This window comes from Danio rerio, chromosome 24 (assembly GCF_049306965.1).
Source record: "Danio rerio strain Tuebingen ecotype United States chromosome 24, GRCz12tu, whole genome shotgun sequence".
In the NCBI taxonomy this organism is placed as follows: domain Eukaryota; kingdom Metazoa; phylum Chordata; class Actinopteri; order Cypriniformes; family Danionidae; genus Danio; species Danio rerio.
In genome coordinates, this window is record NC_133199.1 from 14,372,613 (window position 1) to 14,516,791 (window position 144,179).

The window sequence follows — 144,179 nt, forward strand, 5'->3', positions numbered from 1 at the left end:
ACGAACTCACACTCCTCTCACACTGAAGGTTGACGTGGCTGCCATCTCCACTCACCATGACGTGGTGTATGGCAACATGCTTGGAAAGCATAATCTTATCATCTACTTCCTCTGGGGCGTGCAACGATTAAATCCATTCAGCCCCCCTCTCACGCCCTCTTGGGATCTTTCTGTAGTCCTGGTGGGTCTGCAGAGAGATCCGTTTTAACCACTCCAAGGAAAGGAATTCTGTCCGTGAAGACAGCTCTGCTGGTTGTGTTGGCATTGATTGAGAGAGTTAGGGATCTGGAGGCATTTTCGAGCAACGAATTGTACCTAGAATTACCCCAGAGGGTGAGAGCACACTCAACAATAAGTGTCACCTACTCTTGGGTATTAGCATCTGGCGCCTCTCTTATTTCTGTTGAGCTGTGGGCTGGGTGATACCTAACACATTCGCAAGATTTTATAATCTTCTGGGTAACCCTGGTCAATCGGGAGGAAACTAAGCTCGGTGTCAAAAACACTTGTTGCGCCATGTTCCCGCCATGTTCTACTTTGTTCAGTAAGTTCCCCATTTGGCAATTTCTAAAGAGCTCTTCCAAGGCCCCCAGCACCTGACGCAGTGGAGGAGCCGGGTGCTTGGCCCAGTATGATGTCTGGTAGGCCTGCTTGGTCTATGGTTCAGATCTTACCTCTCTGACAGGTCATTCAGGGTGTCTTGGAGGGGAGAGGTGTCCAACCTACAGCATCTAAACACTGGGGTACCTCAAGGCTCTGTTCTTGGGCCACTTCTCTTCTCCATCTACACATCATCTCTAGGACCAGTCATCCAGAGACATGGATTCTCCTACCACTGCTATGCTGATGATACCCAGCTATACCTCTCTTTTCATCCTGATGATCCCTCGGTTCCAGCTCGTATCTCAGCCTGCCTGTTGGATATTTCACACTGGATGAAAGATCATCATCTTCAGCTGAACCTCGCAAAAACGGAAATGCTTGTAGTTTCTGCCAACCCGACTCTACACCATAACTTTTCAATCCAGATGGATGGGGCAACCATTACTGCATCCAAAATGGTGAAAAGCCTTGGAGTAACGATTGATGACCAACTAAACTTCTCTGACCACATTTCTAGAACTGCTCGATCGTGCAGATTTGCACTCTATAACATCAGAAAGATCCGACCCTTCTTATCTGAACATGCAGCTCAACTCCTTGTTCAAGCTCTTGTTCTCTCCAAACTGGATTACTGCAACTCTCTACTAGCTGGGCTTCCAGCTAACTCTATCAAGCCTCTTCAACTGCTCCAGAATGCAGCAGCACGAGTTGTCTTCAATGAACCTAAACGAGCACATGTCACTCCGCTGCTAGTCCGTTTGCACTGGCTGCCAGTTGCTGCTCGCATCAAATTCAAAACTCTGATGTTTGCCTACAAAGTGACTTCTGGCCTAGCACCTTCTTATCTGCACTCACTTCTGCAGATCTATGTGCCCTCCAGAAACTTGCGTTCTGTGAATGAACGTCGCCTCGTGGTTCCATCCCAAAGAGGAAAAAAATCACTTTCGCGAACGCTCACGCTCAATCTGCCCAGTTGGTGGAATGAACTCCCTAACTGCATCAGAACAGCAGAGTCACTCGCTATTTTCAAGAAACGACTAAAAACTCAACTATTTAGTCTCCACTTCACTTCCTAATCTGCAATTGCCTATTTGAATATCACACTAACTGTACAAAAAAAAAAAAAAAAAAAAAAAAAAAAAAAAATTACTAACACTTCCCTTCTTAGACTTTACAGACCTGAAACTTGCCTTTAGTACTTATTCATTGTTGCTCTTAGTGGTGTAAATTGCTTCCTTGTCCTCATTTGTAAGTCGCTTTGGATAAAAGCGTCTGCTAAATGACTAAATGTAAATGTAAATGTCTACCTGCATGCTGGGGTTCAGTGCCAGCTCTGCATTGTCCTCGTTGGCGATTCTATATGCTTATTCAGCGACGGACTGTTCCCCCTTTCTCAGGAGGACCCATGTCTTCTTTACCCGCTAATCAGCTTATCACATGTGGCACTCCCCCTGAATAGGGCTAGTCCATATGTTCTTATTGCCATCAAGTCTCCCCTCTTGGGTACCAGATGGCCTCTGCAGTGTCCTCCCGCTTTGGGGACTGGCACACTTTCCCAACATATTGTTATATTTTAAAAATTCTTAGATTACAATTAGCTAGGTAAAAGCACATTTATTACCCCCTATCTAAATTCTTTCTAATTTATTCCCATGTAATGGTAATTAAAGGGCCTATAAGACAGTGGAATGTTGTGCCCTTGGTGATGTTTGTACGTTCATGCTAAGCTTGCCAAACAACTCATCAGGGGCGTGACAAGCTTAGCTGTTGAGGCATTTCCATACGCATGCGCATAGCTGGGTTTCAAGCTGATAGCTGAGTGTTCGGCTCTTCAGCAGGCTAAAAATGTAACTGCTTGCTCTGCATGCGCCAGTTATACTTTACTAATGATTAATCAATGGCACCTGCAGAGCCAAGCTCTGACAAATTATTGGCATTCATTAGCCCGTTTCCTTACTCTGAGTGATTGGTCAGCTAGCATCCTCTCAAAGTGTCTTCCAGATACACGTCTCTGTTCCCTCTTCGGGGAACGAGGGTTACATTAGTAACCGAGATGTTTCTAATCTATTGTAAAGTATTGTTCATGTTGCTGTTTTAATGAAAATACTTGAATCTCACTTGAATGCAAAATCTTAAAGCTTTTGTGGCATTACCTGCCATATTGTTATGCTCAGAAATTAAGTATCAGACACCACTCAATATAATGCAGCTTTACTGGATCAGAGTTATTAAATATTGTCTTTAATGACCTAAATCGTAAAAATATGTTTTTATTTATTTGTAAAAACAAATTACACTCAGACATTGTTAAAATAAGCACCCAACCCTAATTACCAATTATCAAAGGTGTTTTGTTCCATGTATAATTTGTCTACTGTAATGATTGCTCGTTTTCCTTCGTTCATTTTCTGTTTTCTGATTGGAAAGAGTTGTTTCCGAAGGTCAAGAATGACCTTTGGGTATTGTTCGTTGAGACTGTATATTGTACCTTTAAGTTGTCTGCCTTGTGTTTGAACCAGTTCTTTGTGTTTGTAGTGTTCAAATTTTGCAATGATTGGACGAGGTCGGTTGTTGTTTTGTTGGGGAACGGAGTGTTTCTATCTATTCTTGGCAGAATTTTAGACTGTGACAGAGTTCTTGGAATTCCTTGTGAATAACTTCTATTAGTGCGATTCTTGAATCGAGTCCGGAGAGTTAATTTTCAATTGAACGTGATATTTTGCTTACCTTGGTACAACAGGATGGTGAGGAAGGTGTTGAAATCATGTTTGAGAGAGAATCAGATCGAGATCTTTTGGAGTTTGGAGCGGGATTATCTTTTTTATTGTGCTCTGGTTTATCCATGTTGCAGCGGTATGTGTTGTAATGTGCATTGATGTATTCTTCAAGTTGATCCAGGATGAAAAAATTAGAAAAGTATAGTCCAGTTGCACTGATGTAGTCCAATTTTGCATGGGTGAAACTCACGGAGAACAGTGGAAATAAAAGGGAAAAAAGTCTACGGAGTTGTTTGCTGTCTAGCATTTTGAATTTTCGCGATTTTGAATCTCGCATCAGGTCCTGTAGGGTCTCACGTTAATTAGTCATGGGTTCTCGCGTTACCTTGTTCCAGTAGTCTGCCTTTTTAGGCAACAAAAATATATTTGGCTGAAAAAATTTCTATTAAAGAGTTGGATTTGTTGACCTCATGCTTTTTTTTGTTGAGTTGAGTGATGAACTGCACAACGGGTGGTTGTTTTTCAGGGTTGTAACTGAAACTGAGCTCACCTTCCTGCAGATAAGAAGTAAATAGCTAAGCTTAAAACAAAATTAAACTGCCGTATTTTCTTGCAAGCACAGGCTGTTTGTTTACTTGAAGTAATATTTCTGTGTCTTGTACAATTAGCACTGAACAAACAATATAATTCTTGCTTAAAGTTTTGACCATATGTTAAAATTTTAAAGAAATATTAAACTATTTGGTTTTAAAAGTGTTTCACAACTACAATACATTTCCAACATGCAATGACAATAAAAAAAAGAAGAAGAAATAGAAAAAAATGTTAGTGCTTTTTGACAAGTAGGTCCCTGCAAGGTGACGTATATTTTTGCCTAATGTTTTGTCTGTATAGAGTTTCAAATAACACACTGAGCTGACCAAATTTCAATACACACACACACACATTCCACTGAATAAAGGCTTTCTCAACAACAGTATTAAGCACATTCATCACAAATCTATTTCCCTTACTTAATCATAAACATTGAATTCCATTTTCAAGTGTATATTAATCTTGATTCACATAAACTGAGTTTGAAGTCAGTGCTTTAAACTTACTCAGCCATTTTGGCTCTAGATAACTCTGTCTTGAGCATTCTTTTAACTTGCTTAAAAATTCTCATTCTATTATATTCACGTACTTATATATTAACATTAATTCTTCAGAAACATCAACACTCATGTCTTCTTTACTTTTCACTTTGCACACACTTTTTGTCTTTCGAATGTCATCTGATGTTTATTACTCATAATTTCTGAGTGGGTATTAATAAGGCAAACAGCCCAGCAACAACTTTAAGTAGAACACAAAAACAGCTTATTTTCAACCTCATGATGTCTCTTGTTCCTACAAGTCTCTTCCTGTATGATGACATTTCATTGAGGATATGGATGTTGTGTCATCAAACTTGCTAAAAGACTGTTGTAGAAAGACAGTTTTAGTCACTTCTTTCAAGTTAAATCCCTTTTCTGAGGTAAGATTTCACTCTATTCTTTCACAGATGATAAATCATTTTTATTTATTTTATTTATTGATGAGAGCTCTTTTGGGAGATGCTTTAAAGTTAAGAGCCTGAGTTACTTGTACGGCTTTTCAAATGACAGTAAATTTCTGTGAATTTTACTGATTCAAGTTACTGATTCCAGTAATAGATCTTACAAAATACTTTAATTAGAGCTGCAGTTTTGAGCATAACAGTAATAATTTGGTGTAAAATGGAGACATGCATACAAATACAAATATGTAAATAAAAATTTATCTGTAACTAGTATGACTACATATGTTATTATAGTAAATATGTATAATTAAATGCATATGTTTTACTATAATAATTAACAACAGTAAGATACAGATAGAGTAGAATTTAATACAAAAATGTCTTTCACGTGACATCAGTTAGATTATTAGTGTATAGATTATATAGTGTAAAAGTTTAATGTCGATGAATTAAATAAGTAAGCATAATCAAAGTAGACTGGATTGAACAGTGGCTCATTCTGTAGCAACAATTTAAAATGTATAAAAAAAACAATGAGCTGAGGTTGAATCTTCATTACACATGTATTTCTGTTGTATGGAGAGTAAGTAAACTGTTATGGTGTTTTAGACTAATTTGTGACAACTGTAATGTCCAGTGCTGTCCACTCAACAAATGGCAGGAAACCAGATTGGATCCTTCATTTTCATCAGTTCTTTATTGCTACATACTCAACTAGGTAGGTTATTTTTTACTATTACTTCTTATTATTAACAAATATGTAAATAATTATAATATGTATTGATGTCGGTTTAAAACCAAGTGCTAATTCCTTCATGTCTCTGTTGTGTCTAATGTGTTTTTATGTTTCAGCTGATGTTCAGTATTCTGCTGTGATGCCGCACACAGTAACAGCTCTGACAGGCTCTTGTGTGCAGATTCCCTGTACATTCAACACCTCCGATTTTGAAGACAAACTTAAAAAGACAGTTAAGTCTTTTTATGGCCTCTGGCTAAAAAAGATACCGCAGTATGGAAACACAGACAGTTTTATAGCTTTTAATAGCAGTAACAACATCATTAGAGGATTCAGTGACATACAGATAACTGGAAATCTCAGTGAGAGGAACTGCACCACTGTCTTCTACAACATCATGATGAACCACTCAGATAATTACTACTTCAGACTGGAAACAAAGCCAGAGGTGTTTAAAGCAACATTTAACAATCAACCTGTGAGGATCAGTGTCAGAGGTAAATGTCATCTCCACTGTCTACTGTACACCAAATGTTCAGATTTATATTAAGTGTCTTTAAATATGTGCATGCTGACATGAGATATGCTTAATTGATAGTACAATACAGATACTTTTAAATATAATAATAATGTACATATAGACACAGTATAAATATAATAGGGGCACTGTATCAAATAAGATATAGATTATAAGTAGACAGTTAGGTTAGGGTTAGTGTAAGTTGACATGTACTTGTAAAGTTTCTTATCGTCAGTTAAATGCCTGTTTAGCAGCAGTATTAACAGATATTATGTAGACACTCTAGTACTCAAACATACCAACAAAATTAAATGTTACCATTAATGCAAATGTGATTATTATGTAATAAGTAGGCCTATCTATGATTTTTTTTTTCATTACAATAATTTATTCTGTAGATTTTCCACAACAACCTGAACTTAAACCCAATAATCTACCGTATGTGATGGAGGAAAGTACAGTAAATCTAAATTGCTCTGCTGAAGCCCCCTGCCCAAAACAACCTCCTAATGTGTCCTGGTCTAACATCCCTGAATCTGCCAGCATTACAACACAGTTACTGGAGAAACCTGATAAAACCCAGTCAGTGTTTTCACTCATGACCTTCAAAGCTTCATACAGAGATCACAAAAAGAACATCTACTGCACTGTTACATATACAAGAGAAACTGCTAATGACTCAACTGTGGAAACCAACGTGACGCTACTAGTCCTGTGTAAGAGATTTTTTTGTTTGTTTCTTATAATCTTTGATGTGATGAAATAAATAGATCGATATATTAACATTAACTTTGCTCTCGTGTTTCTGTCAAAGTTCCTCCAAAAGAAACTCATATCACCATCAGTCCATCTGCTTCAGTTTCTGTTGGCACTAATGTGACTTTGACCTGCAAAAGCAAAGGCAGTCCATCAAATAATATGACCTACACCTGGTACAAACTGGGAAAAGACACGGCAATTGCTCGAGAAAAGAAGATTACTTTCACTGTTTCTCAGAATGATACAGGATTCTACTTGTGCACTGCACAAAATAAACATGGAAACCAGTCATCCAGACCAAAAAACATACAGCTTACATCTGAAGGTAAACAAAGTTCCGGCTTTTGTATTTTAATATTCAGATCAGGCCCATAGCCAGGGGGGTTTAAGTGATTGGGAAGACCGACCCCTCACTGACAAAGGTCCAGAATTTGTCCCACACATGAGCTCATTTGTCCAATTTTAAACTGCTATGCCATCATAAATAGCGAAAATAACCCATGGAAAAAGGCTTAAAGACCAAGTGGAATCCTCTGTTGGCTCCCGCTTTTGTGAGACTTCAGCTAATCAGTTTTGGCCAATGCTAACAAATATTTTCATTTTACAATCTGACGTAACATAAGTTAAGTCTTTTGCCACTATATTGTTTTTAAACAGAGAAAACATTTTACAGGTTTCTTTTATTCTAAGTTTTGGACCGTATTCTTAAAACAAAAAATGACCAAAGGTGAAGCACCAAAATCGGACCATATTAAAATGAATTTAAATACTATTTTGGCTATTGTTGTTATCCATGAATTTTCTAATGTACTTTTTTTTTTACAAGAGAGGCTAGAAAAATCCTGGAGCTCTACAATTTTATTAATATTATTATTATTATTATTACTATTATTATTACTATTATTATTATTATTATTATGTTTTCATTAATTTTTCAAATGGCCAAATTTTGACTGAGGACAGTTGAATGTGCTGGCCAGGGGTGCGTTTCCCAAAACCATCGTTAGCCAACTAAGGTTGCATGTTCCATTGTTACAAACATAGTTGATTTGCCATTTCCCAAATCCATCGCTCCAACGAACATTCGTAAACTGTGTCGCAAACTTGAGCACTTGAAACTACACCTCTGGAGCTGTAGTTAGAAATATAGTTCCTGGCTATGTTCTATTTCCACTTATCCACCCTATGCCCTATTCATTTAGAACATTCTAACATTCAAAGTTGGAATTATTAAAAATAAAAAAGCATTAAAGCCTTCTCTCTTAGTTGTAATTTGCTTTCAAAGTATTTTTACTGTTTAATTTTAGCGATCTTTATGTTTACAATTGTACTTCCTTCGCAGTGCACTTTGAAAACATTGATATCATTTTGAACATAGCCTCATGGCAAAAGCCATACGTGACCTATTATTTATAAGCAGAATTTTTGTTATGTCTCCAAAGCTTGTGAAAACAAAAAAGTAGCATACTTTAATTCTTTGGGTTAATTATTAAGTATCTGTACTGTATATAACACAAGCTTGTTGGTTAGAACCTTCTGCTGTGGTTTGCATGTGTCAAATTGTCAAAGTAGACTTTTCAAAATATAAAAAATAAATAAACAACAACCTTATTATTTTTTATTTAATTTATATATGATATTAGAATAGTGTTAGCTTTTGTCAGTGATTTTATGCTTTAGAATAGAATATGTAATATTCAACTTCTCAATAATGTTAGTAAAGCAAACACAGGCCCTATACTGTATGTGCCATTTACATATATTTCAATTAATATGGAAAACGAGTGCATGTTTTTACCAAAACTAATATAGAATTTTATTGTAAATGTGTGTTTGTGTAAAACAATATAATTTGCACAAATAAATGATGGGGTTCTTCTCTAAAGAACTTGTTACTCCACCCTGTTTAGAGCATCATTATGGGTGTTTTACGTTATAACTAACGTGGTTCAAGAGATGGATCTGCGGCAGAGAAACTAGGGGTTTTGGGAAACGCTCGTCACTACATCATTCTTTTCCCAAACGATGCATTGTACTATGATAGTTCAGCAGTGAGTTACGTCATTGTTTGAGAAACGCACCCCAGCTTGTTATTTGCCTTAAAAATGACAATACAGTTTTTAATTTAAAACTTTAATAGATTACTATTTTTCCCCTAATGTATGATATAATATTTGTATTTTAAAAATAAGCATTTTCATATTTATTTATTTTAAATCTTTAGTAAATATTTTAACACATCAAAAAGTGTGGTTATTATGACCATACGACCAGCTAATCCAACTAAAAACAGTGCTTAAAATATCACTAAAATGCAGTATTTAAGTCTCATAATTAAATAAAAAATGAGGCGTATAACTGCAAAAAGGTCCACTTTAAAAAAAAAAAAAAGAACTACCCCTTTTACCAGGCTGGCTAGGGGCCTGCAGATGTATTATGGATTTGTTTATATTGTTTCAAACACACTACTAAGTAACCCCATTGTGTTTTAGAATCCTCTCGTCTTGTCATTTATGGCTGTACAAAAGGGATTTTCACTTTAATTCTGTTGTCTGCAGTATGTTTTTACTATTTGAGGTAAAGAAAGTTTTTACTGCATGCGTTAAATGTAAACAGTATTAATAATAGAGTTGTGTTTTTACAGTATGGGTCTTATTCTTTTTTTGTTTTTTTTGTTTTACAACAGAATAAAGACATCAGGTCAAGCCCATGATACAGGAAGTAATCAGGTGAGTTTTTCTTTATTCTACTAAAAGACACTATTTTAAATTAATTAAAAATGCATTAAGGCAGTGAGTTCACCAAATATTTCTGTCAGCAGCTAGCTTTATTTAAATAAAAAATGAGCATCTGCTTCATTATTTTCTGGTCACCAATATTTGCTCAGCTTTGGGTAATACACAGTACTATTTATTGGCACTTTTTACCCAGTTGTCCAATCACAGTTGAGGAGGGGCAGAAAAAATACCAAACTTACCAATAGCCATACACTCTTAGAAATAAAGATACAAAAATAAAAACATGTCTCTGGGGTGGTACATTTTCAAAAAGTAAACGTATATATACATTACAAGGGCATGTTTTTATCTAAGGTACAGTTTTGTACTTTTAAGAGAATACTTTTGTACCTTTAAGATACTACAGATTTGTACTTTTTAGTTGTTATTATGGGTCATACTTTAAATGTCTGATTAAAGAGCAGTATCAACAGATATTAGGTAGACAGTCTAAAATAGTCTGACAGTTTGGCTTAAGAATTTTTAGCAGTTCATTTTGTAAAGAGTAATTCTCCTCAGACTCATCTTCTCAAGTTTTGACAATTACAGAAGAAAATTTGTTTTAAAGTATTATTTTACAAATGTTCCCTTTTCTTCAGGCTATGGATAAAAACAGCGATGCTGTGGCTATTTATGCTAACAATGGCTTTGTGATCAGTGAGAAAAATGAGAAAGAAACTGCTGATCTTCATTATGGAGAAATTGACTTTTCCAAACTCCAGACGAGTCACGCAACAAGAGAATTTTTAAGTAATGAACCACCAACAGAGTATGCCGAGCTTCAGGTGACAGAGAAAAAGACAAAAATCAACAAATGAACACACATTTTGCTCTTTGTTATTTTGTGCAGGGTTTGATGAATCTTTTCAGCCATAAACAATTGTCAATTTCTTGTGAATGTCAACCACTGTGATGAGTGGTATTGTGCAGTGATGAGTCCAGTGATGAGTCCAGTTGTTAAATTGAGTGCTCTTTTGTGTTGTGTGTTTGTTCAGATGGTAAACTTGTATAGCTAAGAACTCAGAAGTCTTGAACTGCTCAGATTAAGGGGATCACTTAAAAAATCTAAATAGACAAATCTAAATAGTTTGATGGTTAAACTGATGGTTAAACTATGGCTTTAGCATTACACACTTTATTATTATTATTATTTAGCAAAAACTGGAAATAAATGTTTAAACATATTGTAGCCCACTTACTCTACCTAACAACAACAACAACATCAACAAATATTATAGAAAAAGAAACAACTACACCGATCAATAATGGTAGATTATTTAAACACAACACATTTTACATTTTTAAAATTTGTATTTTTCACTTTATTCAAATTTAGGGTACACATATGTGTGTTATGGTTGTCAATATAGTTATAATTTATATAGTTAGAGAGAGAAAGTAATAAGAAACTGAATTGTGGCAGTAGAGAGCCATACATCCGTTTCAGTTTTTTTTAGTCTAATGGTCAAAAACTGATCTATGTGTCAAGCTCATGAATTTAAAAGCATGAATAGTTGTTCAAAACCTCCAGAAAAGTGTAATAAAGTTTGATTAATTACCATGGCAACCATACAACATCAGGAATTCCTTTAAAAGTACTTTTATTAATATTATTCTGACAAACGTGTCACAGTGGCACAGTGGGGAGAGCATGATTGCCTCACAGCAAGAGGGTCCCTGGTTTGAGCCCCAGCTGGGTCAGTTTGCATTTCTGTGTGGAGTTTGCGTGTTTTCCCCATGTTTACATGGGTTTCCTCCAGGTGCTCCGGTTTCCCCACAAGCGCCATAGGTGAATTGGATAAACTAAATTGGCCGCAGTGTATGTGTGTAAATGCAAGAATGTATGGGGGTTTCCCAGTGATGGATTGAGGCTGAAAGGGTATCCGCTGCATAAAATCCATTTACTGGATAAGTTGGCGGTTCATTCCGTTTTGGCGACCCCTGATTAATAAAAGGACTAAGCCAAAAAGCAAATGAATGAGTGAATTCTGACGAAAGCTGTTTCCCGCTGCCAGTTGGTGGCACTGTGACTGAGACAATAGTCCATGTGATCCAACAAAACAAACTGCTTAAATTAAATAAAATCATGAATCTAAAATCAAATCTATATGCTAAAGTTATATACACTACTAAAATATATTACATTCCAGAGCAAGTTTTGCTAAAAGCCAGAAGAGCTGATTACAGTTTTGGCAGAGCAAAGACTGAACATTTCAATGTGTGAGTGCAAAGCTGCCAAGTTTTTGAACCGTACTGAAAAAAAATCCTTAGGGGAAAAAATAAGGTTATTGCACTCACTAGAACTTGGGCCATAAAAAGTGTTACACCAGGCTTTTAAGAAATGTTTAACTATTGGAATTAAAACTTAATTTAAGATCAATAGCATATTCCATAGGCTGTAAAACAAAATACATTTGTGTTATCAGCAGAATATTTTATTATAGTTTATGAAAAGTAGTTTATTACAACCCCTGTGATGTAAGAAAACCAAATGACTCATAAAACGTTTGATTTACAGTTGTATTTATTTGGCCAGCTCAGGTAAAAACAGGAACATTCACTGAATAAGACTGGGCGGTCCTCTTTGGTCCATCATTCAACCTTAGCTCAACCTGAATCACATCAAATTACATTCAACTGATAAAAGGCAAATTCTTTGGAAATAAAAATTCAAAAAGTTCATTAGGTTACCAGTAAAAGCACAAATTATATGTTATTGGTGCTTTTCATAATTGCATGTCTGATATTTTTGCTCAAGCTATTATGAGCTATTATGTAGTGTTCTGACAAATCATCACTTTAAAATGATGTTGTGGTTTAAATTCATAATGTCGACATTTTTAATCTAAAATGACCCACCAAGCAGTTTTGTGTTTCAAAATAAAACATCTAATAAACATCTTAACATAGATCGATAATAGACATCCAGAAAAAGACGTTAGCCCAAAATAGACTAGTCATCAAAAATACATATTAGGCATATTTCACATGCTGTCTTTTTGATGACTAGTCTATTTTTGCACTGTTGTTAGTTATATAAGTCTCAATATCCTAATGAGACCTCTATTTTTGGATGTCAGATGCCAGTGTTTGGAAGTCTATTAGACGTCTATGTTCAGATGTCTATTAGATGCCAGTATTTGGATGTCTATTAGAAGTCTATGCTTAAATGTTTATTAGACGCCAGTGTTTGGAAGTCTATTAAATGTCTATGTTTGGATATCTATAAGACACCAATCTGTGGATTTCTATTAGATGTCTATGATTGAATGTCTATTAGACACCAATGTTTATTAGATGAAATTTAAACACAATAAATGTTTGTTGGGGATAATCTAAAATGGCATTTTGGGAAATAACTTGTAAACATTAAATAGAGTTTTTAGCTTCTACCGTAAGATAAAAAAGGCACTAAGGTACTGATACCACAGAAGGCATCTAGTGAAGTATTTGGTTTCTCAGATGCAGCATTCACTGCAGTGCAACAGTCAGTCACAATAAAACAGTTACCTCCACCTCAACCCATCATATTTCTCACATCTACTGTGATAGTGTCTGTTCAATCCCTCACTCTCTCCTCCAGTGCCTTCAGCTCTCCTTCAACTTGAGCAGGAAGATCAGCTCCAACCTGCTGGTTAAAGTAGGTCCGAAGCTCCTGTGTTTCCTTCTGCCAGAAGGGTTTGGGCAGGTCAAAGAGGGCACCCATATCGATATTCCCACCCAGGCCTTCTGTGTTTATGGCACCATTTTGTGGAATCCATCCCACAATGCTCTTGGTGGCAGCCTCGTTTTCACTGGTACGGCCACATCGTTTGAAGATCCACTCAAGGACACGGGCGTTCTCTCCAAATCCTGGCCACAGAAAGGAGCCAGTCTTCTGATCTTTCCGGAACCAGTTGACGTGGAAGATTTTAGGGAGCTGAGTTGGGCCTTTGCGTGTCTCCATACTCAACCAGTGGGAAAGGTAGTCGCCGAAGTTGTAGCCGAAGAAAGGACGCATGGCAAAGGGGTCATGCATGATTACTTTACCTAGGGAAAATGAGACGCATGTATTAGAAAGAATGCAAAAAATTACACTCAGCTTTTTGTTTAATTTGTCTCCAAATGCTTAGGCTAAAGTGATTGTTTAGCACTTGATTATTATGAACTTTTCTTAAGTGGTATATTCGTTTTATTCAAAGCTGTACACATAGACAGAATACCAAAATAATTTTAATTAATGCAAACATGGGTTCAACAAAAGCAAATATGTAACACTGAAACACAAAACCAGCCATTTTTAAATGAAGATTTATACATCAGAATTTAAAAGCTTTCCATTGTTTTTAAGGATGGTTCAATAGTACAACACTGTATAAAAATCTGCAATGTGAATGTAAAAAATAAGAAAATCACCTTTATTTTTGTCCAAATTTAGTTCTTAGCAATGCATATTGCTAATCAAATCTAAGTTCTGATATATTTATGATATGAAATTCACTAAATATATTCATGGGACAATATTCCAATGAGTTTTGGCATTGAAGCTAAATCAATCATTTTGACCCATACAATATATTTTGATTATTTGGCAAAAATAAACCCTGCAAGATGAAAGGTGCAAGGTTCTGTGCAAGGCTGCAAGCTTTTGTGGTGCAAAGTTATTATATAATATTTTAACAACCTCTGATATCACAACAGATATTGTCTTTAATGGTTTATCAGTTGTAGTTAAAATTTAATTTCTCTAGGGAGGAAATTAATGTAGTTCTTCCAAACCCTTACTGTTGCACTTTCTAGAAACATACCTTTGACCTCAAAAAACACTCAAAAAAATTAATATGTTGGCTTTAATTAACTTTTTTTATGTCAACAGTTTTCACGTAACCGAGTTAAGTTACCTGAAAGAAAGAATATTTATTTGAGTGAACTTAAGCTAGTTACATAAAGATAATGTAATGTTGTTTAGTTCAATCGACACAACACTTACAGTATAATTTAGCTTTAATTTATTTACACTGTTAAAAAAAATCTATTAAATTTACGGAAAATTACCGGCAGTGGTTGCCAGGAATTTTCTGTAAAAATTCTGAAGTTTTATAGGACTAAATATATATAAACCTCTGTTAATTATCAAATATTCCTGCAGGTATGACAGAAATGTGTTCAAACTGTAATTAGTGAAGCTGCTAATGCTGTTATTTAATGGAGGTGTTTAATCCTCTATTAAATTCAATTGGTTTGGTATGAGGCGGTGTCTGTATGGGTTTATGTCTTGTTCTTTCCTTTAGTGATTGAGCTTGTCTAAAGCAGCTGTTCATCAGTGTCTGAATTCACTCATTGTGGTCATTCACTCTGTCTAGTGGACTAAACGAATCCACTAATTAAGGGACTAGTGGATGGGGGTGCATAGTGAGATTTCAGACACTCTAATTACATTCTGGAAAACAAAGGTTAGATCTGTTACAGTTATTTTCTGTATTTTGTACAGAAATGAGCTGCAAATTATTGAACAGATTTTCACTGTGGACTGTACAGATGTTTACTAATAAAATCACCCATATTTTTTCAGTGCATTGAACATAGAGCACAGCATTTTTCAAAAATTTCAATATAATCTTATTCTTTTGATTCCCATATAATGAGTGGTTTGAATGTGGTTTGAATCTTCCTTCCTCTGTTCTTTTGAAACAACAACTAACCTATTGACCAAAATGTGGTACTGTAGAAGCAACAAAACTCCCTTTCATTCATCTAAATTAAGCGAGCTGTTTAAAATTGAAAACATACTTTTTCTATTTTTTCCAACACAACTCTTTTGGTTTTAATAGACAAACTTAATGAATTGTTTAATTTAAACAAAGTTACATTCTTTGGACCAACTAAAGCCATAATCCATTTTTTGAGTGTAAATCAGAAATCAAATATTACTTTATTACTGTGTCATGGTCTATGTTTTTAAATGATTCTACAATCAGAACTACATTGTTTGGTGGAACATTAATATTTTAATAGTGTTCTAGTTTCGTTTCCTATTTTATGATTTAAATCCACTTTTTATGGAGTTAAGGATTTTAAAGAGTATCTGTTTTATAACAACAAATCTTCATGGGGATTTTTATTTGTGTACAATTAACAGGCAAGATGCGTAGTGTCATACATCAAATAGCTGTTTACAATTCACTTTAAACTTTTATTTCTTGTGACTTATTGTAGTTTTGTATTCCCTTCTATTTATTAAATAGATATATCAAAGTTTGTACCTTTATGTTCAGCAGCAGCTGTGGATTCAGATCTCATAGCTGCACCAACGAACACACCATGACGCCAGTTAAATGACTCATACACCAAAGGCACACCTGGAAAACATAAATAAAACGCTTACTACAGTCAGGCTGAAGCTGAATTTTTACAGCAATTAATTCAGTTTTTAATGTGATTGACACGATCCCTCTGAAACCATTTTAGAACATTATGTTTAATGCTGATTTGCTGTTAAACAAATGAACAGCATTTATTGAAAATGGAATGTTTGTAATATATTATATATGCTTTTAAAATAAAATAATAATATCTTGATTTAACAATTTTTGTTCAGTCACACACACCTTCTGGCCTTCTCCCTCCAAATACAATAGCATCAATGGGGACGCCCTCATCACTCTCCCAGAGAGGGTCTATAATGGGGCACTGGCCAGCCGGGGCACAAAACCTGGAGTTTGGATGAGCACACAGTGTAGAATCACCTAAGAAACACAGAGTTAAATTAAAATTATACAAATTATATATCAGCATCATGTCACAGATGCTGCACACACATGAATGATTGAATGAATGAATAGATGAACATTATTCGAAACATTAAAGTGGATGTTTTAACAACACTTATAAATGAATAAATTTAAAACTTAATAAAATTCAACATGTTTTCTATGTAAATAATGCATACACCAATATTGGGTGTGTTGTCATATTTTAATCCTTGTGTGGTCTTCGAATTATGTATATTAAGTTTGTCCAGTTTGTCAAAATAGACACACCTTCACTAAACCTCTTAAATAAAAACCAGAACATTTTCGTTTTTGATTTGCATGAAGAAACAACCTCATCATTCATCATGTTGCAATATTCAATCAATTCCACACGTGTTCAAGAAAAAAGGTCAGGAGAGGTTTTTCTTCAATGTCAAAAATCTTAACAATTTATTGGATACAAATAAATAATTCGAGTCACAGAATTCTGTTATCCTCAATCCAATGGAAAAGTTACATTAAGGAGGTGCGCAACAACTTTCTTTTTCTTTTTCAATTAACAGGTGGAGTTTAGTGAAATTCGTCATTTGTCAATCATTGTCCAGTCCTCCATTGGCCGCACCCCAAACATAAGTTCTCTTTTTCTATGAATTCTCTGCACCACAATAAAAGCATAAAACTTTCTGTGCTCTGTGTTCAGTTTTAACACCTTTCCTTAGACAGGAAGTTTCTGCAGAGCTGAATTTAATTTTGAACCAGCATTTATCTACTTCAGCAAAAATGCTAATTAGTATGCACAGCATCCCACACACAATAGAAGTTCAGTTAACATATGACCCTTACATGACCTATACAAATAATTGTTTAATTAAAAGAAGAAGAGACAAAAATAATAAAAACCAATTCCTATTTTCTTACAATCACAAACTCTGTAAATGTCTATGTTTTCCCTCATTGGTTTGGAGTAGTTCTTCAAAGTTTAATCAGAGGGCACTACTCATTTTTGACTATAGTAAAAACTTGTCAAATGCTAATAGTGCCTGATTTTCGGTAAACAATTTTGAGCAAGACATATTCGGTATTCAAAAATGTAAGGCAGCAATTTATTGTGTGCTTGGCGGGTGGGGGTGTGCTGAAGTTTACATGTATCTGCCTTTTTTATTTGTAATGTAAAAAATATTTTATAACTGACAGGTCAAAATTTACCCCAAAGACAATCGTTGTAACTTTAATACTGTATGTACATCCTTCATGAAAGTAAGAAAATAGAAAATAGTAATTGTTATATAATGTCAGGTTCATTTTAGAAAAAGCCATCAAACTTTGACATCTTTTAGTTTTTCTGCTGTTAAAAGGGTTTTGACCCATAAGTCAAAAGGGCTAAGGAAAAAAATACCTGGTCCCCTATGCAACTATACAGAAGTCTAAGAGACACAATCCATTGTTCCCAGAATAGCAAACATGCATCCATCTGTAGATTTAAAAAGTCCATCTTTCCATATTCTGTACATTTTGTCATTTCTTTTTATTAAATAATTTGCTTAGAAATTATATTTAATAATCTATTTATATCATTATTTGTATGTATAATTTATTCTAATTATTTTTTAGATTTAAATTATCTTACCATACTTCCAGGATTTCCCATGCCAGTCTGTCAGTTTGATTCCTGGTGCAGGAGGTTCCAGACCCTCCCACCACACTCCTCCATCACTGGTCTCTCCCACATTAGTAAACACTGTGTTCCTGGAGATGGTTTCCATGGCATGAGGGTTGGTTTTTAGGGACGTCCCGGGGGCAACTCCAAAGAAACCGTTCTCTGGATTGATTGCTCTGAGTTTACCTGGTGAAGAAAGTCAAAACATGCTAACGTCTGTGTAAAAACATCTATTTATAACTATAAACATGAGTATTCCAGTCAACAGATTACAAGCTGTCCCTCAGCAACTGTTTTTAATAGAGTGTTTTGTTTGCTGAACCATGCACTTAGCTCTACTTTAATTAGCTGTCTCTTTGCCGCCCAATAAAAATGCTAAAATAAGATACACAGTGTCATTTTCTGGCTACTCATAAACCCACAATTATTATATTGTGTCAATAGTTGCAAACACTGCAAAAATGCTTTTCTGGTTTAGAGTTTTTGCCTTGTTTCTAGTCCAAATATCAACAAATTCTTAAACTAAGAAGCATTTTATAGGCAAGCAAAAATATTGTCTGTTTTCAGTAATAATATGCCACAATTATGAAAGTTTCCCCTTAAAACAAGCAAAATATTCTGCCAACGGAATAAGCAAACTAATCCTGTTTATCCCTTTGATGTAACAATATTTCGGACCCCTTTTTATTAAGGAAAAAGTCACATAATTTGACTTTATATTTTTCCTTGTCTAGAAAATGCTTCTTGATTTAAGAATTTTTAGATATTTGGACTAGAAACAAGACAAAAAAATCCAAGTAAAAAACACATTTTTAAATGTATGTTTTGTACAGGACAAGTTGTATTTCTCACCCTGACTGTCAAATTTCATCCAGGCAATGTCATCCCCCACACATTCAACCTTCCATCCTGGTAGAGATGGCTTCATCATGGCCAGGTTGGTTTTCCCACAAGCACTTGGGAACGCTGCTGCAATGTACCGTTTTACACCCTGAGGATTTGTGATTCCCAGAATCTGCAAGAGAAAAGCAGAGCCGTCTCTCAACATCATGTTTCATAAATGATAACACTAGCTTCAGTACATCATTTCCTTGATCAATAAAACTAATCTTTAATGTATAAGGCAGTAAACTCCTCAATAAACTCTGATGTCTTTAGGGGACATGCAAGAAAGGTTCAGGATTTTGTCTGATGTCTTGTACCAGCATGTGTTCAGCCAACCAGCCCTCGTCTTTGGCGATGCGTGAGGCAATACGAAGAGCAAAGCACTTCTTTCCAAGGAGCGAGTTTCCACCATAACCACTGCCGAAGGACAGGATCTGTCTGGTGTCAGGAAGATGTGATATCAACACCTTCTCTGGGTTACAAGGCCAGCTATTTACTAGAGGGCCTGTGTGGTAAGAATAGACATAGAATACAATGAATATATAGAATACCAAGAGCTACTGCAAAGTTTCTATCACTAAACCTTCACCATTTCTCCATATTTTTCAAACTATAGTGTCACATAATCAAGGCTTGACATTAACTTTTTTGATCACCAGCCACTGTGGCTAGTAGATTTCCAACATTACAAGCCACTCGCCATTTTCACTAGCCACACTTTTTTTGTTGGGAAATATATTTTATATGCATAAATTTGACTTTGACATGCTAAGATGACTTGATTTAGATGTTGTGTTATGTCAACAACATGCCTCCTCATTCATTTAACTTCTTGTGTGTGTTGTGTATTAGCTTGCACAATGTGCATGAGCTAATGGGTTGTCGCAATGCAATTAGTTTTTATTTTACATGACTTTTTACGGCTCATAATAAGGATTTACCAAATTTATCTCTGATCACACCAAATGAGTATTTCTTAGCCACAATGTTTTAATTTGTCAAAACAAGGAAAATATAGCTTTATAGGTGCACTTTTTAATTCAACAAAACTTTTGTTAAAAAAATATATACATTTAAAAAATTAAGTATTGTCATGTATCTAAAATATGTACAGTAACCTGTCCTGGCTAAAAGTCCCAGATCAGCAATTAACTACAAACGGGGAGTAATCTCCCATTAAAGCAATGTTATTGTAATAAATATGATTCAACCATATTAAAAAAAATAACAAAGCAAAAGAAAGCAGGTGAAACATACCGTGTGTGATAATGAAAGGTTGATCACATACACACGGTTAATATAGGCTTGTTAATCTGTTCAAAGAATAATTAAAATGAAAGCAGTGACTGCTGCTGCTTACAAAAGAATATGTGTATTTTTTTTTATCTTGAGGCTTGAGCTCTCGAAAGCAGCAGAACTGTGCGTGCACGATCATCGCACTTTGTCCGCACTTTGCACTTTGCTTTTTAACAGTCGCGCGCATCACATCAGCTGTGCATGCGAGAGATCATCCTCTCGTTCGGTATTTACCTTCTTTTTTGCTGTTTTGCTCACGCGAACACAGTTCTCGTGCTGCTTCTAAGATCACATTTGCATGAATATTGGGCCATTCTTATTGTCGAACCCTGCTTTTACGAATACTACATGTTAAAATTGATTTCCAACCAGCCAAAGTGGCTAGTAGAGGTGTCTGTTTACCCCGACAGAGCTGAAATCTACCCGCATTTGGCGGGTATTAATGTAAAGCACTGCACATAATGTATTTTTAGGTGAGAATGTGTGTTTTTAAACTACAAAAATAACAGCAAGTCAGTTGGAACTCATTGCTCATGTACACCGCTGACCGGAGCCTTGACATGGACACTTATTTTGGAATCTACCGGTGGCTCTAGTGTCTTTTTAGTGTTTTCAAATAAAGTATAATTCATTTCAGGTAATATCTAAAGGTAATATTTGGTCTCTATTTGTTCCAGAGCAAACAGATTTGACTGAGGGCACAGTTAAGTTTTATAAATTCATACAAACAAACTAATATATTTCCTACTGACTGATTTACTTGGCATTTTATATTGTTGTTTATTAAACTTTGTTGTTCAATATAGGTATTTCATATAATAGTAGTATTTTATAAGTATTTTAGACAAATATTTAGATGATGGCAAAATAGTCATTGTACCTTATTTCCATCTTGTTCTGTTGTAAAGCGGATTAAATTGAAAAGTTCTTTCAGCAATCAAATTTTGTTATGGCAAAATGGCAATGTACAAACTTGTGCAGAAAACCCCGCTTTTTCATCACACAATTACATTGCTTTAATATGTGTTTTCAGTTGAAGTCAAAATTATTAGTCCTCCTGCCATTTAATATTTTCGAAATTATGTTTACCGGAGCAAGGAATTTTTCACAGTATTTCGGCTAATATTTTTTCTTCTGTTCAAAGTTTTCTAGAATAAAAGCAGGTTTAATTTCTTTAAAAACAATTTAAATATCAAAATTATTAGCCCCCTTAAGCAATATTTTTTCGATAATCTACGAACAAACCAATGTTATACAATGCCTTATTTCCCTAACTTGCCTAATTAATCTAGTTTTAATGGCACTTTAAGCTGAGAATACTAGTATCTTAAAAAATATCTAGTAAAATATTATGTACTGTCCACATGGAAATGATAAAATGTATCAGAAATTAGTTATTTAAACTATTATGTTCATCGTTCCATTAAACAAAAATTTGTGAAAAATATACATGGGGCTAATAATTCAGAAGGACTATTTTAATATATTACAAACAATGTTTATAAACTATTTCTAAACATAAAATGATACAATGATTTATTTGAAAAAATATTTGAAACAGCATTTCCTTCAATGGATTTAATCACAAGTAGATTTTCTCTGATTCTAGCTGATCTGATATTAAAATACAGCAGTTAATGTACCTTTAAGTGGTAAAGGTCTGCCCACAGAGTGCTGGCAGCGAACAAACTCTGCTCCCTGTGCAAGTTTCTCCATCACTGGTGTCCCCATCCTTGTCATGATGCCCATACTAGCCACCACATAGGGAGAATCTGTCACCTGAACACCAAACTTAGCAAGAGAAGAGTTCACTGGGCCCATACTGAAGGGGATCACATACATAGTGCGTCCTACAGAGGAAAAATAAAACATTCAGAGAAATAATATTTTTCAGAAAAATAAAACAGAGACTTTATGGACATTCAAATATTTTCATCTCTGCCTATTCAACATATGTGGATTGAATAACATATTTAGTTTTTAAAGAAACATTTCACAATTAAACACATTTTATAAAATTAGGATTGTTACAATATTTCTACTTGCCTGATGCAATAAATGTTGCACTACTGCTGTCCACAGACGTCAGGAGCCAAAGCAAACAAAATTTGATTTAAGAGCTCTGGTTTGTGTACACTTACTATTGATCATGGCAGCAGTAATTTATCAAATGATGATCAAAAAATTGAAAAGAGCATTATAACTGGGCATATATCCAGAATCTCAATATAGATGAGTATACTAAGCATTTTAAAAAGCTGAATAAGATGTCTGGATCCCAGAGATATCATTATTATTTACAGTATAACATATTCATTCATTCTTGTTTTATGATGTTCAATGAATTAATTGATCGGTTTTTATAATGGATCGATTTTATAATGATTCATTGTGATGTTGGTTTACTATTTTTCAAATGTCTGGGCAATACAGCCAAACTAATTTTTCTTTTAAAAACAAAGCTTTAAAAAGTAACAAAATATTAAAAAAGTACAGCAGACATTTAGGCCAAAGTGATCCAAGATAGAAATCGTTGTCATATTTTAAATAAAATAAATAAAACTGCAGTTTTCTTTTCGATTACAGTTTGGTGTTTTATTTTGTTATAAGAAAGAAGAGTAAATATTTATATATTTCCCATTTGAGAGAAAGTTCAACTTATTTAGTTTTTTGTATGTTAAGTGCACACAAGTGTAAGTGTGAGCAATAGGTTTATAATTGTCTAAAACAGAAAACACTGACAATACTGTTATTTAAAAACATATTTTCTACAAATGTTTTTATTAGAGTTTAAAAAGAGATTCAAATACAGTGTGCAATATTGCTGCTTGTTCAAACTACTTATTTAAAATGAGCTTAAGCAACACAATTCTTTAGATTTATTTGGAACAACTTAATTGTTTTATGTTCAATCCACCTCAATTTGTGAGGTTAACTTGATAAATTTGTGTTGGGACAATATGAATGAATTGTGTGGAATCCTGCATTTTTTGAAGTGTAATATCGTTCCTCTGTTATCTTAACATCTGTGGTGTGGAAGCTATTCTTTAAGAACTATATCTTTTGTTATATTTGTATCAACAGGCCTTAACACACCTGCCATGCAGCCAGGAAAGCGGTCTTCTCTAGCCTTCTGGAAGTCTTGCTCACTCATCCAGCTACCCAACTGGGACTTAACACCTCCGCTGGGGATAGGAATGGTGTCTCTTTGGTTCTTAGTAACGATCACAGTCTTGCTCTCCACCCGAGCCACATCTTTAGGGTCAGTACGTGCCAGCCAGCTGCACACAGAAAAGATTACGAAGCAGCAGAATTAAGTCAGTGTTGGATCATTCATATCTTCAGTATTAGAGGATGATCGATAATGAATTTTACAAATACCGATAGCTAATTTGGATTGTACTTGCAAAATATAAAAGGGAAAGTAAATTCTGTACATCATCCTTCATAAGTAGAGATGAGTCTGTTAGTGCTTTTGCAGTGCTCACAAACATTTGATTTGAATCCAGAGTTGTCATTTTCACAATATTCAGGTGAAGTAAAAAATTTTCACCCTTCTGTCAATTTTCTTTTTCAAATATTTCCCAAATGATGTTTAACAAAGATATAAATTTTTTCACAGTATTTCCTAAAATGCGTTTTTCTTCTGGGAAAAGTCTTATTTTTTATTTCGGCTTTTAATTAAATTTTACTTAATTTTTTTTTTTTTTTCGAAAAATAATTTAATACTTTATTAAATTGTCTACAGAACTATTTTGTTTAGAAATGTGTTGAAAAAATCATCTAATAATTCAGAAAACTATTGATTCTGACTTTAACTGTATGTATGTTTTTATACCACATTTCAAATTGATAATGGTGAAGCAATGTCAAGCAATGATAAATTATTATGTATGCTTTATGGGTTTGTGACACAACATTGTCATTATAATGTCCAATAGAATATCAGTGTAAACAGCTGTATATGTGCTTTATGAGCGAGGTGGAGGTGCTCCACTGCTTAAAATAGCAGTGTAGGAACTAGTATTTGAATTGTGTTTGTTTGGCTATTAAAACTAGGATTGCTTATGGTACATGTCTGCACAGAACTGAACCAAACTGTAAACCAGACTGCACAGTCTGTACCAAAACAGTTGATATGAATATGGGAACCATTACACAGAAATAACATTAAACATTTGGGTCTGACTGTAGTGTATTTTTGTCACATTATTTTACCGCTTGAAGCAACGATAAAGCCCAATTCATATTACCAAAGGCAAAGTGACAAGTGACCTTGGAATTTAATAGAGAGCTAGCGACTTCTAGCTCTCCAGCCACACAAGCGACTGGGCATGTCAAGCAACACCAACAAAGTTGAGAATCCTTCAACTTTAGAGCAACTTTCACGAGCTCATTCGTTGTCAGTGAATATCATACACATACTTTACCCGAGCAACCTTAATTGACTTACTATTCAATCAGTGTTGTGTTGTTTCGAACCTTTATGAGTTCCCTTTTTCTGCTGAACAGAAGATATTTTAAAGAAAGCTAAAAACATGTTACTACTGACTTCAGAAGAGGGATAAACAAATACTATTTAAGCCAGTGGTTTGAGGTTTGTAGCTTTCTTCAAAATGTTTTCTAAGCATCAACATATATTAAACATCAAATGGTTTTAAACACGTGAAGGGTGGGTAAATGATAGCAGAATTTTCATTTTTGGGTGAATTAACCCTTTAATGTACTCACATACACATGTTGTCAGTATTTTTTGCCTCTAGAGGCCACTCTTACCATAGATATGTTGGTTCTTGCATAAAATATATAATGGCAACAGAGCCTTCTCAGCTGCAAACTGCAAACTATATAACTATCAGCTAGGATTGTGTCGATTGTTTAAAAAAAAACTGTCAGTGCTGATTAATTGGCAAAATATATACATTAGTCAACCTCTAATTAGTATTTCTAAAAATATGATAGCGTATTTGCAAAACAGTGCTTACCAGTTTTCATACTTGGCGAGCTTCTTTACCATGCCCTCTTTCTCCAGGTTGGCCAGAAGGTCTGCTGTCTCCTCTGGTGTGCCTGTGACCACGTGCACTTTAGCAGGTTTACATTCAGCCGCTGCGCCTGACACGAACTCTGCCACTGACGGAGGCAGAGAGGGGATGGAGGCGAGCGACCGCACTCCCACTGAAGCTGTGCTGATGGCATTTCGCCTGGGTGGACAAACACACAAACATTAGTAAAATAAACTAAAGACATTGCCTGTTAATGGCTTGACCGTGCATTTAAAATTCAGGAAACTTTATGGTTAGTTTTATACTTCATAAGCACACATCACATACAAAAACATGCATTTTATCTTTTGACACACTTTCCTCTGCTTCTGAAGTTGTATATAAGTCAGAAATCACGTTATATTTCTTCTCGTTTGTTTCTGCATAGTTGCACGTTGCATCAATTTACCACTATGTATATTGATGGTTAGTAATTTAACTAATTTAAATCTGTTCAAGAAATGGCTAATTAATATTTAAATTATTATAATTATGTGGTTAGTTGAGGTGTAACATAAAGCAGATTTAATGAAATGCTGGGAATGATTTTCTAAATTACTTTTATCTTCAGCAAATCTGTGCTAATTATGGATTTCAGACACATCCATTGTCTTATTTTAATGTGCAAGTCACTTAAATTTAATAACAAATACCAGTTTACAAAAGCAAGCAACATAAAGAGCTGTTTTTGCTCAAAGGTGTCAGACTCTGGAAGCCTTGTGCATTCAAGACAAAAATGACAAAACTCTAAAATAAATATAAATAAAAGATGTGAAACCATCTAAACCCAACTCAATGTAAAGTCTAAAGTAAAGCCTGTACATAATGTGTACAGCTAATGGATCTGCTTGATTCATGTTACACTAATGAATTTGAGTTGAGTAACTGTTGGATATACTTTAACCAAGATCTCTGACCGAAGCTGAATATTTAGTATCTGCAAGATGAATTAGTGTTATCCTTTTGAATGAATACACATGTGCACAATTTAATAGGCTGCAGGCCAGGGCATAATTTTGATAAATGGGAAAATGGGCAATGTCTATCAACACCTTCTCCTTGTAATACCTGTGTCATACCTATGCAATTAAATATATAGAGTTGAAGTCAGAATTATTAGCCCCCCTTTGAATTTATTTTTCTTTTTAAAATATATTCCCAAATTATGTTTAACAGAGCAAGGAAATTTCCACTGTATGTCTGATATATTTTTTTCTTCTGGAGAAAGTCTTATTTGTTTTATTTCTGCTAGAATATAAGCAGTTTTTATTTTTTAAACAGCATTTTAAGGGCAGAATTATTAGCCCCTTTAAGCTATATTTTTTCGATAGACTACAGAACAAATCATCATTATACAATGACTTTCCTAATTACCCTAACCTGCTTAGTTAACATAATTAACCTAGTTTAATTCGATACGTGCATAGGTTTTCCCTCACAGTCCAAAGACATGCGGTAGAGGTGAATTGGGTAAGCTAAATTGTCCGTAGTGTATGTGTGTGAATGAGTGTGTATGGATGCTTTCCAGAGATGGGTTGCAGCTGGAAGGGCATCCACTGCATAAAAAATATGCTGGATAAGTTGCCAGTTCATTCCGCTGTGGTGACCCCAGATTAATAAAGGGGCTAAGCCGAAAAGAAAATATATGAATGAATGAATGAATGAATGAATGAATGAATGAATGAATGAATGAATGAATGGCAAAGATATAACAAATCAGTTATCAGAAAAGGGTTTTTAAAACTATTAAGTTTAGAAATGTGTTAGAAAAATCTTCTTTCCGTTAAACAGAAATTGGGGAAAATGATAAACGGCCACGGCCACCCCTGGGTAAACTCTGGCCACCCCTGTGGCCACCCAAATATGCTTTTGCATTTGATATTATTAACTTAAATGTACTTCTGTAAATTCCCAATGTTTCTATAAATAAATAAATAAATAAAATGCAGCAACTAAATTATTGTTGTTGCCACTGACGTAGCTGATTCACTGTCCCTCTCTTCCCAGTGGCAGACTTAAGCAATATGCCAAATGCCAGGGCGGCATCTTGCTGGAGGCGGCACACGAAGATGGTGCAAAAAAAAATAAAAAATCCCCTAATTTAAGCATTGGGATATCATTTACTTTATGCAAGTGCGTTAACTTAGAGTGGCAATCCCAGAGTAAAAATATTAGGGGAAGTTCACAGTTGGCATCTTTTGCACGTGTTCTCTATGTGCAATCGAAACAAGGCTGGTGAAAGCAAACTGATGCATGCGCGCAGAAAAACCCTTCCCGTGCTCCTCACGCATTCCTGTGTGTATCCTGGTTGTTTAGTGTGTCAGCACACAGTGAGTTTTGAAAGTCGACAAAACTAAAGTTTATATAATGTTATGATGATGTTACTTTCACCAAGCATGGCTATAAAGCAGAAAGAAGGGATAATGAGTCAGGGAGCCAAGACTTTATAACATTAATTCTCAGCCATAATTCGGGTCTAAGACCACTGATAATTCTATGAAACATATGTTTTTGTATTCTATAGAATCGTCATAACTTATATTCATGCAAAAAATTTCTTATGTGATCTTAGCATATCACTCCAGTTGTAACATTGTTTTCCAGTTACATTTAGGATTGATTTCTGTTATTTATTTAGAATAATAATTTTATAATAATATTACTTGTATTTATTTAGAATAAATATAAATAATATGTTATGTTTATTGAAAAATACATTTAACTATTTAAGGGGGGAGGGGTGTATGGGGTGTTCGCCCAGGGTGTCATTTAAACTAGAACCACCACTGCCCTCCCTGATTGTCGTTGACAGCACGCACACACCTTCAATAGATGGTAATGGCAATGTAATATTTACCTTAAGGTACATCAATAGAAGAAGCTGCATTAATAAAGTGGCTCAAAAAGGAATATGGATAAATTATATTATTAGGGTCTGTATAGTAAGTGTGTGTGTGTGTGTACAGTATATAGTAATTTTTTTCAGTTTTGTTCAGTTAGTATACTTGTTTGTTTTATTAATTAACACATTAATCTCCATTAATTTTAGACATGGCATATCCTGTGTGCTGTACAATAATAGTATGTGAAAAATAACTCAAAAGTTATTTATATATATAAAAAGTGTTTTTAAACTAAATATTGATTTTTATTCGGTTTGCACATGTACTAGCTGAATTATTTCACGGAATAAATTGTGATATTTTAAGAGTAATAATTAAATTAATTAAAACAACATTATTTCATTTCCTGGAAACAAATGACTTTACACTGAATTCATAATTTTTTTGTGTGCCACCCCAAGATTTGGTGTGGCCTCTTCTGGCCACCCCTCAGAAAATATTCTGGGGGCGGCACTGGGTTTAATATCACATTTATCCCTCGCCATTCAATCCTCTGCTTTCTATACATGCATATGCATCAAACATAATCTTAACAAGCCTGTCATTCTTTAACAAAATTAGTGAATTCAATTACCAAGATGGCACATGACAGCAAGGCCTGGTGACTATAATTCAGAAGGATAACAAGTGGAGGGTTCCTTCACCCTTTCATTCTGTTGAGTCCGAACCCCACACCCAATTGCAACACTCTCTACCACATAAATGCCCTCTATTGTTTTCCAAAACCATAAAAATGCACACAAACTTCAGATCAAAGTCTCTGAGTCTCTGACAGTCCTGACCACCTCCATCCCTCAATAACCAACGAGCTTTAGACCATCAATTGTCAGGCAGTTAAACACACCCCCACAGCAACCGACCAATCAGAAGGCCCCAGTGGCATTCACTCCCCTCTTCTCCCCTCAGATTCTGGTTAAACAGGGTTTGGTCACTACAAGCACACAATGTTCATGCATGAACACATGGCACACGAAACCATCTGAGAAGTGTGTGAAACACGAACACAGAGCCAAAAGAGTTTATTTCTTCCCAAACAATTTGCATGCATTAAAGCTGTATCTCTTGGCTGTTTCAGTTGTGCAAAAATAAAAATGCCTGTTAAGCAAGTTAGGAGACTTTTTCATTCAAAGCATACTTGTATAATGTCAGATTAACAATCAGTTCCTGGTATCATGCAACTGTAGGGTAAAGATTAGCTAGTAGAGACTTTCACACCATGCATATTTACTTGAAGTCTTGAGCTGATGTAATCACAGAGACAGAGTCTAGTGAGATAGTGACAGAGCAGATAGAGATGCTATAAAATGAGATCTGCATGGATATGTCTCATTCTCAGTTTAAAATTGGATTTAATGATCAGTAAATGTAACAAATTCCAGCTAGCGCTACACGACTCGCAATTGTTTGTTGTGACTTTGCTTTGTGTGGTCAAAGGTAAGGGATATTTGCTCATTCGTAACCTGTTTTTTCAGACTTGTCATAAACAGCAAGTCCCTAAAAAAGTCAGTTTGCTACGTGACTTACACTGCTGCATTCCTGTACATGACACACTTAATGACACCCTGTTCAGTGAGTCTAATAGTCACATATAATATGTGGCAAATGTCATTATTTGCCAATACTACAGGCAGCAAGACTGTGGAGTATTATTATTTACTCTGTACATCTGTATAATGCTATCAAAGATGGTTGTGCATTAAAATAGACAGTTTTAGTTAAGTATTCTATTTAAAACAGGGCACTTGACTGTAACACATGCTTTTATAGAACAGGTCTGTTTAAATATCAGTCCTTACAAGAAACTATTCAACAAGGATGTTTACACAGGATAGACAGGGGTGTGATACTGTACACTATATATGTTACTTTTTAGACTGCAGGAAAATTAATCAGAGCAAACATTGGCATTGAATTCAATGTTCTTGTTTTCTTACAAACAAAACTAAATTACGCAATAAATTGTAAAATGCTTCAAAGATTATATGATATACTGTGCATGATGTGACATAAAAATCTAGAACCCTGAATCCTGAATACATTTTACTAACATACTTATCTTTTTGTTTAAATAAAACTATGCTTTTTATTTTGTTAATTTTTATGAAAGTCACTGTTGCATGTGATGAAAAATTGAAATATGACTTGCACAATATTGCGGTAAGGTAATATGTTGGTAATAGAATAGTAAGTTATTGTGATGATCTTAATAATATATAATTAATGTACAATAAACATGTGTAACTACACATATACTGAATGTCCTTTGCAGACCAGTTGCTGCCACATAAATTACATTAATGTGTATATATATATATATATATATATATATATATATATATATATATATATATATATATATATATATATATATATATAGCCTATATAATTTATTGACAGCTAAAATACACTTACCTCTTTAGTACTCCAAGCAACAGGCAGGACATCTTTGGTGCAGGTGAAATTGGTGGAGCAAACAAGATATTGTGGCTTTACAGAGAGAAAAACGATAAAAGAAAGCAATACGAGAGGGGTGGCTTGTTCCTCTTCAGTCCTGTGCACCTCTCATATCACACTGGAGAGAGTGATAGTCCAACTCCTGAGGTAAAGACCCTTGCACTGTAACACGTGTAAACTTCTAATCAGCTGATCCCACCCTCACCTCAGATCCTGCAGTAATAACGACTCGCTGTTCTCGCTGCAGTTCAGCCTGAGATGTTTTAATAATAAATAAAGCCTACAAGCCTGCTAGGCGGTCAACATATCTTAAAATGTAGAGTTATAAAATAATGGTGCGATTCTAATAATACACGACAAAGTGGAAAAACTAGCTTTTGCATTTCAGTCTCAGGAAGCTTTAGTTTGATGCTATGGAGCAATTGACATTGAAGTCAATCAAATACAGTGAATCCTCTGGCTGACGCAAGCGCGCGCGGGTTCCTGTATCCGGACTCGCTCTGCTCCGTTCTGCGTTCCTGCTAGAAAACACGACCGAACAAAGTTGTGTAGAGATTTATCGTACTTTTAAAGCTTATTTACGTGAGCTCGGGGGTCACGTGAGTGCCATAGCCTCTGCTTCGTGTCCAGTCAGCAGATGTTGATAAAGTTGAGCGTGGAGAATGTGAGGCGGAAGCTCATTGGTTCACCGTGACGTTGCTTCATTCATCATCATCACAGCTGTAAGTGCAGGGCGCGAGACACATTCAAATGGCATTTAATGTTTTCTTTTATGAAGTATTGACTGAAAATCAATGGATCAATTGGAGAACCAAAAATCGTTGTTCTTTGCCACTCCTGGAAAAAATCCTCTTTTGAAACTTGTTTTTTTAGGAGTTTGTGGGAAAAAGTCATTGTTATATAGCCTATATGAAGGCAGAAGTTCAGCAGTGAAGTAAATTGTAAAATGCACTGATATTTAGTATGTAAGAACGCTTTCATTTTGATCTGTTTATTTTGAATTTACCTCTTTTATTAATAACTTTTTTGATTTTATATTAGGGTACATGCCTAAGTAGGCTAACGTTATCTGATTATTTAGCATTTGTCTACTAACACCAGACTTTAATTGAAGATTACACTCTTTAATATAGTCATAACATATATATTTATGTTTTCCATTTGCCTTGTGAAGGTTCTATTAATAGTTGTACTGTTTATATTTTTAATAGCCTATTTAGCTTTATATTTTATTCTAAAATGGGCTACACAACAACAAAATATAACTCGATGATATAAATAATATGAAATTACATTATGAAGACCTTACCATCAATGACAAGATGTTTTAAAATGTATTTTTATTTTAAAAATGTTCCACAGCTCAAATAAATAAACAGTCCACCAGTTTATTTCAAAATATTACTTAAGATTTATAATTACTTCATGACAATTTTGTAAGTAAATTAAATGAAAACAAAAGAGAATGTAACAAAACTAAAACGCTTTGTAAGTACACTCTTAAAAGAAATGGTTCTATATAGAAGCTCAAGAAACCCTTTTTTTTAGAGTGTAGTTGTATCAATACTTTATTTAAAACTTCAAACTCCTTAAATAACCTTAGAGAATGACAGCGATAATGGAGAGCATATTTGATTATATGACATAATTGCTAAAAAAAAAAAAAAATCTTGCAGATATTTGGAAAAGCCTTGCTTTGTTTTTTAGACTGGTCGATATGACATACTCTAATGTCATTTGACAAGCAATAAATTTTCCATTAAAAGCAGTTGGCAACACAAGTTATGAAAATTGGTTTCAGGAGCAAAGGAGAAATGTCACAGCAGTAATTCTGTATTTAATAAAAAGTTAAACTAAACAAACCCTTGTGGCACAGGACAAACCAACAAACTTGTTACATGAACCAAAAATACAACAGATTTTGATTAATTAAATCAGACACAAGTGTGTAACATAATCAGTAACTATGGATACAAATGAGAGGCAGGAACAATAAAACATGAACAAAACAAAAAGATGAAAAGTGTTTTATCCCAATACTGAATTTTTTTTTATTGTAACAGAGTAGGCAAGTTTTGGGACACACCATATTCATGAACTATTCTGTTGTTTGGTTAAGTGCCCTGTCAACCATCTTGTTACATTCTCCACATTTCTTTCATTCATTCAATTATTCATTCATTCATTCATTTATTCATTCAGTTTCCTTCTGCTTCATCCGGTTGTCACAGCGAAATGAACGGCTAACTTATTCAGCATATGTTTTACGCAGCAGATGCCCTTCCAGCTGTTACCCAGAACTGAAAAACATCCACACACTCATTAACACACATATAGTATGTATGCCCAATTTCGTTTATTCAATTTACTTATACCGCATGTGTTTTGACTGTGAGGGAAACCGGAGCACCTGGAGGAAACCCACGCCAACACATGGAGAACATGCAAACTCCACCCAGAAATGCCAACTGACCAAGTCGGGGCTTAAATCAGTGACCTTCTTGCTGTGAGGTGACAGTGCTTATCACTGAGCCACTGTGTCACCCACTCCACATTTCTTTTACAATAAATGCTCTTCTGGAAATCACAGTTCTTTTTTTGTAGAGAAATCTCCTCATAAAGTTACATATACCAAACGTCACATTTAGTAAACAAAAATTAAAGAATGTATAAATATGCACTTGCACCGTGGTGCAGTGGGTAGCACAATTGCCTCACAGCAAGAAGGTCGTTGGTTCGAGCCCCAGCTGGGTCATTAGAAACCGGAGAAACCAGCGAATGCAGGTAGAACATGCAAACTCCACACAGAAACACCAACTGACCAAGCCTAGGTTTGAACCAGCGACCTTCTTGTTGTGAGGCGACAGCACTACCTACTTTGGCACTGCATTGCCACGGTATAGGTGAATTGAGTAGGCTAAATTGTATGTAGTCTAGAATGAATGAATCTGCATTTTGAATTTGGAAACAGTAATCCGGGCATACTCTTTTAAACATACTCTACTACCATCTGGGACACACTAATTATTTTGTTGAATACTATTTAAGACAGCATGCAAATTAAAACACAGCAAAAAAGCTAGGTGAAACTACTAAAATGTTTACTAAAATCAATACTAAATAAATAATACTCTGACCGACAGTTTATATACAACAATATTTAGACATTTTTAAAGTTCACAATAAAAAATATTTGTAAATAAAACATATTTAGTGATTCATGCCTATGAATTGCATTATGTGTTTTTGATCTTTCCTCTAAAATCTTTTGATATTGAAATGTTTGTGTTGTAAATGATGGTACAAAACCTGGTAATAAATTGCATTCTTATTTTACAGATTTAATTCTTTCTATATTATTTCTTTAACAATACCTTGTTTTTAACTACTAACATGTCAATTACTATAGAGTTAGTTTTTTTTCTTTATTATTCAACAAAAAATCGTTAGTTTTAGGGAAAACACATAATAATTAAAAATAAAATATTGCAAATAAAAAAATAATGAAATAAAATCTAAACTTTTCAAAGTAAGTAAAATGAATGAACACACATAAAATGTTGTGGTAACTATAAAATGGCAATTGAAAACACAATGTGAACCAGAATATACAGAACCTGGTAATTAATGTATATTTTTACAGTGTTGCTAAAATGCAGCTAACAAGCCAAAGTTTTCAATGCACACACTAGAGTAAGCGAGAACATGAGAGAGGACAGGAACACTATGAACAGGTTAAAGATCACATTGTTTGTGAGAGAGTGAGGTAGATTAGTGGACTGTGGATAAGGATTAGCTGAAAAGTCATTCTGGTTAGACTTTAATCAGTGTGAAGTAATAGATCCACAAAAGCCCACTATACTCATTATCCTATTATAAACACATTCAGAGAGAAGACGAAATCATGCAGTTATGTGCAAGACAGTCCTTGTAAAAAAGCTTGTTAGGCCCTGCTTACCCCTGATATTAAAAGTGCTTTTTTTGTCATTTGGATAACAAGCAGTCGAGGGCGAATCGTTTGCATTTACACTTGGCTTTATACTACTCTATAGGCATGTGTATACATGCTTTTTCTGTGCTTTCAATCTAATATTGCGAAATAAGCTTGCACAATTTATATACTTATACTAATATATATATATATATATATATATATATATATATATATATATATATATATATATATATATATATATATATGATTTACTCAATTTCTGGTGAACGGTTTATGTTATTTTTTTTTAAATAAATTTAGTAAATTTACTGATTAATTAAATATACCTGAATTATGTAAAATGTGTAATTTAGCATTTCTATAAATTGCAATGAGTGTAATATTTAAAATTATATCCCTTTAACTGCCTGCTCTACCAAATGGTTGACCATGTTTTTAGTGTTTTAAATAATATCTGTTAGAGTCATTTAAAGAATGACTGTTTTAAATAATCTTTTATACACACAGCATTGTTGGTTTACCAAAAAAAAAATAAAAAATAAAAATCACAAACATAATCCTGTTGCATTAAACCAAGAAAGTGTGTTAAATGAGAATCTGAAATATTTTATGGCGTACTTCAAAAAATACAGGTGATTTAGCATTCAAAAATGTTTTATTTTGATTATGTTTTTAATAAATTGGTAATTGGTCACCTTACACTTCATATTTTCTGATTTTTCATAGTATATGTATTAATTCCAATACTTTAAACATAAACTGACATATCCATTATTTGGTAGAGGTTGATATTTTAGAAATTATGGGATGTGTTGCATTGAGTTTGGTCAAGTGCCCTGTGCAAAAATGCATTGAGTGTGTTAACTATAGCAACATTAGGAGTTAAGAAATGCGATCCAATTTTTTTTTTTTTTTTCTTGGTGGGGCAGTTAAAGAGATATTCCCCCTTTTACTTGTGCTGAATGAAAGCTGGAGTCTAAAAATAATACACAAGGTTAAATTTGGTTGAATTTGACACATTTAACCACCTATTTTAACATAAGAGCTGTCTCTGCCATTTTATTCTTAAATTTGTCAAGATGTCTGGTCTTATTTCAGATTTTTAGCCATTCAAAAGAGCTGAGTATGCTGCATGATGTTACAAACTGGCAATTTCTTTTACATTTTGTAATTTGGTCATTTTATGTACATTTATTGTATTGAACACACTGGTTTTAGAACTAGTATTTTAACTGCCATTTGTTATTGCTATACCCTTAGATTTAAATTAATCGAAAGTTCTAATACCCATACAGTAAATTGATATTTAAAACATGAGCCATGTACATATTTGTAATTTAATGGTTGAAAACAACATAGGTAAACCACCAACCACTATATTTTAAAATAGATGTATACAGTTTATAGTCAGAATTATTAGCCCCCTGTTTATTTTTCCTCTAATTTCTGTTTAACGGAGAGATTTTCTAAACATAAAACTCATTTCTAATAACTGATTTATTTTTTTCTAAGCAATGATAACAGTAAATAATATTTTACTAGATATTTTTCAAGACACTTCTATACAGCTTAAAGTGACATTCAAAGGCTTAACTAGGTTAGTTAAATTGACTAGGCAGGTTAGGGTAATTAGACAAGTTATTGTATAACGATGGTTTGTTTTGTAGACTACTGAAAAAAAACATAGCTTAAAGGGCCTAATAACTTTGACCTTAAAATGTTTTTAAAAAAATAAAAAGTGAATTTTTCCGGAAGAAAAATTATTATCAGTCATACTGTAAAAATGTCCTTGCTCTATTAAACAAAATTTGCAAAATGTTTAAGAAAGAAAAAAATCAAAGGGGGGCTAATAATTCTGACTTCAAATAGGTACATAGATAGCTTTTTTATATCTGTGAAATCCAGATTATCTGTATATATTATATGTCATTTAACCAATCATTTATATCCCTTATGGTCCCCAAATTGCATTTACCCAATCAAAAATAACAAATGAACAGTGACCATTTGTTTCTCATTCAGCATTATGAGATCAAAGAGTATTCAGTCACTTGATATGCACACAATCAATGTAAACAGTGCTTTTTCTGTTTCATCAGTGATATCTGTGACGGAAGAGAGTAGTGCGCAGTGCTCTCTTTCATTTGATGTTGCCTTTGGCCTGTTTTTAATACAATTTAAAGTCTTTAGGGTAAACTTACAAAGTCTCTTGCTAAACAAACATTGCACAAACTAGTGTTTTTATTTGTCTGTGTGTAAATGTGATGTTGACGTCTCTGTTGGGCCTTTGAACGACCTGATCAGAATGTGATACATCAGACAAAAGCCTTTGCTTTGTAAGAATATGACAGTGTTTCTTTAAAAAATATTTCACTTAGATGAATTCATTGGTTTATTGATGCTGTTGTGTGGTTTATGATCTGGACTAATTTCCCATATGCTGGTTTCCTATATACTATTATTTTTATTATTTATTATTTTTTAGCATTTATTAACATACTTTTTGTAAAAAAAATAAAAATAAAAAAAAAACTATGAAAGAATGTATTTCGGGTTTAGTTCTAGAGTTTTTGTTTTAGAAACTAATTACTACCAAATCTGTTTTGTTTGTGTTTGTTTGTTTGTTTGTTTATGTGATAGTTTATTACTGTTAGACAAAACTATTAGACAGAAATTTAGAAAATCATTCAAACTGTTTTGCATGCTAACATGAATTTTATTTTATTTATTTTAACTAAATTGTTAACATTTATTATAGTATTTATACTGAAAAATGAGGCACATAGTTTAATTAATTTTTACTTTTAAATATATAGTTTATTGTAAATATATTTAAATACAATCAAATTATAATTAAAGCAGTTATAAAATTATTTGCAATTAATATGGGATGCATTTTAAATAATATTTACGTTTTCACATGACATTTTATATTTATTTGATTTAATATAGGTAGAATATAGAATTTAATATTTGTATATTTTCATTGTAATATATATAAAGTTTTACTTTCCCATACAATTAAAAAAATCTATATATCTATCTGTTTATCTATTTATCTCTCTCTCTCTCTCTCTCTCTCTCTCTCTCTCTCTCTCTCTCTATATATATATATATATATATATATATATATATATATATATATATATATATATATATATATATATATATATATATATATATATATATATACTTTTTTAAGTTTAATATATTATAATTGCATACTATTGGTACAAATAAATATATGAAAGCATATTAATAAAATAAATTTTAGAATTCATTGTTCATGATATATATATTTAAAACCACAACTAAACAAACAAAAAATTAAAACAAACGTCGGACTTTTATTCTACTTTTATTCTGTTAAACCTGTTTCCGTAACTCACTGATGTTGTCGCCCCCTTCAGTTCTTATCGAGAATGATTTATTAAACTCACTTTCATTTTCACTTTTTATGCTGACTAACTGCGAGTTCTCGTCGTTTCGTCGGTGACATCTTTATCCAGCCGTCTCTTCTCAACTTAAATGCCACACTATCCAGTGGGATAAGACATTACACGCGTATTTTCCTGCAAACAGGTCTATTAAAGTTTTTGCGAAAAGGTAAATCATTACGACTGTTCTGCAGCAATGACTTCCTTAGACATGAGCCCCGCGTCCAAGAAACAGGTAAGCCGAATATTACAGGCCCAAAAGCTGATATACACTCATTACATTTCATGTATTGGCCAACAAAAAAGATTTTTAATCGTACTTTGTCAATAAACTGTATTATTTTATAATTTACTCGTTTGTGCTTGTGTGGCGAGTTTGGTAAACACTTCCTATGTAACGTTACCTTGCAGGTGGATGGATTCTCTCAGAAAATCACCAAGGAGGTAATTATACTAAATATTCCTTAATTTTCTTTTATATCCATTACAAATGTGCCACGTGCAAATGCAAATTGTATTTTCTAATAATAATAAATTAAATTTAAATTTAAAATAAATTACACTTATAACAATAACTGCAGTAAAACGTTATTAAATATCTGTTCGTTTTTATCAGGCTGAACAGTTGATCTCGAAGATTTTCCCTGAGAAGATTGCAGAGATGGACAATGTGTTGCAGGTATGAACTCAACCATTTAATATTAAGGCTTTATGAGTACATATTATGCCAATTGTGTTTGTATTCATGTTGCTGCTGCTATTGTTATATTTATCACCAATTAATAGTTTTTAATTTGTATTTTTTTAGGGTTCCTGTAGTCTGAAGGATCTTTCTGTGATCAAGGCTCCTCTGGACATCCCAATTCCAGACCCGGTTAAGGAGGAGCTCAAGAGGAAGAAAAAAGAGGAGGTCATTATAACACAATTTATTATTAACAAGCCTGAGGATTAACATTCCATGACTTTGTAATTGAACATATACATTGCTCAGCATAAATGAGTTGTACACCCCTCACAGATCTCTCTTTTATATTGCTATTATTATTATTATTATTATTATTATTATTATTATGTTTCTTTACAATTATTTATTCATGCACATGTATTAGATTAGTCAGCTTTTTTTTTTTGCAATAACTTGTTTGAATTTAAGTGGATTATCTTTCTATTTCTAAAGATGTTAGGTGACTATACTCTTATTTTAATTAATATAACTTTATATTAAAACTGTTTTGTTTAAATGTTGCAAAAAATATTGTCTGTATTTGTTAAAAAATGCACAAAAATACTTATTTTCAAAAGGAGGTGAACTCGATGCTGAGCACTGTAGATAAGCAATTTGGCCAGAAAGGTCAGTAATGGCACTTTATTTTATACAGAAAGAGGCCAAAGAGGGAAAGAAAGATAAAGAAGATGAGGATGCAGGTAAATATGTAGTTACAATGTGGAAAATGAAACTGAAAATGCTACTTCGATTCCATTCTCTTCTCTAAGGATTCCCCTAGAATGTGAAGGTGTGATTCACAGAATGAACACCAGGTGGCAGTGTTGAATAGTCAATGTTGTGGAAATGAAGCCTAAAGATTTTGAGAAAGACTTTAAACTGAAGTGATGATTTGCAAAGTACTAATTAAAACTGTGCATGTTTGCTGTGATGTGAAAGGTCCTCCATGCGGTCCCATCGCCTGCAACGAGACAGTAGAGAAACTCATCAAACAGATCAAGCCTGAGATTCAAACTTTGAAAGAGTGTCTTAACACGGTGAGGAAGTCCTAATAACACAGACATGAACATTTAAAAAAGTAAATTCAGTCATCAATAGCCTAGTGGTTAGTGTGATGACACATGGCACTGTGGTACTCACGGTGACCTGAGTTAACTTCCAGCTCAAGGGTTCTTTGCTGATCATGTTCCCTTTTCTTTGCTTGCAATGAAATTAAAATCAATTAATAAAAGGTAAAAATGTAATTTAGTAAAGTTTAGACCAATGCAATAGCACAACTTTTTTTCTATTTATAATTAGCTCGCATTTAACTGACATTTAATAAAGCATTTCAGAAAAAGTTTAATACTTGTGTTGTGGGCCTTCATGCAGGTGTCAATGTGGATACAGCTACAGGTACCCAGAATTGAAGATGGGAACAACTTTGGTGTTGCTGTACAGGTCAGTTAGCTAAAACTAGTGTCATGTTTTTTTGTCAAATTAATTGTTATGATTACAATTTACCCAGAGTAATATAATTGAAGAGAGTGATTTACATAAGTTTAGTGCTGTCAATCAGTAAAAAAAAATTAACTAATTAATCACCCTTTTTTTCCCCAATTAATCGTGATTAATCACATTTAAAAGACTGAAACTGAAACTTGTAAGTTTGGCTATCTAAATGTAAAATTAATTTAAACGCAAGACAAAAAACTAATTAAATTCAAAATACAATTGTTTGTTAGAATATTTGTTTAACTTGTAACACAGATTTCTTCATGTAAGTAAGTAAAGTATGGCTTGACAGCCATATTTATTACAAAAAAAAAAACAAGGCATGTTAGCGCCATTTGAAATTTCAAAACAATCAATGCTAATAAAGAAAAAATATATTTCAATGTTGGATTCTAAGTGGACTGCAAAAAAAAAAGGCCAAAATACAGGCATTGCAAATATGGAAATTGGAAAGTTATAATAATAATAATAATAAGTATCGAACACAAACAATTGTACTCATTGTAAAGTTGTATTGCTGTGAGTTTTTGCATTCTTTACATTCAGCCAGTTGCTAAAACAGTTCAACAGCTGAGAGTGACAACAGTCTCTCACAAGCAGAATAACTGAATATGCATTTTGGTGCAAATTTTGTTGGCACTGATGCTGCAACAAGGACATAAGAAGCATCAAGCGGTACATCAAAGGCACCCACAGGTACCCGCAGGACAGCGCAGCAGGAGTGACTCCCTTCAGATTCAACGCGCATGATCGCGTTCATCAAATTTGCTTAAACTAAGCGTTCTTAAGTATGGCTATAATTTACAAGGATTCTGACCCAGCAACGTGAAGCAGATACTTTACAAAAGTTGCGTTTAAGTGGGAAACACATCAAACTTAATGAAACATTTGAGGGCTCATGCTGAAAGGCAGAGGAATGCGCTGTCATTGACAGCTCGTGACATCATCTGGCACTTTTACTGAGTACATTTACATGGACACCAATACTCCGATTTTAATATGATTAAGATAATAATCTTATTAAGTGTCTAAAGAACCACCAAGTCACGAAATGGGGAGACACAAAATTAGTTGATACTCTGGAGGAAATGCTGGATAGCCTGGTGATGCGACATTATTTGTTTTATATGGAAACTTTCCTTCTAAAAGCGCTTTCTTGGTCTTATCCATATTTCTTTGCACAGTAAACAAACGTCAACAACAACAGGAAATAAAAAAACTGCAACTGCGTTCATTTCCTTAATTTTTTTTAACACGTTAAATATTTTAGATTAATTGCATGTTTAACGCACTAATTTAGATAGCACTACATAAAATATAAACTGGAAATGTATTTTTATTTTATTATTATTATTATTTTTAACTTTAATAATATTAATTACTATATGTTAAATAAATTAATAAACTAAATTACATTGGAGCCAGCAATCTGATAAAAGAGAAGTAATGACACTTTATTACAATAGCATTCTATTTAACCTTCTATTCATAAAAGAAAAATTATATTATTGTTTTTACAAAACATTTAAGCAGCACAACTTTTGAACAACATTAAAAATAATCAACAATGTTTCTTGAGCTTTGAATTAGATGAATAGAATGACATCTGAAGGATTTTTAGACTGGAGAACATCACAAACACCATGTTTAAACAGTGGTGTGTATCCTAAATAATTACATTGATAAAACATTACACATACTAATGTGGCTGTGGTATAAAAGTAAAGCAATGGAAATGCAATTTTTATTGTATTGTGTTGTGAGAATTTCGCTTGAATATATGCAAAATTTATCTCATAGGAAAAGGTTTTTGAACTGATGACCAACACCCGCACCAAGATCGAAGGATTCCAGACACAGATATCCAAGTAAGAGACCAGACTACATGACAACCACAGTCCAACACTAACCTTATGATGACTCTATTATAAACAACGATTATGTTTTTTTGTATTTATTTCATTTTGGCTCATGTAAATATGCAGTTGTGACAGAGCTTTTCACAGAACGCATTACACTGGCTTACTGTCATCCTAAACACCGCTTTTCACCCTGAATATATGAGGAATTCACATTTTTATTTTAGAAACGCAGGATTATCCTGTGTATTCTGACACAATATGTTAGTTACTTCCAAACCAAATCCAACCAAGAGCCAATCACATGTGTCATTTTTAGGTGCACCGTCAGACTCACCATTACTTCTGACTTATACTGATTATAAAGTTGCCTAGCATTAAAATAGAACATTAAAACAAAATCAGCATACAAATATCGGTGTGAAAATAAAGGTAACATGTTGGTAGGTTTGACAAGCTAACTCACTCTAATACCATTGGTATAAATGTGTAAAGTGGGATTTAAATCTAGTTTTATCGAAATAATTTTTAACAACGGGGAATGTGCTCAATCAGATTTTTTTCTCAGATCTAATTGTTTTGCTAGGCTGTTCACACTGCTCTTATAAATGTGGCCATTATTAGATTTGCAGTGTGAACAGATCATGGTCCTAAACTGACCCGCATGCTCAAAAGTACATTACGGAGAGCACAAAATGTCTAATTATACCACCGGTGTAGTGAACTTATAAAGGGTTAATGCGCAGCCGCAGACTGAACTGTGAAGCGGAGTTGGTTTATGTCTGTTTGCAGAGTTATTTCTTTTCACTTTATTATAAACAACAGACACATGCAGAAGGGGGGTTTGGGTGCTCGAGAACTGCCCTTTTTTCTCTCAGGGAGAAAGTTTCCCCTTCTTTGCACACGGATTCCCTTATTCGCATCACCCACGATGCTCTTCGGCTTTGCGATCAACCTGTGCCTCAGTCGTTAACCAGATTAGTTAACAAGCACCAGATTTGCCTTTAAAATATACACAAACAACCAACTTTCTGTGGTACAGTAATCACCCTGTGTGCCATTCTACTATGCTGCTGAGGTGTAGATGATGTTTGTAGCACAGAATAATGACACATGTGGCTCAAAGATTATGTAAAAGTAACATAAAATCTGACATAACCATTCACACTGCAGTCGCACTGCAGAACATCAGATCTATAAGACTTCATATGAAAGTGGCACAAATCTGTAGTGAAAAGATCAGATTCCATGTGGTTTGGGCTGTTCACACTCATTACCTGAGTCACATGAGGGGGAAAAAATCAGATTCGTGCCACATTTGCCTCCAGTGTGAATGTGGCCAAAAAAAGATCTGAGATAATCGCAGATGAGTCGCAGAAACCTGTGAGATATTTGTTATGCTAAATATCAGGAGCTGTCGGCAAATAAAATCATATTGAAAATAACATCAGTGATTAACTACACCCAATGAGAGAGCAGTATCCACTAGCATGGGTATCTGCAGGTCATTGGGAGGATGGGGGAGAAGTTAAAAGGGCTTCTTTTCGGTCGATTTGGAACCAAGAAATAAAGGAAAAACTTGTGAAAGTTTGTGACGCTTTAAAAATCATGCAGTCTAAAGCTACCCGTTACTTTTCAAATTGATAGTGTGAACAGCACAAACCAGAGAAATCTGATTTATGTCACTTTCATATGTGGTTTTAACCTTCTGGGGTCTGAGGGTGTTTTGGGGCTCTAGAAAAGTTTGGACATGCACTGACATTTGTGTTGTTTTCAGTATCTTAAAAAAATATTAATGGCTAAAGTGTGATAAAACTGTAAACAGCACAAGTTAGGCTACATTAATACCTAAGCAGCATGTTTGTATGTTTTAGTGTTTTTGAGAAAGAAACGTTTATACGTGGTTAGTGAAAAACTAAATTTTTTAAGTCACTGAAACAAGGCAATACAGATTTGATCATTTGCAATGTGGCCGTAGTACGTGCAGTCATGTCGAGTTCATGCAACTTTTACATAATTTTTAATTTACTCGTCATCATTCTAAACTAGCAAACATCCTCTTCCTCCTCGGTAGTTGCTCATTAACCATTGATGAGTTCACTACAACGTGTGGTCAGTCTAGGCTAAAATCTGAAGTGAACATAACAGTGGTGTGAATAGTGGTGTCAATCAGTGTGTCACACGATCAGTTGCTAAATTTAAATCTGCTTTCCCACAAGGGCTGGAGTGTTGATGTGAGGCATGCTTAACATCTATCACAACTTATCAGGGTTTTCAATCACATTAAACTTAAATTAGGTTTCTGACATTGAAATACACATTATTAATTGCAAAACTAGCATTTATAGTTTATAAAATACACTGCTGTTGTCTGGCAAAAAAAATAATAACCACATTAAACATAATCTTAATGAAATACTTGCTGATGTACCATGCACCATGTACCATGTCATATAGAGCATACTTTACGAAGTAAGTTAAAATTTAAGCTGTTGCTTAGTACCAAATTTAATTGAATCCTTTATTTAAGTTTGAAACATCAGTATGATAAAAAACAGGGTATCTTCCATCCAATCGATATCCGTTTTCAAACAAAAAAAGGAAAATGAAGAAAACTGCCGTTTTTCCATTTTCATTTGAATCACCAAACATCTTGCTGTTTTGCACCTGATGCTGAGCAAAGACAGCCATTTTCAAGCAGCATCTGGTTTGCATGATTGTTTCCGAGCTACTGTAGGCCTAAATAACAATAATAATACTAATAATAATAATATTTAATATTGTTCACTTACTGTTTTTAATTGTTTAATTTTTTAAATAGGGCTCAGTAGCTACAACAAAGGTTACTATATTTAAAATTACTTTAGTTCCTCCTACTGGTTTTGTTTCGGCTATATATATATATATATATATATATATATATATATATATATATATATATATATATATATATATATATATATATATATATATATATAGGCCTAGCCCAGGGCAGGCTATACTGAATATTTTAAATAAGTGGGTTTAAATAAAATACAATAGGATCGTTGGCTGTGCACGAGCAACATCTTAGGTATAGCCAACTCATTTAAGAGCTGAACTAAAAAAAGTTAAGGTCAATACAATACGGTCAGCCGCAATGCCTATTTCACATGTGTTTTCTCACACAACAAGACTTTTGAGACTTGGATTTCGAAAACACTGGATTAATGAACAAATTTTCAGAGAAACTAATTAAACACATACTTATAATTCATAATAAATAATGTGTTGTAGTTTAGACTAACAGATAAGCTTTCTGTCTGTGCGTTGCGCTAATATTGAACTTGACATTTGCTCTTTGTGACCAAACTATGTAATACAGCGGGCCCAGTTCCATATTGCACATATAAATATTGTATATAGGCTACTATTCCGTGCTGCCAACTGTTTGCATTTTATTTTATGCATTTACTATTGCATAAAATAATAAAAAAGGCAAGTGCGCTCGTAAAGCGTGTGATACGCACAGAAATTCATGCATTCTGAATTAAGTTTTCTTTAACCTAATTCTGCTTAAATTGTAGAAAATCTTTAAAATGACAGGACTTTAATCAAGCCTTTTTCATCTGGAGAATAACAGTAATTAATAGTTTAGTCCTTATTAATAATCTACATGTGTATAATGAATTTTGAAGTAGTTTATCCATTTTCCTACCCTAAATAAAAAAAAATGAAAATCGAGCAAAAATATAGTTTTTTCGTTTCTTGTGAGCAAATGAAAAACAGAAAAACGCCCGTTTTCTTCATTTTCCTTTTTTTTTTGTCTGGAAACGGATATGGATTGGTCGGAAGATTGATTGATAACCCTGATTGATAACCCTGGATTATTAGTTAAAGCTGGGTAAATGAAGCAGTGTGCAAAGTGAAGGTGTTTTAAAAGTTATAATGTTTTATAAGGGTAAAAAACAGTTTTGTTGTTTCCTCAGGTACTACAGTGAGAGAGGAGACGCTGTAGCCAAGGCTTCCAAACAGCCACATGTGGTCAGTTTAATTTATTGTTAGTTCTTTTTTTGTATATGCTTTGAGCTTCTGATAATGATTTTAACCCTGCTTTTCTTCTGGGCAACAGGGAGATTTCCGACAGCTTGTTCATGAACTGGATCAGCACCAGTATTGTGAGTTACGCATCATAGTTCTGGAGATTCGCAACACTTACGTAAGTTCTGTCTCGGCTTTCCCTGAAAACAACATCTCAGTGCTGCATTTCTCATCATTCATGTAAGTTGGTGAGTCTGTAAGATGGCTGTGACTGATTTCATCCATTCCTTCGACTCTAGGCCATGCTGTATGATGTCATCACCAAGAACTTTGACAAGATTAAGAAGCCCAGGGGAGACTTATCTTCAAAAGCACTTATCTACTGAGCAACCAGGCTGATGTGCACTGAAATCACACACGCAAACACACACACATTTACTGAAAAGTAAAACATGCCGTATTGAGTTTCATAACCACAGTCACAGTGCAGTGACTTGAGATACGATTACATCAACAGAATGTGCTGTATTACAGTTTTTAATTCAATAAATAGTTTAGGCTAAATAGGGTGTCACTTGTGTTTTTATTGAAAAGGTCAAGTGAAAAAAATACTTACTTTTAAATTATAAATGCTTGTAAAGATCAAGTGATGACATTAAATAATATATTTTTCAAGACACCTATACAGCTTACAGAGACATTTAAAGGCTTAACTAGGTTCATTAAGTTAAGTAGAAGGTTAGGGTAATCAGGAATGTTATTGTATAACAGTGGTTTGTTCTGTAGATTATCGAGAAAAAATATAGCTTAAAGGGGCTAATAATTTTATCCCTAAAATGATGTTTAAAAAATTAAAAACTGCTTTTATTGTAGCCGAAATAAAACAAACACATTTTTTTCCAGAGGAAAAAATATTATCATACATACTGTGAAATTTAAATTTTAAAGGGGGCTTATCATTCTCTATGTACAAAATGCAAACTTGATCTTTACAGGCATTATATATATATTTTTAGCTCTCTATGTGAAACATATATTCACATGATGTACATGTTTAGAAACTCTTCACAATATTCCCTTAATATGATAATATATTCCTATAATTATAATTTTTTGGCAGCTTCTTTTATTTTTTAAAACCATTTAAAGATCAATATTAATATTAGCCTAATATTAGCCTTTTTTTCAAATTAGCTACAGAACAAACATTGTTATACAATTACTTGCATAATTACCCTAATTAATTATGTTTTAAAATAATTGAAATGTAACAGGCAGGCGTGGGGGTCATTAATTGATTAATTAATTAACTGTGTAATGCCCACTTGATTGACAACCTGTTATTCCAAGACAACACCATCCAGGCTTACAACCCCCCCAGCCCTTATAAAGCCCCTTCCATCCCAGATACCCAAGAGCACCTCCGACCAGCTGAGAAGGGAAGAGCGGAAAGTGTGCCAGCAAACAGAGGATCAGGAACATCCAGAGACTCATCAAAAACACACACAACATGAAGATGATCCTCAACGGCACCCCGAGAGGCTTTCCAAAACCAATGAAGGACCAGAACACGGATATTTCCTCAGAAAGAAGCAAACAACAGAAAGTCAGAATCAGGATTTCATGCGACACTTCACATCCCTGCCATTTTAGACCTCCTTTCAGACAGGCTTCTTTACTTTCCACCCCTCTCAGCAGTAATAAAGGGCCTTCCTTAAAGTTCAAGAGCTCTTCAGGGTTCCTGTGAGCATCATTTGGGCTTATTAGCGGCTCAAAACAGCTTCCAGAAGCATCCACAAGGAAGGTCAGCAAAAGGCGGAGGAGCGTCCAGAGACTCCCGGATACTGCGAAAGGTAAGAGATGACGGAGCGAGTGGAGGATAGAGTTGCTGATGCTGAAGGACAACAGAAAGACGAAAGAGCCCCCGAAAATACAGGTCCAGCCAAAGCAAGATTGAAGGAATAGCCTGTGAGAGAATAAACTTTAAATAGGGAACGCCAAGTACAATCCCAAATCAGACAAAGTTGGGACAGTATGAAAAACGCAAATAAAAAAAGAATGTTATGTCCAAATTTAGTTTGATTTGTATTTCATAGCAGACAATATGTACAGAAAATAATCTTTTGTCTGGTCAACTTCATTTCATTTGTACATATACATCCTTTCCTGTCATTCAGCCCTGCAACACATTCTAAGAAAAAGTTGGGAAAGGAGCAATTTAGCGCTAGTAATCAAGTAAAATTTAGTAAAATAGTGATGTGATTTGAAACAGGAAATGTCAACAGGTGATTGTAATTATGATTGAGTACAAAAGCAACACCCAAGGAAAGTCTAGTTCTTTAGGAGCTAAGATGAGCCGAAGACTGCCAATTTGCCATCAAATATAAAATTATAGAAATGTTTAAAAACAATGTTCCTCAAAGAAAGACAGGTAGACATTTCAGTTACAAAGATGCATAAAATTTATTAAAGATTCAAGGAATCTTGAGGAATTTCAGTGTATAAAGGACAAGGATGCAAGCCTAAGCTGAAGTACTATGATCTCTGTTTCTTCAGGCAGCACTGCGTCAAAAATCATCATTCATCTATAAATATATGTCAAGTACCACAATATGTAGTTACATCCACAAACACTAGTGAAAACTGTACTGTGCCAAAAGGAAACCCTATGTTAAGTGTCCATAAGCACCATTGACTTCTCCAAGCTCTGAGACATCTGGGATAGACCATCACACAGTGGAAACGTCTACAGTAACCAGATGAATCAGTATTTCAGGTATTTTTTGCGAAAAATGGATGCTGTGTGCTTCATACCAAAGAAGAAAAGGGGAGATCCAGACTGTTGCCAGCAACAAGTCCAAAAGCCAGGGTTTGTCATGGTATTGGCTTGTGTCAGTGCCCTTGGCAAAGATAACTTGCACTTTTGTGATGCACCATTAATGATAAAGGACAAGGAAATTTTGGAGCACAATTTAATGCCTTTTTTTCCAGGCATGCCCATGCATATTGACAATGCAAGACCACATTCTGCACACATTACAAAGTCTTGGCTGCGGAGGAAGAGACTACAGGTACATGACTGGCCTGCTTGCAGTACCGACCTGTATGCAATAGAGAATGTGTGGCACATTTTAAAGTGCAAAATGTGACAACAAAGACCCCATACCTGTTGTTTGCAGGAAGAATGGGACAAAATTACACCTGAAACACTTCATCACTTGGTGTCTTCAGTCCTTAAACTTGTGTTGGGAAAAGTCCATAAACACAAATGTTGTGAAAAGAAATTGCTACATTACAAAGTGGTCAAGGCTTTACTGTTCCAACTTTTTTTAGGAATGTATTGCAACAATCTAAATTTGAATACGTGTTTAAAAACAAAAAAACAATCTGTCTGCAATGAAATACAAGTCAAAGTAAATCTAGAAATCACTTTTTTTTTTCTTTTTTTGCGTTAAGCATACTGTCCCAAATATTTTTGATTGGGGTTGTATTCAGTTGAAATGAATAGCAATGACTGTAAAATATAAATAAATACAAAAGTAAACAGAAATATATTTAGCTCATTATGCACTATATGGGTACAGGAATAACATGATTTTGTTTCAGTACATATAACATTTCTACTCAAAAAGTTAAACAGGATTTTATTTAAGTTAATGCATTCACTGCACATTTTTACATTTTGGACTGTAGGGATTTATTTATTTTAAAATATTAATTTAATGATTAATAATTTCCAGTTATTGTATTAATAGTATTAAGTAATCTAAAAATTTCAGATCACGGAGCAGTGTGTATAATATGCATCTTTATATATAAATTATTTAATAGTTTTCTGAAGCACAAATCTTAACTTAAAATATATTCTTTAAACAAAGAACAATTTTGGAAAAATTTGGATGAACATATTAACTTAATTAATAGAAAATGTAACTAATTTATGAATAATTTACAGTCATTGTGTGAATACATTATTAGGTAATCATTTCTTTCTATTTGTTTTAATGCCATAAAGCAGCTTTAGTTATATTCATAGCATTACATTAGTAACTGATTCTTAATAAAGGTAATAAAAATGTACATATTACTACTTATCAATATAAACTATTATTTACGAGATACTGATACAAAATAATACACATAAAATAAGAAAAAAAATTTTGTTTTTGCAACGCAGTGTAAATATTAGACCATTTATCACATCTTCATAATATGTAATACTACACATATTATTATCTAAAAAAAGCATGCTGAAAAATATGTCACATTATGAATTAATGAAAAATATTTTGCTGCAAGCATTAAAGTGTGATAATTTTCATGGAAATGTTTCATGGAATCTCATCATTACTATTTATTCCTCTATTACAGTTAACTAAAGTAAGATCTTGCCTGTACAGGTAGTGGTTCTTGTTGCAAAATATGCTGTACTTGGAGACCCAAAAACTCAGAAGAGGTCCGAAAAGAACCAACACAGAGAGCAGTAAATGAAAGTGCTGCCTGAATAACCGATGAGCAAGTATTCCAGCTGTGAGATCACTTAACCACACCAGAGCCCAATGCAGAAATCTGCTGATTTTGTAAAGCATCTCCGTAAGATCCATCTTGGTTTTCTCAGGGCAGAAGAAGCTCCACAGACTGTCCAACAAATCCACTATAAGAGAAGAAACTGAGAGACAGTAACAAGCCTGTTCTACTATGTCAGCAGCGTTTTTTTGGCTTCCCTCTTGTTTTCTCAGCTGCTTTCTGTCACACTTCTTGTCATTCAATCACTCCTGAAAGCTTTTTACTTCCTAACAGCTCCAAACATTCCCATCTTATCAGCTTATTGGCATGTGTGCATGATATTAAGCAGTACAGCACGTCCCAATTATGCTTATAGCTCTCAGCATTTTGTTTATTGGAGGCTTTCAGATGCATAATTTAACTGGTTTGTCTGTACTGCAACTGCTAAAATATACTGACAGACAATGTAGCCACTTTAGATAGTGAATTGTAACACTTGTTAAAGTTAACCCAATTTTTAAATATTTTATTTTACTTACTAGCCGATAAATATCAATAATACTTTTTTGAATTTTGCAAAAACAAAATGTAGTTGATTTTATTTTAAAACATTTTCTTTAGAAGAATTTGAACTGATCTCTCAACTTTATTAACCAACTTTTCTTTTCTATGGTTAACTTTCTTTTTAAATAAAACATACTGCCTGACCTAAAAAAGAAAAAGCATAACTAAAGCAACCAAGTGACTTAAAGTTAATTAATTTCATAATAATTTGCCAATGTGTCTGTAAAATATAGCAATTTTACACATAATTCAAAATGGCAGATGACCAAAATGGTTGACCTGGGAAAATCAGAGATCATTCAACTTTACATGCTCAGCGGGATGTAAAGAGAGCTTTGGACAAAGAGTTAAGAAGTAAAAAAAGCATTTTTTTTTTTGTATCCCTGGACCACTAGGAAGCAGCTCACTGAAACAGCGCAGCTCATTTCAGACAATGGTTGTGATAACACACACCAAATTGGGTGTGAATACGCCACTGCATTATGGAGATAACACCTTAAGTCAATTTTCGCAAGCTCTTCGTTAAATTTGTTCGCAAGTTAATCGAAAACAGTTTGTCTAATAAACTTAAATTCCATAACTTTTGGTCAGCATGGTCTGTAGATCATGGTTCAATTTTGGTAAAAATTGGACAAACTGCCTAGGACGAGTTCGTTCAAACAGGTTTTGCAAAAAATTTTAAATAAAGAAAAAAAATGGCATGACAGAAAATGACCTCATAGTGGTTAAAATCAGGCTGAGTCAGGGACATCGTGGAAAAATTATTTTGATTGTAGCCCGTTCAGTTCAAAATATATAACAATAAACATATGTGAACTTTGGACAAGTGGTGGCGCTAGAGAGTTTGAGAAAGAGTGCAAATTATTTGTGCTTGAAGATCAGACTGTTCTCTATCAGTGTGCCAAAGCTTACGCAAATGCCGCAAGTTCATAGGGCTGCCATAGACAAAGAGGAAGAAGGCGGAAATATAATAATAAGATTCATACATTTTCTTTTCAGCTTAGTCCCTTTATTAATCTGGGGTCACCACTGCGGAATGAACCACCAACTTATCCAGCATAAGTTTTTATGCAGCGGTACCCTTCCAGCTGCAACCTATCACTGGGAATAATTCATACACACTCATTCACACATACAATACGGACAATTTTATTTATTCATTTACCTATATCGCATGTCTTTAGACTTGTGGGGGAAACCAGAGAACCCGGAGGAAACACACGTGATCACGGGGAGAACATGCAAACTCCACACAGAAATGCCAACTGAACCAGCGACCTTCTTGCTGTAAGGCGAACGTGCTACCCATTGCACTACTGTACAGTCATAATAATAAAATAATTATATAAATGTATTTATTATATTATTATTTAAGATAATATTAAGAACCGTAACGGATACAATAGATGTCTACACACCTTTGATGCTTGGCCCCTGATAATAATAATAATGTCTGATATTGATGAAAATATTTAAAATCTCATATATCAGCCAATATAGATATAGCTCCTGATATATTGTGCATCCCTGTATTATTTACTTACCAAGGCAGTTTTTTTTTCAACAAAAAAAGAAGATATTTTGAAAAATCATAGAAACTAGTAGCCATTGATATCCATAGTAAAGGAAAAAATTGATGGCTACTGATAACCAACATTTTTCAATATACACTACCTGACAAAAGTCTTGTCGCTGATCCCAATTGTAAGAGCAACAAATCAAGTTGATTGTTTGAAAAAGTGTCAGAAGATAGATTTATCTGATGAATTATCTGTTGAACTGCATCCCAGTGATCACAAATGCTGCAGAAGACCTATTGGAACCCGCATGGACCCAAGATTCTAATAGAAATCAGTCAAGTTTGGTGATGGAAAAATCATGGTTTGGGGTTACACTCGTGTTGGGGTGTGAGAGAGATCTGCAAAGTGAATGGTAACATCAACAGCCTGAGGTATCAAGACAGCTGTGCTGCCCATTACATTACAAACCACAGCAGAGGGCAGCAGGATCTGAGCTCATGAGAGTCATTCATTATTTCTGTTAAGCGAAAAGACTTATCTAAGCACAGTGAGAGTCACAGTCTTACTGTCCTAATTAACTAATGAAAAATCAAGGCATGATCAGATTTTATTTTGCTAAAATAAGCGTAATCGTGAGGCCTTTGCCTTACATATAAGCCACGTCTGATACCAAATAATCAACTAGAAGTTATTATTTGGTATCTCCTAGAAGTTATTATTTGGTGTTCCTAAAACTTGCATAGGCAATAAGAATTTTGTCAGGTAGTGCATCTTCTTTTTGTGTTCAGCAGATCACTTTTATGTTTATTATGGTCATTCCTGTTGCTGACAATTCAAATAAAAGAGTCATTTTTATTTTTTATTAATATTTTTTGTAATGACAATTGGTTAAAATGACTCTTATGGCTGAGAATCAGAGTTATTATTTCTTATTTTTTGTATCATTTGTTTTTTTTTTCAAAATTTTCCTAAGACAAGAATCGGTGTGGTTCAACAGTTTGTTCAACTCTGTTTAAAGGCTTTAATCTACTTGCTGTTGACTACTGTATACAGGTATCTAAAATCATTTCACAATTTGTCTGAAAAAAAACATATCTGCTTGTTATGTCGTGACATGAAATAAAGCTTTTGGGTCCAAGAGACTACACATCTGAATTGAGAAAATATTCGTTTATGACCACTTCTTAGTCATCTTGCATTTAAGTGACTTTTATATAAAATCATGGTGTAAATATGCTGCATCACTGATATTTTAAAAATGTATGAAAAAAATTATCCCTTTCTGGCCTTCGGATATTAGGCATATATGTTGCTATATATAGCAATGGGGCTAAGCAGTGGCATAGTAGGTAGTGCTGTCGCCTCACAGCAAGAAGGTCGCTGGGTTGCTGGTTCGAGCCTCGGCTCAGTTGGCGTTTCTGTGTGGAGTTTGAATGTTCTCCCTGCGTTCGCGTGGGTTTCCTCCGGGTGCTCTGGTTTCCCCTAACAGTCCAAAGTACAGGTGAATTGGGTAGGCTAAATTGTCCGTAATGTATGAGTGTGTGTGTGTGTGATTGCGTGTGTGGATGTTTCCCAAAGATGGGTTGTGGCTCGAGGGCATCCGCTGCGTAAAAACTTGCTGGATAAGTTGGCAGTTCATTCTGCTGTGGCGACTAGATTAATAAAGTGACTAAGCTGACAAGAAAATGAATGAATGAATATATAGCGATCGTGATTTTCGTAAGTATTACATAGTTTTGTAAACGTTTATTTTTAGCATTTGTTGAGTCTCCCCATTAAGTTTAATAGATCGCTTGGACCCGAAAGCCACTTCGCATGACGTTACACTTAACAAGCAGATATGCATCCATTTCCTTCCAAAGCATGCTGACAGCATTGGCTTCCAGTAGGCTAATATACTTTAAATAAGATTTACAGCCCAAAACATTCAAAGTTGTGCACATAAGTTTAATTATTCTTGTAAAACAAATTGATGAGTGTTTCAGTGAATCCTAAATGCACTTAAATCAGACATAAATCAATCCTTTTATATCAACAGAAATACATTTGCACACACGCATAAAGAAACTCTCTCCCACACCCATAAACCCACGAATACATCTACACACACACACACACACACACACACACACACACACACACACACACACACACACACACACACACACACACACACACACACACACACACACACACACACACACACACACACACACACACACACACACACATCTAAAGTTTTAACAAAGAAAAAGATTTTATACATTAAGCTACAAAATCAAAATCCTGGACATTAATATCAATAAAATATCTTACAATATTTAGAATTATTCCCAGAATCATTTGAAACATGTTCTTTATATCTAACTTATTTCTGCTGTATTTCAGGATACAAGTATTGCTTCTTCTTTCATCTTTTTAGAAAAGCAACACTGTTACCATACAGTATTTGTTTTAAGCAAAGCAGTTGTATTGTGCCTGTCTGAAATCATGCAGTGACACTCAAAAGTCTTTCGCTAAAGCTTAAACCTGCATTTTAAGATTCACCTCAGAGCTGAAAGTGAGGTGTAAAAGTAGACGTAAAAGAGAAATCAAACCAGCTTGTGTCCATTAACTAAACGTCACCAATCCTTATAGTTTTAATCATGTTTTTTGTACTGCCTGAGCAAAGTGGAATCAAACAGACAGCACTTGAAGATCCGGCCTAACACTACAGCAATGTAATTCTCTGCACAACATTTGTTCTCTTTTTATAGCATCCCTCGATTATCCCATTCCTCCAGTTACGGCACCTTCTACCTCTGAAATCATCAATAGCCCTTTCTCTTCATGTCCACCACATCCACATTCATCCTCTCTCTGTCCTTGTCCAGAAGGTGGTTCTGTGTGTGTTCCCACAAACGAATGGCACCATCCCACTGAGCAAACAGAAAAGAAGACATGAATTCAGTGTTGATGTTCATTTAGTGAAAATAAATGTTATACATGTTGCAAAAATACTGTATCAATACTGTGCACCACTAACATTTTAGTTATAAGGCATTTCAATACAAATATGTGACACTGGACCACAAAACTTAAGTCGCACTGGTATAATTGTAAGATTAGCCATCTATACACTGTATGCCAAAAATAATTAGAATATAGGGGCGGCGCGGTGGCTCAGTGGTTAGCACTGTCGCCTCATAGCAAGTAGGTCGATGGTTTAAGCCCTGGCTAGGTCAGCTGACATTTCAGTGTGGAGTTTGCATGTTCCACCCATGTTCATGTGGATTTCCGGGTGCTACATTTTCCCCTCGAGTCCAAAGACATGCGCTATAGGGGAATTGAGTAAACAAAACTGTCCATAGTATACGAGTGAGAATGCGTGAGTATATAGGTCTTTGCCAGTACTAGGTTGCAGCTGGAAGGGCATCCGTTGTGTAAAACATATGCAGGATAAGTTGGTGGTTCATTCCGCTGTGGCAACCCCTGATAAATAAAGAAACCAAGTCGAAGTAAAAAAATAAATGAATTAATAATTCGTATATTAAATGAAAAGCATGGTCTTTGAAGGCATTCATAGCTTTTCAGTCACTTTACTAGTGTCAGAGGACCTTCTTTTTTGTGTCAAGCTATAGTAAAATCTTGTTGACGAAATTAACACAGACCAACATACAACATAGATGTACTGTGGTGGTATTACTAATGTAATTCTAACCATGGTATAATGGTGGACATATGAAAAATAGAATAAAGGGTCACACTTTACAATAAGGTTTCGTTAGTCAATGTACACTTACTGGCCACTTTATTAGGTTCACCTTACTAGTACCGGGTTGGACCTCCTTTTGCCTTAAGAACTGCCTTAACTCTTTATGGGATAGATTCAACAAGGTACTGGAAATATTACGGGCAGAAAGTGTGCCAAGAAAATATACCCCACACCATTACACCACCACCATCCGCCTGAAACTGTTGGTACAAGGCAGGATGGATCGATGGATCCGAATGTAGCAGCAGAAATCGAGACTCATCAGACCAGGCAACGTTTTTCCAATCCTCTAATGTTCAATTGTAGTGAGCTTGTGCGAATTGTAGACTCAGTTTCCTGTTCTTAGCTGACAGGAGTGGCACCATTGGTTGTGTTGTGTGTTTAAAGATGCACTTCTGCATACCTCAGTTGTAACGAGTGGTTATCTGAATTACTGTTGCCTTTCTATCAGCTCGAACCAGTCTGGCCATACTCCTCTGACCTCTGGCATCAACAAGACATTTGCACCCACAGAACTGCCGCTCACTGGATATTTTCTCTTTTTCTGACAATTCTTTTTGTAAACCCTAAAGATAGTTCAGTTTCTGAAATACTTAGACCAGCCCGTGTGGCACCAGCAAGCATGCCACATTCAAAGTCACTTAAATCACCTTTCTTCCCATAATGATGCTTGGTTTGAACTGCAGCAGATCGTCTTAATCATGTCTACATGCCTAAATGCATTGAGGTGCTGCCATGTTATTGGCTGATTAGAAATTGATGTTAACATGTGTACCTAATAAAGTGGCCAGTGAGTATATTTGGTAACATTTATACCATTTTTATGGCATCAGAGTCCAACATTTACTAATGCATTAGTATCATCCAAATTCATGTTTGTTAACATTAATTGAGTTAAAATAAACTAACAATGAACAACTGCATTTTCATTAACTAACTTACATAATCAAATACTGTTACAGTATAAATGTATTGTTGAACATTTGTTCATGTTAGTGCATTAACTAACATTAACTAATACAACCTTATTGGTAAGTGTACTCAACAAAGCATTGATTAATTCACTGCAAACCACGACTTTACAGGGCTGCATCCCGACATTGTCAAATTTATTGATTTGAATAATTGTTAGTATATTAAGTAAAACCCATTGTCCATGAAGGGATTTTGTGCATTTCTTTTCTTTAATATATTAAAACATAATTTTTGATCAGTAATTTGCATTGCAAAAATTTTTTTTAACCCTCAGTTTCCAAATTTTCATGTAGTTGTACATCAGTCAAGTATTGTTCTATCAATTGTCATTCTAACAAACCACACATCAGTGGAAAGCTCATTTATTAGGATGATCTATAAATCTCCATTTCCAAAAAATGATCATTGTGACTGGTTTTGGGGTTCAGGGTCAGATTTGACCAATATTAGTGTTCATTTTGTTGACTAAAAAGGCTTGACACAAACTTCACAGTAAAGTGACCGAATGTTCATGCTTCGATATGCTTTGATTAAACAGTTTGAGTTTAGCATCTTGAGCTTAAGCACAAAGTATCAGAAAATCAAAACGCTTTGTTTATTGTCAAATCTGTTAGAGGTTTTATAAAATTCTAAGTTTAATAAAAATAAGGAAAATGACTCAAAAGCACCTTCAATTTAGTTTGGTTTAGTTTAAAGCTTTATTAATTCCCTTGGTGCAATTCATTCAGACATGGTGGTGCTTCACATAACAAAAAAGACACACTTAACACAATAAACACCAACACTTCACATTAAGTACACAAAAAAAAAAACTGAAAAATAAATAATAATTATTATTTAAAAAGTAAATATAATTCATAATAAAAATAATTATGATTAATTTTAAAAGTAATAATAAAATCAAATGCTAATAATAATCCATCGATCAACTGCATGTAATACGTACATGAATTGCTTTGGGCGTAAAAGAAAACTTATAACAGTTTGTGGAACTTATTGCGGATCTTATTGTCCTTAAACATCGCCCAAGGGGTATCCACTCAAAATATTTGTTTGAGGGGTGTGTGCTATCTCCTATTATTTTATGTGCCATCCTTAACACGTGCTGCTCTTAATAGGATGCAAGACTTGCAAGGGAACTCCCAAAAGTTTTGAGCACAAATGAACAATGCCTTAAAAATTCTTGTTTTTTATAGACAGTGAGGATTTCTAGAATTTAAATTAAATAGTCTTTAGTCTTACCACAGTAGTAAGGTGCTATACCTTTACATTTGCATTTTAACTCAAACCAAACGACTGCTAATCTCAAAATTAAATTAAATTTATTATTATTTTTTTTATCTATAAAATAAGATGGCATCAATGCTATTATAAATGTTAATCTGCAAAATAAGCATGTTTCAGGGTCTTTAAAAGTAAGTATAAAACATAATTTTCACTTACTGAACTGCTGACCATGTTGTTGTTATACGGGTGCCAGCTGACGTCCCTCACACAAGCATCATGATTGGACAATTTGCACACAACGCTTCCCGTCAACACATCATAGACTACACAAAAAGAAGGTCGGACATTAAGCAGATTTTAATAAAATTGAAAGTTTTAAAAAAGCCACCAGTTAAAAGATTAGTTTTTTTACTCATGTTCCACTTACTGACTATTTTGCCTGTTGAACAGCCTGTGTAAATAAACTTCTGCCCAGTGCTGAATTCAGGGGAGAATCGGCAGCGAATGAGTGTGTGCAGAACCCCATGACCCCTGTAGGTCATTACAGAGGTGTCGCCGGTCAGCTTATGCCTCTTCAGTGCTGCAGGATAACAAAATAACAAAACAGGTGCTATAAAAATAAAAAGGTTGATAATAAAGCAGGATATTCTGGTTGTGCTGACAGACCTCTCTGGGGAACCTGCTGCCAGCGATAGTCCCAGTTCTGTTGTGTTACAGCGAGTCGTGAAGCCGCAAGTCCCTCTTTTGGTGAAAACTTCCTCACATCCCACAGCTTGATGGTCTGATCTTTGGAGTTGCTGATCAAGTACCGAGCATCACCCTTCAGGACAAGCATACAAACCATGTGTAAAAAGTGCTTGAAAGGAGGCAACATTTTGACTGTTATAATGCAGGGTATATACAGGAATCATACAGTTAAATTTAATACCTATTAAGACCTTTTTAAGACTCTTTCAATCAATTTTAGGACCTCGTTATCAGTTTTGATAACCTTGGCGACATTTTAACTTAAAGTATATTTTAGGCATGTTCCAATCCCTTGACATAAATGGAGCGATAGCCCCATATAGTTTCTCATCCAACTTTATGACCTCCATAGTGGCTCAGTGATCTCTAAAAATTTGTTAAAATACCCAAAAATCATGAAGACAACAGTGAATGAGCAAGGGGAAAGATCATGACAGGCACATTGATGTTCTAAGCATTACGTTTCTTAGGTCAAATGAATAGGGCAGTAAAGATATTGCGAGTGCAATCTTCCTCTCTCTCACTGAGAGATCTGCTGTCAATTGTTGAAAACGAGCAAAATATTGGAATGGTCTTAAATGTATCTAAAACAACTGAAAGTTCTGTGTTTTTGACAATATTACAAGTTCACTGAAAGCTGGTTGGAATTATTAGGTAAATAATATATATATATATATATATATATATATATATATATATATATATATATATATATATATATATATATATATACATACATTTTTTTAACATGACTATTTAATACTATAACTTCTTGTAATTTACTTATTGCAAAAGAGTACTTTGTAGGCCTATTTCCTTTTAGTAACGAAGTATTACATTTATAGGTGTGCATTTTAACTTTTTATGTCTCAAACATGCACTACAAACTTTTTTTTGATTGAGACATAATAAGTTTCAAAATGCAATGTTTCCAAATGGCATTGTTTGTAATTTTTCGTAACAATATTTATTATCATAGGAGATCTTCTCTTTAGGTTCATATTTAGAGGGAAAATGTGCTTAATAAATTATAAAGCTCGAAACATTCGAACCTGTACACTGTATCTGCTGTAAAAATCCAGGCGGGAGCATCCCTACTATATTTACTAAATACTGAGTAAAAAGAGAAAAAAAAAACAATTAGTATACAAAAAAAAAGTTCACTCCTATTTAAAACAACTCAACACTACAACAGCAGATTAAAGATTCTGCACTGATTCTCTTTTTTAAAATTTAAATATCAGAAAATAAAAGTTTGTTTGTGACTAACTGTGATTATTAATTAGAAACAACATTTGTACTTTAATTATGATCCAGACATACATTAGTGTGTGTAGTTTAAAGCAGACTGAACAATGCTACATAAAACATACCTGCACTAAACTAAAACAGTAGCCATACTGAAAAAAAAATGCTAAATGACTCTCTTCCAGCAGGGGGCGCCTTATAGAACAAGAGAAATAAAGAGGTTGCCTTAGTTAATGCTAACAAAGTTAGTTAATGTAATAGTTAATGTAAACAAAGCAGCATGATGTCAAATCTAGCAGGATTTTATCAAAGTCCTTTTAAGTAAAGAGCATAGTGCGATTTAGAAAACAGCCACTAGATGCAGCTAGTGTCACGCAGCAGCCATTTTTGGAATGAAAATTGCAAAAGAACAACAGCATATTATAAGTCTGTAAAATAAACTATTAAAAGTGCTGAGGATTTTGATAGTAAGTGTACTATTGTCATCTTTCAGATTGTATCTTAGCTTTAATACGCTTTTTAAATAAATAAATAAAAAACAAAGCAGCTGCTTGCCATCGTGACAGCAATAAGATCCAAGGGACGGCCGATCGCTTTTACTCCAAAATGGCGGAATTGCGGGGCTGTTGCTGGGCACTGCTGTTGCAATGAAACGTTCTATTGAGTGTCGCCTCTTGGCGATTCTAAGCTCTTTGCTTTAAGGTAAATCATTTCACTCGGCGACCATCTTTAAAACACCTCTCGGCAGTATGCTTGGGCATTCTTTTTGAATGGGGCCCTTCAACTATTCTATTTACAGTGTTTTTCATGGCCAAAAGTGTATTTCTTTTTACGCACTTGATAGTAACAGGAACAGTCAAACCCACTAATTATACAGTGAGTGTCCACGGGTTTCTGGCATGTAGTTTAAATATACACTTCATATAAGGTATTTATACAAATGCCTGCACTGCTGTCTTGTCTTGAATGTACAATGGTATAGAAAGGTGTTCGCTCCTTACTTATATCTTTTTTTTTTGCATGTTAGTCACACTTTAATGTTTCATATCATCAAGCAAATTTAAATATTAGTCAAATATAACACAAGCAAACACATTATGCAGATTAAAAATGAAGGTTTTTATTATTAAAGGAAAACAAAAAACTACACAGCCCTGAAATAAAATCTATAAAGTTGTTTAATCCATTTAGTATATTTAAAATTATGATTCATGATTTGATGTTCCTTTTTTGTTCAGTTTTTTTTTGTTCAGTTTATATTAAATATCTTGCACATGCACGACATTTATCCAATTATACAGCAACTGGTTTCAGTATATATTATTACTATAGAACAAGAAATGTGCAGCAAGATTGGAGAGACGGCTGCTTAAAATGTTGCAAATAAATATTTTCAAAATATACTATAAAAGAGAACAGACATTTTAAAACGGCAATAATTATTTCTTTCTTTATTTAATATTATATTGTAAATTGCATTATTTTGCTTTATAATCACATATTGCATTAACCCTGAACAATATATCGTGTATCCACAATATTCACGTCGCAGGATTAGATTGTTTATTAAAGATTAAAATATAAAGATATTTTAATATTATTTTAAAAATTCCTAATGATGATGAAGATGATCATGTTATTTTACGCTTGATTGTTCAATTTCTGTACTTAATAATGTTACACTTCCCAGAAAACATTTTTAATTTTGCTTTGTCGTATTTATATATGCTTGTAATTTATTATATTTTATGCTGATGCACTGCATAAAAAAATACTAAATCAAAAGACTAAATCAATTCCTGAAGGGCTGCAGCTCTGCATAGTTTAGCTCCAACCACCTCCAAATCTCACCTGTTTAATAATCCACAGTAGTCTTGATTAGTTGGATTGGCTGTGTTTGATTAGGGTTGGAGCAAAAATGTGCTGAGCTGCAGCCCTCCAACAACTGAGCTTGAGTCCCATGATCTAAATGAATGAAATATTTCCAAATAGAGCTAAATCCTAACCTGAAACTATATTCATGTCGCAATATATATCACAGCAAAACAAAATAACAATGTCAGATTATTCCAATAATGTGCAACCCTAAAAAAATTTGTGCAATTTTATTAATGCATTATAAATCAGTTTCTTAACAACGATAACATCAGTATGGACTATGGATTGCTATTCTACCTTGCTGTGTATGAAGGTGATTCCATCTCTGTGTCCAGCCAGATGTCCCACAGGTTGTGGTCTGTCCTCTCTGAGTGTTCGTCTGTCCCACACTTTACACAGAGCATCATCACTGCCTGAGAACAGCAGCTGCGATGAACTGTCTGCAAATGCCACGGCGTTCACATCATCCTCGTGAGCGTCAATCTAAAAGACGAAGAGAAAATGTGATTGAATAGATGATGACAATGTCTTGATAGAGTTCTCACTAAATCACAATTATTTCAGAGCAATAGACCTTTGGTGCATTGATACTAATAAGTACATTGAACTGTAAAGGTTGTGCAACAGATTGTCTGACATTTATAACAGGTTGTCATAAGGGTGTTTTTTAGGTCAAGTGTGGAGTTTGAGAAATAACAATAACAAGTAACAATGAAAAGCCCAAAAGTATATTAAATATTGCATAAATAAATAAATATTGCATATTTAAAATTAAAATATTTACCTATCTAAAATGATAAATATACATATATATATATATATATATATATATATATATATATATATATATATATATATATATATATAAAATTTTATATACATACTAAAATAAAAGTACATACAAAAATAAATAATAAAATATCCTTGGATTAAAAAGTTTTACCATACCTTTAGTGTTCTTTTGTTTTGCTCTCGATCAAACACATAAAGGCAGCCATCGTTTGCACTGTTTAATCAAAATGAAAAGCACATCATTAACAAATAAGCTCATTTTAAACAAACACTATTCTCACATGAATCTTTTAGATGTGGTAGAGGTGTAACGGTACATGATTAATGAAAACCAGTTATTAAGATTCAAATTGAGTGTTATTATATGTTAAAATAAATAATTGATCATTGAATTGAATAGTTTAAGCTGTTGTAAACCATGACCTTTAATGTTACAGTAATATTTAACAGTACAGTAACAGTGCCACATATTTAGTCTACAGTATTATTTAGTTTTTTATCTATAAAATTTTTTTAATTTAATTATTATTTAATTTATTTGAAGAAAAATTAAACACGTTTAGTAAACCACTGTTTAATAATCCCACCACCCCTCCCAAAAAATTGTATTTTGTTTTCCCTCTGCTTTATTAAAAGCCAAAGTATGTTCCAAATCCTTATTTATGTGTACCATTCTACCCCCACTAAATAAATAGATAGACAGAGAGACAGACAGACAGAATATTTCCAGACATAAACATGCTAGACTAGGTTAAAAAATGATTTGTGTAGTTAGATGTCTAACTATGGTGACCACAGTATGGTACTGACCCGCCTAAGATTTCTTTTCCATCTGTGGATGCTGCCAGTGAGAAAACACAGAACCTCCGTTCATCAGGACTGAAAGATAAAAAGACTCATTAAATACAAAAAAAACCCGTAATTTTTTATACAAAACACAGGCTATATTGACAGATAAACTCATTTCCATTCACTCAGCTCTACCTTACTTGGGGATGAACAGAGCAAGACCAAACCTCTAAAAGCATAATGTTACAGTTCATTATCACAGCAAGGGGTACTAAATACCATGCAGTGCAGAGTTGTCAAAATGAGAATGTGAAATTAATGAGAGAGGCAGGAAGACCTGCTGGCAAAGTCAGCTAGTTACACAATGGCAATTCAAATATAGGAAGGTTGCTGTTCTTTTGAGTGAGGAGAAATTACAAAAGTGCATTTGTCAATATTTTTCATTAATTGTTTTCATTGAAACACAAAAACGTTGGACTCTATTTCGACGATTCATGTGCAAAGTGCAAAGCGCAAATCTATTAGGGCGTGTCGGAATCCACTTTTGCAAATTTAAGGATGGAAAAATCCACTTTGCGCCGCAGCGCATGTTCTAAAAAGGTTAAGCTTATTTTCTTAATAAGTTATGGGTGTGTTTTGAGAATAAACAAATCAGAGTCTCATCTCCCATTCTTCTCCCTAAGAGTCAGTTGCATTGCGCCATAGCGCATTTCCTATTTACATGGTGGACTTTGTAAGTGGAAAAACTGAGCATTTCACTAGCAAGTAAACAAGAGATAGGGCCTTCTCATTATCTACTTTCACTTTCGCTCTCATGGATAGGGAAACCTTGTACGTACAGACATCAATTAGCCTGTAAATAATTAATTTTGCTTGTTAAGTAAATTTTTGTTTCAAAACTATTTCTAAATTCAGTTCTAATTTCGAGCAAATGAATAAATGAACAATAATAATAACGAAGTGTGTTCAAATAACTGAGTTATATCCAAATACACATGCTGTGCCCCATATGGTCTAAAAACAGGTGGGCAAATCTAAGCTTGTTTTTTTTTATAATAAATAATACTGCTAATAATAATAACATTATACAAAAGCAAATTGATCACCAGCTTTGATCTGGTCTATTTGAACCTTCTATTTAAGTTCCTCAAAATAGCAATGGGCCAGCAATGTGCCTCAATACGCCTTCTTTTTTAGACCAGAACGCAAATATGAGCACAAATGCATTTGCTATTTAAACAGCGTGGTGCAAAACATCAAAACGACTTTTGCGCCAAGCTGAAACTAGCAAATAACTATTGTGTCGCGCCGCATTGCGCCGGGTGTATGATAAGGCCCGTTGTTGTTAATCTTAAGTGTTGTGTTAGAGGCAAAACAAATTTATAAAGTAGATTGTTCTCTTACTATTCCTTTGAATGATTTATTATTTCATGACTAGTCTTTTCATCAAGGTCAATTCCGGATAATTTGTAGAAAATGTATTCAAAAGTACTCTGTGTAAACCATAGTAAATGTTTGTTTTATTTGTTTGTTTGTTTCTTTTTTCTTTTCACTCCCCCACAATTTTCTCTGTATTTTTGTTCTTTTATACAGTATATAGTACATTAACATTATGTTATAATTTCTTATTTAAAAAAGAAATGAATAAATACAGTTGAAGTCAGATATATTAGCCTCCCTGAATTATTACTCCAGTTTACTCCCCACCAACCAATTTGTGTTTAACGGAGAGAAGATTTTTTCAACACATTTCTAAACATAGTAGTTTTAATAATTCATTTCTAATAACTCATTTCTTTTATCTTTTCCATGATGACAGTAAATTATATTTTACAAGGAATTTTTTATGACACTTCAAAACAGCCTAGAATGTAAAGGCCTAACTAGGTTAATTAGGTTAACTAGGCAGGTATTGTAATTAGGCAAGTTATTTTATGGAAATAAAATAAATAAAGTAAACAAATGAATAACCTAACTGTCAACAGGCTGTGCTCCAGACTACAGCTCATAAAAATGCTAATTTATTTAACTGAAAACTAGACAATTTGTGGTAAGCCTGCTAATTTATTTGACAGAAAAGAAAAAAAAAAACCAATGGTTTTTCAAAGCTCGAGAAGGATTCAGTGTGTTTTTCGATTCCCATGAAATATATTTAGTACAGGCCTAGGCCTATTTATTTAGTTTATTCAATTTTTATTTATTTATTTATACCTATATTATTTATCTAGTTTTATTTAATATTTTTATATTATTATTATTATTATTATTATTTTTTTTTATTAATATTATTCTGCTTTTTTTCTGCAGTCAGAAACTGTCCGGGTTCCGTTTTCAATATGTTCTGTATGCTGGTTGCACACATTTAAACGAACCAGTGATTTTTTTTCCTCAGTAAGATACTCTTCAATTCTATTCTATTCTATTTTATAAGCGGTCACGCGGTAAGGAAAATCATCCACCTATATTATTTTTTTATCCTTTATCGCTGCATTATTATCATAGCTTGTGCCTCTCCAAAATGTTGGACAGTTGAATGTTAAATGAGAAAAATAATTGAAATAAACATAAAATCTAGCTAGTCCTGTATGCAACTGAGCAATATCGAAATTGGCAAAAAGTTTTAGTTTTTTATTATTCAACTTGTAAAATCTAAAATAATATAACTTGTGTATGTCTAAAATGAATAATTTTCTTAAATTATTGCTAAGACAAGCTCACTCCACCTATTATTGTAGTTATAAATAATGTAGTTCTCTGCCTTTTACAGAGAGAATCATGTCAACACCTGCCGCGAGCAGACATCAGCCATTTATATAGAGAGAGCTGCATTATTGAGTGTTAACAGAAACAAAAACAATTAAATTGTATCCATTACCTTGACAACAAACTTCCTATTATTCCTATTACTTTGCCAGTGTGTCCTGTTTTGTTTAGCGCAGTCATGTGATAATTGTTGTGATGAATGGTTATGGAAATCTGTTCTATTGTCTATCATCCACATGAAGAGGAAGCATACATGTGATTACCTGAGTAGAAATTCTATAATGTACTATGAGGAAACACTAACTTGAGGTCCAGAGCGGTGTGCGTTTCATTGTCCCCATCTACACTGCACACGTGGACTAAAGAGAGGATTCACAGACAGATGATGTGCATTAGAACAATCATTGACACTGATATAGACAATATCTGAAGTGAAGTGACCTGTTCCTGTCTTACTGTAGTCTGACCAACTGGAATACAGCACACATCGTGCATCAGGTGTAAAACAAACATCCAGAATACTCCAACCCACGTCTCTGGCCTTCACAGTCTTCTTCAGAGTAAAACGACCCCTACTAGTGTCATATAACCTGATATTCTGGTCTATGAAAACAAGGACAGAAAAAAAGAGGATATTGTTACGATACATTGTTACTTTAACATCTGGAGCTTAAGAAGAAATAAATTATAAGAAGTCTCTTATGATGAACCCAATAAAATAAAATAAAATATACATAAAACATTTTATAACATTATAAACATCTTAACCCAGTTGACCCATTTAAACAATGATTTTCTTTAAAGGTGCCATAAATTGCATTTAATGCAATTAAGTGTAACTTAATATGCTCTCTGATATGTACACAGTAGATATGTGTCTTAGGTAAGGGCGAAAAGTCTCCAAAAATTGTTATATAGGCTCATTTATTATATTCCTTGTAGATTCCTTGTTTAATGAGTGAGTGAATGAAATAAGTTTGCCCCCAAGTTATGCTGTGGAATAATTGTAGGCTAAATTATCATTAAACTCAGCAAAAAATCAGACAGAGATGTATTTAGAGTTGTATTATGTGGTTTTAATGTTTTGCGGTTTCTGAGTTTTTAAAGTTTAGTGGCATCCATTCCACCCAGAAAAATCACAATATGAGCTAAGTGATATGACACCATAAACTTGCATTAAATAATTAATTACATTTCTGAGTCCAGTGATCGCCATAACTCACGGCATTGTCGCAATGTGTAGTTAAATTTTTTGAAAAGGTCAGGGTCTGGGTCAGCCATGGAGAAGGGTATGCAAAGACTGTGCCGGACTATCCGTGTGCATTCAACACAAAAGTATAAACCAGCCTTTGTACTAAATTTTGTATGCGTTTGATGTCAAATTTCACATTGTACACATTTAACTAGCAAAAGATACAGTTAAACAGAATTTTTGCCTTTTTGGGGTGCTGCATAACTTTATAATCCATATATCCTGCATTTTACTGATAATGAGCTGTGATGAGATTGCATCAGACTTTTCAAATGTGAGTCTAATTTTTAAAATAAGAGTCACAGATGCACAAAAGTTGAACATACACAGGAAGTATAATATTTAGAAAAAATATGAATAAGGAGAAAGAATTATTGTTGTGAACTAATTAGGAATCATTTTAGCCAATCAAACGCTGTATGAGCTGTGTATATTAATGATCCCATGCATGGATTTTCACTGGGACTGTACACTTTTTTACTGGGATTTTACATCTGACATGAGATTTACATGAGAACAAAAAGCAATGGTGTTTGAGGCTCACAGTATGTCATTTCCATATAATGAACTCTGCCTACTTATATCCAGATTTTCATTCTAGGGCACCTTTAAACAACAGTGTACATAAATTAATGTAAAAAAACTTAAACATTAGCACTAAATGACTTAAATAAGGATGGGTTATCAATTTGAACATTTCTGCTATGTGGATTATGAAAGAACTAAGCTAATAACAGCTATGCTAACTTGAAGTCTTGAATTACAGTTTCACCTTGGCATGCAGACAGGAACATATTTCCCTCATCACTGTAGACTCCACAAAATACTTTCTGCTGATAAGTGTCCTTGTAAACCACATGATTGGGCAAAAAACTATGAAGAAACAAATATGAATGATTACATGTACTGTATTGCAACAACAAACTAGACAGCTGAGCCTGTGTGTACCTGTGAGTATCTATCTAGCATTTAAATATTTAAATATTGCAATGTTGCATTGCATGCATCATAACTTACTGTGAACGAATACGGCTGCACTCTCCATGAGAGAAACTTGACCCACGACATCGCCCCTGTTCCCGCTTCAGAAAGAAAAGCACAATTTATATAAAGTTGCACAATTGTGTATTTTATAGAGCAACTTTTTTTAAAAATCATAGCTACTTTGGCATAAATTTCCTGGTTATGTGATCACAAAAAAAGCTAATAAAAAAACACAACTTGCTGTATGATAACTCAATGAACTGCTCAGACTCTATATTGTTATTAAAATTATCTAGTACCTATGTAATCTTTTTCTCAAATGCACTTTTTTTTTATTAACAATATTTTTCTATTTAACTTTCTAGTCTTTTTTAGGAAACCTAAAGGTATGAAACAATTACAATCTCTTCAAATAAATAAATCTTAATAAAATAAAATAAAACACTGACATTTTGGTAAAGAGACTTTCAGAGCAACATCTCAATTAAATTGTCAGATGCTAAAAATATCACAGGTACACCTAAGAATGTGCAGTATATAAAACCACACCATGCACAGACATGCCAAACATGCAGTCTCATTCTTGCAGTTTAATACTCACACACTTTAGCCTGCATAGTATTGTCTATGTTGATTAGGTGTACAGATCTACTATTGATTCCTCATCTGAAATCTGCCAAATTCTGTGATAGAAACTTAATTTTCTGTCAGCGTTATCCACACTGAGGAACTCTTTTACTAATTAAATAAGTACAAACATAGACACAACTTGCCTCAGCCAGCATATGTGTGAAACTGTGTCTGCCCTTTAAGCCAGAGGAAGCAGTAGCCAGTAGGATCTGAGTGTGGATCTCGCTGCGATCCACCTCCTGTGTGTCTGGTTGAGCATCCACTGAGCAAGAATAAATAAGGCATAGTAAATGACCACACACCTGTATATTCAATAGTTTTCACAGCACTATAGGCCAAAGAGGCTATATTAGGCATTTCCTTGAATTTCCTTACTGATATCTTCCCAACAAACTTATGTAGTAGTAATTTCTAAAACTGCTATTTTTCAGTCAGTTATTATTTAATAGTTTATGTGTATTTAGCAACTATAGTAGATAACTGATTTCTACCTGAAAGTTTCAGTAAAGGTCTTTCAGTTTCTTACATGTTATGAACAAATACAGTACAGATTTAAACTGAATGTGTAAAACTCAATCTGAAAAATCTCATCTTTCAAATTCTGTCCAGTTTATGATAAAATTCATCTCAAAATGCTGTTTTGATGCTCCTTGCATTCTTCTTATGTGCAATATAAGTTCACATTTTTTTCCATTTTTGTCAAGCATTTAAGTAAAAAGCATCTGACTTCCAACAGTTTTGGCATCTGATTTCAACAGTTGTTTCCCAGCACTAGTGGTTCACGAGTTAGTGTACTCTCAGTGCTGGGGTGCAGCTGGAAGGCCATCTGCTGCATAAAACATATGCCGCAGTAATTGTTGGTTCATTACAATGTGGCAACCCCTGATAAATCAGGAACTAAAGCAAAGGAAAGTGAGCAAGTGAGTCTCTTGTTAATTTTTAACTTTTAGTATAAATGTATGCAGTTCAAACCATTGCGTAGAACTGTATTTATTATTGAATGCATATAAAGACAAAAACATAATTGATTTAGTAAACCAGTATAATTAAAAAGATATGATTTTTTTCTCCTGGCTGTACCAAAAACGCATCTAAGCATAATGTTTGCATATTACTACACCCTGTGTTTTATCATACCATGTTAATAAAATAAAGTAAAATAAAATAAATAATGCATAATAATTTCTAAACACTGCACTGTAACTTGGGGTGTCAACTAAGTAAAAAAGCATAAATTAATCATGCACACAGTTCATTATTTACCTGGAGGGTCATATCGATGACCTAACCTCCCATCCCAAGCCCCATCACTGTCCTCATCAGAGTCTGAATATGACTGCACAAGCTGTAGGCCTGTTGCTCCACTTCCATGGACCAGACGTACCTGGCCCCTAGAGTAGACAAAAAGGTAAAACAATTTGCATTACCCATGTGGAGGAAATGCAAAGCAGGTTTACAATATGTTCCAGGATGTTTTACAGTATCTCCACTATCTCATAGGTTCAGAAGGTTATAGATTTACCTTCGCAGTAAGTACGCCAGAACTTGTGCTAAGTCAACGTCCTCTTCAGATCCTGACTGTCTCTCAGCCTGTGTACGACCCGTCTGATTGGCGTTCTGGTTGGCTTCTGGTTCTGACTGGTCTGGGTTGTTGCCAGAGCCCCGACCGGACATCCCAGAACTGGACTGAGAGCCCATAGACTGATTGTCTGCCAAATCATTGATTTATTCCACAGCAATACAGGCAATTACACTCAAGATGAAAAAGCAAGATATTCTATAAAAGAGTTTCTTCAAGTTTCACCAAGTTAAATGTAAGATTTTTAAGACATTTTTAAGACCGTTATGAGTTAAATTTTAAATTCATAAAGAGCCAAAAGCTTAGGATTTTTTTTATTGCCCAGGAAAAGATTTTTATTTGCCCTATCACTAATATATATTTTAAATAATTTAATAAATTTAATAATACAATAATAAAAAAATAAATTGTTTTATATATTTCTTAACAAGGCGAGGCAGTGGCGCAGAAGGTAGTGCTGTCGCCTCACAGCAAGCAGGTCGCTGGTTCGAACCTCAGCTTCATTAATTCATTTTCTTGTCGGCTTAGTCCCTTTATTAATCCGGGGTCGCCACAGCGGAATGAACCACCAACTTATCCAGCAGATTTTTACGCAGCGGATGCCCTTCCAGCCGCAACCCATCACTGGGAAACTTCCACACACACATTCACACACACACACACTCATACACTACGGACAATTTAGCTTACCCAATTCACCTGTACCTCATGTCTTTGGACTGTGGCGGGAAACCGGAGCACCCGGAGGAAATCCACGCAAACGCAGGGAGAACATGCAAACTCCACACAAAAACGCCAGCTGAGCCGAGGATCGAACCAGCGACCCAGTGACCTTCTTGCTGTGAGACAACAGCACTACCTACCGCGCCACTGCGTCATCTCACTGTCTTTTAAATAACTGTAAATGATATTATGTGCTTAAATAGTAAGAGTTCCAATCATCTGTGTCTTTCAACAATTACAATAGACCAGTAGCTTCCAGCAACAGTCCTGGGCAGCATTTGGTGATAAAATAATTGTGCTGCTTAATATATTCGGAGAAACTGTGACATTGTTTTTAGTCAGGCCATTTTAAAACTGCAAAAGAGCAGGAATTAATTTGAAATACTGTAATTTTACTTTTAATTATTTTAATTAATAAATTAATATTAAAAACATGTTGCCAAGTGAACTTTGATATGGTAGTGTATATGTACACAGTACACTTAAGTGAGTGCCAAAAAAGTTCAACCATTTACAAAACAGGACTTTAGAGAAGCTTTCTTATATATATATATATATATATATATATATATATATATATATATATATATATATATATATATATATATATATATATATATTTGCTAATAGCCATTTTCGTTTCATCCCAGAAATAATTTAGATATTACATAAGAATGAAGTTACATTAAGATATTTCATAAATTTCTATTGTAAATTAATAAAAACTGAATTTTTGATTAGTAATATACATTGATGAGCAATTAATTTAGACTTTGAATGTGATCTTCTTCTAATTTAACTCTCAGATTTTCAAATAGTTGATCCTGAGGATCCTAACAAAGTAAACATTAATGGAAACTTAAATATTATGATTCTGATGACTGACACTTCAGACGATTGCAAAATCGACACTGTTTTGACGGTTTTGTGGTCCAGGGTCACATAAAATAAATGATATATTGCAAACAGTGTTATTTTCCGCTTAAATATGTATTTGTCTGTTCAAAAACATATGTTTGATTAATGCAAAATGAATACCACCAAACTAACATTGATGTAGTTTATCAATTGAAAGGTAGGCCTAAGTCAGTTTTTAACATCATATTGTTTAATTGACTTCATTGAATTATGACATTTAATAAGCGATTAAAAATCAGGACAGTAATTGTTGACAATAGACTGTGATGTAACTTGACAGGTGAGCATGCTAAATTGACAGGCTAAAACTGCAAATGACATATTGCGAACATTTCATATAACGGTTTTATATTTACAGACCAGTAGTTTAAAAAAGAAAGATATAAGATTGTCTACGTATTACATCAAAACAGCACTTAAAACAGCTCATTCTTTAGAAGTTAGCGCTCACGCTAGCACTGTAAGCGACCTACAAAAGAGAGGCACTCACCAGTTAAATGGTAACAGCGCTTTGACAGCTCTTTTACCCGTTGGTTTGTTCCTGCAGACCTCGTTAAAAAAACAGAAAATAGTGTTTGCAAAAACTAAGTTTATATACCTGTACGTTCAATAAGCTTAGCGCCGCTGCTTCCCTGAGTTGTTTTTAAGACTCTCCTGGTTCGTGACGCGCCATGTTGTTTACGGTCTCGAGACTCGCCTGCTCACGTGACACACCGACGCTTTCCCACAGAACAAACACAAAGAGAGAGAATTTTTTTATATAAAGCCTTAATCAATAAGAAAAAAGATTATCATAAGCTTTAAGAAATTCATTATTCTTCTTATTATTAATAAACTTAAGAGATTCAATATTTTACGAAATTATATATTAAATTACTAAATTTAAGTATTAAATATAGTTATTGTTTTTAGGAACTTATTTTTGAGTATAAAAAATTTACAGTGTAACACAAAAAAAATTTACAATAAGATCGAGAGCATGATCATTACCTGAGAAATACAGAAATATATCTTCTATAGACAAATTTAAATCATGGGAATTTGTAGAATATACATAATGCAAGATCTTAAAATGTATCTCTCTTATTTTGTTGGATATGCTGAATTTTTCAGGTAATAACCATGCTCTCTTCAGTCAGAATATATATAATATATTCTGTATATAATATATCAGAATATATATATATATATATATATATATATATATATATATATATATATATATATATATATATATATATATATATAAACAAATGTGGATGCAAATAACCAAATGTGGATGCATTTTTTACAGATAATATTTATTACAGATGTTTAGATGAAACAGCTAAAAACTATATATTTTAGTTCAGAGAACCTACATTACAATCTAGATATAGCTCGATAAATGTGCTACATTTATATACATATTTATAGATAGCTTCCAGTGTATAAAACAGTGTTTTCTTTGTTCTTCATGTATTGTGACTATGAGGTGGTTTGATGCTTGAGGCCCCAATTCCCAAACCCCAAATCACTCATACAATAGTATAGAGATCAGTGAAATTAATCCATTTTGGTTGCACTGAGTTGAGTTGATTTCATTGGTTTGGTGGAGTTGCGCTTAAAGCCAATTCATTCATAGCCCTATTTGCTCATTTGCCAGCCTGTAAAATACTGTAAACAAATTTGACAATTTATAGTTGTCGCAACAATGTTTTCTGTTTATGTACACTTTCAAATTGCTTTATGAGACCTGGTGCTCTGCTCTGACAACATTAATTTTAAAAAATGAACTCTGCAGTTAAACAAAGAGATTTTATTGGAAATTGTAGAAGTGGATAATTTAATCATTTATAGACATCTGAAATGTAAAAAATCATCACAATATAACTTTAATAATGACCTAATTTTCAAAATTAAAAAGATAATTTTAAAATTGATCAAGATAATACAGTGTCAGGGATCACCATAGAGACATTAATAAATGACATTTTTGATATTATGACAAATTATATTCAGATGAAATGACAGTATAAAAAGTGTTGAGTAAAAATAATAAGATTTTGTCATATAAAAAAGAAAAAATATATATACCCCATTTTACCCATTGAACATAAAGTAGCTACAATGCATTTCAGAAATATCCTGTCTTAAATACACCATGTAAAAGAAAATGATAATTAAGAATTAGTTTAAAGATAATCAATTAATGACAAAACATTAAATGATAAACATCAAAACACACAGAAAATTCCAAAATTACTGCAGTTACACAGTTATTTTATAATTGTTTGCCCCATTGATGATAGAATGACGATGGAAGCAGACAGTGCATACAACATTGTAAACATTATGAGATTAAATTACATTACTAAAACATTATTAAATTATGAGATTAAATGATTTTTTAGACCTATATATTTATTTAGATATGTTAGTTGATCGTTCACTTTTCTAAAAGACATATGCATTTATGATTTTAAGAAAATATTTGATGGCATGTGTTTGTTTCAAAACAAGCAAAACATAATAATAATTAATTGTTATAACGTTATCGTGTAGCCAGCCATATAGCTTCAGGAAATATTCTTAATACATTTTTAATGATCAGTGAAATTAAACATTCGTGTTTGTAATTTTAAATGTATTATATACGTCAGTAAAAAGAGGACTTTTATTTATAAGACACACATTTTTTAACCGGAAATAATCAGTTATATCCAGTGCCTGTCTGAGTATCGAAAGTTGTTTTGTTGTTTTAAATTCGTGGTAAGTGCGACTGTTTTACATACGTTATCCTCATAATATATGTGGATATATGATTAAAAGACACATTACGAAAATAAATAATTATACTTAGCGAGATATGCTAGTTGATTCAAGATTGTATAAGATTTGTTTTCTATTACAGCGACAGTCTGCTTTTATGACACGGGTTTTAAGTAACAGATATGAAAGGACTAAGTGCAGATTAGTCTAAACACAGCAACGATCCGGTTTTTAGGAAGACATCGTGTTTTAGTAATGATTTAACGTTACCTGTTAGCTGCTCGAGTAAGTGTGTCTCCTTACTTTCTCAGAGTTTTAGTTTTTTTTTTTCTGACGCAACCTTTCTTCCCTTCTCATTTGCTGACTCAAAATGATTTATCTGTTTTCTTGTGCAATACACCATCAAAAAATATCCTAATGCTTTATTCTGTTTTTTTTTTTTTTGCAGGTGTAATAATACAGTGGCTGAGAAACAATGGGTTTGTATTCATTTTATCCCTCATTTCTTTGGGATATTTTAGTTTGTTGATTGCAAATAAGCCATTGTTTTCATCGGCTCAGAATTAATCACTGATCTCATATGATTTGTGCATTCCTGCACCAACTCCACGCTCCACACTAACACGCTTTTGGTTTACAAATAAAGACAAAACTTAATGTTTTTCAACTAAAACCATATGTCATATATAACTATACCAAAATCTTTATATGCGGTCATGGTTTTACCATGGTATTACACTTATTTTATCATTGCACCATCTTTATTCATTAAAATGTGTTTATTCATTAAAATGTTCACTTGAAGATGAAAAGGGCACTAGACATGGAACAATAACCGTTTTCAAGGTCTACCGCGGTTTGTAAAAGTCAAGGTTTTAAAACCGCCAACATGTTCTGCTCTACCGTTCCTACAGTACATGTAATTTTATTTATGCTTTTTTTCTTCTTTTTCATGACAACAGTATTTCCGGCAGAAAAAAATATCCAAAATGCCATTTTAAATTGCAATGAAGTCTGTGATTTTGAAGCTAATGAAGGCAGCAGAGGTCAATGACTCGAATTCGAATTATTTAGCCTGACATGTTTAGTGCTCCAAAATACTTTAAATGTTTTTTAAAATAAAATATATTGTGTTCAAAGTGGAAAAAGGGTTTTGTTTTTTTACACTGACATTTAAAAATAATATATTTTAAAGCAATAATCCCAATACCCTAAAACCTTGAAACCATGATATTTTTATCCAAGGTCAACATACCGTCAGAATCTTATACTGGCCCATGCCTGACGGGAACACACACACACAAAAGTGTATTTTTTTCAGGTTTTTTCAACATTTAAATATAGCATCATTCATATTTCAATAAAAAATTTAAATACATGTGGTTTTCTTAACATTGGTTCTAATAGAGTCATAACAAAATGTCTAACGTTTAAAAAAAAGATGTGTCTTAAAATAGTAATGTGTATTAAGAAAAACAATACAGTTTATTTGAAAACCCAAATGCATTTTGAGGGTAAAGTGTTCAAATACCATTTTCCAGCAGATGTTGAAGAGAGGAATTATGGTGGTTGTGAGGGGCCAGATGCCATGTATGTGAAGCTGATCTCCTCAGATGGCCACGAATTTATTGTGAAAAGAGAGCATGCTTTAACCTCTGGCACCATCAAGGCTATGTTGAGTGGACCTGGTGAGTATCAGTTATGCTTTAAAATCTCACTGTTATCAAGCAAGTCCAGGTATGTTTTTTTGCATAGCGCTTCATAAATTGCAAATACTGTATCAATGCAGTTTTATGCTGAAAACAGGCAGTTTCATCAGTGTGAAGCAGGTTTAGTTCAGAAGGCACATTCAGTTCCACAGAATTCTGATTTTGTTTTTGTTCATTTACTGTTCATGGTTTCAGTTCAGGAGTTCATTCTTTCTACCTCACCTAAAATATCTGAGATGATTTGACAGATGCTGAATCTTTTCATTTTTGTTAAATGATCTGTTCTGCACAACTCCCCTTACTGTAAAACACATTTTACTGGACTCTCCTGATTTTAATGATTCCAGAAGACTTTTTTGTGAAATGAACACTCTTAAGGACATTTTTAGCAAAGTGACACCAGAAAAGATTTTAGAATTCTTATCTTTAATTAATACTAAAAATCTTATTTAACTTGTGTATTCATTTGTTTGTTGTTCTTAATTGTTTATTTATTATGGAAATGTTCTTGCCATGAAAATAGCCTTTGTAAATAAATACATGGCAATAAATACAAAATACATTACATCCTAGAGGCCTGTGGCACAATACAACTTGAATAAGTTACTTGCAAAGTAAGTATTGAGTTGATGAAGCCAAACAAATTAAAACTGGTTAAGATCAGGTTAAGTGGTTTCACATTACAATGCTTGAAAAAAACTTTCTCTGTTAACTCGGGGTTTAACCCAGAGTTTGTGATTAACTCTGGAGCATGTGCCCCTGAATGTGTCAGATGAGAGCAACAGTTTGATTCAGTTCTCTGCTGAAGATTAACAAATGCATGATTATTAGAAATATAATGATTGTAAATGCATTCACAGGGCAGAAATAAACACTGTTGTTGTTTGAGCAGACATATTAAAGCAAATTTTATTATCTTAATTCAAGTCAATCAACTGATTTGAATAATAGAGTTTCACCAACAGCTCAAAAGACATTTTAAAAGCTTTATATATTAAAGTAAACATACAATTAATGTCACAATGATTAGTCCATGTGCTAAATTTGTGTTCTTTTTCATATTAAATATGGAAATATTAGGTGCTGTTTAACAGGTCAGGACATTTTCACATTATTTCATATAGATTTTTTTTTTCTGAAGAAAGTGATTTCTTCTTTTAAAACTATTATTTTTAAAATGTGTTGGGGGAAAAAAAAAACTCTCATTTTATACCGCTCTTGGGAAATATATTTAAAAGAATATAATTCATCGGAGGGCTGATAAATTTGAAAAGTGTATATGTGAATATTTATATATACATTTTAATTTAAATTAAAATAATTTAATGTATAATAATTTAAATGTAATGAGCCATTCATTATTAAAGCTATTTGAATATTTGATAGTCTAAATAATTATCATTTGTATAATATAATATAAATATAATATAATATAATATAATATAATATAATATAATATAATATAATATAATATAATATAATATAATATAATATAATATTTATAGAATTTAAATTGTTGTATATAATATATCATATATTGTACAACATTTATTGTAGTATAAATGGTTTTAATTTGGAGCAATAATTTTAATTTTTTTTACTGGGACAGGAAGTGGCTTTGTTCCATTTATGCATGAGTCACTTTACTTACAACTGATTGGTCCAGTTGAGGTTCACAAACTCTAAACCAGAGTAAAAACTGCTCTGGAGGTTAAGCTACCAGGGCGACAAAATCAGGTCATAAACAACCCACCATACTGAGACTGAAAACAAAGGGCTCTATTTTTAATGATCTATGCGCAAAGTCTAAATCGAATGGAGCAAAAACATTAAGGGTGTATCTGAAATCACTTATGCTATTTTAAGGATGGAAAAATGCAGTTTGCGCCATGGCGCATGGTCTAACAGGGTTGTGCTTATTCTCTTGATGAGTTATGGGTTTTGAGCATAACGTGCATTAAACCAATCAGAGTCTCCCATTCCCTTTAATAATTAGTTGCGTCGTGCCATGGTGCATTTGCTATTCACATGGCGGACTTTGTAGGTTGAAAAACTGAATGCTTCACTAGCGAGAAAACAGTTAAACAGGCCATATGTAGTGCGAGAACGCTCCATTCGGCCTCTTTACTTTCTTTTTACTTTTACTCTTTACTTCTCATTACTACTCTTTACTACTTTAAGGAAGCACACTCCACTGAAGACATTCATTAGCCTACATGTTTAATTTAGTTTGTTAAGGACAAAGAGTTGTTTCAAAAGTATTTGTAAATTCAGTTCTAAATTCCAGCAAATGAATAAATGATCAATATTAACGAAGCGTGCTAAAAAACACAGTTATGTCCAAACGCACGTCCTATTCTTATGCCCCATATGGTGATGCAGATGTCTTCAAAACCTGACAGGTGGACAAATCTGAACTCAAAACAAATATTAATATGCATATAATAAATAATACTGCTAATAATGATAACATTATAAAATGCTAATAATCATGAATAAGATGAAAAAGCCCCCTGAGATAAAGAAAATAGAAGTTAGAAGAAATATTTTTTACATTTATGTAGAAAAATGAAAATTTTCATATTTTTCATATGTAAAGATCATGCAGTGTGTAAGTACTGTAAGGACTTTAGACCAGCTTTTAGTTGGTTAATGGTGTAGTCTATTTCAGTTATTCAAAACAGCAACGCGTCAACAATGCGCTTTAACATGCCTCCTTTTTAGACCGGAACACACAAGTCTACAAAGTGGTGCAAATGAATGCTATTTAAGCAACGTGGTGCAAACCGTAAAAAAAAATTTTGTTGCACTGATTGGAAATTAGTCGCGGCAAACACATCTTGCTCCTTATTGCATCAGGTGTATGGTAGAGCCCTCAGAGTTTGCTAGTAAACATTACTCATGAACTTACCTGCGTAAAAAAAAAATCAAAGCAGCTTTGTGCACAAGCCTCTGAATGAGTTTTGAAAAAACAAGAAATCCTCGATCATGTCAAATCACCAACAATCAAAACCAGTAATCCATGTTTGAAGAACATTCCCGGTTTCAACACAAATGGCTTTGCTGGAAAATGTGATTGGCTATATTGGGCAGAGCGAGATTTGTTTATGTTCAAGTTCTTCCATCCAAGAAAGAAACTCTAACATTTTGTTTTTCTTCAAGGTCAGTTTGCTGAAAATGAAACCAATGAGGTGAACTTCCGAGAGATCCCGTCTCATGTCCTCTCCAAAGTTTGCATGTATTTTACCTATAAAGTGCGCTACACCAACAGCTCAACAGAAATCCCAGAATTCCCCATTGCTCCTGAGATTGCCCTGGAACTGCTCATGGCTGCAAACTTCCTAGACTGCTAAACAGGAATGGAGTGTGTGTTATTTGACTGTGACTTCAATTTAATCTGTTCACCTTATGTTCCTATGATTTTGTATTGAGTGTGTATTTATAACTGTTTTGCTCTTTATTCTGTTTTATTAGTTTGTTTATTTGGTATTGTGTGCTTTGAAATGACTAGATAATATATGTTTTGTATGTTGTTTTAACAATCGTTTTGTATTTGATAGCACACATGCTACCAGGACAATTGTGAAAGTCTTAAAGAAATATGAATAAACCAAATATATAACTGTCACACATACATCTTTGTGTTTTGAGTTACTTTGTTTACAGCAAAAATAATGAACATTTGAACTGTTTTCCAAGAACCAAGTGTAAGTCTTAGTTGTACTGATTGATGAAAATAATTTTTAAAAAGATATTCAATTATTGTATTTATCATAATATTTTTTTAAAAGTTGAAAATAACAAGCTATTTGTGATGAAAGTCATTGCAAACTCAAATTGCTTTTTTAAGACAAAATAATGCAATAGATACACTACCTGACAAATGTCTTGTCACCTATCCAAGTTTTAGGAACAACAAAAAATAACTTGACTTCTAGTTAATCATTTGGTATTAGAAGTTGCTTATGAAAGGTAAAGGTCTCTAGATAACACTTATTTTACCAAAATAAAATATGATCATGTCTTGATTTGTAATGATTTATTTAGGACAGTAAGGTCTGACTTTGCTTAGACCAAAGTCTCGTCACTTAACATAAATAATGTACAGTATAGAATATAAAGTCATGGTGCAGTGGAAAAATAATTAATATTTTGAAAGACTCCCATGAGCTTGCAGGACTACATCCACACATCACTGCAGTGACTCAAATAACTTATTAACAAAGTCATCTGGATTGGCAGAGAAAGTGTTCTTCCAGGACTCCCAGAGTTTATCAATATTCTTTGGATTCATCTTTTAATGACTTTTTTTATTAAAACACAAAATGTATATCTTATTTTATTCTGTGGTAATAAATTAACAGAAATCAATTACTTAGTATAACTGCGATTAATGAACAGTCATACAAGTGGACTGGGGGTAAATTTGTGTATTATTATGAGAGCACAAAAGAGCTCGTGTGTCACGTGACGCTGACGTCAGTCGCCCTGCGTTACTGTGCGCCACTGATGCAGGGGGATCCATCATGGCGTCGATGCAGGTAAGATCACAGCTGACATCCAGTTCTGTTTAATCTATCAATCACTCCTTGATCAGGTGTTGGGTCTGTCGTTTCTGCTCATGTAAATGCTGTTTGTCGGATACGCCGTTAAAGGGGGTCGAATATTGCTTTATCAGTTCTGAATTCATAACTTGTCCTCCTCGCTGCTCCTGATCTGTCAGGGTGAGAATTATCGGTGCTTTAAAAGCAACAGCTGGCGAACAGGACGCACATAAACTACTGCTTTTCCGCAAACGCAGGCGACCTAATGGGAGAATTAACGTGGTTTTAATTAATAGAAGTATCGTTAATTTAGTTTGTGAATTGCTTGATATCATGATATTAGAATGTTTGATTATTTTTATGCAGTCTTGCAAGGTTATTTATGATAGTACAGGATATCTGAAGTTGTTTTCTTTTAACTTGATTTGTAACGTTAATTATACTCGCTGTTTTAAGTTTTGGATTAAATAAAAATATAGCAATGTTTGCTGATAACAGCTCTCAATTAAAATTTATAGATAATATGTATATTTGAAATATAGTATAATAACCACGTTCTATTTATTCATTCATTTTACTTGGTGATTTTTTATTTTGTTTTGGTAGACCTGGCAGAAAATTGTTTCTACATGATTTTATTTATTTTTTTTATCCTTATATATATATATATATATATATATATATATATATATATATATATATATATATATATATATATATATATATATATATATATATATAATGCAGACACAAACTATATATCTGTATGTTTACTAGAAGTATTACTTTGCAGAATGTATAATACTTTCAATAATAATATTATTTAATTGTTAATAATAAGAATCTATCACTTTAATCAAAGATATTTTCTGCCCTACAGCATAAATTTAGTCTCAATAGAATTCAGTATTTTTTCCCCTATTTTTTTCTCCCTTTTATTTCCCTTTTTCTATGTTCAATAGTCTCTCTCTCCATTTCCCAACAGAAAAGGTTACAGAAGGAGCTGCTAGCCTTGCAGAATGATCCACCCCCTGGAATGACCCTAAACGAGAAGAGCGTACAAAACACCATTACACAGTAAGACCGTCACTTCCCGACTCTTTGTTTAATCTTATACCCGAGTGTGTGATCGCAGTGTACTTATTAACAGACTTTCTCTCTCACGATGTCCTTTTTTATGGAATGTCACAGGGGAAACATTTAGAAATTCTGCTTGACTTATTTTTTTTATGGGATATTTATACCAGTAGTGCTGTCACTTCAGGCCTGGTAATATCCGAACCATTGTGGGCATGTTTTAAACCAAACTTTTCCTTTTTATGATCATTTGTAAGGTTGCTCTGCCTGATGTATAGTATGTCTGCTCAGGCTTATCAAAAATTTAAGTTGTCAGCTGGAGAGGGTAGTATTACTGTAACAAACCACACTGACCTCTTTTTAGCCCGTACATGTGCTTGCATTTGTGATAAGAAATATCCAGCAGTGTTTTATGAAAGTCACAAGACAATAAATGGGTATCACATTGTTCTTGAAAGATTGCTTAGACCTATTTTAATGTCAGTATAATAGCGTGCTCAGTAGTGGGTCTTGTCTCGAATGTGTTTTTATGTGGCCGTAAATAAGAATAAATGATTGACTTCCAGCTAAACTTTAATAGCAGAGAGTTCTAAATGTGATCCTTGTTTTTTTAATGTAACTCTGAATGGTATTGTTGACGCATAATGTAAATTAGTCATTTTTATTCAGTAACACTTTTATCCTTGTTGAATGACAACTGCACTAAAATACTCAAGTAAATACTTCTGTGGCATTTCTTTTACCTTCAGTATTATGATGACTGATTTTATGCTTACCACAACATTGTTCTGGAATCTCCACTGTTTTTGACCAAAGTAATGTTACAGGAACTTTTTTATGGTCCAAGACATTACCTAACAGAGGCGCTTTGTTTATTTTTGGAAGGTTGCTTCACTCTTGAAGTGTTGCCATGTGCATTTTTAATAAATTGCAAAACTGACTTGGTCATAAGTAGTCCAGTTTATGGAGTTAATAAAGTTACAGGGTGCTGGTTTGGATATACTTAATAGCCCTTTTTTTAAGTTGTTGGCAGCACTAATAGGGGTTTTTGCACAAGAGGACATTTTCATACTTCCTACTAGAACTGTTGGCTAATTGTCAGGCTTTTTGTTGTGTTTATACAACTAGGAATGGTATTAGTGCAATTGAAATTGGACAAATCTAACATTGTGATTATTTAGTTTTTCTGCAGTATGAATATAATTTTGTCAGATAACTTGAAATTCTCTATTTGGAAAGAATTTATCATTTTAGATTGATTTGGGAGGATTCATGCCATTGCATCTTGATAAAATATAATAAACAAACTACAAGCATTCATAAACACAAATAGAGCAAAAGATACAAATGAAATATACAATGTTTTATGGTTTTCTGAGAAGTGAAAACTGTATTAAGGTACAGTAATTGAATAATAAAATGTCAAATAATACTGCAAATAATACTTTAAGTTGCTAAGTGTACAATTTCTTGTGATTTGTATGTTTTTTAAAATCCTCGTATGGTCATAGACCACAAAGGCAAACAATAAGCTTCCACTCTATTGTTAAACTCTGCAGTGACTCCACAAATCTCATGTGTTCTGAATTGTGGCTTCTGGTCTACTATAATGAAGACTCGAAACTGCAAATCCTGCGATGTGACTAATGTGGATTCGCACATTGCATTATCGATGCTGTAATGATATAATGTGCCGCCCTAGTTTTAGTTATAAAGTGCCTTTGCACCAGAGGAACTCTTTCACCATTTTTAGAGTTCATGTCAAAACTATCTGCTTTTTGACTTTGGAACATTTTTAGATATAGGAATGCCATTTTTTTTTTTTTTTTTGTTATTTGCTGTTTTTAAACAAGAAACAATAGTCTTTTTTCCCAAGAAGAAATTTTACATAGTTCCTAGAACTATTGGCTAAAGAACTTGCATTTTGTTGCGCTTACAAAATTGTAACTAGGAATGATTTTGTTTATAAGGAGCTTTTGCACCAGAGGAACTCTTTACCAGTTCTTAGAATTAATGGCAAAATTATCTGCTTTTTGTCTTGTTTGCACTGTCGAAATTAGCAACACTTTTAAATTTAAGAATGCCGATTTGTTTTTTATTTGCTGTTTTTAAAGTAGATGTGGCAACAACAGTTTTTTGCATAAGAGAAACTTTTTCATAGTTCCTACTTATTGGCTAAAGGACATACATTTTGGTGTTCTCACAATTTTTACTAGGAATGTTTTTATTCATAAAAGGTTTTTGCACCAGAGGAACTCTTTCATAGTTCAGATAGAACGGCAAAGCAATCTTCTTTTTGTCTTGTTTGCATCCCAAGAGTTTATTGTTTTTATTTGCTGTTTTTAAACTAGATCTGGCAGCCATAGAGGTTTTTGCACAAGAAAACATTTCATAGTTCCTAGAATTATTGGCTGAAGGACATGCCTTTTGGTGTGTTTGCAAAATTGCAACTAGGAATAATTTATTTATAAGAGCTTTTTGCACCAAAGGAACACTTACAATGACAACAAGTTGAACACTTACAATTCTTAGTATAACTAATATTTTTGTCTTGCTTGTCACAATGTCATTTTTTGTTGTTGTTGTTTTTTGCTTTTTTTAAACCAGATCTGGCAGCAATAGATCTTTGCACAAGAGCAACTTTGTCATAGTTCTTAGAACTACTGCCTGAAGGACATGCTTTTTGGTGTACTACCTCATTGTAACTTAGAATGATTTTAAAGAAGGGGATTTAACAAATGAGGAAATCTTCTTCAAATAGTGACAAAATTCACCACTTTTTGCATGTTTGCACCACAAGAATTGGGAGCAATTTTAGTTGTTAGAATGCCATTTTGGGGAAATAAATCAGCCTATTTCAAATTGGCATCCAATCCACTCAGCAAAATAGGAATTACCAATAATATAAGTGAGTCTTAATTGGGCGAATGCAAAGTATTGTAAAGTTTGGAAAAGATATCATTAATCACATTTACCTCTTTCCTTTGCCTGCAAAATTGTTTTTTTTTTAAAAAGGTGTCATAGATGATTTAGTCCTGCTCTATCAATCGTTAGCATTCAGTCAGCAGTTCTACGTCAACATTCCATCTGTTATCATGGCACACACGTCTTTTTTTCTTCCTGTTCTCAAGGAATACATTTTAATGTGAAGACTTACATTTATTAAAGTCAGACAGTTTTTCTTTTAATTGCTTTAATTCTCCAGAGAATGATCAGTTTACACACAGACAGCCATTGTGAGCAAAAGGATCCCAAACCATGGGCTCACAGACATTTTTACAGACAATGTTTTAGATATGAATTTCTCTACAGCTCTTTATCTCTTAAACAACCAGTAGGTTACACATGGCTGTGATAGCCCAATGATTCTAATGCATTTGATCTTTACTTTTGCAAAACCTAAATCAATATATAACATCAGTATATGATCGTCAATATTAAAAATTTCCATCACACTTCCGTCCTCCAACTGATGAGTTTGGTGCACTAACAAGGTATTCATACTTCATTGCATTTGACCAAAAAACACTGGTTATAATCAAAACCATAGTTGACATACACATCCTTTTTACTCTCTTGCGTTTAAAATAAGCCTTTTAACACGAGTTTGTGCGTTTATTTGTTAATAGCCGTCACATTGAGTATATCGGTCATGTAAACACAATGTAGAGGGTATCAAAATAAGGCAGATCTTAAAGAAAATCTGAAAGAGTGGAGTCTCATTTGAAAACATGTTAATGCCAGGTAGGTTGGGTTTTTTTTCTGGCCATTTGTGATCAGTTAATATCAGATAGAAGCTTGGCCCAAAAGATAAGACAACTAAATTTAGCTGCCTTGTGTACATGAGCATTTTCACAAACAAAAAGTAATGTCAGGTATGAGTTTTAACAACTTGCCAGACGTGTTTATCCTGACTAATTGGTCTTTGTGTTCGATGTTGCCCGTCAAGTTGGTTAGTCAGGAATGTTTGAAAAAAGAGCAGCCAAAACAAATCTTGTTTTATGATGCATTTGAATATCATTATCAAAAAGTTTTTACCTAAATATATACAAACACTCTGCTGGTGTCTTTTCCCTTTGTGAAGTATTAATGCTCTGTAGAAGCTATAAGGCAGAAATGTGAGCTCTTATGCCGACGCAGCACTGATGGTCCAGCAATATTTCCGCTCCGTCTCTGGAACATTCTCTTCTGAAAACAAACTGCTGCTGTAGATGTATGATAATGCTCTGGCAGGAAAATTACACTGTAAACGTCTCTTTATCTGACGCTGGTATGTTGCAAGCCTTTTCAGTTAGCAGTTGATCAGACATTAATATAGCATAAAATGCTTCTTTGTACTACAGATGTCAAAAATATTGTTGTTAATTACATATGTCTACTGTATTTATTTATTAAAGATTGGCAGGTTTATGGACCCCAAAACAGGGCTTGTGTTTAGATGAAAGACAAACATCATCTTAATTTATAATTTAATAAATAAATTTTTACATTCAAAGTAAATTCTACTGAAAAATGTCATTTTATCTAGCAACAATAGAGGTTTTTGCACAAGATAAACATTTTCATAGTTCCTAGAACTATTGGCTAATAGACATGCTTTTTGGTGTGCTTGCAAAATTCTTACTAGAAATGATTTTGGTTCCAAAGAGCTTTTGCACTGGAGGAAATCTTTTACAATTATTCGAGCTAGTGGCAAAAGTAACTTTTTTTGTGTGTATATTTTGCAATAACAGTTGGGTTTAAGGGAGTGGTTTGGGCTTCCTTTTAAAAATGTTACATTTTGAACAAATTAAACCATATGAGTTTGTAAGAATTAGCACCTTAACTCGCAGTATGCAAAGTAGTTATTTGAGATCTGGCTGATATGTACCTGATACTTTCAATTATAAAAATACAAAAGGGTTGCTAAACTAACTTATGCCTAGTTTAGACATCATGATTTTCAAAATAGTCATGTCACGTTTTCACACTGCATGATTATCTGGGGTAGCGTTCTGTCAGTGCTGTGTTTACACTGCAGTATGGATCGGCAACAGGGTGGTTCACACTGCATATCTTTACAATAGGAAGAATCTGCGATAACTTTGTCTCAGTCCACAAACTACATCCCACAACCAAACACACGCGAGAAGTGACATGGAAACAGAGCAATTAATGTAGTATATATTTTGTTATTAACTACATGATGAGAAAGAAGCCTTTAGTGGGGTTGAAAATTTACTTATTTTGCTTACCTGACTTTTGAAGGCAATTGGCATATTCTATCTTTTTTGACCCTGTTGTGGTATTGCTCAGATGACACATCAAACAGACACGAGTGCTCCTGCCAAATTACCACTAGTTTTTCTGCTGGCCTGCAGATACTCACACTAGTGGATGCTGCTCTCTCATTGGCTGTAGGTAAACAGTGATGTTACTTTCAATCAGAACACTTTTCACACTGCATGATTTTCAATCACAGACAGGTCCAGATATTTAGCATGTTAACTATCTCGTCGGTGTCTGCGACACATCTGCGATTCTCTTAAATCATGTTTTTGATAGTTCACACTGTGTGATTGTTACTCATGTAAATGAGCACTGATTTGCCTGTGATTTCTGGCATTTGTCTGCGATTTTCTCAAAGTCTAACGGTTAGTCTAAGTTAGGGCTAAAATCATGCTGTCTGAACTCAGTATTAGACTTGTTATGGCATCTAAACCCCTTATTGCTGCTTTCTGGTGATTTAAAGTGCTTTTTTATTCACATTTGTAAGTCGCTTAGGATAAAAATATCTACTGAATGAATAAATGTACACTTAACTATTTTTGTTGCTTGTTCAAACTACTTATTTAAATGTGCTGAAGCAACACCATTCTAGAGATTTTTTAGGTGGAAAGGTAATTGTTTTATGTTCAATTTACTTAAAATAGTTTTGTTGACTTAATGGATTTGTGTTGATGAATGAATTGTTGAACCCTGCATTTCTAATTGTATGAATGATGTTTTATGAGAAAGTATCACTAATTATCGATGAACGATTTGATTAGTGGTCTTTATGACATCTAGCAAAGGCAGAACTACACTTACTGGCCACTTTATTTGGTACACCTGTCTAACTGCTCGTTAACGCAAATTTCTAATCAGCCAATCACATGGCAGCAACTCAATGCATTTAGGCATGTAGACATTATCAAGGCAATCAGAAGAGCATTTCTGAACAAACAACACTTCCAACCTTGAGGCGGATGGGCACACGGGGTGCCACTCCTGTCAGCTAAGAACCGCAAACTGAGGCTACAAATTGCACAGGCTCATCAAAATTGAACAATAGTAGATTGGAAAAATAGGACTTGTTATATTCTGTCACGTTTCTGTACGTTACTGCACCTATGTGAGTTGTAGTTATTTGTTCATTTTAATAGTTCATAATTTTTGTTACTTTGGTTGTTAAGATGATCATGTAAGGATATAAATTTCTGAAAAGATGATATTAATAAATTGTTATTTGTTGTTGAGACACAGTTTGCTGAAGATGTTTATTATACAGAGATCCAGTTACTGGTCCGCTTCCTGTGTCCTGACCGACTTCCGGGAGTGACCACCACATAACAGTTGGTGCTGCATTACAAACCAATACAGTCTTTTTAGGTCTCAATATAATGTTAAGATATAATTTCCATGTGAATTTATGCTTTGAGTTTCTATCTCAAATGTCACGCCCATAATAATGGAATTGCTCAAATTCGGTTTCATTTGAGGCAAACTTGACTCTGAGACAAATTATATTTGCCCGCCCCATATATTTTGTGCATTTTCGTTCACCAAAACTTTGTGTTGCTCTCTGTGCCAGATGTTTCCTCCAGTGATATCAGGCATTGTATGCCAGTAATCTCAGTGCAAAAGGCTTTGGAATTAGTGAAGGACACACATGAGCACATAATGACACGTTTGAGTGTTTCTGCTGAGTCAGGAAAATCCCTGCACCCTTTAGTTCTCTGTTCGTTCTCACTCACCTGAGTACTGTTAGGTTACTAGGAATTACAGCTTGCCAAAATGCTCTTCATTGGTTTGCGGTAACCAAAATGGCTATAAATTGATTGATTTCCTGTCAAGAAGAAGTGTTTTTTTTAGATAACATTTAAAGGGATAATTCACCTGAAATTGAAAACTGTCATTTACGCACCCTTCGCTTCTCACAAGGCTGTTTGAGTTTCTTCTTATTTCTGTTGAACACAAAGTTAGATGTTTTGACATGTTGTAAACCAGTAACCTTTAACTTCTATAGTATTTGTTTTTCCTACTATCAAAGTCGGTGGTTAATACATTCCTCAAAATATCTTCTTAGAAAACAGTAAGATATGTTAATGTTTTTAAAGAGGAAATTTCTTTTCACCAAGGCTGCATTTGATGAAAAACAGTAAATACTGTTGGTAGGATCATGGAAACTTTAATACATTTTACTTTTAGGATTCTTTTATTAAAGAAAAAGCTTTTATTTGCAATATTTTTTACATTACAATTGTATTTATAATGTTAAAAAGATTACTGCATTATATAATGTATACTACAAATTATACAACTATACATTATACAATGTATACTACAAACATTTTTTTTTGTTTAGTTAAAATAACAAAAGTATCTCCAACTGGTTTGGAATCACTTGAGGTTTTTGGTGAATTTAGATTTTCAGGTGAACTTTCCCTTTACCAAAACAACAATAGCAGGCTACAGGATCGTTTTTGAGCTGTTCAAGATATTAAGTGACATCACCATCTACTGGCCTAACTATAGCACTATATACTGCAAACTATAGCATTTCCAGTGCTTATTGTGAATGTACAGTATGAGACCAGGACAACTTTGCCATCTGCAGGCAAACCTTTTCAAAAACACCAAGCTTTTTCATGTGTAGTACGTTGATGTAGTGTGATGGTGGCCATAGTCAGTCAATGTTCATGGATGTCTTTCCGTCTTATGTTACAGATGGATAGTGGACATGGAAGGAGCCTCTGGTACTGTTTATGAAGGGGAAAAATTCCAGCTTCTTTTTAAATTTAGTAGTCGTTATCCCTTTGACTCGCCTCAGGTAAGTTTAAACATTTTTTATTAGACTCATTGTATACATCTAGCAGTCATCTTTGTTTAACTAACTGCACAAGTGAAAAAAAAAAATGTTGTTAGGAGCTAGAAATGTTCAGCATATGCAGCGTCAGTTTTATTGGGCTAGACTCTTATCATCTAGATTGGATTTATACTAGATTTGAGCAGTTGTGAACGACTCCAAATCAATGTTTTAAGATTTTCTGTTTTAAGATGGTATATACACACAGACTTTTAATTTTCAGCCTGCCAGCTCCAGGACTTTTTCTTTTTTTTTTCTTTTTTTTTCTTTTTTATTACAAAATCGACACATTTTAAGATCTGATTTCTTTAAAAATCAGTGATCTTCACTGACTGATACATATATGATATGAAGTTGGTCTCAGACCAGACAAGAAGCACTGCATTAAATTCAATGTCTTTAAAATATGACAGTTTGTTTTACTCCAGTATTTTAATGGATTTTCTGTGCTAGCCTGCTGCTCTAGACAGCATTAGCTAGTCTTTCATCTCGTTTTACAAACAACTAAATGAATGCTTAATTCAATTTAACTGAATATAAATGTAATTTATGGAATGTACATACCAGCATCAGTGTTGTAAAAGTAACCTTGTGAAATTGTCACATTAAGCTTTCACCGGAAGTTTATCATTGGCTAAAAAACACTAGCTATGCATATTCAATTAAATTAACTTAATTTAATGCTAACACAAATTAAATTAGCATGAATCATTTAAATCAAATGCATTTTGAAAGTTTTAGATAAAGGTAATACTGTTTCTGACTTCTTTTACCTGTCATGGATCTATTAATAGCCAGTAATTTGTGTGATTGCTCGCAGTGATCTTCCAGTTAACTAAAACAAAAAATGATTTCTAAATGATGTCAATATTGTAATCATAAATGAAATTTAGGCTGATGAAGAAAAGCTTAAGACGTTTTTACTTTATGTGGATCAAGCTTTTTCCAAAGCAGAAATGAATGTGACAACAGCCAGTGAGTGTAAGTGTAATAAGTTTAGCTTGAAGAATCTTTGATGGATCATATAGATAACCAGGGCCAGTGCTAAATGGAAGGAAGGGCCCACGTGATGGAGGGGGTCCTTGATTTTCTGGACTATTAAAGAGTCCCTATTATGCATTATAAAACGTAATATTTTAGTTATGGGGGTCTCCAACAATATACATGCAAGGTCAAAAACATTTTTTATTGCCCTAGAACAGGGGTTTTCAAACTTTTTCAGCTGAGGGCCCCTTTGTGTAGGGCAAATTCTTTCGGGGACCCCCAAAAAATAAATATCACGCCACCCCCTCAAATTAACAACTGTCCTTAATTTTTTAAAATTGTATTATTCAATACATTTATATTATTATATATTATTCAATACATTTATATTATTCATTATCTGGATTCATTTTTGTAAGATGTTAGTTGAGTTGACATGGTTTCAGTGCTTCACTATTGATCAAATCTTCATGCGCAGTGTTTATTGTGGTCTTCTTTCACTGGATTCCATCAAGCCATATTTTGTGTTCGAGTCATCACGTTTACACAGTTTTTTATGCCATTTTTATGCTTTTTTTATGCACAGCTAGACTCTTCTGTATTTACCCTTATAGCTGAGACTCTAAATGTATCTAAAGCTTTAAAGCTTTAAAGTTTTAAAGAGTTTTGTCATTCATCAGCCTGTTAACAGTTAACTGTACTGTTGTAACTAGCAATACTACAATGGAGGCTGTGTGTTTTGTTTATTTTTATTCCTTTTTTTTTGTGCACATTATAATTTACTCAGGTCGACAATCCTGACTTACACTGAACTTGAATACCCAGATTGCATTTAGGAAATTATTTTTTATCAAAGAGCCACAAATTTTACTTTGCTTAAGCTTTGCTGACTTTAAAATGTTCATACCAGTGTGTTCTATTAATAATACTAAACATTACATTTAAATTAGTTACACAAATAAATATGGGAAAAAGTGGAACATCTTGAAAAAAATGCATTTATATCCAGAGTATTAAAATTTGATCATATGTTGAGCTCCATTAAATACAGAGCACTAATACATTTAAATATTTAATAATTAATTAGCCCTATAACATAACACAAACAGATACATTATAATTTTTATAGGCTAAAGTGGTTTTATTCAGGGTGTATACAATTTAGTTTTTTTAATCATCCAGTTATGAACCAATTTGAGTAAGAGGTCCACTGCAGAGTTCATCCAGCTGTCATTAGTGTAACAGGGGTAAAACTCTGAGCACTCGCTGATGTGATGACAGCCCCATTCATTGTTATTGCAGCACTTTTTGCTTTACAATTTTAATATGTGTGTTTGCCATGCTGCAAAGAGGACCGTCTGATATTTGTACAATGCAAAGTGTAAAGCCTGTCGCACTTTGGACGAGGTGCAATGTCGTGCCGTGTCTTTAAAATGCTATTTGTTCCCCATGAGTGAAGCCTGCGCAAAGAGGCGCTCGCTCCGCAGCACCCAGCTGATCGGTTACCTAGGAACGCAAGCCATAAACAGAGTAGTGCTTTCAGCCTCCGATAATGTTCTTATTGATCATGTATTTTAACTGAAATATTGTCAGTAAATAGACCTGATTATTCATTTTGTTGTTTAGCGTAAAAGAGGTAAGCGTAAGTGAAAGGTTAACGCCGTCAGGTGCAGCAGACAAGCGCCAAAAATGGTGCCGCTGCGCCTCTTTTCCTGTTTCAAGTGTCAACTGCATTTAAATGACATAAGCATAAAGCTTATTTTTTGCAGTACTTTTGAGCTCAAATTATTATAAAAAATATATTAACCTTCAGAATGATGCGGGACACAAAATTCATCCATCTGGGCCCATTGATTACCCCTTATCTAAAATTTTTCTGGCGGCCCCCAGTTTGAAAAACCCTGCCTTAGAATATGCATTTATTTAAAGGGCCACGAAACCCCCTTCTTTCAGCAGGGTGTTTTCACTCCTCTAGTTTGGAAAAAGTCAGGAAAGTGGGTGTGTCCAGCTCTGTTTAGGGGGAAGTGTCGGAGGAGGGAAAGAGGGAAAGTGCAAAAATAGGAGTTTCGGTATGGGCACATGCTGATTTTCATAGAGGCAAAACAAACACACAGATGCAGGGCAGAAAGACAGTGACTGCGTTTACATGGACATCAGTAATCAAACTATTTGCCAAATTAAATGGTGGACTTTACCTGAAGTTGGCACTTTCATTCAGGAACATTTCATTCATGCCCCTCGTGACAAACAAGATATTTGATTCAAGGAACTGCTGGAAGTGTGTATTTTTAATGCAATGTTTATTACCGCATGGTAATGGCAAAGGAAATAAAAACCCTCTCCATTTCTCTGTAACTGAGATGCACTCTGTAGGTAGCGTCAGAAAGCCATGTGTGTTTTTCCTGTCACAAATTGCGGTGAAAATCCTACACAACCGTAATAGTTTGATTGCGGTGTTTACATGTTTACACTCGAAGCAGAATTTACAGTGGATCTTTCATTCTACAATATTGTAGTGCTATTAACGTACTGTAAATTTTAGTAACTTAGTAATTGTAGCTCCAAACAATTCTTCTCCCACTTGTTTCGGCAACACAATGTGGTGTCCACAATGTGGCTCTCTGCTGTCTGAACACTGTAAAGGTAAAACAGTCTTTGAAGCTATCATGCATATTAATGAAGTTGCACTGCATACACAATAGAGCGCTCTGATTGGTGTGAATCAAGTCTTTCTCATGAATTATTGCTGCACATGGCAAAAAGTACTCCCAGGTACAGACATCCAGGCTACACGCTTGAATACACGCAAGTATCTAATCTGTGTGATCTATCATAGATATGTGTTTACAAGCTGTGCGGACTCATTACAAGTTGCAACACTTTTAAAAGCATATTTTGCAAACTACAGAAAAAAAGGCTACCATTTTAATTCCACGTCACGTTGTGTTGGAAGTAGCAACACTTACAGGATCTTGAGAAGAAGAAGCTGGTCCATACAAACTGTAACAGTTACTGACAAAGTCCCATACATTAGTAACCTTTGTTGATCATTCCTTTAATACCAATTGGAGCAGCTTAGATTATTGTATCAGTCATCCTAAAATGAAAGGAAAAAACACAAGCACATGGTTGCTATACTGTGGTGCTGTTTTAAAAATGAACTTAACCCTTGTATACCCCCCAGCTGCATCTCTGGCCATCTTTCAGTGATAAGAATCTTTGCATCATAATTAATCCCATAATTCCTCGCACTCCGCTAGTGTCTGAAGTAAAAAGTGCGTTCACTTTTTTTACCGGCAGTTCATATTTGATATGTTTTGTGTCGATGTCAATACAAACAGGCAAAAGATCCGGACGAACGACAAATCATTTAAATGACTCTGAGTCAAATCTTTTATTAAAAAAAAAATCTATATTTTTAAAAAAGGTACACTTTCAGATTTAAACCTCAGCTGAATGTTTTAATTCACTTAGAGCTGTGTTGCACACTGCTTGGAGAGCAATTTTCATAAACCAATAATAGGAGCTTTTTAGCTCATGCCATATTGCTAGGAAACGCAACAAAGACCAAAATGTGTTCAGTACATCCTTTTGGTTCTAAAACCAATGATTTATTTATACTTGAATAAAAAAATGCCAGAGAGAATACTACAAAAAATACTTACAAATAACAAACCTTTATGAAATTAGCCCTAATGTCGGTAAAAGAAACTTCTTATTCTAACCGGTGGGATCAGATTGTTTTTACCCGTTGCAGAAATGGTCTCTCCAGGATGACACAAGTTTTTGATTCTTGGAAAAGATCCTCCCACAGGTTGTATTTGTAAAAGCACTTTAACTATGAAGTATGTTCTATTAGATTGTGTTAATTTTAATTATGTGACAAATTTATTTTATCAAGTTCCTTTTTCAACTGAATATTAATAGTACAACGACAAAAGCAAAATATTCATTTTAAATTTATAGACAGCAAATTTAAGTTCCACATTTGAGGCGGTTACATCAGGTCTTATTTTACATATCAGACCCGCTATAAATATAGCAAAATTGACAAAATTAGATAACATTCTCAGACACAACCAAAGCTTTTAGAGATAAGAACAGCATGACTTTATAATTGTGATGACAGACAGGCACATTTAAAAACTTCATCATCAGCTGATACGAAGTGTAAAAAGTGTGTGTATTCTTAGTCAGAGGACTTAATTCAGATTAAATAGGGCAGCTCTTAAGATTAAAGGGGCCAAACAACTTTTTTTGTTGCTATAGTGGTCTTGTTTTTGTGTATTAAGTGCATTTAATCATAAGTGAGACCCTGTCTGTATTTTGTTATGCTCTTGGTCATGATCATCCGCGTGTGGCGCCAGCTTCTCATTCAGACGTCTGTTTTTGTGTCCAGCTTCTAATCTAGCGGCCTCATGCCAATTGTGTGGCCTAAGTACTGGCTTATGATTTAAAGGGATAGTGCACCTCCGAATTACATTTCTGTCATCATTTACTCATCCCACGTGCTGCTCCAAATCCATATTACTGACTTTATTCTGTGGAACACAAAAGGAGGCGTTTAAAATAATGTCCACGCTGCTGTTTTTCATTCAAATAAAGTGGATGTGGATTGGAACTGTGAGGTTCTAAAATAAACAAAGAGACCCAGTTTTAATTTTGACAGCAAATTTAGAGTTTTAGTCATATTTGAGTCAACTGAATTGTTTTCATTTTATTCAGCTAAATACGGTAGACTGAAATCGAATGAGTTTAGAGAAATTGTAATGCATTAATTAAACATCCGCTGCTGTTAATATGAGTTATATTACAGTTTCAGCATGCAATGCTGAGAGAAATGTTATAATTTGTTTCGAAATTGAGAATCACTTCTCCGTATGTGCAGTTTTCATTAGTGACGAAATGCATTTAAATGTGAAATGGGTTTTGTCTCATTATTACCCTGAGGCAAGACAAGTTTATTTATAAAGCACATTTTATACACTATAGTAATTTAAAGTGCTTTGCATAAATATAAATAAAATATATAGAAGTATAAGAATGATTAAAAACAAATAAAACCAGAATAAAATGTGTTAGAACAGATTTTAAAAGAATGAAAAAGAAATTAATGTTGCTCATTCAGTAAAGGTATAGCTAAACAGCTGTGTTTTCAGTCCTGAAACTAAAGCCTTGCTCACACTGTGAGATTTCAGCAACGATTTTGTCATCTGAGACAAATTTGGGAAATCCTAAAAGATTCCTGAAATCCTAGGCTAAAATCTGTGGTCTTTGATTGTTGATCGACATGTTCACAGACAGTTGCTTAAAGCCCTTTGCCATCAGATTTTCCCTCCGATGAAGTTCTAGCAGTGTCAGAAGATTACAGACACTTTCCTGCAGTGTGACAACATCTGCGATGAGCATCAATCCAATAACCAATAGGAGCGCAGAATCTGATGACGCAATCCATGCAACAATTCAAATGAACGTGTGTTACGGTTTAATTAAGTTGTCTAGGGAAAATAAACGTAACACTTATAATATTAAATTATTACTGAGTAGATGGATGGAAAATACACCAGGACACAATTTACATTCAATTCGTTTATTCCTCTTACGAGGAGAAGAAAAATGAAGCCAACAAAAGAGAGGCTTACATGTGTGCGCTTTGTACAATGCATGTATAATAATAATAATAAAAAGAAAAAAAGAAATACAATCAAAAGTTTTAGGGGAAAAAGGAACTAGAGTGGCGCCAAAGCAAAGAACTAAACAAAACCAAAAGCCACCTAAACTAAAACACAAAATCCCCCTCTAAACTTACTAATAAAAATCAAAATGTGAAAAAGAAACCGAAATCTTTAGCGTTTGCGACGCCACACCTAAAGTCCCTGAAATAATAAGCAAAAATACAAAATGCGGCGCTCACCCACTTACCTAGTGTTTCTGAACATTGGAGTTAGCTACGGGCAAAATGAATGTCGCGCGACTTGGTAAACTATTTCCTTTTCCCCAAAAAGGAAGGATAAACTTTTTAACCGTGACCTAATTTACGTCTATGTAATTATTCAGAAACACAGAACAAAGCATACATTATGAACAGCAGAGAGCGAACACAAACCAACATGCACACACATAGCACTCTGAATTTTTTATGTTTGCTGCAAGTAATCATTTCAGAACGCGGGATATTGAAAGTGTCACAGGTGGATGACGTCAAACTCCGGAGAAGGTTTCTTCCATGTTTGGTGCATCTTTATTGTCGTTCAGTTTGACAGTATGATGGCTGAGATCTTACAGTGTGACATGGGAGTCATGTTCATGTAGTCTAACATGCTACAATCATTCAGGATTATAAAAATTTGCATCGTGTGAGCCGGCCTTTAGATCTGACTACAGAACAAAGACCAAAATTCTGGACCCAATTTTTTTTTTAGACCCCTGAGAACAAACTTGCATGGACAAATCAATATAATCTGCATGTTTTCGTTGGGTAAAACATACACACTGTCTGTCTTTTCTGTCTATTTGTATATCTATCTGTCTCTATCCATTCGTCTATCCGACTGTCCATTTGCTGTTCGTCCATCTGTCTACATTTCAGCCTGTCTGTCTACTTGTCTGACTCTTTCTTTTTGTCTGTCTTTCTGTCTGTCTGTCTGTTTGTCTGTCTATCTTCATATCTGTTTGTCTATTTATGTATGTATCAGAATGTCTATTTGGCTGTCTTCACTGTGAATTTTCTATTTTTTAGTTGAGTCAAAGGAATTTTTGTTGTCATTTCAACTTGGTTTAAGCTGACTAAAATATTAAGTAAAACTTTGTATCATTTAAAAATTCTTGCTGAAACCTGATTACAGTGTGCCTATCTATTTTCGTATGTGTCTGTCTGTCTATGTAAGTGCCAGTGTCTCTCTGTCTATCTGATCTATTGCTCTGTCTGTATGTCTACCTGTCTGTCAATCTGTCTCTCTATTCATCTATCAGTGTACTTGTCCGTCCGTCCATCCCTTCATCCATCCATCCATATTTATCCTACTAATCTGTCCTCTTGGCTCTCTCTGTCTCTATGTTCATTTCTGTGTGTTTCTCTATGTATGTATCAGTCTATGCATGTCTGTCTCTATCTATCTATCCACATGTTTGTCCATCTGTCTACGTTTCTATTTGAATGTCTGTTGTCTATATTTTTAGGTACAATATTCTGTCTCTAAGCCATTTTTAATAAATTACATATGTTATACAAATATTTAGAAAAATGACAAACAGTTTAACAGTTTTTTTTATATGCGCTTAGATTAAATAAATACATTTGAACTAACTTAAATGATTAAGAGCTCCTTCTTATGATATTTAACTGCATTAAAATCCATTAACTCCTTAAATACATTTTAATCTGTATATTTTAAGGAAAAGGGCCATTGTCCATTTGCGTCCATTTGTATGTGTCTCAGAATCATATGTAAATATAACATTTGTATGTGTCTTAGATTCATATGTAAATTTAACATTGTCCTAAAACAATTTTTAATTAAATTTGAATAATACGACACAGCCAAGAAGAACAAGTTGCTGATCAGATTGAATCAGTATTAACAAAAGCAATGTTTACTCTACAATAATAACAAAGTAGCATTTGTGTATATTTATTATGATTCACAGGTGACATTTTATGCATTTAAACGCAAATTAAAAACTTTTTTTTTTTGGTTATATGCTCATTAGGAATTCATTGAATTGCTTGACCATTGTTATCATTTTTAAACTCATTTATAGTATACCATATTGTTTAACCGAGATTCTGTGTTTCTGTTGTGTTTTGGCAGGTAATGTTCACAGGAGACAATATACCTGTCCATCCCCACGTTTATAGCAATGGCCACATCTGCCTGTCCATCTTAACGGAGGACTGGTCACCAGCCCTTTCAGTCCAGTCTGTTTGTCTTAGCATTATTAGCATGCTGTCCAGCTGCAAAGAGAAGGTGAGTGTTTTGTTGAGGATGTTTGCTATCTAATGGCTTTTTCAAAACTTGATTATTGTATGTTTGATAAAAGTGTAGATTACATTTTCCATTTTTTCACGTTAATGCATTCAGAAAATTAGTTTCTAATATGGGACACATATGTTTGTTCATTAATGACAATAGTAAGACATTAACAATGTTTCACAGCAAAATCTGAAGCCTTTCTTTATCTATGGTTTACTTATTATAGTTCTTGCTTAAATGTGTCCTAAAGCTGACTTTACATAAGTCACAGTCTGTACAAACTTGGAGACCAACATCTGAAATTTTATTTACCATAATCTTTCATGGTTATAATAGTCATTATTAGTTAATTAGTTGGAATGTACTTTTTAAAACTTTGCAGTGCTTGTTAATTTTTTACAAATGTAAATATTCTATATATGTATATAGTCAAATAATACAAATTTATCTTCTTGTTTAGCATGATCACTCCAGTCTTCATTGTCTTACATTCTTCTAATGTGCTTATTTGGTGAATAAACCAGGTTTCTTGTTATTAACAGTGTTGGGTAAGTTGCTTTAAAAAAGTAATAGAATACAATTTGACTCCTACAGGAAAATTGTAATTTGATAACATTACTAATTACTTCATGTAAAAAATAAACAGATTACTAATTACTTTACTTTGAAATTACTTTTGAAACATATAAAACATATACAAAATATAAAAATTCTCTCATCATTTACCTAATCTTGTTTCAAACTTTTTTTTTTTTAATCTTTTGAACACAAAAGAAGAAATTTTGAAGAAATCTGGATACCTGCAACCATTGACATCCGTAGTAGGAAAAACACATACTATGTCTGCGGTTATGGAGACAAACTTTAAATGCTCAAATGTTTAATATGTGAAATCTGGAATAAGTGAACGGGTTGCGGGTATTGAGTAAAGTAACAAGTATTGTCCTAGAATGCTTTTTGTTTAAGTGCTTGAACAAGTGCTTGCTGGTCGAGTTAAAAGCAGTCAAAAGTACTTTAAAGACTGGACGTAGACTGCATTTCAGCTCGTGTTCTCCAGCAATTTAAAAGAGAATGCTCATTAACTGTTGTTGCAGTAAAAATCATGATTTTTTTTTTCTAAAATCTATATTTGCGATGCAAGTAATGCAATTACACTGACTTTGTTAACTGTAGTCAAATTACACAAGTTTAAAATGTAATTCTTTATATTACTACATTCACAAAAAATGTAATTAGAATACAGTACCGCATTACTGTGGAAAGCTTTACACCCAACTCTGATATCAACAATGAAAAAAGTTGTGCTGCTTATAATTGTATAGAAATTTTGATGTATTTTTCATCATTAGAATTTTTAATATATAAATAGTTGATACTGCTACTGTATTTATGTATTTTGTCCTTTACAGAGACGGCCTCCTGATAATTCATTTTATGTACGAACTTGTAATAAAAATCCAAAGAAGACAAAATGGTGGTATCATGGTAAGAATTAGTTTTTTTTTGTGTGTTTTTACAACACTTTGGTTCTGTTGGTGAATATAATTTGGTCCTGGTTTGCATGATAATCATTGTTGACATTTAACTTAAAAAAACAAAAATAAATTGTCATATTTTGAGATGGGGCTTACTGAACATCTAAACAATGCTGTTTGCTTTGTGCTTTTTGTGTGCATGTATTTTTTTTTATCCGTTGTGAATTGTATTGAACTATTAAGAGCAGCATTGAAACTTTTACATGAAAAAAAAAAACATACTTGAGGGATCTGTCATTTAGGTGTGGTTTGTTTAAAGTTGTACTCGCACGAGTCACACTTGCCTTAAACTGAGTGCAGGCTAGCGGGGACCATTATGAATTGCTGTCTCAGACTGCATTTACCCTAGTGCGTTTTAGTTTTAAAACTTGGTTTTAGAATGAAAATACAGACGAAGCAAGGAACATTGTGCAATAATCCAGAAGACCAATCAGAGTCCAAACTAAAATGTGGTCTAAAGCATTTTACAAATGGTCCTTTTTCAGGTGAGAGATGTTGGCGTAATGTGGGTGGCAGGCATAACCACAACAAAACCAATATGAAAACTATTTTAAAACCAATATGCTCTAGTGCAGTGTCTCTCAATCATGTACCTGGAGGACCACCAACTCTGCACATTTTCTGTCTCCTTAACCAAACACACCTGATTCAGATCATCAGTTCATTAGCAGAGACTGAAAGACCTGGGGCCTGTACGAAGACTTGCGTGGAAATCATACTAAAACATTGCGTACGCACAAAGCTGTAAATGTGCGTACGCAGAAAAAAATTCAGATGTGTGAAACACTGCGTACGCCGAATCCCGCGCATGTTCTTTTGTACATCCGAATGAACGTGAAACTGAGCGCAACATGCACTGGCACAAAACCCCTCCCTGCCTCCTCCCCCGTATGAATATGCAAATGACTCTACTTTGGCAAAACCCAACGAAAACACAAAAGCAAAAGCCAGCAAGAAGAGAAACTTTGAACAGAATGTGAATTGGAGGTGCTGCTTTCGGAGGTAGACCGGATAAAACCGTGTTATTTGCAAGTTTGTCCTCTGGAATTAATAACATAAAAAAAAAATAGAGTGGGGAGAGTTTAGCTGATGCGGTTAACACAGTTGGGTCTGAACATCGTGAATGAGTGAATAAAAAAAAAAAATAGTGTGGTTTATATGTGTAAAATGTTGCACTTCCCATAACAGTCTCAGTGGCGCAGCTCGTAAGACGCATGTCGTCATGTTTTGACACGTTTACGTATGAACTCGGTTCGAATCCAGTGTCTGTTGAACTCATTCGTCTTTTTTCCCCCGCTACATGTCAGATTTTGCCAACTATTTATCACGAGAAAGACAAGTAGGAATCATTAATAAGTCTGTGCATCATATTTTATTTGCACATTTATTAAATGGAAATGTTTCACGCGTGCAAATTCATCTTTAGATAGTGTCTTTATAGCAATGTGCTTGCAGTAGATAGCTCAGATTACATTGGGAAAACAGGCGATCGTTGCAAATTGTGCTTTAATGTTTAGCTGGTCAACTGTATGGTATGGAAACCTTATATACCTGCTAGATGAACCCGTCCCATACAGCTGCCATTGCACAGCTCAAAGACACTTGTAGAGAGGAATTTAACACAACTGCCTCTATAGGAGTCACCAATGGAAATAAAACAGACACGCACAAAAAATGTGCGTACGCCAGCCATAAAGCTGCCGTGGAGCTGCGCACATTCCCACGTTCATTTTATCGTTAGTAAATCCAAATGTGAGCGATTCTGAGCGTGAAACCTGGCGTACGCAAAGTTTTTGTGTGTACGCAGCATTGATACAAGAGGCCCCTGAAATGGGTGTGACAGACAAAGGAGACATCCAAAACATGCAGTGCAGGTGGTCATCCAGAAACGTGGTTGAGGAACATAGCTCTAGTGTCCACAGCGCCTTACTTTACACTTCTGTTACGAGCCAAACACACTTATGCAATTTTGATCCAAAAGAAGCCTTTTTGCTCAGCACAGTGAAGTACATTGCCTTATTCCGATTCTGGTTTGTTATTTGAAGCTGTTTGACAATCAGTGACACAATGCTTTCACAATTTACTCCTTTACATATTCAGGGCTTTCACATTTTTTCCCACAAGCAAAAATGTTTTAAAATAAACTCACTTACAATTATTTTTTTTTTATTTTGCTAGCTTCCATTGTTATTTTTAAGTGAATAATTAATCTGTGTAAGTTCATCAACCGAAAAAGAGTTTGTTTTGCTTGCTTCCATATTTGGTGTGACAGTCATTCTGTTGTCTTCCAGAGCAACTGTATATAAATAACCTTAACCATGCCCATCTTACCATTAGTTTGCTATGAGAGAATGATGCACAAAAGAAAGCCCTGCCAACTGCTTAATTTTAAAGTACATCAACATACTGAAATAAGTGTCAGCATCATTTTTGTACAAATGGACTATAACAGCTGATTAGCGCTCACACTACATGTATATTGCACCTGAGCCCAAAGGAACTGCCCTCTAGCCCCACCTCTTCCAAGAGGTCCGCCTATTGGTTCTTAGTTTTATGAGCTGAAGTCACATTGCAGGAAAGTGTCTGAAATCTTTTGCCACTGCTAGAGCTTCAATAGAGGGAAAATCTGATCATGACGGCCATTACGCAGCAGTTGGTGAACATGTCAAAGCAATGATCAAAGACAACAGATATTTAAAATTAGAATTTCAGCAATATTTTATGATTGCAATTTGACTCAGGCGACCAAATCATGGCTGAAATTGCACAGTGTGAGCAGGGTGTAAGTGACCGCTGTACAGGTAAAGTACAAAGTGGTCAAACAAACTGGGATTTTAGGGTCGAACATGCTTGTGCACAGGTTGCCGTAAAGGTTTAAATTTACAACAAATGTTTTTGCTTCATTTAGGTTTCTTTGGTCAATGATGCATTATTTATTTAGTATTATGCATTATTTAATAAGTCAAAAGGCTACAGATTTTGAATACAGACCAAGACTCATCTTTAAGTAGCTTGTTTGATTAACCACCAGATGAGGTGTGAAATTTTTACAAAGCACACTACCTTGTCGTTGTCTTGTCGTTGATTCCAGTTGTAAGAGCAACAAATAATAACTTGACTTCTAGTTGACCATTTGGAAAGTATCAGAAGGTAGATTTTTCTGATGAATCATCTATTGAGCTGCATCCCAATCATCACAATTACTGCAGAAGACCTATTGGAACCCACATGGACCCAAGATTCCCACAGAAATTAGTCAAAAATCATGATTTGGGGTTACATTCAGTATGGGGGTTTGCGAGAAATCTGCAGAGTGGATGGCAACATCAACAGCCTGTGTGCTGCCCATTACATTACAAACCATAGAAGAGGGGAAATTCTTCAGCAGGATAGTGCTCCTTCTCATACTTCAACCTCCACATCAAAGCTCCTGAAAGCAAAAAAGGTTGAGGTGCTTCAGGATTGGCCAGCCCAGTCACCGGACATGAACATTGAGCATGTCTGTGGTAAGATGGAGCCATTAAAGATGAATCCAAAGAATCTTGATAAACTTTGGGAGTACTGCAAGAACACTTTCTTTGACAATCCAGATGACTTTATTAATTAGTTATTTGAGTCATTGCAGAAATGTATGGATGCAGTCGTCCAAGCTCATGGGAGTCAAACACAATATTAATTATTTTTCAACTGCACCATGACTTTATATTCTGTGTGCATTTATTTCTGGTAAGTGACAAGACTTTTGTCTAAGCAAAGTCAGACCTTACCGTCCTAATTAAATAATTAAAAATTAGCATCATGTTTTATTTTGGTAAAATAAGCGTAATCTAGAGGCCTTTGTCTTTCGGATAGCTACTTCGGATATCAAATGATCAACTAGTAGTCAAATTTTTATTTGCTGTTCCTAAAACTTGAATATGCGACAAGACTTTTTTCAGGTAGTAAATGTATAAATAAGAAAATATAAAGAGCAATTACACTAGAGTTTGTTGTAATGAAACCAAACCAGTGAACACACTCTTTGTTGACATTTGCAGTAGATTAAAACTGATAGAGTAAATGTATTGCAAATGTATTTAAATACATGTATTATTTTTCCCTCACAGATGATACCTGTTAATATGAACTTTCTTGAACTCCAAGAGGGAAGAAGTTCTACTGACCTATAGAAGCACTTTTTTGAATATCATATGGTCTCTGAACTTTAACCTTGGACTCAAACTAAAGCATGGACTCCTGTGGACCACAAACACGGGAAACGATGTCAGCTGTGTTACTGGTAGCCAGTTGGATGCATGTTTGGGGGTTAACAAAAGAGATGACGAATGGAAATAAATTATAAACAGAACGGAAACGGACCATCATTGGTAGTTGTGAAGAAATTTTGTTTCATCCAGGATTTTATTATTATTTTATTTTGATAGTAAGATTACCACACCACACTGTTCATTTTCTGTCTCTAGTTTGTTTTAAGCTCCACGTGTCTTGTGCAATAACAAGAATTTGGGTGCATTTTCAGGGCCAATAATGAGAAATCCAAATCAATAGTCACGATCCAAAACAAATACTGAAATGATTGTAGTGTTCCTTCGCTTTACTTTCATTCCTACTGAAATGATATGCACTGTGAAATGATATAAGAAAAGAAAGGTTTGTTTAGGAGGTTGAATTTCTGATGAATCGCTGTAAATAGTTTAATATACAAATGGTACGTTTTGTTCTCATTCATCTCAAGTTCTGATATCACTGCATATGGAGGTTAGTCTCTGAGTCTTCTTTGGACTTTATTTGGTGCATTTAAGCATTAAAACCAACCTTGATCATCAATCAATCTCATACTTACCTCTACTAACTCCTACCGGATGAAACCAGGGCCTAAAACTAAATTGCTGTTGTTTAGTATATGATACTAATGGTATTAATAATGGCTGAGAAAGCAATATGGTTCAGTATGATTATGAAAACTTTACAGAAAACTAGTATTCAGTATTTTGAAGCAGCTTGCTGTGTATTTGAAAAGGCAAACATTTTCCCAGGTTTAGATTGAAAATAGTTCATAAATGGGCTGCCAATAAAACAGAATCCTTTCAAAATAGTAGTAATCTCCTCCAAAATAAAAGCTTTGTTGTTTAACTTAAAAGCTAATAAAATAATCTATATAAAATCAAACGATAATAATTGCAATGACATGTTTTGCCTCTATTTACCTCAATTATGCATTGCTTTTGGGCCAGTAAAATATTTATTGTATTGTGATAGATTTTCTCAAATGTTTTTGCTTAGTTTTAGGCCCTGGACACAGAAGTATTCAGTGTAGATTTGCAGTGCTTGGTAAACCAGTATATTGAATGTTGGCAAGAAAGTTCTGTCTTGTGTTCTATCTTATTTGTATAAAATCTTTTTTACGAGATTGAGTTTGCTCAAATATCTTTTAAATATTCCAATTTTCTTTTCTTTCCATGTTTTTACTTTATCGAAAGTAACCAATAAGATTTGAAAAATGGCAGTATGTTTGGGATTGTACATCTTATTTAATTCGAGGTTCCTGTTTTATTCTTTGTAACCTCAAATGTAACCTTTTTGGAAGTCATTGCAATTTTTGTATATTCTCAAGGTGTTGATTATCCTGGTCATACTTGTCTGGCTCAGGTATTTTTATTTTGTTTTTTAAGGATGAAAAAAAAAAACTGAAATATTTTCCATTTGACTATATTTTCTCCTCAAGGACTGTTACATAGTTTAGGAAACGAATGGAACAAATCGATTTATGTAACTTTAAAAGTAAAAATTATTAGCATGGACTACATGTAGATATAGGCAAATTATGATATTGCACAGCACATACACAGTTATTTCAAATTAAATTATATAATTTAGTTTTCCTGAAAATTTGTTGCTAGGGTCAATGATTATGAGGTTTGGCTTTTATGTTATCTGGGATTAAATAAGAAAGAAAGAAAAAAACAAAAAAACAAAGTAGTACCCAACTATATGTATATGTTTGACAAACAAATTCTGACCAGAAATGAGAAATTTTACACTGTTTATGAACTTCTCACACTCCAAAGATGTATTTTTTAGCCATCTCTTCAGAAATACTTGAATATTCCACAGCTGGTTGGCTTGTCATCTTTTTTTTTATTTTTTTTTTCCATTGTCTGTGGCACAGTGTATTTAGACCTCCTAGTGAATGTGTTGGTGTAGAACACATGGAGATGGCCATGACTCTTCCCTCTGCACACATTATCAGGATATTTTATTTGATCAATTGTTCTTGCTACTAAACGAAAATGTGTGGAAATGAAACCACGGCTAAACTTGAATGTGTGATTGATGGCAGAGAATTGTGCGTCATCATTTAAAAGGAAGTCAATTAATGTACACGCTTAAGGTTAAGTATACACTTGGGTATATATATATAATAAATCTTTTTTTTTTGTTATAATGAAGGGTTCTATTTAAATTTTGGTTTGCAAGATGTAAGAAGTAATAAGAGATTTTTTTTCTTTCATTGAGTTTTTTGGTATGTATACAAATTATGTAACTTGTGCCTGTTAATTTTAAGAATAAAAATACAGGTTTTGAGTGTGTCTTAATCATTTACACATTACTTAGTCATGGTTACACTTGAATAATATATCAAAGGAACTCTACACTTTTTAAATTTTGCAATAGGCTTATTTTACAGCTTCCATAGAGTTAAACAGTCAAGTTTTATCTTTTTTTTTAAAATCCATTCAGCTGCTCTGTATCTCACTCACTTTTAGCTTAGCTTAGCTTAGCATAAATCATTGAATTGGATTAGACCGTTAGCATCTTGATAATAAAGATTTAAAAAATCTTATTTAACGGTTTGTAACACTTTGTTTTGATGATCCATTTGAGTATTAGTAGACTGTCTGCTTAATATATGTTGATACTGCTCCTTCAACAGACATTTAACTGACTATAAGAAACTTTGCAAGTATTTCTCCGAAAGAAATTAAGCCTATTCCTAGACTATAAACCACCCTTTAAATCAGATTTAAAGAAATCTGCTTTCTCTGTTATGGTTTCTAGTCCAGATTTTAATTGATTTCCTGAAGGAAGAATTCTATTAATAGAGGTACTTCAGTACTAAATTAAGGCTTAAATTAAAGGATGTTTAAATTTAACATAAGATAAATTTTTTTCATGCAATTTTTTTTTTAATGTAATATATTTTCTTTCAGCTTTATTTTAAGCACACACACACACACACAAATAATTTTCATATTTTATGTGTTTAAGGCAAGGCACTGAAGCTGTTAATTTTTGTCTTAGTTTATTTTTTAGATTGTTAAAAAATACATACAAAAAACCCTTAGATCACTGTATTGATTTGTGTCTGTTTACTTTAATTGCTTGCCTGTTTCACCAATTAATTTATTTTCTCCTCAAATGAGCCATTAATCTACACTCTAGCAGCACTTATATACAAAAAACTTAATGGTTTTATTATTATTTTTTATTGTAAATGTTTTTACCGAGATATGTGTTCACCTTTATTTTGCCATGCACAGTATTTTGTTACAAAAATGGGAACATATACATTTGTCTGGCTGTTTGCAGTGTTTTCTTCTGTGGGGAGAAAACAGTTTTCACCTGTGGGGTCTTGCCCTTATTAATAAGCTTTGATTTTATAATTATTGCTAATTGTACTAAATGATAACTGATCTTATCAGTTGTCAATGCATCATTTTTATATATGTTTTATTTTAACATTTGTTAATTAATGATTATTATAATAATTCAGATTATTTCATTAATAAATTAAATAATAAACAATAATTATAAAATTATTAATTTAAAATTATAATATCTATCTATCTATCTATCTATCTATCTATCTATCTATCTATCTATCTATCTATCTATCTATCTATCTATCTATCTATCTATCTATCTATCTATCTATCTATCTATCTATCTATCTATCTATAAACATTTAAACCTTTCCAAAATGTAGTGTGTGGTATTTAAAAGGTACAGAGCTTGAATTCATCCCTACTCAGTGTCAGGAAGCCGGACTGTACCATCCCTGCGACGAAGGAGGGGTGCACTCTTTTCGATCTCCTCAAAGAAGTAAGTACAAAACGGACAAATACAGTGGTAAATGTCAGCACAACACCCATTCAATTCTCCAAGCACAGCTCTGCTATCGTCCAAGTGGCTCATATTTGCAAAAACACATCTTGTTCATATGTTGGTTTGCTCCTGGTACCATCAGTTCTCTTTAGTGTTTGCCAATGTTGGAGGTGTAACTGGGGTCTGGCCCTGGACGAAGGTAAACTATTATTTTTAAACGCGTCGTTGTTTGAAGGGCAGATTGATTTCGAATTGCTCTCGAAAATGCGCTCTGTCGTCCGGTTGTTTGGTGTCAGCGGTGGCTGTTTGCATCGATGAGATGTGAGGGGTATTTAGTCGTTCAGCCATGATGTCTGCACATTCCCAGCTGAGTTCAGACCGGTGGCCTGTGCTGGAAAACAAGGCTATGTGCTCAAAAGACGCATTCTGCTTTGATACCAAGTTTGTGTTCTTGTTTTAGGGATTGCAACATATCACAGCGTCGTGTCTTGTTGTTAATCATAACAGACACCATCAGTGAGTGCAGAGTGACCTCACTTTTGAGAGTCAGGTTATAAAAAAAAAAGCTGTCGTCTGATCCTTTGCACTAATAATGGCCAGGATGGATCCTAGCGGTCAAATGTCACTCCAATGCTTCTATCATTATACTGTATAATGTATTTATTCACTTCATTTCGGTTTGTTTAAATGTGTGTATCATGTATATATGTATGTGTATATGTATATATGTGGACCTTGGACCACAAACCTTGGGGGTCTTTTGGGGGGAAAATTGAGATTTAAGCATCATCTGGATGCTTAAGCTTGACATTGATGCATGGTTTGTTAGAACAGAATAACATTTAAATGAATACTATTGAAAATATTAAATGTTGATGGTTAAAATATCAAAATATTGCGTAAATTGCCCTTTAAAGTGTACAAATTAACTTTTTGCCAATGGATATTTAAAATCAGATATTAGGTTTTGATTGAACATCATCTTTACTTACTATTCTAGTGATTTTTCTAATGATTTTTCTATAAAATAATTTTATGGCTCCTACAATGCATTTTTCTCAAATCGACTAATGTAACTTAAGACTTTAATACAAACTTAAGTTTTTTGTGCTCCAGTGGCATATAAAATGTAGTGAGAAGATGTCTGAGACATTTATGGAAAATTCTGACAATTTTAACAAGGTGAATTCCATGTTAGGATGTGTTAGTAAATGGGTTTTCCTTGCTGTAGTCTACAGTAAATTGGCATGAATATGGGAATTTTTATTCAATGTTTCTAAAAATGTTTGCCAGTATTAACAAACAAATAGAAAAGTCTTTGGATTTATCTGTCAAATTCTGTGTTGTTTTGCTTGTCACATTATGCAGATTGACTAACAGTTAAGTGAAGAAATTGAGTTAATTATGTACAAATCAAATCATTCTAGATGCTTGTTAGCTAAGGATGAAAAGTAAATTGCTTTTAAATACAGTACTTGATTGTTTTGCATGTACATTTATAGGCTAGTTTTTATTATTATTTTTAATTAATTACTTTTTGCTTTGAATTTTTGTTATTTTGTGTTGTGCATGCACTCACCGGCCACTTTATTAGCTAAACCTGTCCAACTGCCTGTTAAAGCAAATTTGTAATTAGCCAATGACATGGCAGCAACTCAATGCATTTAAGCATGAAGACATGGTAAAGAAGATCTGCTGCAGTTCAAATTGTGCATAAGAATGGCGAAGAAAGGTGATTTTTAAGTGACTTTGAACGTGGCATGGTTGTTGCAGCCAGACAGGCTGATCTGAGTATTTCAGAAACTGCTGATCTACAGGGATTTTAATGCACAGCAATCTTTACAGTGTATGGTCCGAAAAAGAGAAAATATCCAGTGAGCAGTAGTTCTGTGGGCGCAAATGCCTTGTTGATGCCAGAGGTCAGAGGAGAATGGCCAGACTGGTTTGAGCTGATAGATTGTAACAGTAACTCAAACAACCACTCGTTACAGCCAATGTATGTAGAAGAGCATTTTTGAATGCACAACACGTCGAACCTTGATACAAATATGCTACAGCAGCAGAAGACCAAACCGGGTGCCACACCTGTCAGCTACAGGAAACTGAGGCTAAAATATGCACAGGCTCACCAAAGATTGGAGAAACGTTGCCTGGTCTGATGAGTCTTGCTTTCTACTGCAACATTCGGTTGGTAGGGTTAGAGTTTGGCGTCAACATCATGAAATCATGGATCAATCCTGCCTGTTATCAACAGTTCAGGCTGATGGTGGTTGTGTAATGGTGTGGAGGATATTTTCTTGCACACTTTGGGCCCATTAGTACCAATTGAGCATTGTGTAAACAACGCCACAGCCTACAGGTGGACTTTGAACCCAGCTGAGGCTCGAACCAGCAACCTTCTTACTGTGAGGCAACAGCACTACCTACTGCGTCACCCAGACTGGTTTCTTGAACATGACAATGAGTTCACAGTACTAAAATGTCCTCCACAGTCACCAGAGCTCAATCCAATAGAGCTCCTCCTGGGATGTGGTGGAACGGGAGATTTGCATCATGGATGTGCAGCCGACAAATCTGCAGCAACTGCGTGATGCTGTCATGTCAGTTTGTACCTTAATCTCAGGAATATTTCTAGTACCTTGTTGAATCTATGTCATGAAGTATTAAGGCAGTTCTGAAAGCAAAAGAGGGTCCACCCAAGTGCTAGTAAGGTGTACCTAATAAAGTGACCGGTAAGTGTATATCAGTCTAAATTGTTACTGCTTTAGGGACTATAACATTACCCCTGCATTGTGTGTCTTTTTGATAATAACAGACCTAATTCATTAGCGTCATCAATGAGAGCATAGACTGGGAAGAGAAGAGAGTGAGCTCACTTTTGATAGTCAGGTTATAAAGAAAGCTGTCGTCTGATCCTCTGCACTCGGATGGATTCTAGTGGTCAAATGTCACTCTAGTTGCTTGGCTGTGATTTGCTTCCAGACGAAATAGTGTAAATGTAATTATTTCCCACAATTTGGGTTTGTTTAAAGAAGTTATAGTGAGTTGATGCATAAAACATTATGGAAAAAATCTGGCAACTTTAAAAGGGTGTATTTTTTTTCTTTCTTTTTATTTAGTAAATGTGTCTCCTCCTAAAGTGGCAAGAATATGTGATTCATACAGTATACATTTAAAATTCAATAGTTCTAAACTTGTTTAGCATTCATCTTGTTGTCAGTATATGTGCATAATTTTTTTTTTATTAATCTTGAAGCACTTTTAGCTACATAAGCTGTGTCAAAGCTGCATATCATGGATAAAGAAAAGAGGACAAAAAGCCATACCAATGTTTTGGCAGCTTTTTTCCCTTCTTTTTGTTTGTGTTTTATTGTTTTATTTAGAATTTTAATAACTTTGTTTAGCAAATGTCGCTCCAGTTCTTGTTATTTGCTCATCTTCATTAATTTAGCTTGTTTTGGACTTGTTCAAAGATTGTAAGTCTTTTCTTTTAACTGCATCCTTTAGTAGACCAAAAGAAATTTGATTAATTGATTTTAAAATAATTGAAGTAAACACACTTCATCAAAACACATCATCTACAATAGATGATTATTTATTGAATATCAATGTTAAACAAGTGAATTTAAAACACGCATTGCCTAAAACCAACAGTCACTTTTTATCTTATAATAAAATAAAATAAAAAAAACTTGCAGTTTTGGAGACAAAATTAATAATTTTTAGTGTATTTTTATAATAAAAGTAGAAAATTTTCAGTATCTTTTTTTAAATAAAATAACTTGTATTTCCAGTAAATATTATTTTAAGCAGTGCATTTCTTGAATCTTCTGTAAACAGTCAAGTTTATTGTAATGGAAAATATGCCATCTCAAGGGATCTCTGGTGCAACTTTCATTTATTTTAAATGTAGTGAAAACTTCCGACTTGTAGTTATATATATTTTTTAAAGGTGTGCGGGTATACAACCATGCAAAAGTTGCATCGAATCACACCCGTGCAGAAGTTTAAATTGGCCTCAACAGAGCAGGGTCACTTGACTCCACACATGATAGGTAAAATAATTGAAAAAATTGACCTAAAAAAATTTGAGTGTATAAAAGTTTTGAGTGTCGATTTCGATTGATCACCCAGCCCTAGATATAAATGAATCATATTTTTCCCAATTAAAAGCCCTGTAGTATTATTTATATTTAGTTTATTATTATTATTATTTTTATTATTATCCCCATTATCACATCAATGTTATGATCATATGGATTTATTTAACAACAGTCAAATACAGTAATTTTTGACCGCGACTTTATCATTCATTATTTTAATACTTCAAAATTAAACTTAACAAAAAAAAAGGAAGTGTTGTCTTCTTTATTAGATAAAAAATGGATTTATGTCTTGTGTTTTTGCTGAGGTTGAATAAATACACTTCTGCATTTATTAAAATAATGCTTTGGTATTATTTGTACTTAGTCTCTGTAATCATTTGTTTGACGTTGCTTAGACTTAATAGCCAGATGTAAAACATGTACTACTAACCTATGTATTATTCAAGACATTTGTATCACGGGACCACACCAAACGGTTAAATAAATGGGGTGTGACAGACAAGCAGATGCATTCGATTGTGGATGTTAGTATTTTGGATTTGAACATATTCACTGAAACTCATGGTAATTTTAAGTTTCTGGATGAGCTTGTGTTTTTTTTAGCGATCTTTTTCTTGAGTTAATATTCCTTGGATTGACGAATCAGAAGTCTGTGCGAACTGGAAGTTTTTTTTTTTTTTTCAGTATATTGAATAATTCTCTCGAAGCAAACTAAATGTAAGAGAGGGTATTATTGTAAGTCTATGGAAGTCCAGAGGTTTACATCAATAGCAGGACCACCACTCCAAATGTAGAAGCAAATGTCCTGACAAAATTACCAAAACGAACTAATTTTTGAGTGGATTAACCTGCACAGAATAATTATTCAGCAATTTCAGCCTAAGAATATATAAAAAAAAAATAAAAAATAAAAAATAACAATTAAAAAAAAAACTATTTCACATCAACTTTAAGTAACATTACCAAAGATTAATGAAGACTGTAATAAATGCATTGTTCATGATTTGTTCTTTTTAGTAAATACTTAAACTAACATTAACTAATGGAACCTTATCGTAAAGTGTTACCAGTTTTTCTCTGAGTTAATTTAGTTTTAAAAAGATTGATTCATGTCTGTTCTAAAAGTAGCATTCTTGGTTTAATATTATTGTGAAATAATTTAACATCTCTGTCCTGCTAAAGAGCATTTAGCTTATAGTCTACAGCCAGCATATCTGTTGATGTTCTGATCATTTAACATTTAAATGGTGTTATTTTAACAGCGATAGAGCATGGCTCAAGTGAAAGTGCAGACATCAGCCCCCTTGTCTGGACCTGGCCTGACCGCTGTGGCGCCTGCTGTGGCCATGCCCAGCCCAGGAGCTCTGAGTCTGCAGCCTACCATCAATGGCACAGTGCCAGCCACAACGCCCACCTGCCCCAGCCCTGCCTCTGGCTTTGTGGACTCCACTGTACCAGCCAGCCCATCAGGTACCAGGACACTTAGTGCTGTCAACCCTGATGTGTTTTTGACCATGTTGTGTTTAAGGAATCAGCGATATGACAAAAATCTCAGATCATGATATAAGTAATCTCAAATCCTGATAAGGATATATGAGAAATATCACACGAGTAGCAGTGCGATGTGGCTGTATATTGACACTGTTGGGAGGCGTGCGTTGATATGAGGCTGCAGGCCGAGTGAGTTAGTGTCCCACCAGTGACGATATACAGCCACATCGCACTGCTACAAGTGTGATATTGCGTTTATACAAGAGTTCGACCACAAAATCGTGTGTGTATAAAAAAGAAAATCAAACTTGGATATTCTCAAAAATCCTTTCGTATGAGGAACTACTTTCTTCCACCATTCATTCGCATCTGCAGCTGACATCAGAGCAGCAGAAACTGTTACTAATTCACACACATCACTTTAGAGCTAGTATTTTAAAGATTCTCTAGCATAATGTCTAAAGTGGTGACAAAACAGGTGATTTTGCTGACATTTTAAGATTATAAAGCTGAACGACATGAAATGCCATCAGTCTAGAGCAGGGGTGTCAAGCCCTGCACAGTTTAGTTCCAACCCTGCTCCAACACACTTACCTGTAGGTTTCAAACAAGCCTGAAAAACTCAGTTAGTTTGATCAGGTGTGTTTAATTAGGGTTGGAACTAAACTGTGCAGAGCTGCGGCCCTTTTGGAACTGAGTTTGACACCTGTGGTCTAGAGAGATATCTCCCAGTATTTCTCTGTTGCAATTGGGATATCACAATAATTAACACCGAAAAGTCAAAGCAGTACAAAAACTACCAGATTACTGTTGTGTTTGCGATAAGGAAAAACGCTAAACACATGCAGGCATTTCTTCTTTCTTTGCTTTTACTGAACTAGTCTGTAGTAAGAAAAAACAGAAGCATTAGAAACAAAGATGGCCAACAAAAAAGTAACTCAAGGTTATACAAAGAGTGGCCAACATAAAATACACACATCCCTGTGAATCCCATCTCACACTCATCGCACTACATTTACCAAGATATAAATACAGCACTACAAAATACAATAGAGGGAGATCGACTCAGAATATCAATTACCAGATTTATAATTATTTGATTAGCTGTAGTTTGTTGTTTTGCATTTTTATCCTCTAAGGGCTTATTATGTGGTCTCTGTCGCTTGTGGATGGACACCATCAACTGTCTTTGTTCTGCTACAAAACAACTACATTCTAAAAAAAGACTCAAAAGAACATTATGTTGTCCAGCAGTGGCAATATTTGTCCAACTGTAGTCCTCTGCTAGCCACTCGTGTGGGCGGAGTAATACACAAGAATGAAGAGGCTGTATGAGTTCTGATATTGCAGAGTATTGCACGGCTATCAGCCAATCAGATTCGAGAGCCAAACAGAACTGTTGTAAATACTAAAACATTAATAGTAAATAAAAAATCTGAAAAATCACATGTACATAAGTATTCACAGCCTTTGCCATGACGCTCTAAATTGAGTTCAGGTACATTCTATTTCCACTAATCATTCTTGAGATGTTTCAGCAGCTTATTGGAGTTTACCTGTGGTAAATTCAATTGATTGGACATGATTTGAAAAGGCATACACCTATCTATATGAGGTCCCAGGGTTGGCAGTGCATGTCAAAGCACAAACCAAGCATGAAGGATTTCTGCTGCTCTGAAAGTTCCAATGAGCACAGTGGCCTCCATCATCCGTAAGTGGAAGATGTTTGGAACCACCAGGACTCTACCTGGAGCTGGCCGGCTATCTAAGCTGAGGGATCGGGGTAGAAGGGCCTTAGTCATGGGGGTGATCAATAACCCGATGTCTGAGCTCCAGCATTCTTTTGTGGAGAGAGGAGAACCTTACAGAAGGACAACCATCTCTGCAGCAATCCACCAATCTGGCCTGTATGGTAGAATGGCCAGACGGAAGCCACTGTAATTTCTAAAAGGCATCTGAAGGACTCTCAGACGATAAGAAACAAAATTCTCTGGTCTGATGATATTAAATTGAACTTTTGACTTTTTATTTTGTCCTTACAATATATATTGTACAGCCCTGTAGGGTTTTATTGCTTATGATGGGATGTTAATTTTAATATACAGTGAAATATAATTTAACATATTTTTTTCAAGGTTCTCTTGAGTAAAAATATTAGCTAGAAGTCAATAAAAAAATCTTGGGCTGCAATAAAAGGAATATGTTTCCATTGCAGGTCCCATTTTATAAAAAATAGTGTTGGTTTTGAAATGATACAATAAATAATTCTGTACATCATGATCACCAAGGCTTCATGTATTTCAGGGGTTTCAAGCTCAGTTCCTGGAGTGCACCGGCCCTATGCAGTTTAGTTCCAACCCTGCTTTAATACACTTACCTGTAGGTTTCAAACAAGCTTGAAGGACTCCATTAGTTTAATCAGGTGTGTTTAATTTGGGTTGGACCTAAACTATGCAGAGCTGCAGCCCTCCTGAGTTTGACACTTGTGATTTTATTTAGTCACAAATACAGTAAAACCGTAATTGTTGAATGTTATTACAGATGACTTTATATTTTATCATTTAAAATGTTTAGTATACTTTTAAATAGGAGTTCCTGTAATAGCTAAGCTGAATTTCAAACTGTCTTGTTGCTACAGAAGCATTTCTTTTTATGTTGTTATTATGGCTTTACTTGTTAAATTTTAAATGTATTTACTATAGATTATTTCTACAGTACCAATAATAAAATATCCAATTTACCCCAAACTTGAAATATACCTTTATGTTTACTGTGTAAAGACGATTCAATTTTATGCAATAATACATATTTTGTTTTATTTTTGCTCTTGTATCTTATTTTTAAATTGAAACCTCTTCTAACAGGCCCTCCTCAAGAAAACATGGCAAACCCTAAAGAGAAAACTCCCATGTGTTTGGTGAATGAGTTAGCCCGTTTCAACAGGATTCAACCTCAATACAAGCTACTAAATGAGAAAGGACCTGCACATGCTAAGGTACTGTTAACAAGAAGCTGTGATGATCTTGTTTAATAATTACAATCTATTGACTTGATCTGATGGTACAGTATTTCAAATATTACATCATATAATACATGTTTACATGCTAATTATATTAGCATTTGAATAATCTTATGAGACTGATTAGTGTTTACAGACTACATTATCAAAAGCATTTGGGGCTTTTTAGTAGTATAAATTAATACTCCTCATGGACATCGAATATTGATTTTCATTTTGTGTAGTGTGTAACTCCTACAGTCCACAATAACTTACAAAATGTTGGACTGTTTGTGTGCATGCAGATCTTTACGGTGCAGCTGTGCTTGGGGAACCAGGTATGGGAGTCTGAAGGCAGCAGCATTAAAAAGGCCCAGCACTCCACAGCTACCAAGGCCCTGGCAGAGAGCAGCCTCCCCCGGCCTCCTCCACGCTCTCCTAAAGCTGACAGCAACAGCAACCCAGGTAACAACATCTGTCATGCACACAATATAACATACTGTAACTGTTCGTCAGCACAGATTTGGGATGGTATTATTGTTGAAAGCGGTAGTTTACCCCAAGCTGAAAACTCTGTCATTATCTGACCAGTTACTGCTGACCACCATCACGTTTCCTATTTTCTGCTATGGACGTCAATGATTGTCACTTTCCAACATTCTTCAAAACATCTACTTTTGTGTTCAACAGAAAAAAGAAACTTACAAAGGTTTGGAACCAATTAAGGTCAAGGAAATAGTATGTTTATTTTTTTTCGTTGAACTGTCTTTTTAACCATTTGGAAGTAGGGAAGGGCCATTTATTTATTTATTTATTTTTCAATTAACTTGAGTGTGTAGGTTACATTGATTTGTTTGAATAAAAATCAGATTTCACTTTAACACATGGGATGTTCTCCTTTGGGCACCTCTAGTTCCCCACCCATTTGTTATAGAAACACACAAACAACATGGCAGCAAGCTGGGATGGACCTGGAGAAATGTTGTGCTCTATGAAATGAAATTGAACACTGGCACACAAGCACACCCACAAAAAAAAAAAAAAGACAATACAGGGCTCTGTCACACATTCACCCTTAGACACATGCATTTGAACCCATTCACTTTTTTAAAGGACTCTAAAATTATTATTACTATACACTCACCGGTCACTTTATTAAGTACACTTGTAAAACTGCTCTTTAACGCAAATTTCTAATCAGCTAATCACATGGCAGCAACTCAATGCATGTAGACATGGTCAAGATGATCTGCTGCAGTTTAAACCGAGCATCAGAAAGGGTAAGAAAGGTGATTTTAGTGACTTTGATTGTGGCATGGTTGTTGGTGCCAGACGGGCTGGTCTGAGTATTTTAGAAACTGCTGATCTACTGAGATTTTCACGCACAACCTTCTCTAGGCTTTACAGAGAATGGTCAGAAAAACAGAAAATATCCAGTGACCAGCAGTTCAGTGGGCGCAAATGTCTTGTTGATGCTAGAGGTCAGAGGAGAATGGCCAAACTAGTTCGAGCTGATAGAAAAGCATCTCTGAATGCACAACATGTCGAAACTTGAGGTGTATCGGCTACAGCAGCAGAAGACCACACCAGGTGCCACTCCTGTTCGCTAAGAACAGGAAACTAAGGCTACAATTCACACAGACTCACCAAAATTGCACAATAGAATATGGATAAAACATTGTCTGGTCGGAAGAGTCTTTATTGCTGCTGTGACATTTGGATGGTAGGGTCAGAATTTGGCGTCAAGAACATTAAAGCATGGATCCATCATGCCTATGGGCCAAAATCTCTGAGGAATATTTCTAGTACCTTGTTGAATCTATGCCATGAAGGATTAAGGCAGTTTTAAAGGCAAAAGGGGGGCCTAACCCGGTACAATTAAGGTGTGCATAATAAGGTGGCCAGGGAAAGTAGTTTTGAATGCAATTGTAAAAGGTCTTGTTAAATTTTATCTTTAAATGACAGCTAGCAAGGTTTATTTATTTATTCACTCAAGTTTGTTACGTTAGCCTTTTCATATCCTTTAATTATGTAACTATTATATGCTTAAACTAATTATATACAGTAGGTTAATAACCATCAACCATTTTAGTGGGGAAAAAAACATTTAATTAGTAAATAGATTTTCATAAATCTTTTATTTTGTAAAAAAAAAATCAGGGATGTTTTAAAAAGGCCATATCGCCTTGTCCTAGTTGGAAATGTTCAAGCCCTGTACATACAGCTCTGCAAGCAAAACTTCTAATTTTTTTCTTGGTTAAACTTGCATCTGCAAGTTGAATTGCCAGAGCAAAGGTTGACAAAGTAGGAAAAAAGGAAGACAATATAAACAGCAAAATCTATGTCAGTGTTACAAAGTTGTGCTAATTCAGGAAACGATGTTTAAAATGTAAACTACAATTTTAGTTATAAAGCAGCTTTACAGTTTATATCCAGTTTTACAGAATCTGCACAGTATGATTGTTTCAGAACAGTTGTGTTTTGTTTGTTTATATGAATTTGTCATTTTTATAGAGTTTATAGATTTATTTTTTAATCGACTGAAACATTTTCTTAGCATTTTCCAACAAAAAGAGCTCCAAACATACCAGAGCAGATGCATCAGAGATAGTCTTCATGCAGAGATATTAAGCTCTGTGACTTTCTTTCCTACAGGAAGCATCACTCCTACAGTGGAGTTAAATGGCTTGGCTATGAAGCGAGGGGAGCCGGCGATCTATAGACCCCTGGATCCCAAACCCATTCCCAACTACAGAGCCAATTACAACTTTAGAGGAATGTTTAACCAGAGGTACGTCCTTTAGTCTGAGCAGCATTTCAGTCCTGGATGGTGTACTGAAAGTTTATGTAATGATTATTTTGATGTATTTTTTGTCCCCTAGTATGATTCTAGTTGGTGTATTATTTCTTGACTGCCATCTAGTGGTGTCAAACTCATGCAGGGCTGGGAAGTAACAGAATACATGTAATTATTGTGCATTTTAATTACAAAATGAGTAACTCTTATGATGTTACTTTTTTAAATGGGTGGTGATCAAATTAGAGTTGCATCCGAAAAAAAACAACTACTTTTTAAAACTACTTTATAATTTATTTAATATAATATATGTAATATAATTTATTTCATTTAGATATTAATGTATTCTGTATTTGTTAGTTAATATAATCAGCAGTTGGTGATTCTTGTGCTCTGTATGCCAAGATATGGTTGTGCATTTCCATACCCACTGTAGTATATGTATATAATTAAGAAAAAAAATATATACACACAAAATACAATACCCTTAAATCTTTCTGTAATCACCTGGATGATTCATTTTTGTTATGATTTCTAATAGTTTTTCTTGAGATTCTTGTTTGTCCTGATCAGTTAAACCTAGAGCTGGGAAGAAAAATCTTTTAAGAAATTGATTCTGAAATCACTATTCTTTCTCTAAATAATTCGGAGCTCAGTTTTTGACAGCAGATGGCACTCTAAGCTGGTTTTTACCTTATTCTCAAAAGTTCCTGAGTAAGTCCTTGTGTTTGGCTCAGTTATACAAGCTTGGTTTTATGTTCATGTAAGCACAGCTCATTTTACACAATTCTTGTCATTCACTTAAACCTTCCCTTACTTTATTATTAGTTTGTTGAAGTGGTATTTGTAGGAATTATATGCAAGTAGAGTACAGCTGTTTGTAAAGCATACAGGGCCATCTGCTGTTAAAAACTACAACCTAAGCTCAGACTTTATTCAAGAGAAAAAATATGCCTTTTGAAAAGATCAGATTTAAATGCAGAATTGATTTCTTGAGCTCTAAATAAACAACCTGATATTCTTAGTAAATACCTTTTAGGTCCTATTTGTGTATTGTAACACTTTCCAACAGTGACTGCGAAATTTTGTATATATTTTTTTTGACATCTATTCATCATTTAATAAAAGTGAAGAAATTGTGTGTGAGTGAAACAAACACGAGGTATTAATGGGATCATTTCACCCATAAATTTAAATTTACTCACTGTTTACTCTTCAATTGGTTGTATGACTAAACTTTCATTTTTGGATGAACTGAGTTTAGCTCCAACACTAATCAAACACACCTGAACAAGCTAATCAGTGTCTTCAAGATGACTAGAAATCTACAAACAGGCGTGTTTGATTAGAGTTGGAGCTAAACTGTGTAGGACAATGGCCCCTGCATTAAGAGCATTTTCTTTGAGTAATCAAATAAATACTTTACTAATAACCTTTTAAAAAATGTAATTTGTTATCTGTTGGAAAATACACATAAAACTGCACCTATTATGCAACAATCTCTTTCCTGAAGGGGTTTAAACACAGTTGTGTGGCAGTTTATGAATATAACCAGCTTCTAAATGTATTTGTTTCATCTTTTTATAATCGCACATCATGAAAACAAACAGCAGAAACGCATTGATTGACATTCTCCCTTTGAGCATGTCATCAGAGGGAGGAAAGCCCCACCCATTAATGATGACCTCTCATTAGCATAGGACGTAAAGCTGCGGTCACACTGGGTTTTCCTCTCATGGACTGCCAGTCATACGCACGTGAATGCGTCAGACAGGAAATGCGGGGTCATGCGTCAAGTTTTGCAAGTTTTGCTGCGGTCTTAAATTCAAGCTTGGTGAACTCTGACCTGCGAAATCGCATCACTTGACTGCGTGAGACCAATCGAGGATCAAAACATGACCTCTCTGGACAGAAATTTAAGACATTGAGTAATCGCTTGCTTTTTTTAAATGTCTAATAAGCTTGTTTAATCCGCCCCTTTTTGCAGCGACACACGACAAAATATCGCAAGCTCAAACTCTAATGTGACTGCAGCTTTAGTCTTGGTTTTGAATTTGCCACTATGCTGTTACAGGCATTTGTAGCTCCACCCTCTTTTGAAAATTTGAATGAGAGTGCAATCTAATTGGAATATAAAGCGATGGTCATTAAAATGTCAAAATTTGGATAAAGGGCCAGTTTCAAAGAGTTATTTGACACTTTATGTGGTCTTTTGAGCTTAAACTTTACATACACACACTACAGAAACCACAGAACAATTTTTTACATCTTGTAAAAAGGGGCATAATAGGTCCCCTTTTAAAAGTTGCCTTCCCAACCCTGTACACATTTTAGGTCAAACATAAAATATTAAGCCTGTGCTTACACCTGGTAGGTTTGGTTCAATTAAAGTAACGCTGGTGTGATTGTATTTCATGTGAACACTGCCATTTGAACCTTTGTGTGCACCAAATAAGCAGCCAGAGACCGCCGTTAATGATTGCTCTTGGTCTGTTTCCAAGCTCAGGCTCGGTTCAAATAAAATGTGAACACAGACTAAAGACAATGCACAAAATTTGAGCATATGGAGAGAAAGAAGTGCAGTATGCTCAAGCATTTTTGATATTTTTATTGTCCTAGCCATTTAAAAACATGTGGCAGAAATGTGTATTTGTGTGTATTTCCAGTTGCTGTTTTTACTTTTTCTTTACCATTTTCTTATACAAGCTATTCACACGTTTTCAGCTGACAGATATAACATCACAAATACAATCATACAACAAACAAGCATGTTTAAACCAGCGTACAACATAGTTTTTCTTTTTTTTGTGTTTTTTTTTTTTTTTTATTGATCTTGGTTGCAAAGTATACATGGGTTTCTTTCTTTTTATTGTTTTTGTTTAGCTCTTTAGCAAATATACACAATAAAAAAGCATTTTTCTTTTTCTAAACGATTAGTTTAACTAAAAAAAATAAGTAAACTTAAAAAGACTATTTAAGTAAGACTATTTAAGTAAGACTAAGTTGATTGTACTTAAGAAAAAGTTAGTAAACTCATGTAATAACTTAGTTGACTTTTAATAATTATGCACTGTTAATTTACTTCATTTTAAGGCAACAGGTATACTCATTTTAAAGACAGCCGTGGTTACCTTTTTTTTTTTTTTTTTTTTACCATTATTTAAAGAAGAAACACTAGCTGTGTCTCATTTCAGAGACTGCATCCTTCGAAGGATGCATTTGAAGGGTGCTGCGTCATTGAAGGCAATCTCATTTTAAAAAAATTCGAAGGCTCCCTCAAATGCAGTCTTAAAATGCGTCCTTCATTTCCCAGGTTATGAAGGATAAAACCAGTGGATCCTTTGTGGCCTCGAACATCCCAAGATTTAGTGCGTGCTGATAATGGCTGGACGTATTTAAAAGTCAGATTGAATGTATGAATTAGTTTTTATTTTACTTGAATATCCAAACACTTTTGTCTTACTAAAACGGTATTTTATAGATCGTTTACATTATGTGTGCGTGTACGGATTAAAGGAAATATATTTTTGTAAACCCTGTTTTGCCTTCAGACTGCTTAAAATAAGTTTTAAAGTCACTTTAAAAAAAGTTTGGCTTGTTTGGACTTTGAAGGATTAACCTTTGAAGATGCAGCCTCTGAAATGAGACAAGGCTACTATAAAAGGTCATCCAGTAACTCAACTAATCATTAAAAAGAACAATAGCTTTTTCAATTTATCACTTTTTAAAGTGTAAACGAAACAGGACGTGATCCAACTTAATTTTTTCTTTGGTCCTGATTCAGAACAAAACAACCAAGAAAGCTCTAAATCTTGAATAAAAATACAAAAAAAATCAAACACAGTAAACAGAATGAACTTTGATTTGTTTTTTGATTTTAGAAAATAATCACTGTATTCAGTATTTTAACAATGAAAATGATCCGTTTATGCAGTTTTGTACTGTGCTTTTACTGCTGTTCAAGAAAACGACTTCAGATTACATGATCAGAAAATCTGTTCATTACCATTAGGTGGCAGTATTGCACTGTTTATTTTTCATCCCTCGTGAACGAAGCTTCACAACTCTTATTTCACATAAGATATCGTAAGGCAAACCAACATGCTCACCACAATATTAAAATAAACACAACTGTCCTTAATATCAAACACTGAATTGCATTAGTATTGCCATATGTTTGGAGGATGCTGTAATGTTTTCACATCCCCTGATTTCTTTTGGAAAATCTGACTCGTCCTCATAGTTTTAGGGGTTGGTTTCTAAATGTCTTTTGAATTGTAATGGTTTCATGCTCTCAACAGGCAATAATATAAAGCACACATTGTGGTCAGAATGGATTGAGAGGAAACTTGTATTTAATATGCTATGAACATTTTTTTGTACCTTTCATAGTTTTGTTCCTGGTTTTTGTCACATAGCCTGGTGGTCTTGTCATCTACCCTGTTTGAGTTACTGCATAACATCGAATTGGATACATTAAATTTTTTTTTTCAAGTTTCATTATACTTTCGTTCTTGGGTAAATCTTTAAATAATAAAGTGTAATACAGCTATAATTATTACCCCAGTATATTAGAATCAGGGCTGCACTATATTGGACACAAACTGACATTGCAAGATTTTGTTTTCTGCTAATTTTTTTATTTTATTATTTTTTTCATATTGCAATGTAAATTAAATTTCACAAGATAACTTGAGTAACTCTTTGGAAAGAATCGATTGGGAGTTTGACTTTGACTGGGATTTTGCAGGTGGGTGCATCTACATAAAATATACAAAATTATCCTAAAATATCTAAAATAAACTTATTAAAGCATGGATAAAAACAACAGAACAACAATACAAATAAAATAAGCAACACTTTATGGTTTTCAGTGGAATTTAACTGTGCTAATGTACACAAATTAAAAAATCTAATGTAAAATAAGACCCCAAGGAGTTTTCGCTGTATTAAGAAACAAAATCATTCTTCAAGTGGCAAACTTTATAATTTTTTGTGCTTAAATGTTTTAAGTTAACTTGAAATCTTAATCACAAACCTTTAAAACACACCCAAATAAAAATAAAAATCTTTCAAACTCATAGAAGGGTTACTCTTTGCAATCCAATCATGTCCTCTGAACTTTGGTTGCTGGTTATTTATAAACCCAACTTGACATTACAGACTGCGATGTGACTTGCAGATTCCCAAATTGCGATAACAATGCCGAAACGATATAGCCCTAGTCAGAACATTTAAAAAAAAAAATTTTGATTGTTTAGAAGCACAATCCAGTATAAAATAGTTAATACAACAATAAATCATTGAGATGAGAATAATTTAATGGCATATTAAAAGCATGTATTTAAAGATCATGATGCAGCCCTCAAATACAAATTAATTGTCATTTTAAAATGATGTTGGCAAAAATAAAAAATTAAAACAAATAGACTCTTGATACTTGTTCAAAGTTTTATTAAATGGTTGCCAATCTTCAGTGCTTTGATGCACAGATTAAAGATGACCGATGTCAGATTGTAGGTAAAGTAAATTTAAGTTTAAGAAAATAAGAAAAACAAAAGTTTTGTGTCTTGTTTATGAATATTATAAAACGGTGAATGTAACCCTATTAATGATCAATAAAATATGTATATTACAAAACGTTTTAGCCTGAAATTGACAAAACATCCAAGTTAGATATTTAAACAAAACTATATTGAGTGGTTAAACTTGATATCTCAAAAAATTAGCTTACTGTAAGATTTAGTTTGAACGCAGTACCAAACATGACCACCAGATAACCATACAATTTTTGTTGATGATCATACAAATGTCACCCTATGATTTGAGGAATATGAATTGTATTTTTTTTTTATACTTTTGGCATTATTTGATAAGTAGAAATACAATTCTAAAGTACATTACATGTGGATTGAAGTAACGTTTTACGACTTGAAGTATCCTTTTTGCAAATTAAGAAATACTTACTAATATTTCAGTGATTTCTATCAAAAATCAGTCAACAGATATGGAGACTAGATATTTGAATCTTTTAAATTATATATTGTCATAATTTGCTTTATTTAGATTGCAATATTGTGGTTTAAAATGATCCGTAAATGCTAACACAGGTTGTAGGCTGACAGTAAATGTGTTTTCTTTTAACCTATTACTTTTCCTACATAAAACTAAATTGCAGTATGCATTCAAAAATATGTATTCAGGCGTATGAGTTCATTCCATATTATCATAATTCGATAAGAATTTTATTGCAAAAAAGGGAAGTAAACTTAAGTATCGCAGTTCCAGGACTAATTTTTAACCCATATTTATAGTTTAAATCTCTACATAAAAAAAAAAAAGATTGTGTTGTTTTTAATTGTCATTTGCAAATATAAATAAATAAATAAATAAAAAATATGCACATACAATGACCGCTTTATAAGCTAGAAGGCATTAATATTGAGAAGCAAAGTTGATGTTAATCAGAAATCTACACTGCATTACAAGAAGCTCATTACATCTTAATCCTGTCGTCATTTGAAGCTTTTATTTAGTCATTTGCTTTCAATTGAAGCTCAATGGACACTGTGAGAACAAAGAAGCCATGAGAAACCTGAGGCTTGTAATGCTAAGATCTCAACCTGATATCAAAAAGCATTAAAGGGCCTGCGCCTAGTGATTGTATGGAAAAAAAAAATGTATACAAGTTTCTCAGCCACACATCTAGAATGTCTGTGATATAGTCTTTGAAATAGTAATACAACAAGGAGCCAAAGTAAATTGGATCCTCTTTGCGATTACATCATTTTAGTGTGTAGCCTGTCCGGAGACCACCATCGAGGACTGTTGAAAATAAAGTCAATCCAGAAATTAGGTAGACACCTTTCACATTATCAGTTTTTTTTTTTTTTTTTTTAGTTTAGATCGGGGTGTCCAAACGTTTGAAGGGCGAAAAAATAAATATCCTTGATAGCCGTGGGCCAAATATAAACATACCAAACTATTTTTAAATTAAAGTTGCCGTGGGTAATATCCTAATTTATTTCAAAATATTTAATAAATAAATAAAAAACATCACTTTCAATCATGTTAACTAATGTAATATAACTTTTTTAAATAATAACTTATTGCAATACAAACATAAATGTTCACATTTATAACACAGTGGAGTTCAATGCTGAATACACTTGTCAAGCAGAATCTGCCTTTGCCTTGATTTGCTCACCAAAGTCTCCGCATTGTCCTCTATTCTGTCTGGTGACTGTTCAGATTCACTTTGATAGTATCAGATGACTTTCAGCTATGAATTTTTGTGCGCAATAATTAGTTACAAAGTAATTAGATACTGTAATTAAATTACTTTTCCACTGAAAAAGAATATTTAAAAAAAATAAATAATAATACTAATACATTTTATTTAAAGGTGTCTTTCTGGCAACTCAAGGACACCGTACAATAAAACGAGCAATAAAACAACATGAGAAATAATATAAAAGTATACATAACAATCGTGCACATACAATTAAGTATTAAAATCAATCTTAAATAAGTGGGTTTTGAGTCTTTAGTAATGTAATTAGTTACTTTTAATGAACTTGAATTGTTTTTAAAGAACCTACAATTTATTTAACAGTTACTTATTTAAAAAGTAACTTAAGTCATTTACATACCCTTTTAATAATGTGATGAGAAATTGGTAATTAATTTGTTTTTAAGAAAGTGTACCAAACACTGCTTTCAACAAAAAATCATTCAGACATCCTGTCAACCAAGTTTATGCAAACCTGATCAGGTTCATCTGTTTGTGTTGGTTAAAGTCCACTGTGTGAAGTATTTTTAAATCACAGTTCAGCTCATCTAAAAATTCCATACTAGTGTGAAATTCAATAGTAGTTCCCAAGTCAATGGGTGCCAGAATGATCTTTTAAATGATTTTTTTTGTGTAGAAGAAGGTCAATAAACTTAAATACTATAGGTTTTGAACAAGTGTGATGACAGCGTTGCTAATAGTTATCTCAGGTGTTTTTTTTAAACCTTCTCCTGGTCTATCATAGTTCCTCTCACAGGTGAATGCTGCACTTAATTGAAACGCTGATTCATTTCATCATAGCTCATCATCAGGCATTATTAAAGCATTGATGATGTGTCTGTGCTTTTTTATTATGGAGAAGAATAATGTTTTGCATTGTTTAAACAGAAAGGCTATAGGTGAAATTGATTTTTATTTTAAATAAATACAGTGGTACTTAAAGTGGTCATGCCAAGAGGGACATTTGATCACTTCAGAGTAAACTTGTTTTGTACCTCTTAAACTGATGTTAGACAGGGGAATACATTTGAACTAGGGGAGCATGATTCATTGATGGCTATGTCGGTATTGTTATCTTTATCGGGCTGATAAGAAATGTTGGTTGTGCTTACACTAGTTAATTTTTGTTTAAAAAGTGCATTTTAGAATGAAGATTCTCTTCATCCAGACTAAATGAGACATGACCATTCACACTCTCCAGGCATGCATATACTTTGGCAAAATCTGCACTTGAAGTATCAGTTGCATAATGGTCAAATGAAGGGGGCTTGACAAATCAGGGAGTGAATAAGCAGTAGTCCAGATTACCAATCAGAGTTTGATTGTGGGTTGCCACAGCTACATTTTCATAAGTCTGTGTATTAGTATGTCTACACTGTTTATGTTGGTGCCATTTCAAACTAAAACAGGGTCTTCAGTGTTTCAGAATGCTTAATTTTTGTAGGTTGGAAATGCCAGAATAGTGCAGATGATACTAGAGTAGCCCCTCAGTTAATTTTTTTTCTGCAGTTTTCCACCTTATTTGTGAAATAATAATAATAATAATAATAAAAAAATAATTATTATTATTATTATTTATTTATTTTTTGTAACCACACTTTGATTAATTCATATTGTCAGCCTGCACATTGGCTTGAAGTTTTCAAATTTAAAGAGTTATCTATATTGCCTAAAGTTTCCCAATTTGAACACCTGGTAATGATGGTGATGGTAATGCTGTTGAATTGAGATGAATGTTCTTGTGTTTAAACACCTAAATAAAAAAAATGCACCAATTGAGATAAAAGGACAAATTGGTGTTAGGCACTATCAGGTCAAAATTAAGTTTCCAATAAAAAGATTTGTTAGGGTATTAAACACTACTTATTGGTCTATTTACACTACTCTTGGTCTTGACCAGTTGAATGTTTTATAAAAGTATTTATCTCTTACCGTAATTTTTAGTTTATTATATATCTTTCGCGTATAGGTGAAGGTTATAACAATGCATTCAAATGTATATATTGACATGCATTAATTACAGTTATGACTAAGGGTGTACTCGCACTAGGTTCGAATAGTTGGCCGGCCGATTAGTTGGCCGGCCCTGGCCCAGTTGAAAGAGGTGTGCCAGAGCATGGTTCAGTTGAGCTTTGGTGCGGTTAGTTTGTAGTATCAGAGCAAGGTGCGCATGAGCATGAAACTGAAGATGTGATGTTACTTTTTAAGGGACTGTTTTATGATTTTATTTATCATTCTTTCTTTTCAATGAATGCTGTCGTAGTTTATTAAAAATGCAAACCCTTCGCTGCATGTCAGCTGGCACCTTCAGCAACCCTCCTAATACCTGCAGCAATATGACTTTATGAATATTTTTGAGCATTAAAAGTGGTAGATCTGTTCAGCAAAAATTTGAGTGTGTCACTGCATCCCAAATGATTTAAAATAATACAAAACAATATACCTAAAGCAATCTCCATTGTATAGAGCGAGAGCACTTCTCTTCCTATCTGAATAGTCCCATCATTGATGATATAGACGTACTCGAGCTTGAAAGATGGAGTACAGTCTAGGTGTGAAGGCTGAGAAGGAGAGGGGAGGGGGACACAAACGCATCCAGGCATGGTTCAAGGCAACTGTGCCTATGTGAGTACACCTTAAATTTCCCTGGACTGTTTTACCTCAGTCTTCATATCATCTCTCTGTCCCCCAAGACTGCAGTAGTACAGATTAACAGAAGCATCTTTTCTGCGAAACAATTGATGTACCCAGGAGTTTAAAGTGCATGTCTAAACACCTCATTATCCTGGATTAGTGATACTCAGACCAGATCTACACTTTCATCCTTGTTCTTCTTATTTGTGGATCTCAATATTAAGCTGAAGTGAGCTGTAGGATCATATAGTTACCAGACTGTTGTTACTAATTAGGCTTGGTGTTTCCAACAGCCCTTTGCATTCACCTGCCTTCGGTATCGTCTGCATACTTTCAGAGACAAAATTTGGATGGGTCTTTTCCGGGACGACCACACCTTCTCTTATTTGAGCATGACCGTAGCATTGTGTCAGCGCTTCACTGTAACAATAATGAGGATAATTGCTGTCGAGCCACTCCAGTGATATTTCCTGGTCTGATATCAAACTATTGGAAGCCCAGAGTAAGAGAGTTTAGTGGCTGAGGCGGTGTGGTGGAGATGCGTCACTGTCTGGGACAAATCAGCTCTTTGGTTTGTTTTGATTGCAGTAAAGATAATGTGGCTCTGAGGTAGAGTTGTCTTAGAAACAAATATTGCCTTTATTGTGGTACCATAGTATCCACAATAAATAATTTTATGCAAACAAATTGTAATCAGACAATTAAGTATGCATGCTAAATTTGCATACTCTTGAAATGGAACTCAAACTTTAACTGAATATAACTGAACTGACTTTGTGGGCTACTTAAAGCAATTTTTTTAGATGTACAGTACACAAATGTTCAACGTTCAATGTACACATATTTCTTCCTAATTTCAGAATGATTTGCTTGTTGTAAGGTGTCATGGGAATGCGTAAATGACAATTAAGTATCAGGATGCAAGATTCAATCGTTTCTTCTCATTTAGTGTGTCATTGTTCACAACCCTTCATGACTCAATTGCATTCATGATGCCATTAAATTCAAGTCTGGAATTTTATGTAGTTTCCCCTGTTATTCGCGATGAGTTCCGTCACATGGGTGACACTGACCAATAGAATTACATAACCTCTTTCGTACAAAGGTTTTAAAATGGAAAAATGAAAGAAAGAGGCTGCTTCTTAAATCGGATACTTCCATACTATATAGTACTTTAAAAACTGTGTGCGAGCCGAGTAGTAGGTCTGAATTTGTAGTATTCGAAAAACCGTATGTGAGAAGTTCCTGGATGACCTACTACTTCAGGGGTGATTCTGAAATGCGCATGCGATGGACGCTACGCTATGCATTAATGTAATGCGAGATGAATAGGAGTAAATTGATGTAACTGACGTGGGTAGGTCACATGAAAATGGCAAATAGCTGATGTAGTATGTACAAGCTCCATTCATACTACTCTCATTCTTACTGTGTAGAATGTACTTTTCTAACGGTCGTGTAGTAAATTATAATGTATTTCCTACTTTTCCCAGTACTGGGTTGTTGCTGGAAGGGTATCTGCTGCGTAAAATTCCGTTGTGGTGACCCTTGACTAATAAGGGACTAATCTAAAGGAAAATGAATGTAGTACCTACTGTAGAATTTGTTGATTTCAGATGCAGCCAGATGACTGCTTCCATGAAAAGTACTGTAGGAAAGCTTTGTGCTGTAATGGCAACAGTACACTTGTATGATGTGCCATTTCGGAACTAACTTTCATTTATTAATTTTCTTTTTCGGCTTAGTCCCTGAATGAACTGCCAACGTCCAGCCGCAAACCCATCACTGGGAAACATCCATACACATTTATTCACACGCATACACTACGGACAATTTTAACTTACCCAATTCACCTGTAGTGCATGCAAACATGCAAACTCCACATAGAAATGCTGACCCAGCCGAGACTCGAACCAGTGACCTTCTTGCTGTGAGGCGACAGCACTACCTACTGCGCCACCGAGTTGCCCTGAGCTAACATAAGAGAAAAAAAGATAAATGTTGGGGATCGAAAGCCGGGGCACTTATGCAACTTGGTGAGTGAGTATTGGAGTTAGAATTTAAAGTAACAAATAGACATTTATAATTTTTGGGGCTTCTTGTTAACTGAATGCGCATTGTAGATGTCACGCGACAATTCATTGCAAGGCAGCGTGTATTCTGGCTTACAGTAGTCAACATGTAAAGTGGATCATCACATTTCATCAAAGTTGTCCTAAATTTACTGAACAGCATGCATTCTTATCTTAGGAAAATTTTGAAAAACATTTTTGATTCACTACAAATGTTGACTAGTGTATTTGATGCTCATAAGACATCAAGATTTGGTTTAGACAGAATTGCATAAATATATGACACCATGACCCTCGTAACCAACAGTAAAAATCATGTGATCTGAATTGGGCTTGAAACTGTTAATCCCAGGATTAAATTTAGCCTGATATTAAATTGGGTTGTCTTTCTTTACTGTTTCAAACTGCTTACAATATACATGGGGTTAACTAATAAACCTGGGTTCTAATTATGCCTCTGTTTCAAAATGCACAGTTCTAAAGCCAAGGTTAATGTCTTTATTTGCATATTTAAATTCACCTGAGCACGAAACTGAAGATGTAACGTCACTTTTAAGGTACTGCTTCATATAATTTTATTAATCATTTTTACTTTTCAATTAACCTGAACTGTCATAGTTTATTAAAGGGCCATGAAACTCCCCTTTTTCGGTTCAAGTCTATCTCAGAATTAAAAAAATAAAATGCTTCAAAATGGTAGTGCTTTGAGCAGAGGAAAAAGTGGATGTTGCTAGCTGAGCAGGTAAAAAGAGGGGAGTGAACAACTATTGGCACACAAAATAAGAGACAAACCGTGAAGAGACGCATAATTTTATAGTTTACAACAACAAAATGCAAAGAAATAAACAGTAATTTAATCCTCTGCTACATTTGTTATTCGGAGTTTCATAACGCATAACCACAATTTGTTATATAATTATAAAGATAATCAAGTAAACACTATAATTAAGGAGAATCCCCAGGTCTGAATGCAGACACAGCAGATAGCAGTGCAGCATGTCTCTTGACCTGTCTATTCAAACCATTGACCATGCCGGTAACCTGGAGGATTTTAAAAATGGGTGAACACAGCGGCATGGATATAGATGACATGTCTGAATGGTAATGAACTCGACTGGTAAAAGACCAAGACCACCATTCTCCAATTGTCATACAGTTCTTCCGACAAAAATGCTTGCAGCAAACCAACAGCTTTGCTGTATCCACCCTGACAGCATCGTAGAGAAAAACATGCAACAAACCCTGGGGATTAGGGAAACAAACACACAATGTTACGACCCTTCATGAACGGCTAAATTCTTCTTGCCATTTGCGGACGCTCTCACTCGCTCTCACCGCTTGGCAGGTCTGCCTTGCTTTTGGAAAGCACATGCTCTTACAATTAAAGTTGAAGGGTGCTAATGTTGTCTTAACTGATGCTCAACACACAAATCTGTTAATATTTTAAATAAGTACTTCAGGGTGTCTTAAACTTTTAAAGATGCAAACCCCTCACTGTACGTCAGGTCAAGATTTGACTCTGTCACTGCATCCCAAACAACTTAAAACAATGCAAAACAATATATTTACATTGATGATATAAACAGGCTCAAGTTCGAAAGGTAAAATACAGTGTGAATGGAGACTGAGAAGGAGAGAAGAGGGGAGGGGACACAATTGCGCCCAGGCATGGTCACAATTTACATGCGATTAACTAATAAACCTGGGTCTTAATTATGCCTCTGTTTCACACTGCATAGTTCTAAAGCCAAGGATAATGTCCTTATTTGCATATTGCTGCTTAAAACTTGTTTACGTAAAGGCTCCTAGGTTGTGTATTCTCATATTATTGTTATTCCTGTTTTACTGAGTGCACTTACTATAATGATAAGAATGAAACTTTTTCTCCTGTAATTGCTGTATACACTTTTCAATTCAGAAAAGCTTTACAACTTTATGAAAGGCCTCATGTAATTGCTCAATCAGCAATTCATAGGTGAAAATGGCAATAAAATGGCATGCAATTTTTTTTTATTTTTTTATTTTTTTATTTTTTTCAGAAAAAAAGAAACTTCAGAAATGTTATTTAAACTCCATTGCTTGGTACTGTAGTTGGTTATAAAAAAATGAAAGGATCATTTTGCATAAATAATTTTTTATTTGCATATAAAATATTTTTGCTAAATGAATATGCCATATACTGTATATTAGATTTAGTTTAAATAAATCTGTCACAAGTTAATATCCAGTGTTGATTGTTAAACGGTTTGATTATTAAATCAACTCTAATTTAGGTTACATTTGTCTGATAGACAGGGGCGTAGATTTAGGGTGGACGGTGGGAACATGTCCCCACCAATATCCACAAACTACCGAAATGTCCCTCCAATAATTTAATTTACTTAAAAACATTGCGCTGTCAGTATAAACCTAGATATGCCGAAAGGGTTAAATCCCGTTCTCTCCTGGAGTCGCACCGCCCCCAAACACATATGAACATTGTGATTGGCTGTGCCTTTCCCTGCTGTCATGTGAGTGGCTGCTTTCAGATCATAGTTTCAGATACAAACAGCGCCAAAACAACTGTGCGCCGTGCGCGGGGGGAATTTCCTGATGTGTAAGGTGTGTGCCTCACACAAGTGAGGATGGAGGTAGCAAGAAGGTGGACATAAAGAGCTTTTTCCAACGAAAAGTGTAAGTCACATAAACTCAAGTTCGCTACTGAATGAGTCCATCATTATAATGCCGTTATGCTAGTGTTACGTTCAGTCTAACGTTAAAGCAGACTAGTCTGTAAACAATATTCCCTGAAAACTAACTGCAGAATAAACACCTACATGTAAACGTATATGACGCTGCCAGTTCTCCTAATCTCTTAGAGTAACATCTCCAATTTTGGTTAAAAAATTTTTTGTCAGAAACACTACAGCCTGTGCTCCATCTTTTAATAATACTATGAGACATGTTTAATTTGCACGAAAAATGAACGAAAGTCGTTATTAAACTCTCTCTTTATCAGTTAATAAACATTGTTTTAACATGACACTTTCAGGCCTGTAGACAGCTTATTAAAAGGGGTTATTTGTTTTCTGAAAAACTGAACCTTTTTGCAGTTATTCACCTAATTTTCTGTTTAATTGAGGTAAAAATAATACATTTAGTGACATATTAAGAACTAATTTTTGCTGAATAATCTTGTTGGATAGTTATTACAACTACACTTTTTAATGTACCAAAACTATTTCCTACCATTTTGTCAAATTGCTTTATTTACACATTTAAACTGTAAGTTTTATTACATTTTTATAAATAATAAAAATACTTTGAACTTGAAATTAGGACTTTAAATTCTTAGAATAAAGAAGTGAAGTACAGTACAGATGCCAAAACCTAAATGCCATGTAAAATTAGCATTTTCTCAGCTTTGTATATTTATGTTCAGTTATTTCACTTTAAAGGCAATGAAAAGAACGTATTTGTCACTATAAAAGTAAAATCACTGAGTCCAAACACAGGAATTGGAGAAAAATGCTCATTTTAGAAGAAAATATTAAATGGCATTTAGAGGTTTTTGCATCTAAACTCTTCAAATATGTAAATATACTTATTTTTAAAATACAGTTTTTTTTTTAATCATAATTTTCTTATGTAAATCTGTTAAAACTTGATTTTAATTAAAAGCTGAAGCCCATAGGTGAATAACCAACTGGCCGGCGCATTTAGCCTTCTTCAGTGAAAATTCGTCCATTTGAATAATAAGATAAATTCAAACATAATAATAATCCAATTTTCTTTCAAACCACCTGACCCCCCTTAGCTACACGCATGACTATTTAATTTAACTTAGTAAATTGTAAGAAGAGAGGATTACTTAATACATTTTAATAGCAGTTAAATAATAAATAGCTATATATATATATATATATATATATAAACAATATTAATTCTTGGCGTGGGTGACTCGTCCCCACCAATGTCAAGCGCAAACCTACGCCCTTGCTGATAGATATCAATCATTATTGTAAAAGAACATTTAAATTTTCATTAATGTATAATCACCCAGAGTTTCTCTTAAAGTATGCAATTCATTTGTACCCCCCTAACTTTGATTAAACTAAAGCTGAATTGTCAATAGATAATGCCTTTTTTTGAGAGGATTTGAAATTCACAACACCCAAAATGTGCCTTTCTTTCCCAGACCATGTAGTTTTACGCTAAAGAGCAAAAAGCTTGAGAAATATAAATAATCTAGAAAGTGTTATCTATTTCTTACCCAGGAGACTCAAGAGTGAACTTGCTTTTACTTGACTGACGATGGTTTCATTTTGAGTTGGTTGTTTTTCTTAGCCTTTGCTTAGTGTTGCTTCTGTTTTTATTATCTGGGTGTACTGGGAATTTAAATGATGATTTATCTTTGTGGCATTGCTGTTTGCATGATAAGATGGTAAAAGAATGGTGTTTTGTTTTTGTTTTTTTCTTTTTTTTTTCACTCAACCTCCCTCAACCATGAGCAAACCACACTTTCTACAAAGAAGTACATTGTTTAGTCAGTTGATATCTTTCCTACTTTCAGTATTTCATTGTTTATAATCCAAATGGATTTTGGCTAAAGGAAATCTTTGTTTAGTGAAGGTGATTTATCTTTCCTGTATCATTTGAGTCATGTTTTAGGAATGATGGCCGTCACTTTTAGCATTTCAGAGATAAAGCAGTGACCATGACTTTCATTAAGATAATGCGTTAAAGCTCCCTTTTGTTCAAAACAAAGAAAGACTGTCAGCTGATTATATAGGCAGGAGATGAAATTCTGATTGCAAAATGAAATTTTCAGAAGAAATCTTTGAACCTCACAAAACTCTTTTGCTTTGAGAAAACATTTGGATATAGTTTTTAACGTGTACTACTGTATGTTTTGTGAATTACTTTCTCCATCTTGCCATTTTAACTTTTATTTATTTTGACACTTTTTAGCTGTTTAAGTTGCCCAGTCAGACACGTGCCATTGACCATCTATGCTACACTGTAGCAGTGAATTTTTTTTTCTTTTTTTACTTTCTCCTTATCTAGATGAGATGGCAACTAATTATTTTGGTTGAACTAAAAGCTACACAGACTCATTGGATGTATGTGCTTCAGCCTTCATTTGGAAATATGGTTGACTGCAATTTCAAAGCTAAATGAATGCAACAGGGCAGTATGATGTCAACAACTTTTGTTCCTTTTCAGAATAATGATATTTACTCTGGCAAATTATTGACAAACAAAGGATTGTTTTCATATAGTTTTTTTTTTGTATTGTACCCAAAATATACTACAAATTAACAGTACAGTGCATCCGGAAAGTATTCATAGCGCTTCACTTTTTCCACATTTTTTTTATGTTAGAGCCTTATTCCAAAATGGATTAAATTCATTTATTTCCTCAAAGTTCTACAAACAATACCTTAATGACAATGTGAAGAAAGATTTTTGCAATTGTTGCAATGTATTAAAAATAAAAAAACCTGAAAAATCACATGTACATACAGTAAGGCCCAATCACATTTTAATTTGTGTAACCCTTCCCCTTGGCCCTTAAAAATGAGTGTGAAGGGCTTTAAAATTTACCCCTAAGAATTGGGACAGCACTACAGCACCTGCACACATCATCATATGTCATGACAATCTCTAGCTTCATATGAGATCGAACAATCACGACTGCTGTAGTTATTCCAGGTGGGTTATTTTTTGGTATTTATCGTCAGGAAATCACTAAAGGCATATAAAATGTTATCATAACTATCTAATGTGGCAATAAGATTGTAACTGTATTTTACACAGTAGCCATATTCATTTATATAAACAGAAAACAACATTATCATTATAGCAGACATTGTATTTGTCAGGGTATTTGAGTGTCATCAAGTGTCAGTGTTGTGGAACTGCTATATAGGTGTTATGATTATGGATTATAGACCGTGAAATTTAGCCTTTTTTTAAAGTCTGACAGGAAAACATGAATGTGTTATGAATATATTAAAACATGTGCTTGTTTGTTGTAAAAATTCGCAATGACAAAAATACTAATGTGTGGATCTCCTTACTTCCGGGTGCTGCGATCCTGCTGTTGTGGCTGGTGTATTGTGGGAAATTTCCTTACCCCTGGGTTTCGAGTGTGGTCCTGAAAACTTTGTTGGAAGGGCTATTCACCCCTTCCCCTTAGCCCGACGCCTTCAAACTAAAGAGAATTGGGACATCCCTACCCCTTCACATAAGGGGAAGGGCAAAGGGGTAGAGTTCACAGCCTTTGCTCAATACTTTGCTGATACACCTATGGCAGCAATTACAGCCTCGAGTTTGTTTGAATATGATGCCACAAGCTTGGCACACCTGTCTTTGGGATTTTTGCCCATTCCACTTTGCAGTACCTCTCAAGCTCTATCAGGTTGGATGGGAAGTGACGGTGTACAGCTATTTTCAGATCTCTCCAGGGCTCTGGCTGGGCCACTTTGAGGACATTCACGGAGTTGTTGCGAAGCCATTCCATTGATATTTTGGCAGTGTGCTTTGGGTCATTGTTCTGCTGGAAGGTGAACCATCATCCTAGTCTGAGGTCAAAAGCACTCTGAATCAGGCTTTCATTAAGGATGTCTCTGTACATTGCTGCATTCATCTTTCCCTTTATCCCAACTAGTCTTCCAGTTCCCGCTGTAAAAAAACATCCCTGCAGCATGATGCTGCCATCACCATGGATGATATTAGCCTGGTGATAAGCATGCCTGCTTTTCTCTGAGCGTAACGCTGGCATTAATTTCAAAGAGTTCATTTTTATTCTCATCAGACCAGAGAATTTTGTTTCTTATGGTCTAAGACTCCTTCAGATGCCTTTTGGAAAATTCCAGGCAGGTTGTGGCTTCTGTCTGGCCACTCCACCATACATGCCTGATTGGAGGATTGCTGCACATATGGTTGTCCTTTTGTAAGGTTTTCCTCTCTCCACAGTAGAATGCTGGAGCTCAGAGTGACCATCGGGTTATTGATCACCTCCCTGACTAAGGCCCTTCTCCCCAGATCACTTAGCTTAAATGGCCGGCCTCTAGAAAGAGTCCTGGTGGTTCCAAACATCTTCTACTTATGGTTGATGAAGGCCACTGTGTTAATTGTAACTTTCAGAGCAGCAGAAATTTTTCTATAACCCTCCCTAGCCTAGTGCCTCAAGACAATCCTGTCTTGGAGGTCTACAGACAATTCCTTTGTTTTATGCTTGGTTTGTGCTTTGATATGCACTATCATCTATTGGACCTTATATAGACAGGTGTAAACTGAATTTACCACAGGTGTACTCTAATTTAGCTGCTGAAACATCTCAAGTATGATCAGTGGAAACAGAATGTACCTGAGCTCAATTTAGAGCTTCTCTGCAAAGGGTGTGAATACTTATGTACTTGTGATTTTTCAGATTTTTTTATTTCTAATAAATTTGCAACAATTTCAAAAAGTGTGTTTTTGCATTGTCATTATGGGGTATTGTGTGTAGAATTTTAAGGAAATAAATTAATTAAATCCATTTTGAAATGGATAAGTAAGGCTGTAACAGAAAGTGAAGCGTAATGGATACTTTCTGGATGCACTGTATCTATAATTCAAATACTTTTGCCTTACCTGTCTCCATCTGGACAACTTTTCCAGTGTGGTCAACTTGCTAGGTAGCTCTGTGTACAGAGTTCTATTTGTATTGCAGAATGGTCAGGTACGAGTCGGTAAAGCATTGTTTTACCAAACAGATAAAAGCAATGTGAGCAAATCATGAATAAAGATGCATGGTCCTGTTTGTTTTTAAAAACACTATTGGTTGGGTTTAGGGTAACAGTTACTAGGTGATCTGTATGACAAGCCACGCCTTTTCATAGACATGTTCAAGAAGATTGTGTATCTGAAACTTAAAACAAAATCTACCTTTATGGCCCATTTCTGCTGAGTGGTACAGTAGAGTACTGTACTTTGCACATTTATTTCCATTTCCATTGTCAAACATGCCAGAATAGTGAATCATGTCACTCTTTTACAAGGGTATCTAGCATAACATTATGGTACTAATAGGGTGGAGCTAGACTCACTGCTGAATGGTATTGATTTACAGAGAATCATCACAAGTGCATGGAACGACAACACAGGAAAGGCCATTTTTAAATACACAGCTAAAACACAATACATAAATAATACAAAGACAATGCTTAGCAATGAAGCATGATCAAACAAAGCTTGTTTTCATTTTGTGACAAACAGTCATGTGCCAAGAAGCAAGAACAGGATCGGCTCTATGTCCACCAGTTGGTTACAAGGCTTGAAAAATGCTATATTTATTTTTTTTAGTTACTCAATAAATAAAGTACAATAATCCAATTAACTAAAGTCTTGGAAGGGCCAGGACACCAAACAACTAGCATCAATGAATCCCAACTGTATTGATGCATCAAAGCTGCACGTGACCACACCAAACAGAAAAAAGCTCACTTAAACAAGAGTAGAGTTCTGCAACTGCGGAAGAGGACTTGTCTTTCTGCTTTTTTGGGGTCTGTAGTCTTTTCTCATTCTGCTAAGAGAAACCGAACTACTGACACGGACGGACAATACGTAAACTAAGCAACGTTAAGTACCATGGTCACAGTATAATAAAACTAGGGATGCACTAATAACATTTTTTTGAAACCCATCAAAAGCTCAATATAGTTTCTATAGTTCTGGTGATAAACTCAAATAATAAGTCTTTTTAGTAAAAATGACAGACAACGCAATCTAAAAACATGATGCTTTTATTAAATGAACCCATTTAGTGCTAAAGTAAATACATTTCCCTATTGATTATTTATATTAACAGGAACAAATAGTCTTGAAAAAAGTTTTTCGTGTTGTCATAAACACTCTGCACACAGTTTGAATTGTGAATGACTGGAGAATGATTGACCGGTGCCTGAACATGAATTTAACCACTTGAATAATCTTGTGCTTCACATTAAACTAGAATGGCTTCAGAACATATGGGATATACTAGGCCTACATGACAACTTTCTAGTGCCCTTATAGTAGGCTACCTTTATGGCTTTTGTTGGCTTATAAATTACACAGAATATAGTGCAGGTGCAAGATCATATTTGGATTGGTTGCAGCTTCTCCTGACAATCCAATGCAAATTCTGCACACTGAAATGTGCCAATGACAACCTATGTTAACCCGACTAGATCTGACATGTGGAACACCAAAAACCAACTATCCCAATGGCCAACCGTCGAAACTTAAAAGAAAAAAAATTCTGTCAAGCCCAAACTGTGGTAGAATATGCAACTCTATTTGTTTTAACCCATTTTGTGAACTATTGAATGTAAGAAAAATCTAGTTAAGCTTCTACCTATTTACACTGAACAGAAACATTGTCTTTGCTTGAGACGTAACCCAGCTTCTGAATTTACAAGACACATGGAGATAAAAACTAGGCTAGCAATAGCAGTGGACCTAAAGTTAAATTTGGTGTGATGTCACACTAATAATCAAGTCAATTCACACATAAGTATTCATTAACCAGTGTCCAGAGCTGTAATCTAGCAAACAGCACATTGGAGAATCCATTAAGCATTCCAGCAATATGATGTCTGTGTCCAGACCTACATCCAGGAGGCTGCCAGAATCCACAGTTCATAAACCATTTAATAAAATGGCTGTTATTAAGGTTCTGCACTTCCTCCACTGCCAGAATAATCACATATTTACCCAATATCAGTATCAAATGCTGAAATGACCTCGGCCCGGCTTCTGTTTAAGGGCTCCAGGCAGAAAATTGTGTCAGCAGAGTAAATTGCTGGTAACTTATAAAGCAAAGGTTTATGTGCAGCTCTTATTTTACTGAGGAGAAGTTTGCCCTTCTGGAGCTTTAAAACTAGATTTATTTTTTCAATTCATTGTGCTTTTAATGACCCAATGGCTCACTGTAACTATGTAATGATTTGGAATTTTGAAGGAAAGTTTACATCTGCAAAGACTAAAGTGCTTGATCAATACAACAAGTTTTAATGACTTTTACCAAAAACTACAATCAATCATTATAAAAAAATATGCATGTTAATTTGGAGATGTACTATTTGCAAGTTTGGTGTTATTAAAGTTTGGTCTTAAGTTATTGGTTTCAAATGTGCTTAATCAATGACATAACCATTATAGAACAGTATCAATAAATAAACTAATTCTGTAATTTTGTTTATTTTTTATTTGTTAATTTGTTTTTAAATTACTTTTTTTATATTACTGTTGCACTAAAGTCATAAAAAAGGGAAAAGTTTATGTTTTATTATTAATCGATTTATTACTTGATTGTACAAGCTACCTCACAGAAGTGCTCGGTTTGTTAACAGAGTTGTTAAATGCTAAAATTAGGTGAATATAAAAAAAAAGTATCATCCTGAATTCGTTTTTATGCTCTTCTTGGTTTTTTTATGTATTCTTTATGTATAACTATTGGACCGGGTTTCGGTATTGGTAGATACTTAAATTCAAATGACCCAAACTTGGCCTTGAGGCCAAATAAACCTGATTGGGTTATCCCTAATAAAAACTAGATCTTTTCAAAAAAAATCTTTAAAAAAAACATTTAAAATGATTTAAATAACCAAAACAGTAAAACATGTATTGCTTTTTTAAATTAAAATTAAAGTGAAAACTGAAATAAAAATAACTGATTCTTATTTTAGTTATTAAATAAATAAATAATTAAATATTTTTTGTAATTGATTTTTTGTAATAGATTTTTTATTTTCATTTTTTTGGTTTTATTGAAATGTTAGAACAGGCTTAGATAATTTTTTTTTCATCAAATTATTCATTCAAAACATCTGATTTTAAATGAATTTGCTTTAAAAATCAAGGCTAGTGGCTGCATCCAAATTCCCCAAGTTGTTGTACACCCTAAAATGTTCTCCTAAGTAAAGGTGTGCAAATAAGCTAGTACATACTTTTGAGTGTTCTAGACCTTTATTTTTCTATTAAAAACCTGGACAACCAGATATTTTTCAAGTCAGTGGTTACCCTTTTCAATTTTTC

At 34.1% G+C, this 144,179-nt stretch overlaps 8 protein-coding genes across 28 annotated transcripts in view; 5 read left to right on the forward strand and 3 right to left on the reverse strand.

Annotated features, from left to right (window-relative positions):
• Positions 1-4,307: 4,307 nt before the first annotated feature.
• Positions 4,308-10,598, forward strand: si:dkeyp-28d2.4. 4 transcript variants are annotated; one of them, XM_068217172.2, is made up of 8 exons: positions 4,308-4,836; positions 5,498-5,578; positions 5,713-6,093; positions 6,515-6,832; positions 6,931-7,200; positions 9,368-9,452; positions 9,562-9,604; positions 10,252-10,598. In XM_068217172.2, exons 2-8 carry the CDS (start codon positions 5,515-5,517, stop codon positions 10,468-10,470), a joined length of 1,380 nt encoding a protein of 459 aa, XP_068073273.1. In that variant the 5' UTR covers positions 4,308-4,836; positions 5,498-5,514; the 3' UTR covers positions 10,471-10,598. The 4 variants fall into 4 exon arrangements, with proteins under 4 accessions (XP_068073273.1, XP_001920051.2, XP_073796796.1 ...); XM_001920016.8 differs by having other exon boundaries at positions 4,611-4,836; positions 5,470-5,578; XM_073940695.1 differs by lacking the exon at positions 9,368-9,452 and having other exon boundaries at positions 4,665-4,836; positions 5,470-5,578.
• Positions 10,599-12,158: 1,560 nt separating this feature from the next.
• On the reverse strand, positions 12,159-31,160 carry pck2 (phosphoenolpyruvate carboxykinase 2 (mitochondrial)). Of its 3 annotated transcripts, none has more exons than XR_012399097.1 (11): positions 30,579-31,160; positions 25,207-25,422; positions 23,318-23,502; positions 21,865-22,071; positions 19,243-19,430; positions 18,893-19,055; positions 18,011-18,226; positions 16,240-16,377; positions 15,895-15,990; positions 12,737-13,681; positions 12,159-12,605 (listed from the first exon to the last, which is right to left on the reverse strand). XR_012399097.1 is itself a non-coding variant. In NM_213192.1 (10 exon segments), coding segments are annotated over 10 exon segments (1,911 nt in total). In that variant the 5' UTR covers positions 30,611-30,692; the 3' UTR covers positions 12,159-13,211.
• Positions 31,161-38,058: 6,898 nt separating this feature from the next.
• Positions 38,059-46,673, forward strand: psme1 (proteasome activator subunit 1). The gene is given in 11 exon segments (NM_131375.2): positions 38,059-38,247; positions 38,424-38,456; positions 38,629-38,691; positions 38,821-38,922; positions 39,392-39,437; positions 39,676-39,773; positions 40,108-40,176; positions 42,031-42,098; positions 46,058-46,112; positions 46,201-46,287; positions 46,409-46,673. Coding segments are annotated over 11 exon segments (747 nt in total). The 5' UTR covers positions 38,059-38,208; the 3' UTR covers positions 46,496-46,673.
• Positions 46,674-46,679: 6 nt separating this feature from the next.
• Positions 46,680-50,859, reverse strand: fitm1 (fat storage inducing transmembrane protein 1). The gene is made up of 2 exons (NM_001351667.1): positions 50,502-50,859; positions 46,680-48,075 (listed from the first exon to the last, which is right to left on the reverse strand). Exons 1-2 carry the CDS (start codon positions 50,711-50,713, stop codon positions 47,412-47,414), a joined length of 876 nt encoding a protein of 291 aa, NP_001338596.1. The 5' UTR covers positions 50,714-50,859; the 3' UTR covers positions 46,680-47,411.
• Positions 50,860-54,625: 3,766 nt separating this feature from the next.
• On the reverse strand, positions 54,626-73,659 carry dcaf11 (ddb1 and cul4 associated factor 11). Of its 3 annotated transcripts, none has more exons than XM_073940506.1 (15): positions 73,557-73,653; positions 71,261-71,424; positions 71,002-71,129; positions 69,882-70,000; positions 69,142-69,206; positions 68,897-68,997; positions 67,329-67,475; positions 67,177-67,231; positions 64,131-64,199; positions 63,477-63,534; positions 62,826-63,011; positions 59,322-59,475; positions 59,083-59,235; positions 58,872-58,978; positions 54,626-55,617 (listed from the first exon to the last, which is right to left on the reverse strand). In XM_073940506.1, exons 2-15 carry the CDS (start codon positions 71,410-71,412, stop codon positions 55,510-55,512), a joined length of 1,602 nt encoding a protein of 533 aa, XP_073796607.1. In that variant the 5' UTR covers positions 71,413-71,424; positions 73,557-73,653; the 3' UTR covers positions 54,626-55,509.
• A 1,993-nt stretch (positions 73,660-75,652) lies between these two features.
• Positions 75,653-81,052, forward strand: eloca (elongin C paralog a). 4 transcript variants are annotated; one of them, NM_001004673.1, is given in 5 exon segments: positions 75,653-75,709; positions 75,852-75,994; positions 76,158-76,188; positions 77,251-77,397; positions 80,581-81,046. In NM_001004673.1, coding segments are annotated over 3 exon segments (342 nt in total). In that variant the 5' UTR covers positions 75,653-75,709; positions 75,852-75,994; positions 76,158-76,184; the 3' UTR covers positions 80,772-81,046.
• Positions 81,053-81,923: 871 nt separating this feature from the next.
• Positions 81,924-108,223, forward strand: ube2wb (ubiquitin conjugating enzyme E2 Wb). 4 transcript variants are annotated; one of them, XR_012399202.1, is made up of 6 exons: positions 81,924-82,142; positions 82,948-83,039; positions 91,008-91,110; positions 99,942-100,097; positions 100,564-101,588; positions 105,745-107,046. XR_012399202.1 is itself a non-coding variant. In XM_073940553.1 (6 exons), exons 2-6 carry the CDS (start codon positions 82,999-83,001, stop codon positions 105,756-105,758), a joined length of 390 nt encoding a protein of 129 aa, XP_073796654.1. In that variant the 5' UTR covers positions 81,924-82,142; positions 82,948-82,998; the 3' UTR covers positions 105,759-108,223.
• Positions 108,224-109,665: 1,442 nt separating this feature from the next.
• stau2 (staufen double-stranded RNA binding protein 2) overlaps positions 109,666-144,179 on the forward strand; it is a 222,974-nt gene continuing 188,460 nt past the window's right edge. For 4 of the 8 annotated variants that reach the window (XR_012399091.1, XM_021470116.2, XM_068217044.1 and 1 more), the window contains exons 1-5: positions 109,666-109,741; positions 115,113-115,320; positions 118,206-118,336; positions 118,645-118,804; positions 120,995-121,130. Coding sequence is in view for 6 of the 8 variants with exons in the window: in XM_021470116.2 (XP_021325791.1) it covers positions 115,122-115,320; positions 118,206-118,336; positions 118,645-118,804; positions 120,995-121,130 (626 nt within the window). In the remaining 2 variants the exon portion in view is untranslated. Of the gene's footprint in view, positions 109,742-109,859; positions 109,944-115,112; positions 115,321-118,205; positions 118,337-118,644; positions 118,805-120,994; positions 121,131-144,179 lie in introns of those variants that run through there. The other 4 variants (XR_012399090.1, XM_021470115.2, XM_009297328.2 and 1 more) reach the window with 2 other exon arrangements.

What these genes read in the sequence shown, in the direction of transcription:
- si:dkeyp-28d2.4 (XM_068217172.2), top strand. Translation starts at nt 5,515, where the DNA reads ATGGCAGGAAACCAGATTGGATCCTTCATTTTCATCAGTTCTTTATTG. An exon ending in ATTGCTACATACTCAACTAG is followed by an intron (nt 5,579 to 5,712) that starts GTAGGTTATTTT and finishes TTTATGTTTCAG; the next exon opens with CTGATGTTCAGTATTCTGCT. An exon ending in ATGATACAGGAAGTAATCAG is followed by an intron (nt 9,605 to 10,251) that starts GTGAGTTTTTCT and finishes CCTTTTCTTCAG; the next exon opens with GCTATGGATAAAAACAGCGA.
- ube2wb (XM_073940553.1), top strand. Translation starts at nt 82,999, where the DNA reads ATGACCCTAAACGAGAAGAGCGTACAAAACACCATTACACA. An exon ending in GTACAAAACACCATTACACA is followed by an intron (nt 83,040 to 91,007) that starts GTAAGACCGTCA and finishes CTTATGTTACAG; the next exon opens with ATGGATAGTGGACATGGAAG. An exon ending in TGTCCAGCTGCAAAGAGAAG is followed by an intron (nt 100,098 to 101,512) that starts GTGAGTGTTTTG and finishes TGTCCTTTACAG; the next exon opens with AGACGGCCTCCTGATAATTC.
- fitm1 (NM_001351667.1), bottom strand. Translation starts at nt 50,713, where the DNA reads ATGGATCTTACGGAGATGCTTTACAAAATCAGCAGATTTCTGCATTGG. An exon ending in AAGAACCACTACCTGTACAG is followed by an intron (nt 48,076 to 50,501) that starts GCAAGATCTTAC and finishes ATTCTCTCACAG; the next exon opens with GCTATTCCTTCAATCTTGCT.
- dcaf11 (XM_068217100.2), bottom strand. Translation starts at nt 71,436, where the DNA reads ATGGGCTCTCAGTCCAGTTCTGGGATGTCCGGTCGGGGCTCTGGCAAC. An exon ending in TCACACATATGCTGGCTGAG is followed by an intron (nt 69,207 to 69,881) that starts GCAAGTTGTGTC and finishes TTCTTTCTGAAG; the next exon opens with CGGGAACAGGGGCGATGTCG. An exon ending in TTCAACAGGCAAAATAGTCA is followed by an intron (nt 58,979 to 59,082) that starts GTAAGTGGAACA and finishes CTTTTTGTGTAG; the next exon opens with TCTATGATGTGTTGACGGGA.
- eloca (XM_005162638.4), top strand. An exon ending in GGCTATGTTGAGTGGACCTG is followed by an intron (nt 77,398 to 80,580) that starts GTGAGTATCAGT and finishes TTTTTCTTCAAG; the next exon opens with GTCAGTTTGCTGAAAATGAA.